General features: G+C 40.8%; 3 protein-coding genes across 9 annotated transcripts in view; 2 read left to right on the forward strand and 1 right to left on the reverse strand.

Moving 5' to 3' along the window:
• The first annotated feature begins 24,914 nt into the window (after positions 1–24,914).
• cdca4 (cell division cycle associated 4) lies at positions 24,915–30,703 on the forward strand. Its single transcript, XM_072269467.1, has 2 exons — positions 24,915–25,014; positions 29,207–30,703. Exon 2 carries the CDS (start codon positions 29,213–29,215, stop codon positions 30,047–30,049), a length of 837 nt encoding a protein of 278 aa, XP_072125568.1. The 5' UTR covers positions 24,915–25,014; positions 29,207–29,212; the 3' UTR covers positions 30,050–30,703.
• A 13,587-nt stretch (positions 30,704–44,290) lies between these two features.
• Positions 44,291–90,417, forward strand: LOC140203370 (SERTA domain-containing protein 2-like). 6 transcript variants are annotated; one of them, XM_072269438.1, is made up of 5 exons: positions 44,291–44,500; positions 54,081–54,396; positions 54,529–55,683; positions 55,781–55,811; positions 85,944–90,417. In XM_072269438.1, the coding sequence occupies exons 3-5, from the start codon at positions 55,620–55,622 to the stop codon at positions 86,782–86,784; spliced, it is 936 nt and encodes a 311-aa protein (XP_072125539.1). In that variant the 5' UTR covers positions 44,291–44,500; positions 54,081–54,396; positions 54,529–55,619; the 3' UTR covers positions 86,785–90,417. The 6 variants fall into 6 exon arrangements, with proteins under 6 accessions (XP_072125539.1, XP_072125531.1, XP_072125525.1 ...); XM_072269430.1 differs by having other exon boundaries at positions 54,063–55,683; XM_072269424.1 differs by having other exon boundaries at positions 54,081–55,683.
• A 7,132-nt stretch (positions 90,418–97,549) lies between these two features.
• Positions 97,550–144,179, reverse strand: part of LOC140211780 (uncharacterized) — a 61,345-nt gene continuing 14,715 nt past the window's right edge. For both annotated transcript variants that reach the window (XM_072282033.1, XM_072281956.1), the window contains 4 exons: positions 123,672–123,823; positions 119,265–119,391; positions 108,485–108,607; positions 97,550–99,089 (listed from right to left, as the gene is read on the reverse strand). In XM_072282033.1, coding sequence (XP_072138134.1) covers positions 98,952–99,089; positions 108,485–108,607; positions 119,265–119,391; positions 123,672–123,823 — 540 coding nt within the window. In that variant the 3' untranslated portion in view covers positions 97,550–98,951. The remainder of the gene's footprint in view (positions 99,090–108,484; positions 108,608–119,264; positions 119,392–123,671; positions 123,824–144,179) is intronic.

The following is a 144,179-nucleotide window of genomic DNA, read 5'->3' on the forward strand; positions in this document are numbered from 1 at the left end:
AGAGACTTGTAGGACAGGAGAAGAGAGTCTACGTGGAAGACACACAGTGGTGGCTAAAGCAGCAGCCAATCAGGGTGATCAGGGAAATAAATACAAGCTTTCAAAATTGGTATGCGGGAGGTTCCAGGCCAGATCCAGTGGTCCCGTGAGAGATAAGAACGGTCTGTTTTTGACAACTGAGAAGTTCCAGCAGCATGATGTACAGAGTATTTCAGAGAATTACTGAATAGACCACCAGCAGATGAAGAACCTGTCTTACAAGAGGCAGCAGAGGACCTCAACATCAACACAGATCCACCCAAGAAAGAAGGTTGTTGCTACGTTTAATTCATTACAGAACAGCCGATCTCCAGGACATGATAATTTGAACACTGAACTGTTCACAGCTGAACCAGAAGTTGCAGCAGCCATCCTGGAACCACTGTTTCCTATAATCTGGGAACGGGGACAAGTAGCCAAGAACCGGACAAAGGGAGTTATTGTTAGGATCACCATGAAAGGAGCGCTAAGTGATTGCAACAACTGGTGTGGCATCACACTTCTGTCAGTGCCCAGCAGGATTCACGCCAAAGACATTATCCAATGGATTATAGATGCTGTCGATATGTGCTTGAGGAAGGAGTAAGCAGGCTTCAGGAGGAACAGAGGCTGTGTCGACCAGATCTTCACGCAGCGTAACATCACAGAACAGTAAACAGAGTGGCAGAGACAACTGTATGTGAATTTCGTGGACTTAGAAAGGCTTTTGATAGCATCCACAGGGAAAGCTCTGGAGAATTCTCAAATTCCACAATTGTCCAGTTTATCCAGAGTTTCTATGCTAACTTCACCTGCACAGTGGGACTGCAATTTGATCTTTGAACTCTAAGCAAGAGTCAGGCAAGGCTGTGTGTTGTCGGCGATATTATTTAACCTGGTGATTGACTGGATTATGAGGCAAACAACAGATTGTGAAGGATTAGAATTCCCTCACTGATGCTGGTGTACAGTGCTTCACGGATTGAATCCATCCCATTGAACACCATGCCAGTACAACACTGCATATTTGAGGATGTCTTCAGTGTGAGGATGTAACTGCCCTCTTCACTAGACTGTGGAATGGTCACTCTTTCTAATTCTGTTATGGACAGAGAAAATTGCAGTTGATAATCTGGCAACAAACTCGGGCAGATCACCGCCTGTCTCAGTTTGGAAACAGTTGTCTTTAAGAATGCAGTCAGCTTATTCGGTCAAAGTGCTACCAAGCCACAACTTTTTGACGTGCAGTAACATTGTGACGTGCAGCAATATTTTTAGTTACTCAGGAAATCTAGAGATGTGATATTTCTGCCGAGGCATGGTACTGAGATAAAAGATCAGCCGTGAGCAGTGGATGAAAAACCCTCTCCAATTTCCAATACTTATGTTCTTCCATAATCACATGTTGTGACTTTCCTAATTTTAGTTTCACAAAAGGAGAAATATGGAGGATTCATCAACTGAGATAAGTTAGCAGACAGTAATCAGCAGATTTCCCTGCTCTGTTGTTGGACCTAATATTATGAGTACTCACATGGTTTAAAATCAATGCTGTAGCTTTCCAGAGCCACAGCTACCAGGCTCTGTAACACTGCCACTTTAAGGTGTCATTGGGGAGAGATGTGATGGAGGAATCTAGGACACTGGCTGAAAAACGTAATCCTGTGAGAATGACTGTGTCAGACAGTTGCTTTTGAGGCTGTGAGACAGCTCAGCCAGTACAGGCACAAGTCCTCATTTATTTTTGAGGTAGTACTTGCTGGGTTACTAACTCCAATAAAGCTAATCCTTTAACCGGGCTGGCTAAGCTTTTGCTGCATCCAAAAACAGGGCCTAGGTTGGTGCTAGGTGGCTGGTCTGTTTCTATTTTTATAAGGTTCTGCCGCAGGAGTTAAAAAAAATTTAACAGCTTGTGAGGTCAGTTTAAATAACAATCTGAGCCAACCATGTTGTTTTTGGTTCCAAATTACAAACAGTACTGTGCAAAAGCCTTAGGCACCTATATATAGCTAGGGTGTCTCAGACTTTTGCACAGTGCTGTAGTAATTTTATGTACTGCAGTCCTGCTGCTGCAAAAACAAACCAACAAATTTCATGACATACGTGAGTGATGATAAACCTGATTCTATTTGGGTCTCTATTGTGGACTGAGAATAGGAAGGGGGCAGGGAGAGGGGAATCATGGTTGGGAAAAAGGAAAACGAGAGGGGAGGGAGTGGGAAGCACCAGGAAGACGTTCTGTAATGATCAATAAATCGATTGTTTGCAATTAAATGACCTTGCCTGGTGTCTCAGGGCTGGGTGTGTCTGGACCTGCACCACCCCCCACCCCTGGCATCCCTTCTCTACCACTTGTCCCATACCCCTTCTGTGGTGCTCCACCATTGCCACTTCCAATATCCTTTGTTCTCACCAGATTTACAAACTCGCTCTCTGCTCCACGTTGACAAATACAGTAGTCTGCAAAAGTCTCGGACAGACAATAGAGAACTAGGTGGTTTACTACACTTGAATGGTTTCGTGTGGACTATGACTGATTTTTTTCCAACTCCACATTTTTTTAAAATGAACTTAAGTTTCATCGCAAGAATAGTTGCTTTCGACTTATCTCCATCACTTTACTTCAGGCATCAGTACTGCATGCTCAAGAACTCAGACAGTGTTTATTTCTCCCTCTGGGCTGCCACCTCCCCTAGATTCTTAATACTTAAAGAATGCATTGTCATCAACCTGCTATTGTTTTACCTTATCACTTCATCTTTCAGAGTCCCAGCAACAATAATTATAATCCCATTAATTCCTGAGTCACTCACTGATTTGGATGTAAGTTTACTGTTGTGTCATTAGTACAGTAAAGAATTGCGCCTTTATCACTGATCATTGTGGCTCTTACTGTTCCGTTTCTTCAGATTTGTTTATTATTGAATCTCTCTGTCTACAACCAGTGAACCAGCCACACAAAGGGTCAATGACTTGCCTTAAATTACAAGTACTTTAAATTTAGGTTACAGATTCTAATAATGTGAAAAAATCTATATTAAATGGATGAATAACTACTTATAAAATCCTCCCATTGTCTTAGTTCTTCTTCAAATAACTTAATGTTTATAAAACATTCCCCAACCTTCATACATTCATGAGGAGTCTCTAAGCTGGTGGTTGTCTTATTAGTTATCAATTTCATAAAAAAATATTTGACTCTCTTTTCTGTATACCTGTCATTTTTCTTACATCTACTGTTTTCCAATTGGAAATGAACAATCACAGAATAGAGGGAGCTTTGGAAGGTCATGGCTAAAGTGTTTGTAGAAACCATTAGTCTTGGGGATTTGTTAGTGTTTAGACATTTTATTTTTTTTACTGAAACCTCTGTCACATATATATCAGGCCTCCCCCTAGTTACTGTAATCAAATGAAGATGTGCCTGGCAGTGACATCACGTTGAAGGTGGCAGAAATTAGGAGAACCCTAACATGGACGGTGGCTGGATTGAAGGTGAGGACAAAGGGAAGCCTATCTTTATTCCAGGTAGAATGAGTATGGGAAGTGGAACAAATATACTTAAGAACCCTCATGGAGGGTGAAGTAGCGAACTAAGTTAAGGAGAGTGGAAAAAACTTTGGAAGCACAGTGATACAAAGGAGTAGGAGGGAATGGGAGAATGGAACTGAGCTCTCACAGGAAGACTTTGTCACCACAATACCTATGAGCTGAAAATTTACATCAAACATGTCATGTGACCTTTAGTTTAACATTCACCATAAGTGTCTTTGCATCCACCCAAACAAGGCACGTCATAACTTTGGAGGCTTCTGTCAGGTCTTCTCAAAGTCTTTATTGCATGGAGCTCCTGCTAATTAGCCTGTCCTGAGAGTTGCAGCCTCCTGATTCCAGCATCGTCTTGTAAATCTTGCCCGCATTTTCCCCCAGATTCGAGGTTATAAATGGACACAGTACACAGGATGTGGTGAACCAAATTTTATATTTCTTCTCTGTGTGTACATTTCATTGTTCTGGAAAGTGATATTTTAATTACATAATACCATACTTATTATTCGTGGATAATTATATCTTAGTATAGTATACCTGTGCTCCACATAATAAACTAACAAGTTTTAGTGCATCCACCTCACTGAGTCTTCGCATTATGAATGTTTACAAATAAAATTCTTCCTAAGAGTCAGTAACAGCAAACAAGCTCAACCCTGCAATCGAACCATCACCTTTGAGAGCAGGTGAGCAACCAGAAGCAAGGGTAAAGCCATCCACAGGGATTCCGACACCCACTCATGACTGGCAGCTGATGACTAACCTGGAGAAACAGCTGAAGTTCCCACAGCACATCGTCAAGACAACCTTCACACCAGACATCTTCCTGGTCTCACAGGCAGCAAAGCACATCATCCTGCCAGAGCTGACTGTGCCCTGGGAGGAGCTCTGGAGGATGCACATGAGAGGAAGCTTGCCAGATATAAGGAACTGGGCAGCGACTGTCGGAGGCAGGGATGGAAAGCAAGGTGCATGCCCAGTGAAGTGGGCTGCCAGGGCTTCGCTGGGCAGTCTCTTCACGGAGCCCTCAGCGCATTGGGCATTGCTGGTACAAGGAGGCAGAGAACCATCGGCAACATCTCTGAAGCAGCAGAGAAAGCCTGAAGGTGGCTCTGGATGAAGAGAGCAAGTCCATAGCTTGATCAACCACGGTTGGGTCGCCTGGGTGCAGGTGTCTGATGCTGAAAGACCCGAACCACCCTACGACCCTGGGTTACATCACCAATGTGTTCAGAGCATCGAGGTGTATTCTTCAAATTTGCTTGAATTCCACTAGGTGGCGCTGCGACGATCTCTCAGACTGTTGCACCCAATGATTGATAATTCACCACCTGATCATGAACAATAACTTCCGTAGAATGTAAGAGTTCACTTTCCATCATTGCCCTAAAATCTATGCAATTAAGAATCTAATAGCCTGCATATAGATTTAATGGAAATGAAACTTCAAATTATTTTTGAATACACAAATCTTAACACATTAATAAATCCTATACATTAATATCACTGGTTCCTCAAAGTCAAATTCAAGTTTATTGTCACATACAGAAGAACAATGAAAAATTTACTTGCAGTAGTATCACAGACACATAGCATCATGGAAGCAGCATCCAGAGGAAAATATAAATGAAATGCAAATTATACACAAGTTTTGCAAGAAAGAACACAACTGGAACAAAAAAAAATCCAATTTCGTGCAGTGATTGTAGTGTCATTGTGTTCCTAAACTGTAGTGATTGGAGTTCTGCCGGTTGGTTCAAGGGCCAAATGGTTGAAAGGAATATAAACTCAATTTCCATACTGTTATTCTGCTACATTGAAATGAGTCAGCTGGCTACATTTTGGAATTTATTTTCAGATGTTTCTGTTCTCCAAAATTACGGAGATACTGCAGCAACAAAATTCTGTGGTTGACTCCAACAAACCCTGCTGTAAATGCCCCCCAACAAGCCACAAATTAAATTCACAACTTTAAAAAAGCATTGTTGTAGTGTTTGTCATTGCTGCTTAGACCTGATATTTTGCGTATGGTTCATAATTTGTTACAATTGGACCCCAGCAAGTCCATTTCCCCACTGTGGCCCCCACCAAGAGCCTGAGGAGAGAAGAAAAAAGTAAAATCTTGCCCAAAGAAGCAGCTGAAGTAGGCAACAGCAGTGAGGGTCCAAAGATCTACTGGAAGCCACACTCTTAGCACAATTTGTCCAAGCATCAATCTATATAGAAGCTGACATTTTTCAAAGCAGTAGTATCAGAGATATTCCAGAATTTGAGTCAAGTACCTTCCCCTTGATTGCTTTATCTGTCGAAGTCAAGATTGGCTTGCCTCAATTTCTTAGCCTCTGATTCATTCCAAAGATCATGATCGGTCCAGGACAAGAGGAGCCAGGACTTTTTAAACAAATCACCTACAATTCTCTGAATATCAACCAGCACAGCTGAGTAGATTTTCCCAGATCGCAGGGCTTTTTGTAGGCTTCAGTTCAAAATAAATTTGTTATCCAAGTCCCCAATGTCACCATATACTACCCTTCAATGAATGATAACCTTTGGCCTCCACATATCAACAATTGGTCTCTCATCACCTCTGCTTGCTGATTATATGAACCACATGTAACCACCCAAAGTTCCTCATGGTCTTCAAAATACCCCAGAGAAGTTTGTGCAGTTTGTTTATCCTGAAGTAATGACCCAGACCTATTTTACTTCAACAGCTGATGAACAGATGTCTCTTAGGGGACCAGGACCATACCCTCTGGCAACCTCATTCCAGGTTGGGTTCTTGGTCACACTGGGAAATGCTGCGATAACTGCAGCTACAGAATCTCAAAACACAGTGAAGGATTTCATCAGGTTCCCTAGGCTGGGATACAGGTGTGAGATTACAACATGGAACACCCAACAGTACAGGGAAAATCCTGCTGCAGATACATTCCCTCCCCATTGATGAAGGCAAAGGCTTTAGTGAGGTCATAAAGGCCACCTAGACGGGTTGGTGCTGCTTCTTACATTTACCTGGGAGTTCTATAGGGAAGACCCTGTTCACCGTGTCTCTGCATGGAAAGAATCCACACTGTGATTCAGGGAGAAACCTTTTGCCTGTATGGAGGATACAGTTGGAAAGGACTCTTGTGATGACTTTGCCTGTGCCAGAGTCACATGTATCTCCTTTCTCAAAGGCAAACTTTATGATAGCATCTGTGTCCAGCATTGGCAAGACACGAGTCCATTCAGATATTTCACTATTTATGTACACCTTTTCACTTGTAAATCACTACATTGTTTCCTATTGTTTCTAATCAGTTATTCTACATTAATTGATAGTAAATGTAGCTCAGGTAGACACCTGTTTTAATATAAGTAACTATCAAAGTTCAAAGTAAATTTATTATAGAAGTACATATATACAACCCCAAGATTTACTTTCTTATGGGCATCGGGCATTCACGTAAGTATAAGAAACACATCAGAATCAATGAAAGACCACCTCCAGCAGGCTGGAAACACAGTCAGTGTGCAAAATCAATAAAATGCAAATACAAAAAGAAAAAAAAGAACATGAGATGAAGAGTCCTTAAAAGTGAGTCCATAGGTTATGGGAACATTTCAGTGACAGGGTGAGTGAAACTATTCCCTCTGGTTCAAGAGCCTGATGGTTGAGGGGTGATAACTGTTCCTCAACCTGATCACGTGGGTCCTGAGGTTCTTGTACCACCTTTCTAATGACAGCACTAGAAGAGAGCCTGGCCTGGATGGTGGGGGTCTGTGATGATGGATGCTGCTTTCCTGCAACAGTGCTCCGTGTAGATGTGCTCGATGGTGGGGAGGGCTTTACCCATGATGGACTGGGCCATATCATTACTTTTTGTAGGATTTTCTGTTCAAGGGCATTGGTGTTTCCATACCAGGCCGTGATGCAACAAATCAATATACTCTCCAGCACATATCTATAGAAGTTTGTCAAAGTTTTAGATAACATGTCAAATCCTCGTAAACTCCTAAGAAAGTAGATGCACTGCCGTGCTTTCTTCATAATGGCACTTACACGGTGGACCCAAGACCGATCCTCAGAAATGATAACACCAACAAATTTAAAGTTGTTGGCCCACTCCATCTCTCATCCTCCAATGAAAACTGACTCATGGACTTCTGGTTTCCTTCTTCTGGTCAATAATCCATTTCTTGGTCTTGCTGACATTAAATGAGAGGTTGTTGTTCAGATTTTCAGTCTCCCTCCTATATGCAGATCTGTCACCACCCTTGATTTGGTCAATGACAGTGGTGCATCAGTAAACTTCAATATAGCTTTGGAGATGTACTTAGCCTCACAGTTGTAAGAGTAAAGCAAATAGAGCAGGGGGCTAAGCACACAGTCTTATAGTGCACCTGTGGGTTGTGAAGGAGATGCTTTTGCCAATCTGTACTGACTGGAGTCTGTAAACAAGGAAATCGAGGATCCAATTGCACATGGAGATATTGAGGCCAAGGTCTTGAAGCTTATTGAATAGTTTCGAGGGGATGATATTATTGAATGCTGAGCTGTAGTCAATGAAGAGCATCCTGATATATGCATCTTCACCATCCAGATGTTCCAGAGTTGAGAGAAGAGCCAATGAAATGGCATCTGCTGTTGGCCTGTAGGCAGATTGGAGCGGATCCCAGTCACCTCTCAGGCAGGACTCTGATTACCGTGTATGAAAACTCATTTGAGTTCTATTGGAAACCTGTTTACCCAAGACAAATTACCAAGCAGATTGTCATCTCGATAGCCATTAACTTTGAGATAATTCTGCTTGTTACCTTCTGGTGTTATGTAGCGAATCAGCAACTTAACAGAGCACAGTCAATAAATTGTAAATCATAAACAGAAGTTTGCACATCACAAGTGCCTATGTGGAGCTGCAAATGTAAACACATGAAATGTCAAGATGAGTGAAATTATATATTGCTTACTTTTGATACTGCTTTAATTTTTTTCTTTCCTTCTGTTGATTCTTGACTCATGAACAGTGCTCTGGTTAGTTGGATTAGCTATCTTCAGTATTACAGTATACTGACCTTGTCCTATATTACTCAGCATTTTCCTGATGTTAGCATATTAACCCAGCTTTACTCACGATTGCCCATGGTGCAACAGGTCATCAGGTAGTGGACTTTATCTCACCTCCCTCCCCTCTCCCCGCCCCCCCCCCACAGGATGCAGGAAGCACAAGCTGATTGTACCATGCCAAGTGAAATGGACATGTGTTACCTGCTAAGAGTTATACCGCTGAAAAAAAAACCCTTTGACCCAACTCATCAATACATCTTATTTGGATGAATAACAGCAGTCTTAACTCTTGACCAAGGGTTGAGAGTAAACGCATGATTTACTGTAAACATCTTTCATTTGTAAATGAACAGAGTCAACGCAAAATTTTTATTGTTAATAACTGTATTGAATAAGGACTCACAGTCAACGAATGGTTTTCTTTTCCTGTATGTAATTATTTTTACTTTGTAATATTTCTGAATAAAGTATTTTTGGGGGAAAAAAAGTATAACAGCTTGGTGTGGCAACTGCTCTGTCCATGACCACAAGAAATGGCAGATAGTTGTGGACCCAGCTCAGCAAATCACTGGGTGTAACTCCCTGCTCAACAGTGTGGGAGCACCTTCACCATTATTTTTTCAAGGGCCATTATATTTGAGCAATAAACACTGGCCTTGCTGACGGTGACTGCATGCTGTAAGTTAATAAGATAGATTTACCCCATGTTGGTCCAATAATAAACCAATCATAGTCATGGTCATCCTTTATTGATCCCGGGGGAAATTGGTTTTCGTTACAGTTGCACCATATTTAATTAAATAGTAATATAACCATAAATAGTTAAATAGTAATATGTAAATTATGCTAGGAAATAAGTCCAGGACCAGCCTATTGGCTCAGGGTGTCTGACCCTCCAAGGAAGGAGTTGTAAAGTTTGATGGCCACAGGCAGGAATGACTTCCTATGACGCTCTGTGTTGCATCTCGGTGGAATGAGTCTCTGGCTGAATGTACTCCTGTGCCCAACCAGTACATTATGTACTGGATGGGAGACATTGACCAAGATGGCATGCAACCTGGACAGCATCCTCTTTTCAGACACCACCGTCAGAGAGTCCAGTTCCATCCTCACAACATCACTGGCCTTACGAATGAGTTTGTTGATTCTGTTGGTGTCTGCTACCCTCAGCCTGCTGCCCCAGCACACCACAGCAGATATGATAGCACTGGTCACCACAGACTCGTAGAACATCCTCAGCATCGTCCGACAGATGTTAAAGGACCTCAGTCTCCTCAGGAAATAGAGACAGCTCTGACCCTTCTTGTAGACAGCCTCAGTGTTCTTTGACCAGTCCAGTTTATTGTCAATTCGTATCCCCAGGTATTTGTAATCCACCACCATAGAAATCATAGAAACTACAGCACAGAAACAGGCCCTTTGGCCCTTCTTGGCTGTGCCGAACCATTTTCTGCCTAGTCCCGCTGACCTGCACACGGACCATATCCCTCCATACACCTCCCATCCATGTATCTGTCCAATTTATTCTTAAATGTTAACAAAGAACCCGCATTTACCACCTCGTCTGGCAGCTCATTCCATACTCCCACCACTCTCTGTGTGAAGAAGCCCCCCCCCCAATGTTCCCTTTAAACTTTTCCCCCCTCACCCTTAACCCATGTCCTCTGGTTTTTTTCTCCCCTTGCCTCAGTGGAAAAAGCCTGTTTGCATTCACTCTATCTATACCCATCATAATTTTATATACCTCTATCAAATCTCCACTCTTCTTCTACACTCCAGGGAATAAAGTCCTAACCTATTCAACCTTTCTCTGTAACTGAGTTTCTCAAGTCATGGCAACATCCTTGTAAACCTTCTCTGCACTCTTTCAGCCTTATTTATATCCTTCCTGTAATTTGGTGACCAAAACTGAACACAATACTCCAGATTTGGCCTCACCAATGCCTTATACAACCTCATCATAACATTCCAGCTCTTATACTCAATACTTTGATTAATAAAGGCCAATGTACCAAAAGCTCTCTTTACGACCCTATCTACCTGTGACGACACTTTTAGGGAATTTTGTATCTGTATTCCCAGATCCCTCTGTTCCACTGCACTCCTCAGTGCCTTACCATTAACCCTGTATGTTCTACGTTGGTTTGTCCTTCCAACGTGCAATACCTCACACTTGTCAGTATTAAACTCCATCTGCCATTTTTCAGCCCATTTTTCCAGCTGGTCCAAGTCCCTATGCAGGCTCTGAAAACATTCCTCACTGTCTACTACACCTCCAGTCTTTGTATCGTCAGCAAACTTGTTGATCCAATTTACCACATTATCATCCAGATCATTGATATAGATGACAAATAACAATGGACCCAGCACTGATCCCTGTGGCACACCACTAGTCACAGGCCTCCACTCAGAGAAGCAATTCTCTACCACCAATCTCTGGCTTCTTCCATCGAGCCAATGTCTAATCCAATTTACCACCTCTCCATGTATACCTAGCGACTGAATTTTCCTAACTAACCTCCCATGCGGGACCTTGTCAAAGGCCTTACTGAAGTCCATGTAGACAATATCCACTGCCTTCCCTTCATCCACTTTCCTGGTAACCTCCTCGAAAAACTCCAACAGATTGGTCAAACATGACCTACCACGCACAAAGCCATGTTGACTCTCCCTAATAAGCCCCTGTCTATCCAAATGCTTGTAGATTCTGTCTCTTAGTACTCCCTCCAATAACTTACCTACTACTGACGTTAAACTCACCGGCCTATAATTTCCCGGATTACTTTTCGACCCTTTTTTAAACAACGGAACAACATGAGCCACTCTCCAATCCTCCGGCACTTCACCCATAGACAGCGACATTTTAAATATTTCTGCCAGGGCCCTCGCAATTTCAACACTAGCCTCCTTCAAGGTCCGAGGGAACACTGTCAGGTCCCGGGGATTTATCCACTTTAATTTTCCTCAAGACAGCAAGCACCTCCTCCTTTTCAATCTGTACAGTTGCCATGGTCTCACTACTTGATTCCCTCAACTCCATAGATTTCATGCCAGCTTCCTTAGTAAATACAGACGCAATAAACCTATTTAAGATCTCCCCCATTTCCTTTGGTTCTGCACAAAGCCGACCACTCTGATCTTCAAGAGGACCAATTTTATCCCTTACAATCCTTTTGCTCTTAATATACCTGTAAAAGCTCTTTGGATTATCCTTCACTTTGACTGCCAAGGCAACCTCATGTCTTCTTTTTGCCCTCCTGATTTATTTCTTAAGTATTTTCTTGCACTTCTTATACTCCTCAAGCACCTGATTTACCCCCTGTTTCCTATACATTTCATACAACTCCCTCTTCTTCTTTATCAGAGTTGCAATATCCCTTGAGAACCAAGGTTCCTTATTCCTATTCAATTTGCCTTTAATCCTGACAGGAACATACAAACTCTGCACTCTCAAAATTTCCCCTTTGAAGGCTTCCCACCTACCAATCACATCTTTGCCAGAGAACAACCTGTCCCAATCCACGCTTTTTAGATCCTTTCTCATTTCTTCAAATTTGGCCTTCTTCCAGTTCAGAACCTCAACCCTAGGACCAGATCTATCCTTGTCCATGATCAAATTGAAACTAATGGTGTTATGATCACTGGAACCAAAGTGCTCTCCTACACAGACTTCTGTCACTTGCCCTAATTCGTTTCCTAACAGGAGATCCAATATTGCATCCCCTCTAGTTGGTCCCTCTATATACTGATTTAGAAAACTTTCCTGAACACATTTTACAAACTCTAAACCATCTAGACCCCTAACAGTATGGGAGTCCCAATCAATGTATGGAAAATTAAAATCCCCTACCACCACAACTTTATGTTTCCTGCAGTTGCCTGCTATCTCTCTGCCCATTTGCTCTTCCAAGTCTCGTTGACTATTGGGTGGTCTGTAATACAATCCCACTAATGTGGCCATACCTTTCCTGTTTCTCAGCTCCACCCATAAGGACTCAGTAGACAAGCCCTCTAATCTGTCCTGCCTGAGCACTGCTGTAATATTTTCCCTAACAAGCAATGCTACTCCCCCACCTTTCATTCCTCTGCCTCGATCACATCTGAAACATCGGAACCCTGGAATATTAAGCTGCCAGTCCTGCCCCTCCTGTAGCCAAGTTTCACTAATTGCTACAACATCATAATTCCACGTGTCAATCCACGCCCTCAACTCATCCGCCTTCCCCGCAATACTCCTAGCATTGAAATATATACACCTCAGAAGATTTTTACCACCACTCACAACATTTCTATCAGCGGATTTGCTTAAACTTTCAATATCATTTACTTTCACCCCAGCCACACTGTCAGCTCTGGCACTTTGGTTCCCATCCCCCTGCAAATCTAGTTTAAAGCCTCCCCAATAGCACTAACAAAACTCCCTGAAAGGATATTGGTCCCCCTGTGGTTCAAGTGTAACCCGTCTCTCTTGTACAGGTCCCACCTGCCCCAGAAGAGGTCCCAATGATCCTGAAATCTGAAACCCTGCCCCCTACACCAGTTCCTCAGCCACTTGTTCCTCCTCCAGAGCATCCTATTCCTACCCTCACTCGCACCTAACACAGGTAGCAATCCTGAGATTACCACCCTTGAGGTCCTGCTTTTCAACTTCCTACCAAGCTCTCTATACTCACTGTCCAGGACCTCTTCACTCTTCCTTGCTATGTCATTGGTACCGATGTGCACCACGACATCTGGCTGGTCACCCTCCCACTTCAGAATGTCATGCAATCGATCAGAGACATCCTTGACCCTGGCACCTGGGAGGCAACAAACCATCCTGGATTCTCTGTCACGACCACAGAACCTTCTATCTGCACCTCTAACTATCGAGTCCCCTATCACTACCGCTCTCCTCTTTTCCCCCCTCCCTTCTGCACTGCAGAGCCAGACTCAGTGCCAGAGATCCGGCTACTGCAGCTAGTCCCAGGTAAGTCATCCCCCCAACAGTATCCAATGCGGTATACTTGTTGTTGAGGGGAACGGCCACAGGGGAACCCTGCTCTGCCTGCCCTTTCCTCTTCCCTCGCCTGACAGTGACCCAATTTCTTGTCCCCTGCTCCCTTGGCGTAACTACCTCCCTGTAGCTACGATCTATAATCTTCTCATTCTCCCGAATGATCCGCAGGTCATCCAGCTCCTGCTCCAGTTCCCTAACGCGGTTTGTCAGGAGCTGCAGCTGGATGCACTTCCTGCAGGTGTCGTTGTCAGGGACACCGGAGGGCTCCCTAACTTCCCACATCCTGCAAGAGGAGCATTCCAACATCCTGCCTGGCATTCCACACTGACCCCCTGGATGGAAACAGGGGTCACCAGTACCTTAGCTCTCCCCAGGTCTACCACCAGCTCCTTAGTCTTTTTCACATTAAACTGCAGATAATTCTGCTCACACCATGTGACAAAGTTTCCTACCGTAGCCCTGTACTCAGCCTCATCTCCCTTGCTGATGCATCCAACGATGGCAGAGTCATCTGAAAACTTCTGAAGATGACAAGACCCTGTGCAGTAGTTGAAGTCCGAGGTGTAAATGGTGAAGAGAAAGGGAGACAAGACAGTCCCCTGTGGAGCCCCAGTGCTGCTGATCACTCTGTCAGACACACAGTGTTGCAAGCACACGTACTGTGGTCTGCCAGTCAGGTAATCAAGAATCCACGACACCAGAAGAGGATCCTCCTGCATCACTGTCAGCTTCTCCCCCAACAGAGCAGGGCGGATGGTGTTGAATGCACTGGAGAAGTCAAAAAAACATGACCCTCACAGTGCTCACTGGCTTGTCCAGGTGGGCGTAGACACGGTTCAGCAGGTAGACGATGGCATCCTCAACTCCTAGTCGGGGCTGGTAGGTGAACTGGAGGGGATCTAAGTGTGGCCTGACCATAGGCCGGAGCAGCTCCAGAACAAGTCTCTCCAGGGTCTTCATGATGTGGGAGGTCAATGCCACCAGTCTGTAGTCATTGAGGCCGCTGGGGCGCAGCGTCTTCGGCACAGGGACGAGGCAGGATATCTTCCACAGCACAGGAACCCTCCAGAGCCTCAGGCTCAGGTTGAAGACATCACGAAGTACTCCACACAGCTGAGGGGCACAGGCTTTGAGCACCCTGGTACTGATACCATCCGGTCCTGCAGCCTTGCTTGGGTTGAGACGTTTCAGCTGTCTTCTCACCTGTTCAGCTGTGAACCACACCGTGGTGGTTTTGGGTGGGGAAGGGGTACAGTCATGAGAGCAGGGTTGGGGACTGTGAGGAGGGGTAGGAGGGGAGAGTGGAATATGTGTTGGTTGGGGGCCGACAACAGATGACTCGTGGGGGATGGGCAGGGGCCACAATGTCAAATCTGTTAAAGAACAGGTTAAGTTCGTTGGCCCTGTCCACACTGCCTTCAGCCCTCTGTTGCTAGTTTGCCGGAACCCAGCAATCCCAATCTGTGCCAACCAACGTACCTTCCTGAATCAGTCCCATTTTTCTGTATTTGGTCCATGTCTTTCTAAACCTTTCCTATCCATATATCTGTCCTAATGTCTTATTGTGATTGCACCCACATCTACCATTTCCTTTGGCAGCTTGTTCCATGTGCCCAGCACCCTCTGAATGAAAATCTTGCTTCTCTGGTCCTCTGTAAAGCTTTCATTTCTCACCTTAAGCCCACATCTTCCAGTTTTTACTGTTCCCTACCCTAGGAAAAAGTGTGAGCATCCACCTTATCTATGGCCCTCATGATTTTATAAGCCTTTATAAGGTCACCTCTGAGCCTCCTTCTCTCCAGGGAAAACAGTCCCAGTTTCATTGTACGTTCTGATGTACATGTGATAAATAAATATAATCTTAGTTTCTTCAGGCTCTCCACATAAATTAAGCTCCCCCAGTCCTGGCAATATCTTTATGAATCTTTTCTGCACTCTCTGGCCTATTAACATCCTTCCTATAGTATGGTGACCAAAAATGAACAAAATACTCCGTGGTGTTTACAACTCCTTTTATAGCTGTAGGATGATGTCCGTACTCTTGCACTCAATGCCTGTCCAATGAACATTAGCATAAGGTATGTTAAAGATCATTCTGGGGTTATGCCATTATGGATAACATAATTAAAAATGAACTTAATGAGAACCAGTCTCCAGAAAATAAAACCTGTATACAGTTTGACTTCCAACTGATACTTTGTGGCTAGTGAAGCCAATCCTTGAGTGTGAGATATTCTGTGACCCATTGAGACATAGGGAAAGACAATGGACGAATGTTTCTGCTATAGACACATGGTTGAAGGTGCATCTCTTCCACTTAAGGCACAGTTCAGGACAGCAATATTTTGTTACTTAACCTTTCGATCAGTTGCATATTCATGGAGCCATCCTTCCACACTGTAACAAAATGGGTATACTTTAGTTGTCTGGAGTTTATACTGAGGCTTTTCAAACAGACACCAGTATTAAATAGTCAAAGCAATACTGCTCGATCAGAAATGCACAAAGTATTCCAAGTGATAAACACAAGAAATTCTGCAGATGCTGGAAATCCAAAGCAACGCAGACAAAATGCCGGAGGAACTCAGCAGGTCAGGCAGCATCTATAGAAATGCAGAAACAGTCGATTTTTCGGGCTGGGACCCTTTACCAGGATCTTATGCCGTCGTACATATATATGGTGCCATATTTACAACAGGTGCTGCATGTACCTTACTATATTCCAAAGATTAAAGTTAATTTAATTTAGAGATATAGCATGGTAACGAGCTCACACCACCCAGCTAACACATATGCCTTTGGAATATGGGAGGAAACCGAAGCACTCGGAGGAAACCACACACAATCATGGGAAGAACATGCAAACACCTTACAGACAGCCGGGTCGCTGGTGTTACAACAGCATTACGCTAACCGCCTAACCGCCATGCTAACCTACTACTTATAGCAATTGAAACTGTAGTTAATCATTTCATGATACTGTACTGTATCTTTGTGGTGAAGTATAAAAATTTGTGACAGGAAAGTGAGAATCTCTTGGACTCTCTACACCGCCCCCCCCCCCCCCAAATATTTGCTGTGTGAATAAAGACTTTTATTTTTATATCCCCCGGTTACACCTTCCTTGTTGCTCAGTTTTACTTCTACTACGTCCACACTACGCCGGATAATTTTGAAAATGAAGCTTATTCTCTTCGTTTTGACCTCTGTCCACACTAAAACGGCGAAAACGGAGATTTTCAGAAACGGTCTCCAGAGTGAATAAATCTGAAAATGCCTAATATCCGATGCAGTGTGTACGGGGTAACCGGAGCTTTTTAAAACCGCTGTCATGACGTGCCAGAACAGGTGGCGACAGCGCGGCATTTCATTGTTTTCTTCTTATTATTATTACTACTTTATTGTCGCCAAACAATTGATACTAGAGTGTACAATCATCACAGCGATATTTGATTCCGCACTTCGCAGAACCTAACAACTTCAGAACAGATGGCAACGAGACTGAAGCCAGAAACGTTTGAAATGTACTCACCAAATACTTTGACCCATAGCTTACTGAATAAATAAGTATACTCACTTTGCCCTGTTTTCTGTCCTTGCTTGTATGAAGGTGGTTTACTTATTTATGCAAGTACTTCTCTGACAATAGATGTGTAACAGCCTAATGTAACATTGTATGGAAATACAAGATAACACTGATGCAGACATGTTTTATACATTGAACAAGGTGCTTTATTAAGCTCCGGTATTTGTTTTTTTAGTTTTAAGTCCTCCTGTGCGAGAGCCAACAGCAATTCCTTTTAAGTTTTTCTACTCTGTAACTGGACAAACGTGCACTAAGTATACCGTTTCCTCTTCACTTGTTTTCTGTGTGTCCTGCATGTGCCCAGTAGAGGAGATTCACCCAAATATCTGTGTTAGTGTGGACAGAGATATTTTGAAAAACGCTTAATGTGTACGCCTGTCGTTTTTACTCGAAACCGGCGTTTTCAAAATTATCCGGCGTAGTGCCGACGTAGCCTCAGTCACCTGTATTGCCATCTCCAGGGAATTACTACAAATATTGTATCTTCAGGTCTCTCTGTTCTACAACCCTTCACAGGGCTTTGACATTACTATGCAAGTCCTGCCCTGATTTAACTTTCCACAAAGCATCATCACTTTGCACTTTTCTAAATTAAATTCCTTCTGTCATTCCCTTGTCCACTCTCCCAGTTGATCCAGATCCTGTTGTAATTTATATGACAACCAGTGGACCTAGGTTTGATCCCTGTTGCATACCACTGGTCACAGACCTCCAATATGAATAACCAACCTTTACTATTACCACTCTCTGCCTCCATTTCATATCCAATTAGCTAGCTCACCTTGGATTCCGTGATTCATCTTCTGGATCAGTCTACCACACAAGATCTTGAAAAAGTCTTCATACAAACAACACCTATCGGCCTGCCTATGTCAATGTTCTGTCACCTCTTCAAAACACTCAATTAAATTTGTGAGCCTTGAGTTTGCATGCATAGAGCCACGTTGACTAGTCCTCGCCTTTCCAAATGCAGATAAGTCCTGCCTCTCAAGTTTGCCATCCTGTAGCTCCCTGGCTTATTCTTACAGCCCTTCTTAAATAAAGGCATAACATTAGCCCTCTTTCAACCTTCTTCTAGTACCTCACCTGTGACTAAGAAAGATTTTAAAAAAGTCTCTGCCAGGCCCACCTGCTATTTCTTTGCTTATTTCTCACAATGTCCCGGGGATTTACTCACCTTTATTCAAGACTGCCAACACCATCATATTGATATGGCTATCATCATCATCTTCTCTGAATTTCCTCCTTTCCAAGACTTTCTTCATGGTAAGTACTGTACATGTGAGAAGTATTAAGACTTCACCCATCTCCCATGCCTCCACACATACATGACCATGCGATGCTTAAAGAAACCTGTCTGTTTGTTGATTTGCCCATCTGTCTGTCCATCTAGTCACTTTCAAACAATATGTTACAAACAGTACAGAAATAATCCTAAAATTCTCAGGCAGCACACTTCTGTGTTAAGTACAAATATTTTGGTAACTTCACTTGGGCTGTCCTGGGAAAAAAAATTGTTGTGTTTCACAGCCTGCTCTGTAACTCTCACAGTCTAATCAAATATCACTACCTGCTCGATTTGAATTTTGAGCAGGAACTGTTTCTGAAAGGTTCAAAGTAAATGTATTATCAAAGTCCATACTTGTCACCATACACAACCCTGTGGACACACTCAGTAAATCCAATAACCATAATAGAATCAATGAAAGTCTGCACCAACTGGTCAGACGACCAACGTGCAAAAGACAACAAGCTGTGCAAATACAAAAAGAAAGAATATTATAATAATGAATAAATAAATAAATAAATATTGAGCACATGAGATGAAGAGTCCTTGAAAGTGAGTCTATAGGTTGTGGGTACATTTCAATGACGGGCCAAGTGAAGTTGAGTGAAGTTATCCCCTCTGGTTCAGGGGTAATAACTGTTCCTGAACCTGGTGGTGCGAGTCTTGAAGCTCCTGTACCACCTTCCTGATGAAGGCTCACATAATTATACTTATGTGCTAGGCCCAGGATAGATCCTCTTAAATGGTAACACAGAGGAATTTAAAGTTGCTGACATTCTCCACTTCTGATCCCCCAATAAGGACTAGCTTACAGACCTCCTGAAGTCAATACTCAGTTCCTTAGTCTTGCTGACATTGAGTAAGAGGTGATTGTTGCAGAACTGGCCAGCCAGATTTTCAATCTCCCTCCATGAGCAGGTAACCTTGCCTAATCGCTATGCATAATATAATTCATTAATTTATGCATGATATACTAGAGTGTCTGATATTTTCAGCTGCTCCATGTTAATCATTGCACCTTTTGCATTTTTGTCTCTAACCAATGAATAAATATAAATGGTAATATAAAGGAAATAAAAATATTTAGGGTGATTTCTGCTACCTGAAGCCCACACTATTTCCTATGTCTCAGAATTAGCCAGAGAATCTGTTCCTTCCCACAATCTCAGTCCAGGTATACCAAAAAATCTTGGCGAAACCTGAATTGTTGGCCGCAGAGATTCCACTCCCCGCCACCCCTGCACTGCAGAGGCTAGGACAGTCCAGATAGAAGAATCTGCTTCATCACCAAGCAGTAGATTAAAAGGTTGATAGTTTAGTTCAGCAATTGGTATGTAGCCCTGCCAAACCATTCCCCTTCTGACCCAAACTACAGCTGCAGCAAAAACTCCGAGCTGCTCAGCAGACAATCCTCTGTGCAACAACTGGTGGAGTGGTGTCAATCATCCAGAAACTATACCTGGAAACCTGAAATGCACAGAAAACACTGGTCATAATCAGCAGGTCAAACAGCATCCACAAAGCACAGGTCATTATCTCTCTGTTTTTCTCTCACTACAGATGCAGAGTGTTTTCAGCATTCTCTGTGTCCAGCCAGCAACTTGTGTTTTGCAACAGCAGGTTTCCTGGAGGGTCAGTGTGGTTGTCTATGTGTGGAACCACTGGATGTGTGAGGTCTCGGGTGAATACATATCTGTATTTACAGCAGGGAAGGACATGGAAACTAGAGAACTCAGGGAATGAAGAGTGATATCCTGGAGTATATCAACATTATAAAGGAAGAAGTGTTAGAATTTTTGAACTGCATTAAGGCAGATAATCCCCAGGACCTGATCAGGTGTATTTTAGGATGCCATGGAAAGCAGGAGAAAAGGGTGTGAGGCCACAGTAGAGGCTTTTGTACTTTCATTAGCACAGCTAAGGTACCAGAAGATTTAATGTCAGTTAATGTCGTGGCGTAGTGGCATCAGCGCTGGACTGCAGAGCGGAGGTTCTGAAGTTCAATCCCAGCTGGCTACCCCCGGCACGCTTTCCATCCGTGTGGGGTTAAGAGCTGGTGATCTCTTTGAAAAAATACTCACCTGGCAGAAGGCAATGGCAAACCACCGCTGTAACTTGCCTTGTACGCAAATTCCGGAGGAAGTCGTCCACTACCCAGAAAAATTCCGGATGCGACCTACATTATTATTATGTTGTGACATTATTTAAGAAGGCCAACATGAATAATCCAGGGAACTACAGGCCAGTGAACCTTGCATCACTTAGGAAAATTATTGAAAGGGATTCTGAGGGGCAGGGTTTGTTTACATTTGGAAAGGCAAGGGCTGAAGGTCTGCTTGGTGGCTGGTCTGGAAGATTAGAACACATGGAATTCAGGATGAGTTAGCAAAGTGGATACACGTGCTTGGTGGTAGGAGGCAGAGGGTGATGGTGGAGGATTGCTTTTCTGATTGGAAATCATAGAGCATTGGGATCGGTGCTAGATTCTTTATTGCTTGTCTTGTATATATTAATAATGATTTAAAAGGGAATGTAGGTGGCATGGATAATAAGTTTGCCAATTACACTGAAACTGGTGATATAGAGGACAAGAAGAAGTTATTTAAGGTTACAACAGGATCTACATCATTTGGGAAAGTGGGTATCGGAATAGCAAAGCAATACATTTTGGGAAACTAAACTAGGACAGGATATAGCCAATGAATCGCAGGATCCAGAAAATGGGAATACAGGTAGATGGGGTGGTGAAGAAGCCATGTGGCATCTTCATTATCCAGGGCACTGATTCTCCAGATGCTGGAAAACCAGAGCAACACACGCAAAACACTGGAGGAACTTAGCAGGTCAGGCAGTATCCATGGACATGAATAAGCAGTCGCCGTTTCAGTCCTGATGAAGGATCTTGGCTCGAAACGTTGACTATTTATTCATGGTCATAGATGCTGCCTGACCTGCTGAGTTCCTCCAGCATTTTCTGTGTGTCTGACTGAATAGAAGAGTTGGGCCGTCATGTTACAGTTATACAAAACGTTGGTTAGGCTGCACTTGGAGTATTGTCTGCAGTTCTGGGCACCATAAAACTGGAAAGCTGTAACTAAGCTAGAGGGGTTGCAAAACTGATTCACAAGGATGCTGACTACATTGGAAGCCTCAGTTATCAGGGAGACTGTAGAGCTAAGATGTATTTCCCCTGGAGTGAAGGAGGCCAAGAGATGGCATGATAGAGGTAATAAAATAATGAGAGGCATGGATAGAGTAGATAGCCAAGGTCTGTTTCCCATGGTAGTGGTGTCTAAAGCTATGTAGAAGGCATAGGTTTAAGGTGTGAGGAGGAGGTTTAAGGGGAACCTGAAGAGTGATATGTTTCACATTACGAGTAGCTGGTGTATAGAATGATTGCAGAGATGGTGAAGACAGAAACAGTAACAACATCCAAAAAGCTTTGGACAAGTACTTGAATGTGCAAGACATAGAGGGTTATAAATTAATAGAGGCAAATGGCATGAGTAAAGATGGCTGGCTCAGACATGATGGGCTTATTCTATGCCGTACAACTCTATGACTCTATAACTACCAATTTCCTTGTCAGTAGTTGCTGGCACAAGCTTACATGTAGGAACACCATGAAATCTGCAATTATTTTCTCAGCAGATTCTGGACTGTTAAATGCTGAGCATCATGCAACTTCTTTAACACTGCAAAGGCTATTTTATTCATTAAAAGAATCAAATAGATTTAATATATTCAAGTGATTTTTTTTCACCAGTCACTCAATGGCAACACATTATCAGCTGCACAACCCTTGAGCAAATAGGCTACTGGTTTTAATACAGATTTTTTACTGATTGGTGTGCAAGCTGGAGTGTTTACACTTCCCCATGGGACTGTTGCAATGGCTCTACCCATCTTCAATGTGTACCAGAGTATGTGATTCTGGATCTCACAGCACACCGCACGTGGACAACAGCTTGCTCCGCAGCGCCAGTGCATTTTGGGAAAACCAGAAGACATCATTCACCGCACTGATTGTTTCCAGTAGCAGCTGGTACTTGTCTCAGTGTAAGTCTGTGTGATGCAGCTGTTCAGAACACACGCTCGCAGACAGCCCTGCGTCTTTTCCAAGACTTTATTTTGGCAAAGAAATACTTCGCAATGAAACAGGCAACATTTCCATTTCCAGGGCAGCGTGTGTGGTGTAACCAATATTCCAATCAGGCACGAAAAATCTGACAGGGAGAACCAGACAAACAAGATGACGTAAGCCTTGGTGAGATGACAATCCATTCGGAGAGTCACCCCACTTATCCACTGTCTCCCATTCCTGCAGGGCTGTGGTGACACTGCATGATTAATTTTGTCAAAGGTCCCCTCCTGAGGAACAGCGGGCGTGAAACTTTCTTATGAAAGGAAAGTTCCAAAGGAAACATTGCAATATTCCCCCTTCACAACACCAGGAATAAATAGATTGATCCTCAACACCTCGTGTCTATATGAGTTGATGTAACATATACAGAAAGTAGTCAACCATTAGACACATTTCCCCAAATTTATTGTCTTCTGAAGACTGAAACAATAAGGTTCTGCACAATTGCTCCATTATGAGCTCCAGATAAACCAAAAAAGGTCACATGATTGCACTTGCTTTAAGTATGGCATCACCAAGATCACTTTGGATCTGATGACCTGGTCCTGTCCCATGACTGAAAGTGATCACCACTGCCTGCATACCTGCTTTTTTTTTCTTGAACTACTCTCTGAACTCTTGGCTCCTCAGAGCCACATTCCCAGCACCTGCAGATAGTTGAACCTGATGATGAGATTAAGATAAGGTTTGCTTTATTCGTCACATGTACATTGAAACGTTAAAACGTACAGTAAAAGTGTTGCTTTGCATCAATGACCAACACAGTTCAAGCTATGCTGGGGGCAGCCACAAGTGTTGCCACACTTCCAGTGCCAACATAGCAGGCCCACAACTTACTAACCCTAATTCTTTGGAATGTGGAAGGAAACCGGAGCACCCAGAGGAAACCCATGGGGAGAATGTACAAATGTCTTACAGGTGGCGGCGGGAATTGAACCCCAATCTTAGAGCTGATACTATACAGCAGCATTATATTAACCTCTACATTACCATGCCTAGCTGACTAGGAAAATGTTCAGTCCTCCAGTCCTATGCATGGATTACCATATCCCTGAGTAGTAAAAGGCTGCCAAGAGATGGGTTTGCTGCAGGTCTGATGGAAATGAACATCAGGTCCAGGACAGACTTCAACTTGATTGGTCATGAGCTTCCACATGATCTCGAAATCCCCATTGAGCAATATGATTGGGTACCAGTCTCTCACTTTCTCTTTGTCCCTCTTCTGTACAGAGATGAGAACGATTATTCTGGTCCTGAATGTTGCCGACCAGGAACATAGTTATGTGCACTGCCACCATCAAGGATATCTTCAATAGGGGATACATAAAAAGGTAGCACCCATTAAGGACCTGAACACCTAGGACATGCTCTCTTTTGATTATTACCATCAGAGAGAAGGTACAGAAGCTTGAAGACACACACTCAATGTCTTAGAATGGCTTGTTCTCCCCCTCCATCAGAATTCTGAATCTAAAAGGAACTCATGAACACTTTCTCAGTATTTCTGCACTTATTTACATATACATATATACCACACATACATATACACACACACTGTAATGCAATTCATATAGTATATTTTATGTATTGCACTGCACTGCTGCAGAAAATCAACATATGTCAGTGATAGTAAACCTGATTCTGATTCAGTATATATGGATCTATCTGATTCCATACAGCCAAATTGAACTCCAATGGCAAGCCTTCTCATCTGCCTCGATAGGCCAACTTTGTCAGCTCTCTGAGGGTCAATGAGTGGTCCACAATTTCGCATTAGCTTTTATCTAAATCTTCCTAATGAATTATGGGAGACTGTCCAGCTCCATGCACATGGGTTTTGGATGAGGCAGAGACTCACAGCAATGCAACCAGGCCAAAGGTACAACCTAACTCCGAAATGTATTCATTTATTGGTTTGTTTCATGATTCTATGAATCTATGCGCATTGTAAGATACATGTGCAATTATGGATGATGACATTGTTTATGAACGTAAAGCCTACGCTTTTCGATGTTTTTTGAAACCATTTATTTATAAGGTGCTCCCGACTGCGTACATGCTGGCTTTTGGAGAATTACCTAGTGTTCTTGACGATTTTCTTGATGATTGGAGATTTCCTCTGTCACCTCCCCACTGCAGACACAAGAGGGATCTTGCGACTGCAATATAACGGGCTGGTCAACTTTCCGAACTGACGTCACCGAATTGGACTGAACAAGAACATTGACCCTATGGGCGGAGCTAGAACCCTCCGTATATGTCAATCAAACCACCGCTGAAACCATAGCAACCTGATCAACCTGCCTCCCACAGCTGTCAATCAAAGAACATTGCTTCCTGCCGCGGCGGCAAAGATTGTGGTCCGTTTCCATCATTTCAGGTTTGAAATCTCACCTACTTTATAGCCTCATTCATTTTGTTTTCCGCATTAGATTCAGGCGAGGAGGAGCGTAACATGTATTAATCATATTATTAGTGTTTCTATTTCGACGGTCATTCGGTGAGGAAGGTGTGAGTTAATCTAAAATGGCGGTCGTTAACGGAGAGTTAAAGTCAAATGTTTTCGGGAATATTTTTAAAGGAAGTGCGCAGTAGCGTGAAGTGAGAAACAAATCGCATTGCGACCTCTTCGATTTTTGAAGCGGTTGGCACTGACGACATGTTTAAAATTCACTTATTTAAACTTTTCTCGCGGTAAATGGCATCGCTGGTAGGCCGCCTGAAGCCTGCCCACGTAGGCCGGCGGTCACGTGGGTACTACCAGCGACGTCATAAATGTGAATGGACTGGACTGGGCGCCAGTGTCTTAAAGGAGCAACATCCGGCCTCGGCGAAAAATTGGTCCTGTCCCCACGCTCAGATATTAAACTCACCCGGCAGTCCTGTTGCAGCTTCTCCTCACGCCCCCTTCCCTCATATTGCTGCCATTTGTCTAATTTTTCAAAAATAAAGTCGCAAACAATAACTTTGTCAAACAATTCCTATGTAAATGAATCGCGGAAAGTTGTACGTGCAGAGCGGGCTTGGATGTGGGGGGAGAGAGAAGGTGAAATGTGCTTTGCTGAGGGAGGGTGGAGAGAGTTTATTTTGAAGAAAATGGTTGGGACGTTTTTGGGAAGGAGAAGAGGAAGTTGGAGATGCTGAGAAGTCGACTTGAGGGCAAGAAGAAAATGCAAGGGTGGGGGAGAGGAGTGGCAAGGGCAGGAGTGAACTAGGGAGGCGAGGGATTTGTGAGGGAATGGAGAATGAGGGATATTTGTAGGATAATGATACTCAATCCCTGCACCACCACCGTTCATTCAGGTAAAGCTAATTTTCTTTCATCTCTCTGAATTAAACAAGTGACACTCGTTTAGGTTTTCTATGTCCATACTCCTGATGTAAAATCCAAGGTTTCAGTTCTCTTTTTTTTCCTAAATGCTCAATAAAACTAAACTACTGGCTTTAATATTCTACAAACTTAATTCCATTCGTGGCACAAATTTACCCAAAATATTTTGTCTCATTTCTGACACAATTCTGCTTTTTATTGTTCATTATCAATTTACTCTGACAAATTCAAAGAATAATCTTAAAAAGTTAACATGTCTACAGATTGAACACCACTTCGTGCATCCAAATAAATTACATACAAGACTAAGCTTTAAAATTAACTTTGTATCAAACACTGAGAAGTTTGTTAAAAGTAATTCCTGTCTCTACAATATAAACAATTTTTACAGTCTTCTCTGCATTCTAAACAACTAATATCTGATCATTTCTCCCATAGTATCATGTTGAAGACTAATTTAAACTACATGCTTTCAATATGTGCCATTTTTGATCATCCTCAAATAGTTTACAATGCACAGTTGGCTCTCGCTGAAATCAATTTGTTTCATTTAGTTCCATTAATAAGATGTTAAATTCATCCCTCTAGGATAGCCAAATGTTGCAGGGCACTTCACAAGAGCACCTCCTGTATAAGCAGGTATCCAAAAGTTTGCTCAATGCTGAAGGCTTTGAGGATCATTAAAGTAACAATAAGAAGTAAATGAAGGTGATTCTGGAGTTGCAGTTGTAATTGTGTTATCTAATGGTAGAGTTGGAGAAATGTTGAAAAGCCAAATTGAAAGCATGCAGGGTTACACTGAAAAAACTTTATTTTACTTCAGCTTTGTAGTAAATTCACACCTTACCCCATTCTACCACAATGATAAGTAACTGACCTGTAATCACCATTGGTTCTATCTTTTTTTTGAAAACATGTAGAACGTTGACAGTTCTTCAACACATTTGCATTCAATAGATCCCACAGACATGTCAGTAGCTTTTAAGTCCACTCTATCTAGGCCTTTCAATATTCCATAGGTTTCAATGAGATTCCCCCCATTCTTCTAAACTCCTCATACATTAACCCTTTCATTCCTGGAGTCATTCTCATAAACATCCTATGCACCCTCCCCAATGCCAGCACATCCTTTCTTCAATAAGAGGTCCAAAACTCAATACTCAAGTGTTATCTGACTTCCCTGCACTATATTCCACTGTCACTTCTTTGCCCATTCTCCTAATCAGTACAGATCTTTCTGCAGACTCCCTGCTTCCTCAACACTACCCGGCCCTCCACGCAGAGCCATCAATTCCATCATCAGAATCATTGACATATAATGTGAATAGAAGTGGCTCCAACACAGGCCTGTTTGAAACACCGGGAGCCAACCAGAAAAGGCCCCTTTATTTCCATTCTTGTTCTGCCAGTCAGCCAATCTATCAATGCTAGTAATCTTTCCAGTATTCGCGTGAGCTCTTGTTTAGCAGCCTCATGTGTGGCTCCTTGTAAAAAAGCCTTCTAAAAATCCAAGTAAACAACATCCACTGACTCTCCTTTGCCTAAACTGCCTGTTATTTCCTCAAAGAATTCCAAAAGATTTGTCAGTCAAGATTTCCCCTTAAGGAAACCGTGCTGACTTTGACCTACTTTATCATGTGCCTCCAAGTACCTCCAAGATGTCGGAGTCCATTATTCATCCTTAATAATGGACTCCAGCATCTTTCCAACTACTGACATCAGGCTAACTGGCCTGTAATTTTCTTTCTTTTACTTCCCTCCCTTCTTAAAGAGTGGAATGACATTAGTAATGTTCCAATCCTCAGGAACCATTCCAGAACCTAGTAATTCATGGAAGATCATTACTAATACCTCCACAACTGTTCAGCTACCCCTTTCAGAACTCTGGGTTATAATCCATCTGGCCTATCTGCTTTCAGACCTTTCAGCTTTCCAAGCATCTTCTCCTTAGAGAATAGCAACTACACTCAGTTTTGCTCCCTGACATTCTTGAATTTCTGATCTACTGCTGGCATCTTCCACAGTGAAGACTAATATAAAATATGTATTAAGTTAGTCTGCCATTTCTTTGTCCCCCATTACTTATCCAGCATCATTTTCCACCAGTCTAATGTACACTCTCCCTTCTCTTTCACTCTTTATATATCTGAAAAAACCTTTGTATCCTCTTATTATTGACTAGTTTACTTTCATATTTCAACTTTTCTCTCCTTACTGCTTTTTTAGTTGCCTTCTGTTTGTTTTTAAAAGATTCCCAATCTTTTAACTTTCCACTTTTTTTTTCTATATTACATTCCCTGTCTTTTGTTTTTATGCTGTCTTTGACTTCCCCTTGTCGGCCATGGTTGTTTCATCCTCCCTTTAGAATACACATTTTTCTTTGGGATGTACCTATCATGCGCCTTCCAAACAGCTCCCAGAAACTACAACCATTGCTGTTCTGCTGTCATCCCTGCGGGTGTCCCTTTCCAATCAATTTTGGCTAGTTCCTCTCTCATGCCTCTGCAATTCCCTTTTCTTTAACTGTATTACTGATACTTACGATTTTAGCTGCTTCCTTTCAAACTGCAGAGTGAATTCTATCATATTATGATCATTGTCTCTGAATGGTTCCCTTACCTTAAACTTCTTAATCATAGTTGGTTCATTACACAACACCCAATCCAGAATTGACTTTTCCCTAATGGCTCAACCATAAGCTTCTTTTAAAAAAAAGCTTTCCTACTAATTCCATCTCTTGGGATCCAGCATCAATCTGATTTTTCCAATCTACCTTCATATTTAAATTCTCCATGATTATCACAACATTGCCCTTATTACATGCCTTTTCTATATCCTGTTGTAATTTGTATCCCATCTCCTGGCTACTATTGAGAGGTCTGTATGTAAGTCCCATCAGGGTCTTTGTACACTTGTAGTTTCTCAATTCTACCCACAAAGTTTTTAACATTTTCTGATCCTATGTCATCTCCTTCTAAGGATTTGATTTCATTTTTTTTACCAACAGAGTCACCACACCCCCTCTGCCAATCTGTCTGTGCTTTCAATACAGTGTGTCTCCTTGGATGTTAAGCCCTCATCTATAATTTTCTTTTAGACACTACTCAGTGATGCTCACCCCATACCTCCCATTCTCTAATTGTATTGATTAAAATAGATCAAAGTAGTTGAATCTTCTATAAGTTATGATTAGTTTTTAACTTGGTTCTGAAGAATGAGCTTTAATTGTTTTGTTCTTTAGGTCAACATGTTGACAAAAGGGATAAAGCGAAAATTTTCTGAAGAACAAGCTGTGGATGCCTGTCTTGATCCTGTTGGCAGCAGTGTTAGTTTGCCATACAACTTGCAACGCCAGTCACTTCTAAATATCTCATTGTTCAAACTTCAGCTGTGCAAAATGCTGGTGGAACCAAATCTTTGTCGCTCAGTGCTTATAGCCAACACAGTGCGACAGATCCAGGAGGAAATGATACAAGATTGCAGCTGGCAGGGACAAACTGCTTTCACAGGAAGCGATCTCTACGTAGGTCATACTTCCTCAGATAGTCTAGTTGCTACAGACTTCTTATGTACTCCAATAAAAGAGCAACATGTGGAAAGTTCCACTGCCTCCGCAAGTAATACCAGCAATATTACTAAAAGCAAGGTAAACTGTTCATCTTGTGAGAATATTACTTGTTCTGCTGCTGCTGCTTCTGTTAAAGACGCCAGTACTGTAAAAGATCTGGTTCAAGTGCATTTTGAAAATGATCTGAATATGTTGGAATCTGAGGAGCAGCAAGTGGATCTAAAGGAGTGTCCAAAGCCCTTGGATCAAGTATTCGGGAGTTTTGAGTTTGCAAATTACTCTAGCCCTCTCACAGACATGACAATAGATGATTTGTTTGCGGATATTGACACCTCCTGGCACGAGCTTGACTCAGTTATGTCTGGGTTGATGACCAGTCCAAAAACAACACCAGTCATATTTGAATTACTAAATGGCTTGCCATCACACACATCAACACCCATAAATTCTGCCCAGAACTGTAAAACAGATTTAACTGAGCTTGATCACATCATGGAGATTATTGTTGGGTCCTAAGTTTTAGAATTTTCTTCATTTTAGGATACCTGTACAATTTTTGAATCTCTCTTGTAAAGTTTTCTGACCAGTTTTTAAAAAGAACAATGTCACCACCAGTGTTCAGGTGATGCTTTTTGCTTACGGTGCTTTCATTGCATTTGTTCTCTTTGTCAGAATTGTAAAAGTTTAAATGGTACATATTTTCATACACAAATATATATATTAATACCAATTAGCTTTTTTTACAGTTTTAAAACTTAGCTGTACGGATTTTTACTTCTCATAGTTTAAAATCTTTTGTATCAGAACAATATGATTCAAAGAAGTTTTATGAAATGTCTTCCTTAGTGGTGCCAAGTAAAGATCACAACTTCTATTTCTAATTACATTTTCAGAATTACCACTCAAATGGAACTCTTATCAATTCTATGTGGTAATTCAGAAAAAAAAGGGAATTGTCACTATAAAATGAGGGGAAAATGTTCTTACATTGCTGTCTTACAAAGTTCTTAATTATAATCTGTAAATTCAATGTGTTAATAGTTGTATGTGCTATAATGGTATTGAATTGTTTCCTTGCTAGATGCTCTGTGGACTTGACATGAAAATGTTCCACTTTGTTCTGTGTAATCGCAACAGTACTGTGAATCTGGGCACAGAAGACCACGCTGACTAAAGATTGAAAATTGTGTAAATTTAAAGGTTTATTCCCAATATTTAAAAAAATAAGCGCTTATGATTTATGCTTTATGGTGCATATTATTTCAAATTAAGCCACTTTTTACAATTACAAAAGCCATATTTTCTAATGGTTAGATAGTTAGCACAAGCTGAATTCTAATTGGGACTGTTGATCTAAGTTATTAAACGTGTTATTTATTTATTTAAGTGAATATGATACATTTGTGTTGTAGCACAGAACTGATTATAATTATGAATCCTGATATGAAAGGCAATTTTTAGGCCAGTTTGTAAGCATTGTAGGAACTACTTTAAAAGAATCAGAATTATTTTTTAACAGTATTATAATGAGTTACTCTCTTTAAATAAAAACATTAAAAACATTTTCAGTATATAAATAGCTCAATCTATCAACTTGTAAGTCCCAGGAAAAAAAAATTAGGTTAGGTTTTTATTAAACTTGTTAAAATTAATCTATTTTGTATTATCTATGAATAAAGTACATTTATTAGTCTTAAGCAATAACATAGAAACTGAAACATTAATGTATACTTTTAACATTTGTAAATGTATGCTAGATTTTTTACGTAATTATATTATCTTAAATAAAAAGATTTCACATCTATTTTTGTTTAATTATTTACTATATTAAACTTGTAAGCTTCAGAAGTGTTTTCCTTCATCCTGTGAATTAAGTTTTCTTTTTATTTTGAACTAGGCTCAGCAGAGTTAATATTATAGAATCGGACATTCTCCCTAATTCCTTAAAATCCTACTTTGAGTCAAAGTAAATTATTTGAGGAAAACTGCATTGCATTACGTCTCATAGGCGTTGGAGCCATTATCAAGGTCTATAAAGGTGTTTTGGTTTGAGAAAAGCATTTAGTTCTTTGTGACTTCTGATGCTGTATGTATGGAGTTTCTACATTCTTCCTTAAATTGCATACTCTTTGCTATGAAGGCCAAAATGTCTTTTGCCTTCTTAACTAATTGTTGAACCTGCCTGTTAGCTTTCTGTGATTCATGTCCTGGAGCAGCTAGACTCCTCTGCACTTCATTAACAATCTCTTTCCATTTGCCATTTGATTTATCTAACTGAAGTGAATGACCTAACAATTCTTCACATTACATTAGCGAGTCTTTTGCCCTCTCAATATACAGTGGCATGTGAAAGTTTGGGCACCCTGGTCAAAATTTCTGTTACTGTGAATAGCTAAGCGAGTAAAAGATGAACTGATTTCTGAAAGGCATAAAGTTAAAGATGACACATTTATTGAATATTTTAAGTAAGAAAACTTTTATTTCCATCTTTTACAGTTTCAAAATAACAAAAAAGGAAAAGGGCCTGAAGCAGAAGTTTGGGCACCCTGCATGGCAGTACTTAGTAACACCCCCTTTGGCAAGTATCACAGCTTGTGAAAATTCTGCACCCTTTTTTCTTCAAACATACCTTTGTTCATTGCGGCCAAAAGGTTCAAAGGAACATCTAAATAAGACTGGAACATCTAAATAATTTTGGAAACAAGTCCTGTGGACTGATGAAGTTAAAATAGAACTTTTTGGCCGCATGAGCAAAGGTAGTTTTGGGAAAAAAAAGTGCAGAATTTCATGAAAAAAAACCCTCTCCAACTGTTAATCACGGGGGTGGATCGATCATGCTTTGGGCTTGTGTTGTAGCCAGTGGCGCAGGGAACATTCCACTGGTAGAGGGAAGAATGAATTCAATTAAATACCAGCAAATTCTGGAAGCAAACATCACACTGTCTGTAAAAAAAAAGCCGAAGATGAAAGGAGGATGCCTTCTACAACAGGGTAATGATCCTAAACACACCTCAAAATCCAGAATGGACTACCTCAAGAGGCACAAGCTGAAGGTTTTGCCACGGCCCTCACAGTCCCCCAACCTAAATATCATCGAGAATCTGTGGATAGACCTCAAAAGAGCAGTGTATGCAAGCCGCCCCAAGAATCTCACAGAACTAGAAGCCTTTTGCAAGGAAGAATGGGCGAAAATCCCCCAAACAAGAATTGAAAGACTCTTAGCTGACTACAAAAAGCGTTTACAAGATGTGGTACTTGCCAAAGGGGGTGTTACTAAGTACTGACCATGCAGGGTGCCCAAACTTTTGCTTCAAGCCCTTTTCCTTTTTTGTTATTTTGAAACTGTAAAAGATGGAAATAAAAAAAGTTTTCTTAAAATATTAAAGAAATGTGTCATCTTTCAACTTTATGCCTTTTGGAAATTTGTTCAGCTTTTACTCGCTTAGCTATTGACGGTAACAGAAATTTTGACCAGGGGTGCCCAAACTTTTGCATGCCACTGTATCTCGTTGCAGAGTCACCTTATCCTTATCCAGTCATGCACTTGCACCTATTTACACTCTTTTCCAATAACATAGGCTTTTAATTTAAGCACTGTAATCTTTTATGTGGTATCTTGTCAAATGCATTTTGGAAATTAAATACAGTACAGCTACAAGTTCCCTTCTATTCACCTCTTCCTGTTACATCCTCAAAAAATTCAGCCAAATTTGTCAAACACAAAATACCTTTCATAAAGCCAGATTGACTGGATTTAATTATAGTCAGCTTTCCTAGATGATTAACTATTTCCTTTTTGATTATTGGCTCCAGTATCTTGCTGACAATAACTTAAACTAAGTACCCTTAGTTCCTCACTAACTGCTTTTTTGAAGAAGGAAGTTTTCCAACATTCTAATATCCTCCCACAGTATAGACAGTTATGAAAATTTCTATCAATAAGTCTACCCTCTGCAGAATCATGGTGGATTCCATCAGATCCTGCTGACTTGTCCTCCTTTGGCCTTTTGTGTTTCTTCAGTTCTTTATCCCTTGCAATTTGAAATCTGAGTTGCTTATTTCTACTCCTGTTTCTTGTGTACTTATTTATATATCTCTTAATGTGTATGAAAATACACAAACATAATGGGAAAAAAACTGCTACACAAAGAAAGGAGATCTTGAGAGAACAGTAACCAAAACTTTGTTCTAGAGGGCAGATTTATGTATCATCTTGGAGGGAAAGAGGAGGAGGAGGAGGAGATTCTATCAGTGGTAGATTGACTAAAATTTGGGATGTGCAGGAGGCCAGAAATGTTGGAAACAGAAGAAGAGGACCAGGGTAGTTACAAGATGAAAGGGAAGAGACCAATCACAAGAAAAAATCTAGATGCTGGAAATCCAAGGAACACACACAAAATGCTGAAGGAACTCAACAGGTCAGGCAACATCTATGGAAAGAGTATGGTCGACATTTTGGGCCAAGATCCTTCATCAGGACAATGACTATACTCTTCCGTAGATGCTATCTGACCTGCTGAGTTCCTCCAGCATTTTGTGTGTGCTGAAAGGGAAGAGACAGTAGGATGTAAAATCACGGATGAATTTTTTAATTTGAGAAAGACCATGGGAGAAAGGGTAGTAGGAGGGGCACTGGGGGAAGTGACAGGGAGATGAGGAGCATAGGTAAGAGGGGGGCCAGAGTGAGGAACTGATGGGGAAGTGGGGGGGGGGTGGAAGTTAACAGGAGAAATCAATGTTCATGCCATCAGATTGGAGGCTATCTGAACAGAATGAGGTGTTGCTCCTCCACCCTGAAAGTGGCCTCATGGCAAAAGAGGAGGCCATGAACCAACATGTCAGAATGGCAGTGGGGATAGGAGGTGGGCCACCAGGAAAACCCGCCTTTTGCAGACGGGGTGAAGGTGTTAGACAAAGTAGTCCCAAATCTACGTTGGGTCTCACTAGTGTACAGGAGGCCACATCTGGAGCACCGGATACAGTAGATGATTCCAACTGATTCACTACAAGATAGCTAGTGTTGACTTAACGAGCTTGCAATACTGCTATTCCTCAGAGTTCAGGAGTTCCAACTACTACCTCATATGCAAAAGAACATTGAGTAAGGCCACATTGGATCATGACTAATTTGAGTTCTAAGATTAGGCAGTATTATACCTTTATAGGGCAACATGGAGTAAACAGTCCAAAGCTGAGATCATACCTCACAAAAAGGAAGGTCATAGTGTTAGAGAAATTAATCATCCAACCTCGGTATCTCTGCAGGAATTCTTCAGGCAGTGTCATCTTGCCATCTTCAGCAGCAACATCAACAAACTTCCATTCATCATTGTATTGGAAATGGGGATATTTACTGGTGGTTACATAATGTTCACTTATATTTTCAGCTCAGCAAATGATGCGCTTCAAGCTTGTATGCAGCAGGAGCTAGATCACATTCAGCTGTAGGCTGACAAGTAGTAAGTACACAGAAGTGTCAGATAACAATCATCTCTGACAAAAAGGAGTCTAATCCAATGATATTACTGCTGAGTTCACCAATATCATCTTGAGAGTCACTAATGACCAGAAACACAACACAACTGGACCTGCCACATAATATACTAGCTACAAGAAAAGCAGGATAATGGCTTTTCTGCAGTCAATAATTCACCTTTTCGCCAACCCCAAAGGGTTTCCATCATTTATATGGCACAGGTCAGGAGTGTGATGGAATTTCATTCATTCACTTGATTGGTATCTCATCCAGCACACAAGCACAGTGGCTACAGTATGTACCACCTATAAAATTTATCACAGTTAAGGATTGCCTTATTTGACTGGTTCCTCTGCATTCTTGCTGAAGATCCCTTTTTTCCTTGCAATCTTTTTATTGTCTAAACTATATTCTGTGATCAACTGCACAGCTTTTCAGATGTGTGACGTTCTGCTTTATACCTAATTGTTCAGAGCTACTATGGCAACAGAATAAATTGGAATATAAATACTGCACTTTGATTGTGACATCCCAAAAAGAATGCAATAAAAATATTAATTCATATCCACTCCACATATTTAGTGGAGATATTACTTGTTATATGAGTCACCAGTAATAAATCATCCATTCTTCCAATCATTTACCCAATTTGTTGTTCATGGTATATTTACTAATATAATGTGTAAATATAATCGACTGATTCCAAGTCATCCAACAGCTTGATATATCTTCCATTCCACAAATAATTGCTTACAGTGCCTTGAAAAAGTATTTAGACTCCAACCCTTTGTTCACATAAATGACTTTACTTCACAAAATCAGGGATTTTGATCAATTTAAATGAGATTTTTTATTTGTGAATAACATGCTCCTTTTTTCATAATCATGCCCCCAAAGGCAGGGAAAATTGAAAGGTATGAAAAACTAAAAATTCAAAAAACTGAAATGCCAGCAGTTCAAAAGTATTCATCCCCCTTTCTGCAGTACTTGGTTCAACCTCCTCTCGCAGCTATTATAGCCAGTATTTTTGGATAAGTCTCTATCAGCTTGACACAATGTTTTGGAGCAAGATTTGCCCATTTCTTCTTGCAAAATTGCTCAAACTGTGCAGGGTAGTTGGGGAGAGGCAGTGGACAGCAATCTAAGCTCTGCGAGAGATGTTCAATCAGGTTAAGGTCAGGACTCTGACTGGACCACTTAAGGACAGTGTGCTATGGGTCTTTGTCCCACTGAAAGATGAACTTCCTCCCAGTTGCAACTTTCTGGCAGAGGAAAGCAGATTTTTATCCAGGATCTTTATTTAGCAGTGTTTATCTGCCCATCAATCATGGCCAGATTTCCAGTCCTTGCTGCTGAAAAGCATCCTCGTAGCGTGATGCTGCATGCACCATACCTTATAGTAGGGATGGTGTTATCTGGATGATGTGCTGTATTAGATTTACGCCACACATACTGCTTAGTATTGAAGTTACACTTCAGTCTCAACCAACAACAAGTCCTTCTTCTAATAGAGTGATAGGAAAGTACAGCACCGAGACAGGCCCTTTGGCCCATCTAGTCCATGCTGAACTATGTAAACTGCCTAATAAAAAACATTGTCCTCCATACCCCTCCCATCTGTGTATCTATCCAAACTTATCTTAACTGTTGGAATCGAGCTCACATGCCCCACTTATGCTGGCAGCTTGTTCCACACTCTCACAGCCCTCTGAGTGAAGAAGTTTCCCCTCATGTTCCCCTTAAATATTTCACCTTTCACCCTCAACTCATGATCTCTAACTGTAGTCACACCCAATTAGTGGAAAAAGCCTGCTTGCATTTATCCTATCAAAATCCCTCACAATTTTGTATACTTCTATCAAATCTCCCTCCCCTCAATCTTCTATGTTCCAAGGGATAAAGTTGTAACTTAATCAATCTTATAACTCAGGTCCTCCAGTCCTGGCAACATCCTCGTGAATTTCCTCTGTATACTTTTTCAATCTTATTTACATCTTTGCTGTAGGTAGTTAACCAAAACTTCAATATAACATCCCATCTCCTGTATTCAACACATTGATTTCCGAAGGCCAATGTGCCAAAAGCTTTCTTTACAACCCTATCTACCTGTGCCGCCACTTCCAATGAATTATGGAACTCTATTCCCAGATCCTTTGTTCTACCGCAATCCTCAGTGCCCTACCACTCTGTGTAAGACCTAGTCTGGCTGGTCCCACTGAAGTGCAAAACCTCACACTTGTCTGTGTTAAATTCCACCTGCCATTTTTCCAGCTGATACAGATCCTGCTGCAAGCTCTGATGGTCATCTTCGCTGTCCACTACACCCCCCAATCTTGGTGTCATCTGCACACTTGCTGATCCTGTTAACCACATTATCATCTAGATCGTTGGTACAGATGACAAACAACAATAGACCAAGCACTGATCCCCTTGGCACTCCACTATGCCTCCAATCAGAGAGGCAGCCATCTATTACCACTCTCTGGCTTCTTCTACAAAGTCAACATGTAATCAAATTTACTACCTCATCTTGAATGCCGAGTGACTGAACCTTCTTGATCAACCTCCCAAGTGGGATCTTGTCAAATCCCTTGCTAAAGTCCATGTAGACAACATCCACTGCCTTTCCTTCATCCATTTTCCCGGTTACTTCCCCGAAAAACTCTAGAAGACTGGTTAGACAAGACCTGCCATACACAAAGTCATGCGAACTACCCATAATCAGTCCCTGTCTATATCATATAACCCGTCCCTTAGAATACCTTCCAATAACTTTCCCAATACCGATGTCAGGCTCACTGGCCTATAATTTCCTGGTTTGTTCTTAAAGCCTTTCTTAAACAGCAGAACAACATTAGTTTTTATCCCATCCTTCTGTATCTCACTGCTACTTTGCCTTACTTCTATAGGCTCTGTGTCCATAAATATGGATGCAAAAAAATTCATTTAAGATCTCCCCCAACTTTTTTATCTCCACGTATGGATTAACATTCTGATCTTCCAGAGGACCAATTTTGTCCCTTGCTATCCTTTTGCTCTTAACATATCTGTGGAATCCCTGAGGATTCTCCTTCACCTTGTCTGCTAGGGAAATCTTATGCCTTCTTTTAGCCCTCCTGATTTCTTTCTTAAGTGTCCTCTTACATTTCTTATACTCAAGAGCCTCACTTGTTCCTACCTGCCTATACCTGCGATGCACCTCCTTCTTTTCTTAACCATGGCCTCAAGATCTCTTGAAAACCAAGTTTCCCTAAACCTATTATCTTTACCTTTTATTCTGACAGGCACATATAAATATTGAACTCTCAAAATTTCACTTTTGAAGGCCTCCCACTTACAAGTACTGTACATCTTTGCTGGAAAACAGTCTGACACAATCCACACTTGCCACATTCTTTCTGACACCTCCAAAACTGGCCTTTCTCCAATTTAGAGTCTCAACCCATAGACCTCACATACCTTTTTTATATTTACTTTGAAACCAAGGCATTATGATCACTAGATGCAAAGTGTTCCCCTACACAAACTTCTGTCACCTGCCCTGTCTCATTCCCTGATAGGAGATCAAGTATCACAGACTCTCTCATTGGGACTTCTGTGTACTGATGAAGAAAACTTTCCTGAATACACTTGACAAATTCTTTACCATCCAGCTCTTTTACAGCATGGTAGCTGCAGTCGATGGGTGAAAAGTTAAAATCACCTACTATCACAACCTTATGTTTCTTGTGACAGTCTACAACCTCTCTACAAATTTATTCCTCTAAATCCCATTGATTGCTGGGTGGCTTATAATATAGCCCCATTAACATCAGAACAGAAGAAATAGGATCAGGGGTAGTCCATCTGGCCTGTCGAGCCTGCTCCGCCATTCAATAAGATCATGGCTGATCTGGCTACGGACTCATCTCCACCTGCTTGCCTTTTCCCCATAACCCTTAATTCCCCTACTATGCTAAAATATATCCAACCTTGTCTTAAAGATATTTACTGAGGTAGCCTCCACTGCTTCATTGGGCAGAGATTTCCATAGATTCACTACTCTGAGAAAAGCAGTTCCTCCTCATCTCCATCCTAAACCTACTCCCCTGAATCTTGAGGCTATGTCCCCCAGTTCTAGGCTCACCTACCAGTGGAAACAACTTTTTTGCCTCTATCTTATCTATCCCTTTCATAATTTTATATGTCTCTATAAGATCTCCTCTCATTCTCCTGAATTCCAGCAAGTACAGTCCCAGGTGACTCAATCTCTCCTCATAGACAAACCCCCTCATCTCTGGAGTCAACCTGGTGAACCTCCTCTGCACCACCTCCAAACCCAGTATATCCTTCTTCAAGCAACACACATAAAAGTTGCTAGTGAACCCAGCGGGCCAGGCAGCATCTATAGAAAGAGGTACAGTCGATGTTTCGGGCCGAGACCCTTCATCTAGTCCTGACGAAGGGTCTCGGCCCGAAACGTCAACTGTACCTCTTCCTAGAGATGCTGCCTGGCCTTCTGCGTTCACCAGCAACTTTTATGTGTGTTGCTTGAAATTCCATCATCTGCAGATTTCCTCGTGTTTGCGTATCCTTCTTCAAGTAAGGAGACCAGAACTGCATGCAGTACTCCAAGTATGGCTTCATCAGTACCCTGCAGAGTTGCAGCATAACCTCCCTGCTCTTAAATTTAATCCCTCTAGTGATGGCCAACATTTCATTTGCTTTCTTGATAGCCTCTGAACCTGCAAACCAACTTTTTATGCTTCATGCACAAGTACTCCCAAGTCCATCAGCACAGCAGCATGTCACAATTTTTTATCATTTAAATAATAATCTGCTCTTCCATTTTTCTTTCCAAAGTGGATGACCTTGCATTTACCAACATTGTACTCCATCTGCCAGACCCTTGCCCACTCACTTAACCTATCTACACCTCTCTGTAGACTCTCCATATATTCTGCACAATTTGCTTTTCCACTCAATTTAGAATCATCAGCAAACTTAGAAACACTACATTTGGTCCCCTCTTCCAGATTGTTAATGTATATCACGAACAGTTGTGGGCCTAGCACCCTGTGGCACACCACTCACCACTGATTGCCAACCAGAGTAACACCCATGTATCCCAACTCTCTGCTTTCTATTTGTTAACCAATCCTCTATCCATGCTAATATATCACCCCCAACTCTGCATCCTTATCTTATGGATAAGTCCTTTACATGGCACCTTATTGTACACCTTCTGGAAGTCCAAGTAAATAACATCCATCTGTTCCCCTCTATCCACTGCGTTCATTATATCCTCAAAGAACTCCAGTAAGTTTGTCAAACAGGACGTGCCTTTGCTGAATCAATGCTGCATCTGCCTGATGGATCTATTTCTTTCCAGATTTCTTCTTTAATGATAGCCTCAAGCATTTTCCCAACTACAGATGTTAAACTAACTGGCATGTAGTTACCTGCCTTTTGCCTACATCCTTTTTTGAACAGTGGTGTGACCTTTGCCATCTTCCAATCCGTTGGAACCTTCCCAGAGTCCAGAGAATTTTGGTAAGTTATCACTAAAACCTCTACTGTAACTTTTGCCATTTTGTTTAGTACCCTGGGATACATTCCATCAGGACCAACTTCAGGCCCACAAGTTTGCTCAGCACTACCTCTCTAGTGATACATGGTCATACCTTTCTTATTCCTCATTTCTACCCTTAAAGCCTCACTAGATGAGTTCTCCAGTCTGTCCTGACTGAGCACTGCCATGACATTTTCCCAGGCTAGTCACACCACCTCTCCCTCTTTAATCCCTTTTGCTCTGTTGCATGTAAAATAATGGAACCCCGGAACACTGAGCTGCCAGTCCTGCCCCTCCTGCAATCATGTCTTACTAATGGCTACAGTATCTGCCAGAAAGCTTACGCTGGGGAGGGAGTTCATATTTCAGCAGGGCAACAACCCAAAGCACACGACTGGAGCAACCATGAAGTGGCTTCAACTGTAGACAATGATGTCCTTGAGTGGCCCAGTCAGAGTCCTGACCTTAACCGAATCGAACACCTCCGGCAAGACCTCAAGTTTGCTGTCCACTGCCGCTCCCCAACTCACCTGGCACAGCTTGAGCAATTTTGCAAGGAGAAATGGGCAAATCTCACTCCATCACATTGTACAAAGCTAATAGAGACTTATCCAAAAAGACAACTGGCTGCAATAGCTGTGAGTGGTGGTTCAACTAAGTACTGATCAAACGAGGATGAATACTTTTAAACTACCGACATTTCAGGTTTTGAATTTTTAGTTTTTCGTGCTTTACCATTGTCTCTATTTTTTGGGCTCTACAATGAAAAAAGGACCATGTTATTCACAAATAAAAGTTCTCAGTTAAATTAATCAAAATCCCTGGTTGTAATACTCATTTATGTAAACAAAGATTTGGGGGCTGAATACTTTTTCAAGACACTGTATACTTTTAGTTTATAAGGCAATTAAAATTGCCTATAGAAATCAAAAGTTAAAAAGAGGAATTTTCAGAAATTGCCTATGTATATTTCAACCCTTCATTTCAATGGGAAAACACTTCCCCTCTATTTCCTTAGCGTTATTACAGAGACTGGGTCATTTTTGCATGTATATTATCAATACATTGCAGTTATTTTACAACAAGAATGAAGATTACGGGTTAAAATGTTTGATAGCCAACAAAATACTTTTGAATTGCAAAAATGAGGAACAGCTTGGGGGAGAGAATATAAAATGCTGCAGTAGATGAAAAGAAAGGGATTAAGATAAAGTACCATTGTACAAGGCAAAATAGAATGAAAATAATAAGCATCATAACACTGGGATATACCTAATGACAAAAATTAGCTTTATTTGTCAATTTACATTGAACCATACAGTGAAATTGTTGTTTGTGTCAACGACCAACACAATCCGTTGATGTGCTGGGGTAACCCACAAGTTTCATCATGCTTCTGGCACCAACGTTCAATGCCCATAACTTACATAAAGACTTTATGTCTTTAGAATGTGAGAGGAAGCCCAAACTGTCGCCGAGAGAACGTACAAAGCTCTTACAGACAGCGGCAGAATGAACCCGGATTGCTAGCACTGTAAAGCATTACACAAACTGCTATGCTCTGGCAGATACTTAGTTGTGCCACCATACCCAGCAGTGCTGCTGTCCAGTTCCTGCAATCTGGATAGCTTTGGTGCAATCCATGCAGAATTTGCATCTTCTCCCTGTGATTATGTAGGTTTCCTCTGGGGGTTGGTAGTTTACGTGGTCTCTGTAAACTGTCTCTAGTGTGCAGATGAGTGGTAGAAGCTGGGCTGGAGAGTGTTGATGGGAATATGGCAGAATAAAATGGATTAGGATACAAATGGGTTCTTCATGGTTAGACCTGGATTCTGTGAGCCTAAGGGGCCATTATTTCCATGCTATACCTGCACAGGACTCAATGAAGAGATTGATCTGTAGGAAATATAAATGGGAATACTAGCACCCTTATACTGTACATATGCTCTATGACACAGTGGGGCAGTGGTTATGATTTGATGTTGCTGAACTCAGTAGTTAACTTGGAAAATAGTGAAGTTCCCAATCAAAAAGTGGACTTCCATTCCTCAAGCTTCATTGGAATACTGGGAGACCAGAGCAGAAAGAACTACATGGGAATAGGTTGAGAATTAAAGTAACACAAGTTTGCAGAATGAATGATGTTCTGCACAATGGCCACCAAACTGCCTTTTGATTTTCCAATTGCATTAAGAGTAATGGAAACAGTATATTAAATTGAAAGTACAACTAACTTACTGTTTTATCTGGAAGGAGCGCTGTGGTATTAGAATGTGAGAAGGAAGGAGGAGGTATAAAGGCAGAACTCTTTATCCTGTGCTCGGAAGGGTGTTGTAGCTCTGGATGAAACTTATAATAACGGAATAGTGGACCTGTGTTGTGCAGAGAATGGTACCATCAGAAGGCTTAAATGGGAGGTGCAGGAACAGAGGCAAAACACTGCCAACGGCACGTGAAAAACGGTGGGCTGAAAGATGAAGGGAAATATTAATCCTAACATGATTGTGAGAAGAGAGAGAAGATGAAAGCAGAAGTTTGTTAAATGGTTTGGCCAAGTCAATGATCCTTTCAATCAAAACAATTACATTCACGGGGAGTTTTCAGAAAAGGAAGACATTCAACTCCTCCTCTTTTTCAGGCGTTTCTTAACCCAATTTGTAAATCCTACCAAAACTTCGCACAATATTCTTATTCGGTCTCCTTTGTGCAACCTACCATTTACAAGTGCTGTGCAACAGGAAATATCTGGAAAAATAGTAACCTTTAAGGAGCAATACTTCGCTATCCAATAACATATTAATTTTAACCTTTTTTCTGCATTTGCAACTTTGTGCTAAACTCTTTACATACATTTTCTTCAGTTTGCCAGTATTCTATTCTTAACTTTTTTTCTGACTAGCCTACAATTCACCCCCAGATAATATCTATCTCACGATTACATTAAGACGCAGTTACAATCATTGCTGTCGTCATGTTACCCAAGTATATGACAGAGAAGTTAAAAGTGGGTCTCCTCCGGCCGCAAAACAAATGCCAATAAACGGATTAGCTACGCGGACGAATTCCAGCAAAGTGCAGATTAATCGAAAACAACAGGGAATATTTTCTATAGAAATAATTGATTTGTAAGGAACTATGTTTCGGTACTGTTCACGCAACGACGATAAATGGTCCGTCAAAGATTAGCCAGTGGTTGCTCAACAGAAATATCGCACCTCTGCTAACGCCAAGGAGCTATAGTAAAAGCTGCCTCCAGCACACTTTAACTCCGTCACCACTGACTGCTGGGGATTTAACTATTCCATGCCTTGAACGTGTTTAACCATGCTCAAAATCGAGAATTAGGTTACTGCAAATTCACCACTGACTCGTTACTGTATAAGAAGCTAGTGAAGATATGCACTTTTAACGCCATACCTCTGTTACAGACACATAATTAATAAATAGTGCGCTCTCTCACGGGTTAAAGCACATCCCACGTTTCCGCTCGCTGTGCGGGCACCCGCTCTGCTACGATACATACACACGAGCGCGCGCGCACCCACACAGCCTTGATTGGTCAAAATTAGGGCGGCCGTAACGAGTAAGGCAAGACATAAGCCAATAACAAATCGCCCTTGGTGGCCTGGACGATGCCTTCCTCCAATGACGAAGCGCGCACCTGACGAACTGTCAATCACCGAGTATCTTTCGCGTAGTTTCGACGGTCTGAGCTTTAGAGTCGCTTTTGAGCAAGCGACGGGAGTGAAAGATCTTGGAACGTCGCCTCTGTGGGAAATGTACCGGCTTTGGAAACGACCTGCGATGTAGATCCAAGATATATTGGCGTAAATGGCTCTGAGAGACTGCCTTTCCACTAACATTACTGATTAATCTGTTACCCTACTGTGCCCTTTGCTAGTCGACAGAAGGAAGTTACAAAAGTCCCCTCTGCATTAAGGTGGGTGTTGGAGGCGTATTAGACATTCGGTTTATTTTGTGGTGGATAAGCATTTTACACGATTATGGCAGAGCAAAGTAAAAATCTTCTTATACAATCAACGTCGTATTTGTAATATACAAGCCATTGAATAACCAGGACTGCCTTTTGAAGCTCCAGGACCTTAATGGTTGTCGTGAAGAGTTTATTGAGAAAGCCGATTTTGTAGAATCTTCAGTGCTATCTAGTATGTGAAAAATGTGCCCGATATGTTTTAAATGTGTAAAGGGATTTTGTATAGGCAAAGGGGTTTTAATAGGCATCTGTTTAACAGAATTCTTGCATTTGAAAGGCGAGTGTAAAAAAACGCCTACGGTTTATAATATTTGGTTTACAGGATTTCTTTAGTTACAGTCTGGTACGTTTTAGTATGTTACTCTTCCAGCCCATTCGACTTCCAGGTACTTTGGGAGAACTGGTTGTTACGCTTGGTCTGTCAGACAACTTCTCCAGATCGACGCTTTGGCAGATAATGTCCCAATTAAAAGAATGTAATTTTGCACCCAATTAAAGAGCAGATAAAGGACTGGGAAGGGGTGGATTCGTGAGATTTTCCCGACAGATTATTAAAATAAATTGAAAAGGATCGATGGTTTCTGAGGAATCTTATGAATCACATGACCATTTGTATCGACAATGATCCTATCATCTTTTAAGATCCCTGTTCTGTGCAAATTAATCTCGGAGTGATACTGAAACTTTCTACTCGGATGTCTGTCGTGTCCCAGGGAACATGGAGAAGGAAAACTTAGTGTGTAAGATGTTCTTTGGGGAATGTATAAATATTAATTAGTTTTCAGAATCTGTGACCTGAAGCCAATGACAGATCACTCGGCGTTCCAGTGATTGCTCACACTTATTGCTAGTGGGACGACTCCTTCACTGAAGATGACAGAAGCTCTATCTGAACAAGGAGGCTGACAGATTCCTTGTGGGGTGGAGACTGACTTGGGAGCCAGAATTCATTTAGTGCCATTGGTTCAACAGAGGATTGGGAGGGATTTGGAAAGTAGGAAGGGGGAAATCAAGAAACAGCCTTGGTGGGGGGGGGGAATCAAAAACACTCCATTAAACACCTTTTCTTTTCTCATGTTATAATAACATTTAGTAATGGCAATGAATGAAAATCAAATTAATTTCGTATTGTCTTTTTGGTGTCTGTTAACATTTTTTTGCAGAAAGTCATGTAACATTATTGGTTCATTGCAATGGATGTTACACTAGGGACAAAGTGATAACTATGAGCTTCATGGTTAATGTCATTGCTTTAAGCCAAATGTTATTTTTTGCTTTTCTTTAATCAATTATTTTGATAAGATTGAAGTTATGTATGGATGTTGAAAATCCAAAATAAAAACTAGAAATGCTTGGGATATTTTCTGTGGTTTGCAGGAATGTATTCTGATGAAGGGTCGTCCTGAAAACATTAATCTTTTGAGCTCTTTCTCTGCAGATGAGGGCTTTCAGTATTTCTAGCGTCTTTTAGTTTTGAAGAGCATTATAATAATGAATCAAGTGACAATACAAAAAGCAATAATTTGGAGTCAGAGTTCATGTGAGAAATCTTTGAAAGTTTGGAAGTTTTTTAAGAACACCTTTTGATATCACATTTAATATTCAGACATTTTAGAGGCTAGTTTAGCCTACATGTTCCAGCAGGCTTTTATACAACATGTATCCACACTGCTATTTGCACTGGGTCAAAATCTGGTTGAAACAATAGTTTTACAATTTGGATTCATAAATACCAAATTGCATGGTGGTAATATGATATCCTTTTTTAAACAACTCAAGTAGGCATGACCACATCTTTTCAGTTTATCCTCTGATTCTTTGTTTAAAATGTGATATATGCTGTGGCATTTAGAATTTCTGAGTCAATGAATTAAGATGCACAATACTTTTTTAAGTGTCTGGTAATCAAGTACCATATAAAGTTTAATCTATTTACTCTATTGCTTATGTAGCAAAAAAAATCCCCAAATTTCTGAAAGGTATATTGTCAGAAATTGACTCCAAACCAAAAAAAAAGATAATTGTTGACTAAAATCTTGGTAAAAGGCTGGTTGTTAAGCGAATCTCAGGGAAGTATGAAGAGTCAGAGATTTGTGGAGGGAACGTAAGAGCACAGAGCATACTGTAGCTGTTTTAAGGCATTTCCTACAGCATTCCAGTATTTCATTCACAAATGCAATCACTGTGCTTTAAAGTACTGCATTTGATATAAAGTGTCTTAAAATATTCTGAGAAATATAATGCCTGATATAAGTTATCTGATATGTCCACTTAGTTAAGAACAGCAAAAAATATTGTAGCTAGCATATTGCTGTTAATTAAGAACTAATTAACTTGTATTAAATAAGAGTAGAAAGAAAAGGGTCCCTCTTGGGTTAGAAAGCTGTGACTGGTGGTTTGTGATAGAGGTCCCCCAGCTCCCAAATCGACAGACTTGTGTCTGCCCCTCCTGGGCCACACTTCATCAGAAGTGTAAAAAGAAAAAAACACCTGCCATACAGAACAACAAAGTTCAAACTATTCACAATTTATATCAATAATTTCACTGCGTGGACCAAATGTTCTATGTTAGCTGATACCACAAAACTAAGTGAGCATGTGAGTGAGGTCAAAAAGGTTTCAAGACAAGGTAGGCAAGCTTAGTGAATGGGCAATAGTCTGGGAGGAAAAATGCAAAAGGGTCTCTTTCAGTTGAGAAGAAAAGTTGGGACTTTTTGAAATGATAAAAGATTTGGAAATGTCGATGTTATAAGTGTCCTTGTATACAAGTCATTGAAAGCTAATATGCAGGAGAAGCAGGCAATTAGAAAGGCAAATGGTATTTTTAGTCTGTAGTGTAAGTAAACCTGTCCAGGAGCAAAGCTGTTTAATATAACTATATAGGGTGTTGGTGAGACCATCCTTGGAGTCAGTTATACAGAAAGGAAATCCACTACATGCTCTGACACTCTGCTTCCCTTGCAATGCAGCTAATGGAGTAGTTGTGATGGAAGTAGATGTTAAGCCTACATACAAAGACAAGAACCAAAAAGTTGAGCATGGTGGGACTATTGATCTGAGGGAACAGTCCCCATCTGATGAAGGGTATCAGTCTGAATCGTCGACTGTTTACTTTTTTCCATAGATGCTGCCTGGCCTGCTGAGTTCCTCCAGCATTTTGTGTGTCTTGCTTAGATTTCCAGCATCTGCAGATTTTCTCATGTTTTTGAAGTATTCTAAAGGCAAGATGACACAACCGTGGTCGACAAGAGAAGTCAAAGCCAACATAAAACTCAAAAAGAGCATATTATAGAGCAGAAGTTAGTGGGAAGTTTGAGGATTGGGAAGCTTTTAAAAACCAACAGAAGGTAACTAAAAAAAGTCATAAAGAAGGAAAGGCTGAAATACGAATGTAAGCTAGCCAATAATAATGAAGAGAATACCAAAGGGTTCTTCAGATATATGAAGTGTAAAAGAGAGGTATGACAGAGAGCACTTAGCATATGCACTCCTGGTGCGCGTACGCGCGCACGCGCGTATACACACACACACACACACACACACACACACACACACACACACGAACATTGCCTTGTCATTTTGGTGTCATTGTGCTGAGAGCACACATTTCAGTGTCTTCCCTGTATATTCTCATAATGTTTCCTAAACCGAGCTGATGCGCTGAGGTTGGCTTAATGGTGCCTTTCCTTCCATACACAGCAGAAGGTAGAAGGTGACACTAGCAGGGTTAATGGTGGAACAGCACTGGCTGGAGTTCCTGGGGGCAGTTCAGAAGGCACAGGATAGATACATCCCAAAGATAAGTAGTATTCTAAAGATAGGATGAGGCAACTGTGATTGACGAGGGAAGTCAAAGACAGCATAAAAGCAAAAGAGGGGGCATTTATTTTAGCAAAAATTAGTGGGAATTTAGAAGATTGTGAAACCTTTTTTAAAAACTAGCAGGAGAACTAAAACCGTAAGGAGAGAGAAGATGAAATATGAAGGGAAGGAGACAAAAGAAAGGAAATTTTAGTCTAGTTAGCCTGTCTTCAATGGTTTGGAAGATATTGGAATCCATTATGAAGGATGAGATTTCAAGGTATGTGGAGGTGCATGATAAGTTATGCTAAAGTCAGCATGGTTTCCTGAAGGGAAAACCTTGCCTGACAAATCTGTCGGAATTCTTCGAGGAAATAACAGGCAGGATAGACAAAGGAGAGTCAGTGGATGTTATTTACTTGGATCTACAAAAGGTCTTGGACAAGGTGCCGCACGTGAGGCTGCTTAGAGATTGGGAATAAAGGGGGCCTTTTCTGGTTGGCTGCTGGTGACAAGTGGTCTTCTGCAGGGGTGGGTATTGGGACTGCTTTTTCTCCCCCACGTTATATGTCAGTGATTTAGATGATGGAATTGATGGCTTGTGGCTAAGTTTGCAGATGATATGAAGATCGGTAGAGTTCCAGATAATGTTGAGGAAGCAGGGAGTCTGCAGAAGGACCTAGACAATTTGGTAGAATGGGCAGATAGAATGTAGTATAGGGAATTATGTCGTCTTGCACTTTGGTAGAAGAAACTAAGTCATGGGCTATTTTCTAAACAAGGAGAAAATTCAAAAATCAGAGTTGTAAAGGGACTTGGGAGGTTAACTTGATTTGGAGTAAGGAAAGCAACTGCAATGTTAGCATTTATTTTGAGGGGACTAGAATATAACAGCAAGGATATAATGCGGAGGCTTTACAAAGTATTGGTCAAACTGTGCTTATATAATGTAACTCCAAATTTTTTTCTCTATATTTATTTATCATTGTACTGCTGCTGTAAAGTTAACAAATTTCACGACATATGCCGGTGATGCTAAACTTGATTCTGATTCTATTACTGATAGGTTCTTGGTTAGTCAGGGAGTCAAAGGTTACCAGGAAAGGCAGGAAAATGAGGTTGAGAGGGTTAATAAATAGGCAATGATTGAATGGTGGAGCAGATTCGATGGGCCTAGTGGCCTAATTCTGCTCCTATGTCTTGTGGGATGGGTTGTTTTCCAGCAAAAGGATGCTTGGTAAATGGGAGGCCCTCAAAAGTGGAATATTGAGTGAACAGACTTTTTATATTCCTTTTAGAATAAAAGGCAATGCTAACAGGCTTGGGGAACCTTGGTTCCCAAGGATATTGAGGCCCTGTTTAAGAAGGAGGAGGTGCATGGCAGATGTAAACTGTAAGGAACAAATGAGGCACTTGAGTTTAAGTAATGCAAGAGAACACTTGAGATGGAAATCAAGAAGGCTAAAAGAAAGCTTGAGGTTGTTCTGGCAGAAAAGATGAAGGAGAATCTTAAGGACTTCTACAGATATATTAAGGATAGCAAGGGACAAAATTAGTCTACTTGATGTTCAGCGCAGTCATCAATACATGGAGCTAAAAGAGATGGGGACGACCTTAAATGGATTCTTTGCATCTGTATTAACTCGGGAGATAGATGCAGGGACTATGAAACTAGAGTAAAACAGTAGAGAGGTCATGAATCATATCTGGATTGCAGAAGAGGAAATTCTTGCTGTCTTGAGGATAATTAGTGTGGATTGGTTTCCAGGGCATGGCAACGTGTCCCCTCAGACCTCGTGGGAGGCTAGCGTAGAAATTGAAGTGCCTTGACAGAGGTATTTAAAACACCCTTAGCCTGACATCAGTAGTGGGTAAATTATTTGAAGGTATTCTAAGGGACAAGATATATATGTACGGTGGGTTCTGGTTTTTAGGCCTTTGGTTAACCGGGCAGCCGTGTATTTGGAACAGCGCTTAAAGAATGAAAACTAAATCAAGAAAATGTTTGGGATTCCCTTCATTCATTTGGGCTGCTATGCTGATTGGGGCTGGAGACTGTTGCTGAACGGTTTCTAATTAACGTCAGTTGTACGCACTTGTGTGGTGGTTAGGCTCTATGCTGTGTTTAGAGCAATCAGTTTTTAAATAGCATCAGTTGCATGTGTTTGTGTTCAAAAAGCAGTAGTTTTTGCCACTGATAGTTGGTGAGAAATAAGTAGTAAGACAATTCAGACTGTTTTCCTCACTGCAGTTTCAAGCATTCAGGCTTAGAAATGGCCGTGAGTGCAAAATGAAATGATCTTCACTACTTCACTAAGTTAGAAACTACAAAGAGTTCGAAGATAACAACAATAATCTTGAATGTTACAATGTAAATGAAGCTTTGGAGGATGCAATCATCAAAAGCATTGTATGAAGTCAGTCCATTATCTACATTAGTTATCTGCTGATTTTGTTTATTTACAATCAAAAGAGCATGACAGTGTAATTTGTCCATCAATAACTATTACAGTTTCATAGTACTGTGGTAGTATTGATAGTGTACTGAATTGTTCTGTATTTCATTTCATAAATTGTTCCTCAGTTAAACCGTAGTTTGCCTTTTTTATATCTTTTTTATTTTCCATGAAACTTTGACAAATGAGGCAGCCACTTAATTGGGCCAAAATGTTCTGGTCCCGATGTGTCCCAATTAACCAGAATGCACTGTATTTGGATAGGCAGGACATTATTAGGGGTAATCAATGTGATGTGCCTGTTATACAGCATCTGGTGAACCTGTGATCTCTGTCTCAGAGGCTGACATCAGAATGTCTTTCAAGAGGGTGAACCCTGGCAAGGCAACCTGATGGTGTCCCTTGTAGGGCTCTGAATACCTGTGCCAGCCAACTGGCAGGTGTATTTTCAATCTCATTGTTAGATTCAAAAATTCCCACATACTTCAAAAGGGAACAATTGTACTAGTGCCCAAGAAGATCAGTATGAGCTGTCTTAACGACTATTGCCCAGTAGCACTCACATTTGCAGTGATGAAGTGCTTTGAGAGGTTGGTCATGATTTAGAACCAACTCCTGCCTAAGCAAGTACCTGAATCCATTGCAATTTGCCATTCGCCACAATAGGTCCACAGCAGATGTGATCTCATTGGATCTTCACACTGCCTTGGATCACCTGGACGATACTCATACTTGCCTCAGGTTACTGTGTATTGACTACAGTTCAGAGTTTAACGCAATCATTCCCACAGTTCTGATCGAAAAGCTCCAGAACCTGGGCCTCTGTACCTCCCTCTGCAACTGGATCCTTGACTTCCTAACCAGACAACCACAGTCTGTGCGGGTTGGAGATAACATCTCCACCTCACTGATCATCAGTACTGATGTACCTTAAGGATGTGTGCTTATCCCACTGCTCTACTCTTTCTACACCCATGACTGTGTGGCCAGGCACAGCTCAAATGCCATCTGTAAATTTGCTGATGTCACAACTATTGCAGGCAGAATTTTGGATGATAAGGGGTACAGGAGTGAGGTAGCTCAGCTGGTTGAGTGGTGTTGAAGCAACAACCTTGCACTCAACTTAAAAAAAAAACAAAAGAATTTTTTTTAGATTATGAGAACACCCAGTCCTCTTTTATTGTCATTTAGAAATGCATACATGCATTAAGAAATGATACAATGTTTCTCCGGAGTGATATCACAGAAAACAAGACAGACCAAAGACTAACACTGACAAAGCCACTTAATTATAACATATAGTTACAGAAGTGCAAAGCAATACTGTACCATAATTTGATAAAGAACAGACCATAGGCACAGCAAAATAAAAGTTCTCAAAGTCGCGAGTCGATGGACTCCTGAGTCCCCGATAGCAGGCTGCAAAAGGGAGAAACTCCCTGCCATAAACCTCCAGGCACCGTCAACTTGTCGATACCTTGGAAGCAGCCAACCACAGCCGACACTGAGTCCATCCGTTCGAAAACTCCAAGCTTCAGAGCAGCCTCTCCGATACAGCCTCCCGAGCGCCTTCGACCTCTCCCCGGCCGCTGAAACACACAAAGCCGAGGACTTTGGGGCCTTCAGCTCCGGAGATTCTGGTTACCACACAGTAGCAGCCAGAGTAAAGCAGTCATTTCAGAGGTTTTCCAGATGTTCCGCTGTGCTCTCACGTCTGTCTCCATCAAATCAGGATTGTGCACGGTCCCCTACTTGCCAAGTAACACATATTCATCACCGAAGTGGCCGCGCATGCTGTCGTCGCGCTGCCATCTTCTCCCCCCCTCCCGGGCGGATTGATTGTAGACTTCAGAAAGGGTTAGATAAGGAAACACACCAGTCCTCATCGAGGGATCTGAAGTGGAAAGAGTGAGCAGTTTCAAGTTCCTGGGTGTCAACATCTCTGAGGACCTATCCTGGGCCCAACATATCAATGTAGTTGCAAAGAAGGCTCAATCATGGCTATTTTTCGTTGGGAGTTTGAAGAGAATTGGTATGTCACCAAAGATGCTTGCAAGTTTCTACAGCTGTACTGTGGAGAGCATTCTAACTGGCTGCATCACTGGTATGGGAATGGGGTGTGTGATGGGGTATTGCACAGGATCAAAGTAAGCTGCAGGAAGTTGTAAGCTTAGTCCACTCCACCATAGACACTAGCCTCTCCAGCACCCAGGACATCTTCAAGAAGTGATGCCTCAAAAAGGTGGCATCTATCATTAAGGACCCCCATCACTCAAGACATGCCCTTTTCTCATTGCTACCATCAGGGAGGAGATACAGGAGCCTGAAGACACACGCTCAATGTTTCAGGAACAGCTGCTTCCCCTCTGCCATCAGATTTCTGAATGGACATTGAACCCATGAACATTAATACCTTTTTGTTTCTTTTTGCACTACTTATTTAAGTTTTTAAAATATATATTGTAATTTACAGTTAATTTAACATGCATGTACTTTATTTTACAGTTTTTATTGTGTATTAAATATACTGCTGCCGCATAACAACAAATTTCATGATATATGCCAGTGATATCAAATCTGATCCCAGTAGGTGATGTCTAATTAATATTATAGCTTTCTGAGGAGGTTACCAAAAAAGTGTGAGCTGTTGCACTTTGCAAGGACAAACCAGGGTAGAACTTGCGCAGAGAACAGTAATGCACTGAGAAGTGGGGTAGAACAGAGGGATTGGGAATACAGATCCATAATTCATTAAAAGTGGCATCACATGTAGATAGGCTCATTGAAAGAGTTTTTGGCACATTAACTCTCAAAAATCAAAGCAGTGAGTCCTTAATACTCTGATTTATGAAGACAAAAGTTTTGATGAAATGGTATAAGACTGAGACCAAAACTGCGTGCAGTTCTGGTCACCTACGTACAGGAAAGGCATTAATAAGATTGAAAGAGTACAGAGAAAATTTACAAGGTTGGTGTTGGGGCCTGAAGACCTGAGTTACAGAGAAATGTTGAACAAGCTAGAATGTTGTTCCCTGGTGTGTAGGAGAATGAGGGCAGTTTTGATGGGAGTATTTAAAAAAATTAAGGGATATAGATAGTGCACTGATACCACGTGTCACGTGTGAGAATGTGATTGGACAGAGTTCGGAGCATGTGCAGAAATGACAGAATGATTTAGAAAGCATGGCTGTATGCTAAATGTGGTTGCTGTTTGATGTTGTAAGTAAAAGTTCTAGTTTTAATTCTTCCAGAATATGGTTTGTTCTTAGTAACCCACGGTACGTCTAAAGGACCGAACATGGTGTCAGAAGTTGATCTGGAAGAATAATTTGTCTCGCTAACACGGGAGAAGCGAAGATAATAGAGGAAAAAAAGCACAAACTTTTTCGTTGTTTGCTAACAACTTTAAAAATGGAAGTTTTGCAACCCCCATCAATGCTTCAGCTGACTGGAAACGTAGCTGAAAACTGGAAAAGATTTAAGCAGCGTTTTGAAATTTATTTATCGACGATAGGAGCAGAAAATAAAATGGAAAAAACGAAAGCAGCGATCCTACTCCACATAATAGAGGATGACGCAATTGAGGTATATAACCATTTTACTTTTGAAAATGGAGATAATTTGAATCTAACAGCGATAATTGACAAATTTGAAGCATTTTGTATACAGAAGTGCAATGTGACATATGAATGGTACATTTTTTTCAAATGTTGGCAGAGACCTGGTCAAATGATTGATCAATTTATTATGGAGTCGAGAAACCACAGTAAAAGATGCGAGTTTACAGACTCTTTCATTAAAGACAGAATTAATTGCAGCATTCTGGATAATGGTCTGAGAGAAAGACTGTTAGAACAAGATTTGAATTTGGAAAAAGCTGTGGCACTCTGCAAAGCTTCTGAGACCGTGACGTCACAGGCTAAAGAGCTTTCTATTGAGAACTCCAACATACACGCTGTGCGTGAACATATTAGAAAAAGTAATAAAACGGCAACGAAACTGACAGAGAACAAGACATCATCTGCAGGAAAAAAAACTTTGTGATCGCTGTGGGCGGGAGCACCAACATAAAAAGTGTCCAGCATATCAGAAAATGTGCAAAAACTATGGTAAGAGGAATCATTTTTCACGCTGTTGCAGAAGTAGAAAGGAAATAAAACATGTAAATGCAGTGCTTGAAAATGAATGTGAGGAGTTTTATATAGATGTGCTTTGTGAAAACAAACAAAGTAAGGATGACTGGACTATTCCATTGCAAGTGAACCAAAACAATATTCTGGAGCGCAAGTAAATGTTCTTGCAGAATCTGAGCTTAATGCATTAAAGCCAAGACCAAAGTTACATCAGACAAATATAAAAGTGACTAGGTATTCAGGTGCAGACCTTCCAGTGAAAGGAACATGTGTGGCAAAAGTATCACACAAAAATATTGAGCATATACTTTCATTTGTGGTAGTGCCAAAACATGTACAGTCAATATTGGGTTTATCTGCCTGTGGGAGACTGAATTTGGTGAAAAGATTCTTAGTCCTGGACAGTGACACAGAGTCAGAATACAGTGACTTGATGAAAGAGTATGAAGTCATACAGAGACCAAACTTGCCGGTACAGTACAATACGGATCTGAAGCCAAAGAGTGACAAGAATCAGGATCCAATTGAAGAAGTGAAAGAACAAGTGAAGGAATTGAGAAGTTTTATTGAAATGATGGTCTCAGCATAATAAAGAGATTACACAGTTAATGAATGAATTGTGATTTCTTCTCAAAGACCTCAAGAAAGAGCCAACTTCAGAGTGTCAGTTAACTGATGCAGACCAGACAACACATGAAAATAACAATGAAACACAAGAACTGTGTGAACCACTTAGAAGGTATACTCATGTATGTAAGCCCCCAGAGAGACTGATAGAGACATGTTAAATTATGCATTTGTTTTGGTTAATGTTGCTAATTGTTTTTCTTTTTAAGGAAAGGAAGATGTGATGTCACGTGTAAAAAGGTGATTGGACAGAGTTCGGAGTATGCGCAGAAATGACAGAATGATCTAGAAAGCATGGCTGTATGTTAAACATGGTAGCTGTTTGCTGTTGTAAATAAAAGTTCTAGTTTTAATCCTTCCAGAATATGGTTTGTTCTTAGTAACCCACGGTATGTCTAAAGAACACAACAGATAGGGTAAGTGTTAGTAGGATTTTTCCACTGTTTGGGTGAGACTAGAACTAGAGGTCATAGGTTGCAGGTGAAAGGTGAAATATTTAAGGGAAACCTGAGGTGGAACTTCTTCACTTGGAGAGTAGTGCAAGTGTGGAACAAGCTGCCAAGAAAAATGGTGAATGCAGGTTTGATTGGAACATTTAAGAGAAGTTTGAATAGGTACATGGACTGAAGGGGTATGGAGGGCTGTGGGCCAGGTGTGGGTTGATATGACTAGGCAGAGTAACCATTCAGCATGGTCTAGATCGGCTAACAGGCCTATTTCTGTGCTTTAGTGCTCTATGGCTCTAAAATAGCTCCTTTGGCTCAAGTTGTCCATGCAACAGTGCCTTTCCAAACTAATCCCATTTGTCTGTATTTGACTCACATCCTTCAATCTTTCTCATCTGAGGACCTGTAAATATCTTTTGAACATTTGTAGAAAAGCCAATACAATGACAGTTTATCTGGCAGCTCGTTCCACTGTCACCAAGCTATATGTGGAGGAGTTTACCCTTTGGTTCCCCTTTAAATCTAACTCCTCTCACCCTAAAATTATCAAGTTTTAGATTTCCCTATTTTGGAGGAAGAGAAAGAGTGCAACCATCCACGTTATTTATGCCCCTCATGATTTTATAAACTTCCTGAAGTGCACTCCACAGAGTCCTTCACTTCAGGGCAAACAATTCCAGCCTTTCCGATCTAGTCTTAATCTCAATCCTGGCAATCCTAGTAACATCTCTGTAAATATTCTCAGTAATCGCTCTAGTTTAATTACATAATTCCACTGGTATTGCATACAATTTTGCCTCATTATCTGATGCAGAATATATGTATACGCGTTGTAGTGGGAGTGTAATGAAGAGTCTGAAGGGTGGTTCCTGTTTAGTTATTCTAGGCCTTTATTTTCTAGAGTTCAGAAGAGTGAGAGGCAACTTTATTGAGACATTTTAAATCAATGGAAACCTCAACTGGGTGATTGCTGGGAGTTTGCAGAAGGCCAGAAACAGAGGAAAGCAAATCTTGCAGAAGGAGAAAGACCAGAGGGAGTTGGAGATGAAAGGGAAGAGGTTGCAGGCTTTGTAAATGAGAATGAAAATTTTAGATTGGTAACTAAATGCTACAGTAAAGCCACCAAAGAGAGGTGATTGCCCCTTTTATTTTTAAAGTGAGTTTGGATACATTAGTTATTGTATGTAGTTTATTGAAAACATAAAGGATAGAATTGGGTTTATTATCAATGTTATATAACATGAGATTAGTTTGTCTTGCAGAAGCAGTAAAACGTAAAGACAAAATTATTGTAAATTACAAAATAGTGTAAAGAGAAAGAATAATGAGGTAATGTTCATGGACCATTCGTAAATCTGACAATGGAGGGGAAAAGCTGCTTCTAAATGATTGAGTGTGGGTCTTCAGGTTCTCGTAGCTCCTCCCTAATAGTGGTGATCGGAGGGAATGTCCTGCACGCTGAGGGTCCCTACTACTGGACACAAACCTCTTGAGGCACCACCTCTGCATGATGTCCTTGGTGATGGAGCCGGCTGAGTGTGAGCATCAGAGTCTCCATACTGAGTGTGATGCAGCAATCAGAATGCTCTCCGCTGTACATTTGTAGAAATTTACCAGACCTCCTCAGACTCCTAATGAAGTAGAGCAGCTGGCATGCCTTGTTTGTGATTGCCTCTATGTGTTGGGACGAGGACAGATCCTCAGAGATGTTGCCACCCAGGGACTTGAAGAGCCTCATGTTTTCACTGCTGACCCCTCTACGATGACTGGTGCATGGTCTCCCAACTCTTTTCCCCCCACCCCTTCCTGAAACCCATAAAAATTCTTTGATTCTGCTGACACTGTGTGAAATTGTTTTTGCAACACCGCTCAACCAGCTGATGTTCAATCAGGTTAAGGTCAGGACTTTGACTGGGCCACTCAAAGACTTCAGTTTTCTGCATTAGAAGCCACTCTGCACTCTGGCAGTGTGCCTTGGGTCGTTGTCCTGCTGAAAGACAAACTTCTTCCCAATTTAAGCTTTCTGGCAGAGGCTAGCAGGTATTATATCCAGGATCTTTGTATTTAACAGTATTCATCTTCCCATCAATCCTAACCAGATTTCTGTCCCTGCTGCTAAAAAGCATTCACGTAGCATGATGCTACCTCCATTGTACTTTACAGTAGGGATAGGGTTTTACGTGACTGATGCATAGTATTAGATTTACACCACATGCATTGCTTACTGTTGAGGCTAAAAAGTTCCACTTCAGTTTCATCTGACTGCAAGACCTTCTTCCACATCTTTATAGTATCTTCTAAGTGAAGCTTTGCAAAGTCTTTATGTGCAAGCATATGCTTTTTCTTAGCCAGGGCTTTCTTGCCAATCTTCCATAAATACCCATTTTGTGCAAGGCTTTGGAAATTGCAGAGCCATAAACTTCGTCTCCAGTTGTAGCCACTGACTTTTGCTCACTCAGTGTCAAAGAGACCTCTCTTGCCTCTCTTACAAGTGTTATTCTTTGACGACTAAGTTTAGAGGGGTGGTGTAACCTAGACAGTGTGGCCGTGGTTTCATGTTTTTTCCACTCACAACGGACTACATTGTGCTTCGAGGTATGCTCAGTGCATTTGAGATGGTCTTGTGCCCTTCCCCAGATTTGTGCTTCTCTATTATTGTTTCCCTGACTTATCTTGAACACTCTTCTGTCTTTATTTTAGTTTGGTCTGTTGAAAATCTACTATACTGTTGAACCCTACAGGGAGGGGGTATTTATTCTTATGAATTCATTGAAAACAGGTGGTCTTCCAATTTTCTACACTAATAATTTGGGTGAGTTGGTAAGGTAATATACAGTACTATACCTGAATAAAATTAATGTAGTAATTACTGAGGGGAAGAATACTTTTTTCCAGCCTCACAATTTTGGTTTTTAATTTTTAATAAATTATTGACAGGTTTTGGAATTTTTCTTTTGATTTGACATGATGCACAAAGTGTAGATTAGCTCAAAAATCCTACTTCAATATTTTAAATTTAGAAAATGAGAGTAAAATGTTAAAATAGTTGTGGGGGCTGAGTATTTTTTTTTTCAAGGCTCTGTATGAACACTGAAGATTCTTTCATCTGAAATGAAATTCCCAACACTTGCACCATCAATCCTTTTGTGAAAGGTATCCCCATAGGTCTATGAGGATGTACTGTAGACACTTAGAGAACAAATAATAAAACTGATAGAGTGGATCAGTTAAACGTGAATGAACATGTTCAGAGGGGTGACACTAATATGAAGAGGTTTAAAACCCAACAGTAAATGGCCGGGGGGGTGGGGGTAGGGTGAAATTGAAAACAAAACTAGGACATCAGTTTGGATTAGGTAGATGTTAGGAAGATGAATGGGCTAACTGAAGTAAAGTAAAAGGAAAAGTAATATGGAACCAAGATAGCATTACTTTACTTTAAAAGAGATCGCAGAGATGCAGAACAAATGTATTAGATTTAGAAAGCAATTTAGAAATAAGAATTGAAGATGTGGATTTTAAGGACTATAAGAATAATAAAGCATCTTAAGGAATTTGAAAAAATAAAACATTAAGATATGGCTAAGAAAGCTAAAGAAATATTTTTAAAAAATGGACATCATCCAAAATAACATTATTTTGTTGGAAAGGAATGGCTGTGAAGTGGGATCTTTCAGAGGAAGGATTTTCTCCCCAAAAATATACTTTGTAAAACTTGCAAATATTTATACAGTTGTATGTCAAGGTTTGCAGTACAAGTTTATTATTTTATTGGCTGACAAGATTTGTGATATATTAGCACAAACATTTTCCTTTCACATGAGATGTATGAGTCTGAGAGGTTTTCTGGGACTTCACTGTGGAATGGTGGATCTCATCTTATTGAAATGGCTGCACCAAGCTTCAGTGTAAATCTTTCCACACAGTCTGGGTCGAAAGCTGTGTACATACATCTATTGATGCTTCTGGACACATCTTCAGTGATGTTCCTGGAATCATCGGGTGTTTCAGGTCTTTCAACATCATACAATCTCCTCCAGGTGACCCAGCCGAGGCTGGTCAGACCCCAGCTTGTGTCCAGATGGCTAGCTACTTATGACTCCATGGCTCCCCTCTTTTGAGCCACAGCCATCTTGAGGCCCTCTCTGCCGCATCGGTGGTACTGAGGATGGCTCTCCTCTTCCTCTCTCCCTCAATGCCCAAAATGCTGAAGACTCTAACTAAAGAACGGGCTACGAATCCCCTACAACCAACCTCCACTGGGAGACACCTTGCTCTCCATCCAGCCTGCTGACAGTTGCTGTGTTATGGCTTGCAGCTTCCTATCAACCCCTCCCTTTGCCGTTGCCTCCAGAATTTGGTTAACATCGTCATCAAACTGCTTCCACAGTGAAGTCGTGTTAGCTGCAGGCCATTTGATCCACCTCCTGTTAGACTTCATGTTCAAGGGATTAGTTTGCAACACTTGGAGGTTCCGGACACTATGGGGTGACTCCGGGCCTGGCCCCTCCTTCGTTTCACCAGGTTGGACACCTGCGTGTTGTGCTGCTCCTGCTCCCGCCAAAGACTTCATCCTCGCTTGGTGGACCTTCAAGCCACGATCGTTCTTGCAGATTTTGCCACATGCACACTGCTTCCTCATCGTCGTTTGTTCATTGCCTGGGTCTGATGTCATTGTGTCCATCCGACTGGGGTGCTCATCCTCCCCCACCCCTCTCGGGCACCTCTGCGGGTATCTTTTCCTTAGATTCTTTGCATAGCTCTTGCAATAGGAGACCAGTAAGTTCTGATCAGACCTGAGGGCATCTTGTACTTGATAATACTTCTGCAAGGCCTGGGTGTTTTCCTCAGTACGAGTCCCTGGAAACAGCCCATAGGGTTGTTGTTGTGCACCTCCAGAAAGACCCTTCTTGGCAAACACACTTTTAACAGGTAGATAGATGAAGCTCATTGCAGCCACGTCAAAGTCTGTTTTTGGAAATGCTGCAAGTCTGGCAGTTCATGAAGGCTCCAGCACAAGGGCCCTACTCATTACCTGCAAAGCCCAGTCCTCCCTACACATGGGTGATCGTACCCTTGAGTCATGCAAAGTGGTAAAAATTTCTCCTGCTGAGTGTGACCCATCAGGCTAGAATAAGCTTGGCTTAATTGGCAAAGACCGTGGACCAAATCTTTTGACAATAAACAGTGAAGTGCATTGCCAATTTTTGATGTCTTTCTGCATCTCTGTTTGATGATAATGTCAACTAGGATGGATTCTGATGTGCTGCCAAGTGGATGAATGATGCTGTGCACTTCCCACAGCTCTGGACTGACCTAGTACTTCAGATACTGAGCCACCACTTCTGGAAATTGTACTTGTCATGAGCAGGTGAGCTATGTCAGACTGCCCAATTTTAAGGGGTAGTCCAGACCATCCTGTCTGTTGTCACCTGAAACCTCCCAAATAGCAGACAAGAAATTCAAACCATATAGCCTGGCGTTTAGGATTTGCAGTTCTGTAATATTTGAGGCTGTCAGGATTTTGCTGAGCTATCTTCTTCCTTAAGGTTACTGATCAGGAGTCTCTGAGTGAAATTTTGGGTAGAAGAACTGAAAGCAGGAAAAAGCCACATCCCGTTGCAAGGAATGGGTTCCAGATTGGATGAAGATCTTGGAGGACGAATGGAAACTACTCAGAAAACTAGGTTTCCTGACTTTTAACTTGGAGCTTCTTCTCAATATCCGCCAATGTCAACTGCACCATGATTTTGCAGGCTTTCCTGGAGATGTCACACTTCCCACTGCCTCATTTTGCTTTCTGTACACCTTTTTATTGATTATGAACCTCACACATACTTTATGCTTTTGGGAATGGTGGTGGGGCACTACAGGCTCTCCAAACTGCATAATGTCTTTTTTAAATTCTATGTCGCTTTGTGGGATCATTAGTTTCATGTTCAGCTTCTTGAACCCTAGCCAGTCTTCTGCTCTTCCTGAGGGTGACAAGCAGGCAATAGGAAATGATCATCAGTAAAGGATCCCTGAGGAAGGAGTATTCTCACCATGCAGGTTATTAGAAATTGAAGCAGATATTTATGAAAAACTTTCTCAACAGAGCATTTATTACACAGTAGATGATCAAGTCATTTTCATAGAAAGTTAAGCAACTATTCAATGCATCACTGGAATTGATAATTGAAACGGGATTGGAAGTTAGGTAGTTGGAGGAATATGGGATGAGAACAGGCATCTTGGGTTAGGATTAGTTTTGCTAAGTATTATAAATAAGAACAGGTAAGACCATACTTAGAATTGTGATTTTGTGTATACTTTTTCTAAGAAAGCATGAACAAAGTAATGCTTATGTAAATAACTTAGTGGCACTTGTGCTACCAGAAGACAAATTAAACTACAGTGCTGAGTTCTATAAAGTGTGTGGTTGAGTCATAATTTTTTCAACTACAAAAGAATTTGAAACTGGTGACTAACATGGTGATATTTGCAGTTGAGTCATAATAGGCAGCTGCTTCACCTACTGATTATGTACAGCAATGTCTTTCAGCTCATGGCTATCCTTTAATGGTGAAATAGTCCTAATGAGGAAGGTGCCTGGTGATTGGTCTGGTCTGAAGTGCAGCCCACTCAATCTTTCTATATGGCTGTTGTCATCAGCCATCTCTTATTTGTCTCCTGCCATTGGTGGTTCACTTCTTTGTCAGACTGCAGCTAGTGAGAAGCAGCTCGTGTTCCTGTTTTGTGTGTAATGTGTGGGAGTCAGACTGCTAAACGCCTACTCCTTGCCTCTACTGAGTCACGACTAACAACTTTTCATGCTCAGTAACTGAACTAAACTAGCAAAATGTTAATAAAGTTGTTGTAATTAATGCACAACAAGAAACCTTGATGCTGAATTTTAATTTTTCTTTAAAAAAGCTGGAGAAATTTTTATCTTAAAATTTGCCAGTCAAAGCCACTAACAATATATTTTTTAAAAGTACTGCAGATATACTAAATTTAGCGGGTAAATAATAATTGGAAGTAGATTATACATATCTTTGTGGATAATTTTCATTGAATGTAACTATGCTCAGTGATTTGAACAACATTCTAAATTGATCATTTTTAAAAGGCTAAATTTATCTTTGGGTACCATTCAAAGACTCCCAACTGAGCTCTGTAGTTTATGTGATAAGTCTGCATGTGGAAATTCAAATTTGCAACATTGATGCTGCTTTCCTGATAGTTTGGAAAAATTAGTCAGCAATAATGATCAATGAATACAAGGTTCTTTACTGAATTATTAGGACAGTGATTTCTGTTCTCTGCTTTAAAAAGTTTTAAAAAAAAAAAAAGTATTCAGATTTTCTATTCCTGATCACTTTTTGTGTGACCGTCTTTTCTAGTAAAAGTGCATGTATGTTCTCAGTGAGGATGGGATCAGCTTTCCGGAGTCCTAGAAAATTACAGCACAGAACCAAGCCTTTAGCCCACTTGTAAAACCCAACCAAAATGTCATCTAAGCTAACCCCTTTACCTGTGTTTAGCCCATATCTCTCTAAGCCTTCCTATCCATGTGTCTGTCCAAGTGTCTTTTAAATGTTACTGTACCTGCCTCATCCACTTCCTCCAGCAGCTCATTCCAAAGTGGCATTAGCTTCTGCTTGAAGCAGTTGTCCCCTTGGGTTCTTTTAAATCTTCCTTCTCTCGCCTTAAACCTATGCCCGCTTGGCTTTGATTCCCTTTCCCTGGGAGAAAGTGAGCACGCATTCACCCTATGCCATCATGGTTTTATGTACCTCTGTGAGGTGACAGGAAGGGTAAAGTAGTTAAAGAGCTAGGGCAGAGTATCCCTGTGGCTATCCCACTCAACAACAACTGTATCACTTTGGATACTGTCAGAGGGGGGATAATCTAACAGAGGAAAGTTACAGTGGTCAGGTCTCTGGCAAGGAGTCTGCCTCTGTGACTCAGAGGGAAGTGGGGAGATGAGGCACACTATGGTGATAGGGGATTTGTTAGTCAGGGGAATGGACAGCAGGCTCTGGGCGAGAATGAGATTCCTGGGTGCAAGGGTCCAGGATATCTCAGACTGAGTCCATAGCATTCTTAAGTGGGAGGTTGAACAGCCAGAAGTCATGGTCCATGTAGGTACTAATGACATTGGTTGGATGAGTGACGAGGTTCTGCAGAGGGAATTCAGGGAGTTAGGTGCTAAGTTAAAGGGCAGGACCTCTAGTGTTGTGTTTTCAGGATTGCTACCCATGCCATGTTTAGTGAGGCTAGAACTAGGAAGATTATACAGTTTGTACATGGCTAAGGAGTTGGTTTAGGAGAGAGGGCATAAGATTTTTGGATCATTGGCCATCTTCAGGGAAGGTGGGATCTGTACAGAAGGGATGGTTTGCACCCAAACTGGAGGGGGACTAATTTTCTACCGGAAAGTCTTGTCAATGGTGGGGTTTAAACTAGAGTTGCAGGGGAATGGGAACCAGAGTGCCAGAACAGTTAGTGGAGAGGTTGTGGAGGCAGATCTTGGTAAGATCTCAGACAAAGTTAGGAATCAAAAGGTTGAGCATGGTGCGACTAGTGTCCTGAGCTATGCATATTTCAATGCAAGAAGTAGCATAGGAAAAGCAGATAATAGTGTTGAAGATGAAGTAGCTGTACAAAAAGAGGCAATGTGTAGTGAGGAGAGGCTGTTGGTAGGGCAAAACTGTAGCCAACAGGATGAGTTGTAATGTAAAACGCAGACAAAATCGAAAAGGATGAATACAGGACTGAAGGTGTTGAATCTGAATGTGCACTGTGTACGGAATAAGGTAGATGAACTTGCAGCACGGTTGCATATTGGCAGGTATGATGTTATAGGCATCACTGAATCATGGCTGAAGGATAATATCTGGGAGCTTAATGTCCAAGGATACACATTGTATTGAAAGGATAGGCAGAAAAGCAGAGTTGGGGGGGGCATTGCTCTGTTGGTTAAAAAACGAAATAAAATCATTAGAGGTGGCATAGGGTCAGAAGATGTTGAATCACTGTGGACAAAGCTAAGGAAATGCAAAGGTAAAAAGACCCTAATGGGAGTTTTATACAGATCCCCAAACAGTAGTAAGGATGTGGCCTACAAATTACAATGGGAGATAGAAAATGGATGCCAAAAGGACAGTGTTACAGTAGTCACAGGGGACTTCAGTATGCAGGTAGATTGGGGAAATTCAGGATGGTGCTGGATTACAGGAAGGGGAATTTCTAGAGTGCCTATGAGATGGCTTTTTAGAGCCGCTAGTGGTTGAGCCCACTAGAGGATCCGCTATTCTGGAATGGGTGTTGTGCAATGAACCAGAATTGATGAGAGAGCTTCAGGTCAAAGAACCCTTGGGGGCAAGTGATCATAAATGATAAAATTCACCCTGAAATTTGAGAAGGAGAAGCTAATGCCAGATGTATCAGTATTACAGTGGAGTAAAGGGGAGTACAGAGGCATGAGAGAGAAGTTGGTCAGAACTGATTGGAAAAGAACACTGGCAGGGATGGCAGCAGAGCAGCAAAGGCTGGAATTTCTGGAAGCAATTTAAATGCACAGGATATATACATCCCAAAGAGGAAGAAGTATTCTAAAGGAAAGATGACACAACCATGACTAACGAAGTCAAAGCCAACATAAAAGCCAAAGAGAGAGTATATAATAGAGCAAATAGTGGGAAGCTTTTAAAAACCAACAGAAGGCAACTAAAAAAAGTCATTATGAAGGTAAAGATAGAATACAAAAGTAAGCTAGCCAATAATATTAAAGAGGATACCAAAAGTTTCTTCAGATACATAAAGTGTAAAAGAGAGGTGAGAATGGATATCAGACCGCTGGAAAATGATGCTGGAGTGGTAGTAATGGGGACAACAAAATAGCAGCTGAACTGAACTGAATAACTACTTTGCATCAGTCTTCGCTGTGGAAGACATGAGCAGTATGGTGGAAGTTCCAGGTGTCGGGGGGGGGGGCATGAAGTGTGTGAAGTTACCATAACTAGAGAGAAGGTTCTTGGGGAACCTGAAAGATCTGAAGGTAGATAAGTCACCTGAACCTGATGGTGTACACCTCTGAAAGATGTAGCTGAAAAGATCATGGAGGCGTTAGTAATGATCTTGCAAGAATCAATGGATTCTGGAATGGTTCTGGAAGAGTGGAAAGTTGCAAACGTCACTCCACTCTTCAAGGAGGGGGAGAGGCAGAAGAAAGGAAACTATAGGCCAGTTAGTCTGATCTTAGTAGTTGGGAAGATGTTGGAGACAACTATTAAGGATGAAGTCTCAGGGTACTTGGAGGCAAGTGATAGGCCGTAGACAGTATGGTTTCCTTAAAGGAAAGTCTTGCCTGACAAATCTGTTGGAATCCTTTGAAAAAATATCAAGCAGAATAGACAAAGGAGAATCAGTTGAAGTTGTGCACTTGGATTTTCAGAAAGCCTTTGACAAGGTGCCATACATGAAGCTGCTTAACAAGCTATGAGTCCATGGTATTACAGTATAGGAAAGATCCTATCATGGATAAAGCAGTGGCTGATTGGCAAGAGGCAAAGAGTGGGAATAAAGTGAGCCTTTTCTGACTGGCTGCTGATGACTAGTGGTTTTCCACAGAGGTCTGTGTTGGGACTGATTCTTTTTACATTTTATGACAGTGATTTAGATGATGGAATTGATGGCTTTGTTACGAAGTTTGCAGACAATATGAAGATAGTGGAGGGGCTGGTAGTGGGGAGGTGACAGAAAGACTTAGATTAGGAGAATGGGCAAAGAAATAGTTGATGGAATATAGTGTCGGGAAGAGTATGATCATGTGCTTTGGTAGAAGAAATGAAAGGGTTGACTATTTTCTAAATGGAGAGAAAATACAAAAATAACTGAGGTGCAAAGGGACTTGGGAATACATGTGCAGGGTTCCCTAAAGGTTAACTTGCAGATTGAGTCTGTGGTGAGGAAGGCAAATGCGATATTAGCATTCATTTTGAAAGGAATAGAGTATAAAAGCAAAGATGTAATTTTGAGGCTTTATAAAGCACTGGTGAGGCCTCACTTAAAGTACTGTGAGCAGTTTTGGGCCCCTTATCTTGGAAAGGATGAGCTGGAACTGGAGAAGGTTCAAAGGAGATTCAAGAAAATGATTCTGGGATTGAATAGCTTGTTATATGAAGAGCATTTGATGGCTCTGGGTCTGTATTCACTGGAATTCAGAAGAATGAGGGGTGACCTAATTGAAACCTATCAAATATTGAAAGGCCTTGATAGAGTGGCTGTGGAGAGGATGTTTGCTATGGTGGGAGAGTCTTAGACCAGAGGACACAGCCTCAGAATAGAGGGGTGTCCTTTTAGAACAGAGATGAGAAGGAATTTCTTTAGCCGGATGGTGAATTGGTGGAATTCTTTGCCATGGGCAGCTGTGTAGACCTAGTCTTTATGTACATTTAAGGTAGAGGTTGATAGATTCTTGATTGGTCAGGGCATGAAGGGATACGGTATAAAGACAGGGGATTGGGGCTGAGAGGAAAATTGGATCAGTCATGATGAAATGGTGGGGTAGACTCGATGGGCCAAATGGCCTAATTCTGCTCCTGTATCTTATGGGCTTCTAAGATAAAGGTCTATAAGGTTTATCCTGCTTAATAAATTGACTAACTATAACTTGTTGTAAAATGACACTTGGATATTAATGACCAGAAAAGCAAAAATCCCAGCTGCAAGAGGGAGAATAGGAAACCATGCATTAATTTTTAGATTATCCTTGTTTTACTATGACACTTCTGCACAAGTGAAACTCCCTAGCCCATAACTTGATACTCTTTACTATACAAGTTGGTAAAGTCAATCTGGTGTTTTACACTTCTTCTATATGTAACTGAAAAACTGAGATGCCATTAGAAACATCTAATTTGAAGAGTTGTTCTTGAATGCTCTTTTACATTGTTTGGTATTAAACAAATTTTGTTAATTAACTTTGCATGTAACTGGGTATTAAAAGCAACTAAACTCGAAAACATCAGTTGCTACTTGGTACTCGCCGATTCTAGTGGTCTCTGCCTCAAACTCTGACCAGACATGTATTTTCTAAGTAGTTGGAAATTTTATATGGATCAAGTAATTTTCCATCTTCAGAACTTTTTAATATTGCAAATTAAAAGTTTTAATCTTACTGTTTTGAGCAGTCATTGCATATTGTCAGCTGCATACTGATGTGGTATAATAACTTTAAATGAAGAATAAAAAGTAATGATGTAGGATTATTAGAAGTAAGTAGGTTATCTGCCAAGTTATTAGTTGTGGGGAATTAAGACCAAGTTTTTCAGTACAGTATGTTAGATGCTTGTGAAAAATTTGACAAAGCAGATAGCATAATTTGAGTATATTTTTACAATAAAATAGCAATTTGAATTTGTATAGTATTTTAATGTAAAACATATCCAAAGTTCTTCAGGGACTAGTTATTAACTGTGTGCTTATTAACAACAAGGTTTCATACCAAAGTATATAATGGGATATTTGTGTAGAAGACCGAAACCTCAGGCAAATATCTTGAAAGGACAAAGCACTATGCCTTTGAAGTTAGAAGTATATTTGACAGTGAAGAGTAACTAAATTCAGAAATGCAGGAGGTTCTGCTGATGCTGGAAATCTTGAGCAACACACAAGAGGGAACTTGGCAAGTCAGGCAGCATCTATCGAAGAGAATAAACAGTCGATTGTTGGTAAGGTGGAATTCGGAGTTTTTTTGTGCAGTCTGGTCACTACTTACAGGAAGGACATCAATTAGCTTTAAATTAGAGTGATGTTGCTGGGGCTTGACTACCTGAGTTATAGGGACATGTTGAATAGGTTAGAACTTTATTCTCTGGAGTGCAGGAGAAGGAGGGAGATCTTACCGGGTATACGCTTTTATGAGGGATAATGATAGGATGATGGGTATAGATGGGTGAATGCAGGTTTTTTTTTCCTCCTCAGGTTGGGTGAGACAAGAACTAGAGGCCATAGCCTATAATCTTCCAGTCTTGAGATTTTGGGATGCTTCTTGTCATCCTTACTGTTAACAATCATGTCATGCTGGTAACATTGAGAGCCAGGGCAACCTGGTCTTTGGCTTCTGTCCAATTTCTGTCTTTCTTTTTTAAACTGAACCGTCTCTCTCCCCTTCTGAGGAAACGCATGCTGTGCTACAGGTAGGTAGTCGTCTCAGGTTCGTTTTAAAACTTACTCAGTACTGTTTTGTAACTCCAGGAATTAAACAAAAGAAAAACACAGGAGCCGGGTTGATGCTCTGCTCTACTTTTTCTTTAGTGAGGCGCTCACACATGATGTGGTGAAGAAATAGCATTGGCCATTCACGTACTTTTACATATAACCCCATAATAAATTATGTAAGCAACAAAGAATGCTAAATCAAACTTTATATTTACATATTATTTAAATATTGATTACACTGCAAAATGCAGCCCTTTTATTTTCTGAGATTTCCATATATGAAGCCTAAAGTTTTGGTGCACTTTCTTATACATGTTACTATTCATTGCAGTGTGGATGTTTGGAGAAGATAATCTGCCCTAATCTGCCCTGAAATAATTGGGATTTTGCATAATTTATTCTGTGCTAATTATTTTTAAAAGCAGCCTTTGGTGCTTTGTGGTATACTTGTGTTGTTGCTGAGACTAGTAACAAGAGTTACAGTTAGACATTCAGTCTCCAGCTGTAATAGCTTGTTTGCACAGGGTTCCATCAGGGATTGCCAAGGACATCTATAAGACTCCTTATTTCTGACAATTTTCAATTTTAAATCTGGCCTTCACAGCCATCAGATTTCAGTGAGTATTTTACTCCTACATCTTCTCTGTCATGAAACAAAAGTTTGATAGAAAGGAAGTCATAAAATGGCTTCAGCTGTTCCATGCTGGGAAACTACTTCGCTGCTTCTGCCTGAAGTACTTTACAAAGAAGCAAGGCATGGTCTGATAGGAAATTCAATCACAAACAAGTGAAAATCTGCAGATGTTGGAAATCTAAGCAACACACACAAAATGGTGGGGGATCTCAGCAGGCCAGGCAGCATCTATGGAAAACAGTGCAGTTGACGTTTTGGGCTGAAACCCTTTGAAGTTCTTCCGAAGGGTCTCAGCCCGAAACATCGACTGTACTCTTTTCCATTGATGCTGCCTGGCCTGCTGAGTTCCTCCAGCATTTTGTGTGTGTTGCATGCTGTGAGAGGAAAAAGACGAGGCACAGCGTATTGGTAGCAGTTGGCCCTTTGGAGTTAGAGTTTATTATGATATGTATCAGTACATACATGAGCAAGTGTAATGACAATCTTTCTTGCATCATTGTCATAGCACATTATAAGCAACTTTCGCAAGTGTGTTCGATTTGTTTAGTTTTTACAAGAAATAATACAGTTGGAACAAAAGGACATTTTGGTACAAATATTAGAGCAGTCATAATGTTGCTAAACTCTAGAGATTAGGCCTGTGCTGGTTGCTTCAAGAATCAAATGGCTGAAGGGAAGTAACCGTTCTTAAAATCTGGTGGTGTGGAACTTTAGGCTTCTTTACCTCCTGCCTGATATTAGCTGCGGGAAGATGACATGGCCCAAATGTTGGGAATCTTTGGGTGTTTCTTTCTTAAGGGAGTTCCTCCTGTAGATACTAACAATGGTGGTGGGGAATGTGCCCATGATGTGTTGGGTTGAGCCAATACTCTAGCTTCTTGAATTCCTACAGATTTGAATGACTGTACCAAAACATTTCAATGGTAATTCTGTACATTGTTTAGCGTTTGGTGACAAGCAAATGTTCTTAAGCAGACCCTGGGGTGCCTTCCTTGTGGTTGTGTCTATGTGCTGTGCCCAAGACAGGTCATCCAATATATTAATGCCCAGGGGGTTTAAAGCTGTTGACTCTCCACTGCCAATTTCCCAATGTAGACTGATGCATGTTTGCCGTCCTCCTGTTTCTTGAAGTCAACAATTAATTGTTGCTGTGGTGGCGCTACTTGACTGAGTGTACTATCTCGCCCCGGTATGCTGACTCATCACTATTTGTAAGTCGTCCACCAATAGTGGTGTAGTCCATGAATTTGTGTATGGGATCTTGACCTGTATATAGCTACACAGTTGTATGTATAGAGAGTAGTGCAGAGGGCTAAGCACATACACTTCAGGTGTACCTGTGAGGAGGAGATGTTACCCATCCTCATTGAGCTCTGCTGATGAGGAAGCCTTGAAGCTGGATGATGAATTTGTGTGGAATGATTGTGTTGAATGCCAAGTTGGAGTTGATGGACAGCAACCTGTTGTACAAGTTCCTGTTTTTCAGATGGTTCAGAACAGAGTGAAGAGCCAGAGAAATGGCATCTGCTGTTCACCAGTTGTGGTGGTATGCAGATCTTGAAGTGGGTCCAAGTTATCCAAGTATGCTCTTTTTCTTGATAAGATTATGGACGTTTCAGTCTTGGCCTCAACATTACTTTATCCACTCTTTGCCTGCCCACCTCTTGAATATATTTAATGATCCTATCTCCAGAGCCCTTTGGACAGGAAATTCTCACAAACCTCAGATGAAATTTCTCCACATCTCTACTGTAAGGTGACCCCTTATTTTGAAGCTTGTCCTCTAAATCTAGATAACTGTACTAGGGGGAAACCATTAAGTCACCATTCATCCTGCCAATTCCCTTAGAATCCTGTATCTTTGAATAAGATTAGCTTTGAATTTTGCAATGAGTATATGACCAAACTTATTAATCTTTCTTAACATGACAATTAATTCTTTCTGGGAATTGACCTAGTGAATCTTCTCTGTACAGCCTCTCAGTGATACATTTCCTTATGGAGGCTAAAATAATAGATTTGTCATCTGTGAGCACCACACCATTGCTAGCAAGAGAGGAGGGCCAATTCTCGCTTCCATGTTCAGATGGGGCTGGATAAAGTTTTTCAATACTTCTGTACTTCACAAAGTAGCTTTACATGCTGTAGGGAGAGACTGGCTAAACGATCTTTCTTTACAGGCTATGATTTCTGAATTGTACAGATAATGAGGGAAAGGGGTGAATTGTTTGTTGTCACATGTAGCAGTATTTCAGCTGGGAATTTAAGTTAAATGTTTGGAGAATAGGCCTTACTGTTCTCATCTGCTCTACTGGTTGGTACACTACCTCCACCTGAACTTCACTTCGATGGAGAGAAGAATACTGCCCTATTGCTGGCAATGAGATCAGTGCAGATAGAGAGGATTACATGGGCATGGCAGGCCAGAAAGTGCATTTCTGTGCCCTACCATTCTTGCTCTGAGCCTTCAGTCAATGTCTGTCATGTAGTTTCTTCAGGGTCTCTAAGAGCTCTTTGATCAAGCCAGCCTTTGCTGGATGAGTATGGAACTTCATAATTGCAAGTTGGTTACTGATGTTACTTGGTTACTGAATCTCATTGGACAAGCAACCTGCTGTGACTCTCTGATACAGGTACTAGATGTTGGGGGGATAAAAACAGAGGTAACACCATAAGCCCTCATCATCTAAATGTATGGCATGGTATACACACACATTAAGGATGAACCTATGATACCTCATGTAGTACCCCATTTACTTTCATCTGATGATCTGTCTCTGCCTCCCTGCCCCCCCCCAATTCCTCTACTAGTACACCCGCCACTGACCCAGTGGGTTGAAGTATTAAAACATTCATATCTAGACAGCAAGCAAAGTCTACCATGTGCTAATTCCTTGGCAAAATTCTGAAGGAAGTTTCAAACTAAAATCTTCAGCCCCAATAAATTTGAGCTTTGCTCCAATTCTGTGCCCATAATCAGTGACACATTTTAAATTGTAGCTTTAGAACTCCACCCCCACATGAACTTTGTTCAGAAAACTATTAGTAACTGGCTTCCTGGAAAAAAAAATAAAAATCCATCAGGTGGATTCCGGTTAATTGGGACACATTGACACCAATACATTTTGGCCCAATTAAGCAGCTGCCCTAATTAACCAAAGTTTCATGGAAATGGTCAAAAAGGTACAAAAAGACAAACTTCTGTTTAACTGAGTAACAAATTATGCACTTAAATGAAATAGTGTTTGTCCGTCGTCAACGTCGATGAGGATCTCGACACCATTATGATGGTGTCGAGACTAGCGTATGATTTGGATTTAAGTGAGGGAGAGTTGCGCAGTGTCAGCCTCATTCTCTATTCCCAATTCCCATCTGGATCCAGTGGCAAGACAAAGTCAAGACGGCTGGAGATGGGACTAGGCACAGTGGATGACCAGGACGACTTCTGTGTCTTGTCCTGCTTGACACCTTCCACAACGCTTGCAGAGACCACCTTCTTGACTGCTGGACCTTCCATTGGTCTTGTCCGTTCAATCCGCTGGAGTCTGTCTTCACATGCTGGGATAGACAACTCCCTATCTCACTAAGGGTTTGAGACCCGTTGGCTACCCTCACCTGGTTTAGCCGGCTTGTCAAAGCTGTTGCCCGGGGTGTGTCCGCTGTCGCATGCAAACAGCTACGGGGAGCCACAGGTGAGAGCTGAGTGCCAGGTGGGGACCAAAGGTGGACTAACCACCTTGAAAAGGATGTGACATGTTCCCCCACCAGAGGTGCTACCGCTCCCCGACACCCCATACACCCCAAATGAAATCCAATACAAATTAGAACACTACTAATGCTGTTGCAGTACTATAAAACTGTATTAGTTATTGATGGAGGAATTCATCCAATGTGTGCTACCGTGTTCCTTTCTTTGAAAGGAACAAAATCAGTGCAGACGTCTAGTGGAGATAATGGACTGCCTTAGTACAATGCTTTCAATGATTGCATCCTTCAAATCTTCATGTCATTTTAATATTCAAGTTGATTGTCGAAACCTTTATTCTTCATAGTACCTAACTTGTTGAAGTAGCAAAATTGTTTCATTTTTCACTCTCAGCCATGTTTGGCATCTCTGAGCCTGAATAATTGGAGCAGAAGTGAGGGAAAGTAGTTCTGTATTGTCTTGCTGATGTTTCTCTCCAACTATCAGTGACAAAATTCACTGCTTATTGAACACAAGCACCCACTACTGAACCTGTTCACTTTACGCACAGTGAGGGCACGCAACTGATGCTGGTTAGAAAATGTTTGGCAACAGTCTTCTGTCCCAATTAAGTGGCATAGTGTCCCAAACAAATTAAGCAAATCCCAACTATTTTCTCCATTAGTTTTTGTTCCTTAAGTATTGTCCCAAATAAGTGGCTGCCCTGATAGCCTAATTAATCAGAATCCACTGGATTTGATTTCACAAACTAGCCACAAGTTGGGTGTCATATGTGGATAGATGTCAGCTGTGTGCTCTGTATGCTTTCTGCATGATCAAAAGTTTCATTATCTGCTATGGCAGCCCTGGTTAATATTTTGTGTTGGAAATTATAGCCATGCTATTACAATTGTATTTCTAAGTATGTATGTTTTGGTAATTGCAAACATTGCTAATTTTAGAAATTGTTGGAGCATTGAGAGAATTTATTTCAAATTGGTTAGGTAGTTTTCAGATGTATATTTGCCAAATGGGACAAAAGGTGAAATCAATAGGATGACAAAAGAATATTTTGTCATTTTCTGTCTGGAGTAGTAATTTACCTCGGGTGACCTGCAGAGCTACATTACTATTCCAGGCAAGTATGGCTAGAAGTTCCTTTAGTCCAGGATAACTGTAGTAAAATGCCTTTAGTTGTGTGAACTTTATCATAAGTTCTTCAAAGATATATTTATAGAAATGCAAAACTCCATTATCAGTTCAAAAATCTTCTATGAGGCAGCAGAAAATATTTGATTAGCTTTGAGGTATCCGCAAATCTTTCTAAATGCATTTAGAAGTTTAGTTTCAACTGAATGTTCCTAAATAATTAATAAAACTGTTAATACTCTTTTGTTACTATTTTGTATTACTTACGTTTTATAAGTTAAGTTTATTGTCATCTGACTGTTCATGTACGACTAAATGAAACAATATTCCTCCGGACCACGGTGCACCCACAATACATGTATCGCACACAGCACATAAAATAAATATTTATCACAAATAAGTTAATAAAATATAATTCAAAATGCATGTAACGTGCACAGCACATGCAAATGGCAACTCCTGATGTTGGCTTGGTCGATTTTCTGAGCTCTGTTTTCTATAGGTTTCGATTGATAGATGTGGTTGATATTGAATCACTCTTGTTTCTGACTGTACAAATTGGTTCAGCTCATTTATTGGATTTGAAGAGGTAGTATGTAAAATCCCAATAGATCAAATGACTGTTGAATGAGAGGCAAGATCCCTGAAAGTGATGGCGTAAAATCAGTGTTTTACTTAATTCTTTGTGATTCACTTGCTTTTTGATATGTCAAGCAGTGCATATGGTGAGATTTATTGGGTTGAGATATTTTCTTTTTCAGCTCTGTGGATGATCTCTTTGTAGATTTGAGTGCATATTTATAGGGAACCTTGTGTTCCTCAGCAAATTATATAGTACAGAATTCCATTGCAAGCCACGGCCTGGCATGGAGAGCAGGTGGCTGGTGATGCAAGTCCTTTCCAACAATGCCGACAGCTTTAGCTATAGTTATGCCAGGCTTGTTCAGATTGTGGCAATAAAGGTCAAAGTGGGCCTCCACTACTTGACCTTTGTTTCCTTTCAGGCAGCTGTAGGAGGTGTTGGGTATGCCCTCTTGTTTGATTGCCAGCACTTTACTCTGGGGGAGAGATATTCATTGTCTTCCTCTTGGATGGACAGTAGTAGTCAGTGTAGCAAATGGCTTTGGTTATATATCTGGAGTTCAGGTCTAGGGCCCTTCATCAGAATGGGCAAAGTGAGAAAAGTAGTAAGCTTATGTTTCAGAAGGTGGAAGGAATGGGGTTTGCAGAAAAACTGGTATAGGTTCTGTTTACCTTCCTTGACCTTCTGAGTGCTTCCAGGATTCTCTTTGGTTTTAGTTTTTCAGGATCTGCTGGTTTTATTCCAGTCACTCTTCTGTATGCCCTTGGTGCCGCCTTCCACGATGTCTTTGTTTGCCCTATTGCACTGAGATAGTGCTCTCCATGCACTGGAGGTTGTGGCAGATTGACGTGAAGAGCAGATAGTAACTCTGGGCCTAGATAGTCAAAGTTCAGATAGATTTCATCGGAGTTTCAGCTTCTGCTGAGCAACATCATGAAAACTGACTTGAAGACTAGCATCCAGATCTATAATCTTGGCCGCCTGAGTGTTCATTACCGAGGCACTGAGCATGCTGTAGTGGGATTTGGAACATCAGCCAACTGGTGCCATTTCATGGAGGATAGCAAGTTAGCATTTCTGGTGGAAAGGATGGGTTTGTCAAACTCAATGTAAGAAAGCTGTTAGACTTCTCCATTCCGTCTTCTCAGTGATGAACTGGAGTATGGTTTCCTATTCTGGCTGCAGTCTACCTGTAGCAGTTCCTCACTGTGCAGATCCCACCTCTTAAAGCAATAAAATTTTTGGAGATTAAATTCATTGTTTGACTATCTTGTGACTCAGTAACCAGCAAATGGGGAGCTGGGAGTTCTGGACTATGTAAAATATGAACGGCAGTGCTGGAGGGTCTCGATGAGATGAGACAAGACACTAAAGGATGTGTTCTCATGCCATTTGAATGTCATAAAGCAGAAAAGAAGTGGATCAAAAAGATGGATTGGAAATAGCCTTTTAATCATCCTCTGTGATGTTTGGGCTATCACTAACTTCAGGGTGGCTGCTTCAGTGATGACCATTTCTCCATCAGTTAGAACTGATGGATGTGGAATTGACTACTAGCCATTAACCGATGCTGTCAGTGAATACTACCTGATCATTCAGGAAGTGCTATGAATTTGTGAGTATTGTACATTACAATATTCTGAATTATATCTTTGTCCTTTCTGAATGTTGTGTGAGATGGGGGGGGGGTGGAATATATGTATCTGAGGGTATGATGGAGTATGAATGAAGGCATGATTTAATGGTGGAGATTGTTGGGTGAGAGGGCTTAATTACAAACTATCTCTAATCTCATGCACTGCTCCATGGCCACTGATTGGAACAGCTTTGAGATTAGTTATGATTGTAAAGAATTGGGATTTATTGATGCCTTTACTGTTCTAAACTATGTGTGAGGTCATTTAAAACATTTTTCTAGTATATCCCTATTTTGGGAGCTTCACTCTTGGTCCTAACCGAAAGAGCAATCTGCCTTCTTCATCTATCGAGGTGCTAAAGCTTCAGCTGAAAAATTGTGTACCTACACTTTTGTTGTACTGCGATTATGGCCTGCAGCAGTCTTCCTGAAGCTGAACACACTTGAAACTATTTTCAATGCACACCCACTCTTTAGATGGACAGAATGGCCTCATTCTGCATGATCTAGCTGCAACTTGGGGTTACTTCTAGATTTGCTGTCTGTGAATAAGTGCTAATGCAATAAGCTGTGTGACAGACGTTGACTGAATTTTGCTATCATGGCTATGAGGTTGGGGCACAGATTCTTGTGTATTGAATCAAACAAGCATGGATTAATTGTATAGTATGAATGCTGCAGAGTTTTTAATGCACTATCCAATTTCTCCCCCTCTATATTTAAAGGCCTTCAAGCTTTCAACCAATATGGAAACATCCTTAATGGGAAGCACTTGCAAAATAAGTTGTTAAATCCCTGTAGCTTTGACTCGTGCTTTTATTTTAGTGATATTTTTACAGTATTCAATTGGGTTGCCTTGTATAATGCTTCAACAAACTGCCGTAAGCGGACATGGTAGAGGCACAGTCAGCATTTCTGGAATAGCACAGTTGGGGCCCCGTGTGCTTGTTGGGCAGTTCTTTGACTGCTCGCCAAGCTGGGGATGGACACTACTGCAAGCCACAAAGCTCCACCCACTTTTTTCAAGCTCCACTCCTTTCCACGGCAGCTTAGTGTTCTGCGTCATTGTGCTTGTGCAGTTGCTGTTTGTCAGCTGTCTGAAAAAACCAGGACAGCTGCATGGCAGTTTGTGCAAGTGAGAATCCTAGCTCGCAGACAAAAACTGATCTTAAAAACCAACTAAGGACTAATCCATTTACATCTGAAATGCTCAGAATGTACTGTCCTCCTAACTCCACAGATTTGAAAATAGAAATTGTGGTACTTTGGAAACAAGGTAAGCTTTTATTGTGTAACATTTTTAATGGCAAAATAAAAACTTCCTTTTGTTGTATTGCTACTTTGTGCAAAAACAGAGTGAAGCGACCCAAAAGGAGAGAGCAGTGAAAGCAAGATTAATGCAAATTCTGGTTTACCTTTTAAAAAGGGCTCAGTCAGGCAGACCTCTTTGTTTACTGTATGCTCTGTGAATGTGATGGCATACAGTAATCTGAGTAGCAATTGTCCTGCTTGGATATTACAAAACGACGTGATAAACACAAGAAGCGGGAGCTTTTGAGGAAGAAGCTGTATTGACTTGAATAAAATGATATTTGTAAATTTAGAAAGGCAAAAAAGTAACCTCTGATACTGATGAAATAATATCAAGTTGTCTAACAAGTGTCTGCCTCGATTTTTATATACAGAACAAATAATTTGTGTAATTAGTACCTATGAAGTTAGAAGTTACTAATTTTGAATTGGAATTAACTTAAAAGATGCACAGAAATGTTGTGAAAATATTCTGAGGTTGTGTTCAGAAAGTCCAGCAACCACGCTTGTTCAGGTGCTTTGTCCAAGTTGCAATACTTGCAATAAAGAGAATGAAATTTAAAATTTCTATTTCACTTATTCATTTCCCCAGCAAGTTAAAAAATTTTTAATTCAGAGACTCTACTAATCAATATAGATTTAGCACTGAAGTGTGAAATGTATACGGTGGATTCCGGTTAATTAGGCCATCAGTTAATTGGGCAGTCTCATACTGACAACAAAAATGGAACAAAAACTAATTGAGAAAATGGACGGGATTTCCTTCATTTATTTGAGACACTATGCCACTAAGTTGGGACAGGAGACTTGCAGAAGTTTCTAACTAGCGTGCACTTGTGTGACCGTTAGACACTACACTGTGCTTAGAGTGAACAGTTTTTAAATAGCAAGTTGCATGTGTTAGTGTGCAAAAAGCAGTGATTTTTGTCACTGATAGTTGATGAGAAATAAGGAGAAGGTTTTGCTCAGTGCAGGTTCAAGTGTTCAGGCTTAGAGATGCCAGAAACAGCTGTGAGTGAAAATGAAATGATTTCACTACTTCAACAAGTTAGGAACTACAAAGAATTTGAAGGTATTGATAATCATCTTAAATGTTACAATGAAAATTAAGATTTGGAGGATGCAATGTTGAAAATTGTATGAAGGCAGTCCATTATCTACACTGGGTGTGATTTTAGCAGGCCAGGCAGCATCTCTAGGAAGAGGTACAGTTGACGTTTCGGGCCCAGACCCTTCGTCAGGACTAACTTAGTCGACTGTACCTCTTCCTATAGATGCTGCCTGGCCTGCTGTGTTCACCAGCAATTTTTATGTGTGTTGCTTGAAATTCCAGCATCTGCAGACTTCCTCGTGTCCAGGTGTGATTTTGTTCATTTACAGCTGAAAGAGCATGCAGTGCAAATCTTCTGTTGATAACTATTGGGAATTAATGGTGTTTTCTAGTACTGTAATAGTATTGATCGTGTTCAGATTTGTTCTGTATTTCATTTTAAATACATAATTTGTTACTCCGTTAAAGAGGTATTTTTTTAAAAAAGACAAACTACTTTTTAACTGCTTCCATGAAATTTTGACTAATTAGGGCAGACGCTTAACTGGGCCCGACTTGAACCATTAATCAGAGTCCACAATCAAATAGACCAGATAGATTGATGCAGCATCACTGGGAAGAGTTGCATGTACTATTTATGTTATTGGGCCTGAAGTCAATTTTATCAACTTGCAGGGTGGTTATTAGTATAGGAATATTGCTAAAATCATCAGTGTATTATCTCAAAGAGAAGCATTCGAAAATAGATCATAGGACGGTACAGGAACAGGCCTTTGGCCCGTAATGTCTGTGTGGACTCTGATGCCAATTTAAATTAACCCCATCTGCCGGCATATGGTTGGTCTATAACCCTCCAACTCCATCTGCCATTTTTCTGCCCATTTTTCCACTCATCTGTGTAATATTGTATCTTTGAGAGACTTCCTCACTATCCATAACTCTAATGTTTGGACCAAACCTGATTGGTAAGCTTGCAGATGACAAAAATTGACAGAAGTCCAGGCACTATCCCTGCAGAACACCAGATGTTACAGTCCTCCAGTCAAAATAATCCCATTCCACCGCTGCCCTGTCTTATTTTGCCAAGCCATCTTTAAAGCCATGACAACTATTTATTGGTTTGATTGCACAACATTTATACATTTTTTCTTGTAGGTGGTAAAGGAGTACATTTTATTTAGAGTTTGAGATTTTTTTTCCCTTATTTCATTGGATCTGGAAATTGTTGGTATGATCAATTTATTTTGGAGATTACTAATTGCCCTGTAATATGGTAGGAGTGAGCTATTTGTTGAATTGACAGATGAGGATTCTGTTTAGTAGACATATTTGGCATGGAGAATGTTGAAGTTCTTGATTGATGTTGGAGTTGCACTGATCCTAGCTAGTTGAAAATTTGCCTTTACATATCAGAATGTAGATTTGTGAGTACAAATGTAACTCAGTTGTTGCGGGGGAAGAATTGAGCCCTTAACATGGTTGACTCTGGACAAGTTTCTTGTCAGCACTGACGCTTGGAAGTTAATGGTGGAGCATCCAGTGTTAGTTATGCGATTGATGTCAAGGAATAATGGTAGTCTGTTACTGGAAATGGTCAGTGTCTGACATTTCTACAGCAAATAACATATCTGAATTGTGCACCAGCTCAAGTCTGAATGTTAGAGTTGTGCTGCTTGCTGATACAAACTGTTTCATTTAAGTGTTGAGAACGGAACACTGAATCGTCAGTGAATACAGGACCATGACACCATAAGACATAGGAGTGCACTCAAACCATTCGGCCCATTGAGCCTGCTCCACCATTCCATCATGGCTGATTTATTAGTCCTCTCAACCTCATTCTCTGGCCTTTTCCCTGTAACCTTTGCTCTGAGTAAATAAAATCTTACCAACCTACATTTTAAATATACACAATGATGGCTTCCACAGCTGTCTGTGGCAATGAATTCCACAGATGCACCACCTTTTGGCTAAAGAAACCCCTTATCTCGGTTCTAAATGGACGTCCCTCCTATTCTGAGGCTGCCCCTTCCGGTCAAAGACTCACCCACTGTAGGAAACATCCCTCCTACATCCACTGTATCTAGATCTTTCAATATTCCAAAGGTTTCAATGAGATCTCCCCTCTTTCTTCTAAGCTCCAGTGAGTCCAGCTATTAAACACTCCTCATATGTTAACCCTTTCATTGACAGAATCATTCTCAGGAATCTCCTCTGGACCCTCTCCAATAGGGGCTCATTTACCCATTTCTCATTCTCGGAGAGAAGGTCCTTGATTCAGCCAAGGATGGCTATGGCATACAGCATTTTGTATGTGTCCTAGGTCTGGCCTGAATGGGATTAACAATCATAATTATACAATTTGAGATTTCCTTCAGGCCATATTTGGTTAAATGCTAAGGCTGTTAAATCTCTTCTGAGGAAATTAATCTTTTTTTTTCAATGGTCACGATAAGGACTGGAATACAGTGTTTTTAGGAGAAATGAAATTGCTGAGGTTATTGTTCAAGTAAATGCCTAGCACTGTCAATGATCTTGCATTACTCAGCAGAAATTTGAGAATGGATTGATACAGTGCTAAGTGGTACATTGGATTTGTTTCTGCTTTGGGATATAACCTACCTAGGTACCTCTGCATTCTCTCCCAACTGTACTGTAGTGCACCTGCCTCTGGCAGTCCACCCTGCTGCTGGAAGGATCGGCATGTTAATGGTGCAGCCTGGGACATTACATGAAATTTAGGATTTCCTGAATTCTGGGATAGCTTTCCTAAATGATCAAAATCCCCATTTAGGAGGATTTTGTATGGGTGACTCTGAGTGGGTCTTCGAGGTGCTGGGTGCACCTTTGTACTGTCCAGAACCAATACCAACGTTCAGTTTAGAATCCATCTAGTAATCTTTTAGATTCAGCTGTGTTTCAAATGCTATATTGACAGGGGGTTGAACTAATGTCATCATTCTTTCTCTTTTTAAAGTGTGCCATTAATATTAGGCTCTCATTCCCAGGCTTTCTGCTAATTTTCCTCTAACACCATCGACTCAAAGGCAGCCAAACTAATGTAAATGATTTGAATAATTTAAGTGCAAATTGCACCCAGTGCAAATTGATTTTATAAAACAAAATCATCAGGCTGAAAGCTAGCTTGGTTCACAGAACTGGCCAGGTCCCTAGAGCAAATTAATCACCATGGTGAGCCTCAGTTAACTGCACCCATTTATGGACCTCAAATCATTTAATAAATAAAAATAAATATATATAATATATACATGCTCACAAGGTGCTAATAGACACCATTTAAATCTTCCTTCAAGTTTCTGTGAAATTGATTGGTCTAGACTTTATGAATCCAGCAGGCAGATGGATACTGCACTTTAAAATTTTGTGTACATGGAGATTATTTGTTGATTTAAACAACTTTATTTGTGATAACTAATGTGAATAAAACTTTTATTAGGTTCCTACTCTAAAGTAATATCTCCAGTGCAAAAAAAATCTGTGATGCTACATAATTAATGATAAAAATATGTTCTGTGATGAAAATTGGCTTAGAAATGATTTGCATTTAGTTACATGGAAATTCAGTTAAATGGAAAATTGAGCATAAGTTTCATTTCTGAGGGGCTAACTCCATTTTGAGTGCATTTTTCATCTTGATTGTAAATTGTTTCAGCTAGCTGTGGCTCACCTTGGTTAGAACACTTTTTCTTTCTTGAACTGCCACCTAAGCAATTGTGAAATCTTATCCAATTAAGAATTTTTGAATCATTCAACAAATACAGTTTTTGTATATAAAACAGACTTATCACAAATTGATCATTGATCAATGCAATAGGTTAATTTATTGCCTGTGCCTCTGTTTCACTAGTGAAACATTTGGTTGATACAATCTCATTTGAAAAGTTTGTTTGTAGCATCTATTTGGGATCAGTCATATTACAGAATATTATCATATTATAGAAATGGCTAGGATGAGAAGGATTAGTTGTTTATAGATGATATGAAAATTGCAGGAGTCTTGGATAGCAAGGAGTGTTGTCCAAGGATACAACACAGCAATGTTTTGCAGAGTGATGAAGATTGAATTAAATCCAGATGAGTGTGAGGCAATAAACATTGGGAGGTCAAATTCTGAGGTATTGAGTTCAAAAGTTAAGAGGTTATGTTGAAATTTTATCAATCTCTGGTTAGGCCACACCTGGAGTATTGCATACAGTTCTGGTCGCCTCACTGTAGGAAAGATGTTGAGGCTTTGGAGAGGCTGCAGAAAAGGTTTACAGGGATATTGTCAGGTTTAGAGGACAGAGTAAATGGCTGGTACCTTGGGATCATTGATTTGGAGAGGGATCTTGGGGTGCAAATTCAAAGGGCATGGAAAAGGGCAAGATAGGATGATGAGCAATGAGGACTTGCTTTCATAGAGCAAGGCACTATGTAACTGAATTGGGACATAATGTTGCAGCTGTACAAAACATTAGTTGGACCATTCTTAGAGTATTATGTATAGTTCTAGTCACTACACATGTAGTACAGTGGAAGCAATAGTCAGAATACAGAAGAGATTAACCAGGATGTTGCTAGGAATGGAAGGCTGTTGTCATAAGTGATTTAAATAAGCTGGATTTGTTTCTCCTTGGAACAGCAGAGGCTGTGGAATGACTTGGACTATGGAACAGTACAGCACAAGAACAGGCTGTTTGGCCCACAGTGTTGTGCTGAACCAGCTAAACGGCAAATCAAAAACACCGACACTAATCCCTCCGACCTACTATCCCTCCGTCTTCCTTGCATGCATGTGTCTATTCAAATGTCTCTTTAAAAACCTCTAATGTGTTTGTGTCTACCACCATACCAGGCATTCCAGGCATCCACCACTCACTTACCCCTCACATCCACCTTGAACTCCCCCACCTCTAATGCTTGCCCTCTAGTATTGACATTTCTACTCTGGGAAACAGATACTCTCTGTCACTCTATCTATGCCTCTCCTAATCTTATAAACCTCCATCAGATCTCTCCTTGTCCTCCGCTACTCAGAGAAAATGACCCAAGTTTATCCAGCCTCTCATGATAACACATGCCCTCTAAACCTGACAATATCCTGGTAAACCTTTTCTGCAGCCTCTGCAAAGCCTCAACATCTTTCCTATAGTGGAGCGACCTGAACTGTATGCAGTACTCCAGATATGGCCTGACCAGAGTTTTATAAAGTTGCAACATAACCTCTTGACTTTTGAACTCAATACCTCAACTAATAAAAGCAAGCATTCCATAAGCTTTCTTAATCACCTTATTGATCTGTGTAGCCACCTTCAATGAGCTATGAACAAGGAACTATCTAATAGTATCTGCTCAGCAACACTGAGGATCTTTCCCATAACAGTATACTGTCTCCTTGCATTTGCCCTACTGAGGTGCAATACCTCACATTTATCTGGGTTAAACTCCATCTGCAACTGATATATATCGCACTGTATTCTTTGCCAATCTTCTACACTGTCCACAGCTTCATCAGTCTTGGTGTCATCCATAAACTTACTTAACCCACCTATTTAACATTTTCATCCAGGTCATTTATATACACTACAAACAGCAGAGCTCCCAGCACAGACCCCTGAGGAATACCACTAATTGCAGTCTTCTAGCTCGAATAAAACCTTTCAACCACTGCCTTCTGTCTTAACGAAGTTTAAAAAATTGAGGGGCTCTGATGGTCAGAATTGTTTTCCTAGAGTAGGGCCGTTTACACCTAGAGGGCATAGGTTTAAGATGAGATGGGAAGAGATTGGAATAAATGTCAGGGGCATTTTTTCCCCCACACATAGGGTGATGGATATCTGGAATAAGTTTCCAAGGAAGATGGTGGAAGCAGATACAACTACAACGTTTAGAATATGTTTGGGAGATACTTGGTTACAAGAAAGTAGAGAGGTACATGGGCAAATAGGATTTGCAGGTCTAACAGTCATCAAGAAGGTAAATTAAATGTTGGCATTAGTTGCTAAAGGTTTTGAATTTTAGAGCGGGGAGATTATGCTGCAATTGTACAGGGTACTGGTGAGGCTGCACCTGGAGTACTGTGTGCAGTTTTGATCTCCTTACTTGAGGAAGAAAACCTGTTTTTGGAGAAAGTACAGAGGAGTCACCAGGTTGAATCTAGATTTGAGGAGGTTAACTTGCGAGGAAAGAATGAGTGATCTGAGACTATACACACTAGAATTCTGAACAATGAGAGGGGAACTTCTAGAAACATATAAACTTGTGAAAGTGATAGAAAGATGAGGCAGGAAAGTTGTGTCTACTGGTGAGTGAGACTAGAACAAGGGCATATAGCCTCAAGATTCAGGGGACTAGATCTAGGACATAAATGAGGATAAGCTGCTTTTTCCTGAGGGCAATAAATCTGTGGAATTCTCTTCCGAGGGAAGCAATGGAGACTACCTCATTAAGTACTTTTAAGACACAGATAGATTTTGCATACTAGGTGAATTAAGGGTTATGAATTAAAGGAGGGTAGGTGAATCTGAGTCTGTGTCCAGCTTGAGCTTCATTGTTTCAGTTTTTAAACATCAAATGTGTTCAATATTGGTAATGGTTTTTTTTCAGAGCTGTAAAATAGCCAAAAATTATTAAAATATTCAATTTTTCCTTTTTCCTCTTTATTCCAGATTCATGTTGGCTAAAGGACTGAAGCGCAAACTTAGTGATTACGAAGAGAACATGGCTGGTCTTCCTGGTGCCTTTGATTCTAATCCAGGGCTGCCGTATACCTTGCAGAGACAGCTAGTACTTAACATGTGCCTCATCAAATTGCAGAGCTGTAGAATGCTGGTGGAACCAAATTTGCATCGTTCTGTTCTCATAGCAAATACTGTACGACAAATTCAGGAGGAAATGAGACAAGAAGGTAGTCATGAAAGCTCTAGCAGTTGCAATGGACCAAATCCAATTCCAGACACAAACATACCATGTCAAGGAGGTATTGAATTAACTGGATCATCTGTACTCAATACCTCTCCAGATTTGAATGGTTCTTCAGATTTTTCAGAGAGCCAGTTAGAGAACTCTTTAGTGTTGGTTTCAGATAATGACATGTCATCTGCCATTTCATCAATCCTCAAAGACTTGGATTTCATGGAAGACATCAGTCCGTCTCCTTGTCCAATACCTGAAGATGAGAGTGATGCATATGTACATTTGCCTTTTGAAGACCGTACTCAAGAAACTAGGCCTGTGGAAACTGTATTTGGCTCTTTTGAAATCAGCAATTCAACGAGTTATCTAACAGACCTTGCTTTTGATGACATATTTGAAGACATTGACACATCCATGTATGACTCTGATTTGTGTTTGCTTCCATCAACGTCCGTTAGATCGTCACCAGCTATTGTGGATGATGTTCCAAAACCCTTTCAGTTATGCAATTCAACATCAGTGAATACCATTCAGATTTGTCGAGTAGACTTAAGTGATCTGGACCACATCATGGAGATTCTTGTAGGATCTTAACTTATAGGAATGCTTCAGAATTTTGGGTGCTTGTCTTCCTTATTATTTAAAATGGCTTTATCTGCATCAATATTAATGGAAAAAGCCACCATTTTAGCAAACTACAATTCAGTCTTTTCATCTTAAAGTGTAAATAGTACAAACTTCAATTACTTTAACATAAAAACCTTGTAATCAAAAGACTACAGGGAACACCTAAGCAATTAGCATATGGAACTTCAGAAGGTGAAATGTATGCTACTGTTGACAACTTCTGATTTGCAATCCAGAAATGTGGCCATAACATAACCACTTGGGTTATTTTTTAAAGGAATAAGATTGTTTTTATGAAATTAATGTATTTCCATAAGACAGAATATTAATTCAATAAGTTTTAAATGGGGACAAATGTTTTGTTTCTGCCCACCTATTGACAGTTTACTGTCCATATCCAAAGTGTGGGAGGAACTACTACTCTGAAATCATTTTGATGAGCGTATTTATTCAACTGGAGCACATAACTTGTTACTTCCCTGAAGGGTTTTTAAATAGGGTATTACTATACCAACAAAGGCACCTTTATCAAAAGGTTACAGGAATGTTTTATATGACATCTAAGCTATTTATTTTTTTAGAATTTTATACTCTAAATATCAGTGTTCGTGTGTCTTGTTTGGTCTTTATTTCGAGTCTGACATGCTTTGCTGTTGGATTTGGTTTACACTACCTCTTCCAAGATCTAACAATAAAGCTTTGTTAAAGATAAATATGCTGTACATGAGCAGATAGACCTTTTGGATTTTTAATTTTAAAATGTTTGTGAGAAAAGCTTTTTTTTAATTTATCCAGAGCAATGCAACTACATAAATGATCATGTTGAATACTTGCTAATCTTGTATCTGCTTTTAAACTAATGCCTTCTAATGATTTGTACCATTGATATGAACATATTCATGACTTGGACTCACTGCCATGCTCCAAATGGGAAGAAGATGATAGTTAATGTAAAATAAAGTTTGAAATGTATCAAGTTATTCATACCCTTAAGCAACTAAACAGTTCCAGAAAATGTTACCACATTTACATTGCATTGCTTAGTAATAATATGTATAAGTTGGAAGTAGTGGCCTTATAATTTAATATATTGTGGAAAAATCCAAACTTCTACAGAGTTGAGCACAATCTAGGTTTACTGTTTGCTGTTCTAATGGAGGGACAGCTTCATTGGCAGTTTCTGTTTTTCGGGTAAGATGTAAATCTAGGCTATGAACAGCATGTAGCATTTGGACAAAATGCCAGTCTTATTGTTATCTTTTGTTAAGCAACATAAACAAATGGATTGGAATTGGTTTATTCTTGCCACATGGACTGAGGTACAGTGCAAAGCACAAAACTACTGAATTATGCAAAACATAATTTGTATATGACTGTGCGTGCATTTCTCAAACTAATTCAATGAAAGTAGTGTTTTCCATTGAATACTAAAATACCGTTGTTTTTCCACTTTGTCTGTTCTTCACCTTATCTGCCCTTTTCAGTCAACTTGATCCTCTCCAAAGGCTGACAGGACAGTTATGCTAGTATTCTGACTGCCATATCTTTAGACCCAAATTATTTTTTAAAAACTTGCTCATCTCTTGCTCAGCATAAATCAGCTGTGCTATGTCTCTTTTGTACGATTACTAATGCAAAACTACCCTACATTTTAAAATATATGCTTCAAGTTTGTGAGAAAGGCACTCTCTAAATTCAAGTTTCTTAGTTGCTGAGAAATTGGGGACTTCTTTCTCAAGGAGAGTATTTGACATGTGATTCTATTATTCTTTCAATACAGTACTATAATTTTGCAATTTTGTTAGTATGTCCTATCTCATGCATTCTGGATAACCTTCTCTTGCACTGTTAATGGAATGAGAGCAATAGTGAATTTAGGCAAGATGGGAAGTGCCCCTATGTTTCAATGCCACAGGTGCTTTCTAAAGTTCTATATGAAATGAGTGGCATATTGCTGATAACATTTGAGTTGCATTATGTTATGTGATAAGTGGCTGATAAGCAGTTTGATGTTTAGATAATCAGAAATGTCATTTGTGCAAGAATATTTAGTGGAAGGCAATTGTGATCTTGCACTGGCATGTCAGACTAGGTTGTAAGTCAACCCTTCCTGCATGAGGTTTAGATGATCACCTGCAATTGGAATTGTTAAACATTTTATTTCAATCTTCTCCTAAAAACTATTTAGTGTAGCCTGTTTTTTTTTTTAAATTTTCCTGCAGAAAATTGCTAGTCCATTAAATTGTACATTTGGCTGTTAAGTACCTGTCTCAATTTTTCATTTCATTTAGATGCAGATTTGTTCCTTTTGGTATTAAGGACATGTGATCTTGTACAGTGTATATATACAGTTCCTTGATGTAATTTACAAAGTTTGTAATTTAATCGAGAAACACTTTTTTTGTTTCCCCCTCTGCCCCCTTCCTGTCCCCAGTTCCACTTTGTTACAATTGATTTTTATGGGGCTGGACTAGAAATTTAGAACTTGAGGTTGTGAAATTGTGCACAAATCCCTTATTAATATGTAGGCCAAAACGTCAGTGGCCTATTCATGCCAAGTGCATTATGAAATCTCCACTTCTAGAATATTTGGGTGTGCAATAAATTGTTTAATTTCTTGTATAATGTTAAATGAAATGTGCTTCCTATATGGTTCATTTGGTTTCAAGTTTCTAGACACGTATATTTTAGTAATGCACTTTGATACTAAGTGTATGTTAGGTTGCATTGTATTTGGTTTTTGGAATTATTCTATTTTCATTAGTTACCCATTCTATAGTTGGTTTCAACACTTAATCCCAAATATTTAAATTTAAGACCTGTGAAAAATATTAGTTTGTTTTAGATTGTGAAACCATTAAGATCTACTTTTAGTGAGTTTAGGGAACAGTCACTTTTTGGTCCCTTACTAACTTAGATTTTGATCAATGTTTTAATGCACAGCAGCATTTAAATAATTTTTTTCCCAGAAGTAAAGTTTTAACAAATTAAACTTTTGGAAAAAGGAAACTGATGAATGCTCAGCTATCTAACCTGTGACAGTTATAATCCATTAATGAATTTTCTATTGAAAGGAAGTCTGTAGGAGTTATGACAATACATCCTCAGGAAGTGACAACTTTCAGTTTCCTGAGGTACTTGAAACAACCTCCACAACTGACCTTGTATGGTACTATCTCCCTCTGATTTTGTGCATGTTCAACAGAAAGTTCCAGATTAGTTCAAACCATTGTTTTGGTGAAATATTATCAGTAATGGTTTGATTAAGTTAACAGCATCTGTCAAGTTATCTATGAAGGAGACAAATTTGCTATTTATATTTTCACTATTAAAGATACTATATTTCATAACAAATCTTGAAATTAAAAGGACAAGGCCAATTCTATAACTAATGCAACTTGAATTTCAGTTGGTATTATTTTAGTTGGTTAATACTCATTTCAGCACTGAGATTAACCATGGTATAATAGAATTTATTTTCTCAAACATGCATAGTATACTTAGTATTCTATTTCTATTTTTAAAATAAGTAATTTTGAATGATTTAGAAATTTCAAAGTGATGTCTCTATTTACTACTATTGCAGTATGTTTGTAACAAGTGGGTTATATTTAAACATTTACATTTTCTTTCCATGTTGAAAATAAAGTTCCGGTAAATCATTAAATAGTGGTTGTATGTTTATTGAAAAATAAAGGATGAAGTTTAACTCACCAACATTTTACACATTTAGTTAAGGAGCAACATCCAGTTCTGAATGCAATAGTGAGTTCACGAAATCCATTTCCTCGGGCCCAGTACAAATATCCACAAACAAGCCCACACTTGCAATGAAATGACTGCACAGTACAGTCACAGACTAAAGAGTGAACAATGAGTTAGACACTGGACATAGATCGAGATCATGCATTGCTAAACTGCCCTGTGAAAAGAAACAAATGCCTACTCTGGCAAACATACAACTGTGGGGACTGAGTAAACCAGTATTAATAGATACGATTACCACAGAAGGGTGAGATCTAGACTAGCTATGTTTTGCTCAGACAAATTGTTTTCAAAGCTGCCTTATTTGGGACATGCAGAATCCTGTCTGAAAGGCTCAGCGGCTCTTGCAGCTTGCTTTTGCGAGATGACCTTGTGCTGTATCATACCATAAGGTTGATGTGTATTCCTTAAAAGCCTTGTCAGGCTGGCTCTGTGCCGTAATAGTTGCTGAAAGCTCCAGGTAAGTTTTGGAGCCAGCTCACACTGCTTGCTTAACCGCAAGTCTACACACAGTTCTCAATTACATTATGAGCGTAGATATTACCCTTGAGTAGAAAGTGTGAAAGACATGTTTAACTTGTTTGTTAGAACAAATCCTGAACAGGTCTATAATTAAGTTTTACCATCTGAACTTCACCATTGGTACTCTTTAGGCGCCCATGAATCCTGACCAGCCCTAGTTGTTTTTTTACCCTATCTAATCACTCCAATACACTTACTCAGATGGGCATTGAATGTCCAACGTATATTCTTACAAATTGACAGTACTTGCAATTTCATATTTTTTCATCTGTGCATTGGTCATATTTGAATATGCCAGGTTACACATGTATGTACAAGGCAAACTATACCTGAGCTTTCTCCCAACCCTGGTTCATTTACCAATTTGCTTGTTTAGTAGAAAACTGGATGAAAATAAATTTCCTTCAACTAAATAGTAGGAGTACAACTATCATCTCCAGCCCTTGACACAGTTTTTAATCTAGTGATCAAATAGTTTGTTGTCTTCTGCACTCTGGTTGATCTTTCATTGACCCTGTTATGCCCACAAGAAAATGAATCTCAGGGTGGTTTCTGGTGACATATGTGTATATATACACTTTGATAAAACAATTTAATGTTGAAATCCATCCTTTTGTCTGAGAGAATGTTCCTACTACACATCACAATTGCTTAATACTGCACCAGCTGTTAATACCACCTCTTTACCTAGAATATCCATCACCATCAAGGGAGCAGATCAAATGTAGATCTAAGAGGAGTACACGATGTCATGTCAAAAGCACCCGCAGGTGTGTCTAAACAAATGAGGTGTCAGTCTGCAATGGCAATAACCTAGCATTACACCAAACAACAACAGTCAGAGCAAAGCAATTCCACTACAGTGGAGGTTAAACTCTGCAGCCTTGTCAACAGTACTGTTATTAAACATATCATCTGGAGTGATACATTTGCTTTTGCACTTCCTCAGAAAATGAAGCATCCAAGACCCTCATGACATTCAAACACATCTTCAATGGCAGTGCCATCACAACCTTCCCACCATCAACATGCAGGAAGTTAATCACAACCTCAGCTGGACCAGCCACATAAATATTCTGGTAAAAGCAGGAAGTCAAGAACCAAGTATCCTGCAAGTGATTTAAACTCCTGCCACTCACTTTCCACCATTTACAAAGCAGAAGCATGATAACAGATGCTCCAGTTGTCAAGATAAGTACAGCTCCAACAATACTCAGAAGAGCTCAGCAACATTCCAAAACAAAGCAATCACTTGATTGTCACCTCATCCATCTCCTGGGCAATTATTCCCTTCACTGCTTGCATCCTCTGGCTACATTGTGTGACATGTACAACACACTAAAGTTATTTACATAGAAATACAGAAAGCCTACAGCACAATACAGGCCCTTTGGCCCACAAAGCCATGCCGAACATGTCCTTACCTTAGAATTACCTAGGCTTACCCATAGCCCTCTATTTTTCTAAGCTCCATGTATCCATCCAGGAGTCTCTTAAAAGACCCTATCATTTCCACCTCCACTGCTGCCGCTGGCAGCCCATTCCACGCACTCATCACTCTCTGTGTAAAAAAACTTACATCTGACATTTCCTCTGCACCTACTTCCAAGCACCTTAAAACTATGCCTGCTCATACTAGCCATTTCAGCCCTGGGTAAACGCCTCTGACTATCCACACAATCAATGCCTCTCATTATCTTGTACATCTCTATCAAGTCACCTCTCATCCTCCATTGCTCCAAGGAGAAAAGGCTGAGTTCACTCGACCTATTTTCATAAGGCATGCTCCCCAATCCAGGCAACATCCTTGTAAATCTCCTCTGCACCCTTTCTATGGTTTCCATGTCCTTACTGTAGTGAGGCGACCAGAACTGAGCACAGTACTCCAAGTGGGGTCTGACCAGGGTCCTATATAGCTGCAACATTACCTCTCGGCTCCTAAACTCAATCCCATGATTGATGAAGGCCAATGCACTGTATGCCTTCTTAACCACAGAGTCAACCTTTGCAGCAGCTTTGAGTGTCCTATGGACTCGGACCCCAAGATCCCTCTGATCCTCCACACTGCCAAGAGTCTTACCATTAATACTATATTCTGCCATCATATTTGACCTACCAAAATGAACCACCTCACACTTATCCGGGTGGAACTCCATCTGCCACTTCTCAGCCCAGTTTTGCATCCTATCTATGTCCCGCTGTAAGCTCTGACAGCCCTCCACACTATCCACAACACCTCCAACCTTTGTGTCATCAGCAAACTTACTAACCCATCTCTCCACCTCCTCATCCAGGTCATTTATAAAAATTCACAAAAAGTTTGTGTTAACAGCCAATTTTCCTCGCAAGTGTCGCCACTCCTTCCGGCACCAACATAGGATGCCCGTAATGCTTGGCAGGACAGTACAGAACACAAGCAGCAACAAAATAAAAGTGGGCAGCGAAGGGAGATTTAGATCTCAGAGTAGGTTAAAAGATCAGTACAATTGTTTTTTCTGAGATACAGCGTGAAATAGGCCCCTCCAGCTGCACCACCCAGCAACCTCGGACCCAATCTTAGTTTAATCACAGGACAAGCTACAGTGACCAACCACGCCCACCGACCGGTATGTCCCTGGACCGTGGGAGGAAGCCAGAGAACCCAAAGGAAACCCACGCAGTCGCGGGGAGAACGTACAAACTGTAAGGCATGGTGCTAACCACTACGCTACTGTGTCATCACTATTGTGGGCAAAAGGACCGCACTGGGCTGTAGAGTTCAATGTTCTATACAGAGAGTGGTAAATTAGTAGAGGAATGTTTCGGGGTGATATCAGAGGGAGGTTATTTTACAGCAGCGAGTGGTGGGTGAGGCAGATACATCGGGGACATTTAAGAGACTCTTTGCCAGGCTCATGATTGTAAGAGAAATGGAGGGTTATGGGCTTTGCGGGGGTGGCTGGGTGGAGATACGATTCTACCAAAGAAGTTGGAAGGCACTCCTTCCCTCTGCTAGCCTGCAGGTCACCCTTGGACAAGGTGTAACAGCTGCTTAACCCACACCCCTCCCACCCCCACCAGATCAGGGTCAAATAAAGCCATGGAAGTAGGTGGTGTTGGCCATATGAGCAGCTGGTGCCTATCACAAGTCCTGGTTATGTGACCACTGACACTAGGCAATCTCTGAAGAGTATTAGTAATGGCCAGGGTCACCCCCCCCCCCGTAAAGACACTGCCCAGAAGGTGGCAATGGCAAACCACTTCTGCAGAATTTGCCAAGAACAACCATGGTCATGGAAAGACCATGATCGCCCACCTCATACAACACGACACTGAATGAACAAATGAGAACGAAAGGGTTAGAATGATCTTTGAGTAGATTAAAAGGTTGGTTGGCCCACGCATTTGTACCTCCTTGTCACATTCACACTGAACAGTAAATGTCCACCAATGTTACCTAGGCTATTTAAACAGTATTTTCCAAACATACGACTTCTATTGAGGAGGACAAGTCCTGAGTAATTAGGGATCAGAAACAGGTACTCACCTCTTCTGCAATGCCCACATCTTTTCAAAATTTCCACCCCATACATGGGCATTCGACATCCCTACAGAACTAAGAAGACTATCTAGTTCTATCTCCTGACTGTCATAACTAGAAAGACCCAGAGATTTAAGGTAGCTTTCTACATCATCTGCTTTTTTCCAAATGGCAATGGCCAATATAAACATAGAAAACCTACAGCACAATACAGGCCCTTCAGTTCACAAAGTTGTGCCAAACATGTCCTTACCTTAGAAATTACTAGGGTTACCCATAGCTCTCTAGTTTTCTAAGCTCCATGTACCTATCCAAAAGTTTCTTAAGAGACCCTATCGTATCCACCTCCACCACCGTTGCCAGCAGCCCATTCCACACACTCACCACTCTGTGTAAAAAACTTACCCCTGACATCTCCTCTGTACCTACTCCCAAGCAATATATGCAACCTTGCTGTTATTATATATATCCTGATATTAATGGAAAACTAAATCCCAGATGCCAAGTGCTTCCATTGTGAAAGCAACCGAGTGGTTTGTTCTTGGAATCATTGCGTCTCCCATTGTTGCGGGGCAATGCACACCTGACAATCTATATCAGTATAGATTTCTGGAATCTGAAAGGATCAAGGCACAAATGTATGTTCATGTTGAAAAGATATGTATTTGAAACCATCTGCAACATTAAAGCTGGGAAGGATTATGTGGTGGTAGTGGGATGAGACCATCATCATGCAGCCACACTCCATCATCCCCAAGTCAGGTGACACAATGGTTGGATGACAGAACAGTCAGCCTGCTGTCACAGGCAGTGGCCACACAGCACTTACCTTGCACAAATTCATGTGCTTATGACTTTCCAGGTTGATTTTGTGGTCTAAGGAAGTCCTATAACCCCTGACGCCTTCAGACTGTGAATTATGCAGCCTCCAGCTCCAGCCCTGATCTCCGTCACCTCCACCTCCAGCCAAGACCTTCCCTGTTGCTGCAGCGTCCCTGTGCTCCACTTCCCCTACCACCACACCCCAAACACCAGGCACCTCAGGCTCCCCACCACCACTTTTTGGATCCTCAGCAGCTCCATCTTCTTCCCACCTCATCTTCCCCCAATACCCCAACACTCTCCCCTCCTCTGATGCCACCAACTCTCCTCCCCCCATGTTCTCAGCTTTAATTCCTGCTGTGTCTTCTCCATTCCCTCTGACTTTCCCCTCTGAGGTGGAATGTTCTGTCCCCAGTAAGAGCCTTACCTTTGTCCTCATTTGTCCACAGCGCAGCAAGTTTTACAATCAGCACGACACCAAGTTCTTCTTACACCCTGTGCAAGTACTGCCCTCCACTCTCTCTGCATCAATCTCAACCTCACCATCAAGTCCGCAGAAGACAAAGGAGGTGCTATTCTAGTGTGGTGGACTGACCTCTAACATGCCACAAAAAATGGAATTTCCCAGTCGCCAACCATTTTAATTCCTGTCCCCATTCCTGTTCTGAAATGTTGGTCCACAACTTCCTCTTCAGCCACGATGAGGTCACTCTCAGGTGGAGGAGCAGCATCTCATTCCATCCAGGTAGCCTCCAACCTGATGCATGAACATCAATTCCTCCTTCTGGTAAGATTCTTTCCCTCCCCCTTCCCTCTTCTATTTTCCATCATCTTCCCCATGGTGCCCCTCCTCCTACAGTCCATTCACCTCTCCTATCAGATCTCTTCTTCTCCAGCCCAGTCCCTAACAGCTCATACCCCTCCCCCACCTGGCTTCACCTATCACCTTCTAGCTAGTCTTCCTCCCCTCCGCTCTGACATCTTCCCTCCTTCTTTCCAGTCCTGATGAAGGGTCCTGGCCTGAAACGCTGACTGCTTATTCATTTCCATAGATGCCTCGCCTGCTGAGTTCTTCCATTTTGTGTGTGGTGCTCTGGATGTCCAGCATCCGCAGAAGCTTCTGCAGTTATTAATTTCCTATTTACCAGTATGTGGGTATATGCAGAAAAAAAGTACTTTTGAAATGACAACATTCAAGAAGAGAAAATCCAGCTATCACCCCATGGCATTACCATCACTGAATCACCCACTAAAATCTGGTGGGTTTGAAGGGGTGAGTTACCATTGACATAAAATTGAACTGGAATACATTACACACAATTGGCTCCATAAGCAGGTCAGAGACTTGGAGTCCTGCAGCTAGTTCCTCAAAGCCTGTCCAACATCTACAAAGCTTAAGTCGGGAGTGTGATGGAATAGCTCCTATTTGCCTGGATGAGTGCAGCTTCATTGACACTCATGAGCAGCTAGCACATAGACACCTCATCCAGAACCATTTGCTCACTCTATCAACACACAATAGCAGCAGTTGGTCCCATCTGCAGCAAATCACCAACACTCCTTGGACCTCACCTTCAAAACGCTAGGACCAGGACGGCAAAAGCATGTGAATGCCACAATTTGGAAGCTGCCCTGCAGGCAACAACCCATCTTGACTTAGAAGTGTATCACTGTTCCTTCGCTGTTGCAGAGTGAAATTCTTGGAACTCATTGTGGGAATACCACACCTCAAGGACTACAACAGCTCACCCACTATCTCCTCCAGGGCAACTAGGGATGGGCAATAAAAAGCAGGCTCAAACTGTAAAACCCAAGTCTCTTGAATGAATCTTAAAAACAAAGTAACAAATAATCTGCTGGAAGAACTCAGCAGATCGAGTAGCATCTCCGCAGAGTGGAGGAGATGGGAGATGAAGAAATTGCCAATGCCTCTCCTATTCTCCCTAGCAGATGCTGCTCGATCAGCTGAGTTCTTCCAGCACATTATTTGTTGCTCCAGATTTCAGCGTCTGCTGTCTTGTGTCTCCGTGCCAAAGTAAAAACCTCCGACAGTCATAAATTGTGCTAGAAATACGAAAAAATACAATTACAGAAAAGACCTGATATTATACAAAAATAATTAAGATTTTATTAAATTTCTAGGATAGAAACTTAATAAGTTGATAATTAAAATGTGTGGATAGCAAGTATTAGACCATAAGACACAGGAGCAGAATTAGGCCATTCAGCCCATCAATTTCTGAATACAGCTAAAGTTTTTAAGTGAAGATGAAATTTAAATCAATGTAGCTAGAACCAAAAATATTCCATCATCACTTATATTAAAAATAAAACAGAAATAAGTATTGTAACAAATATAGCAAGAGATGCCAACCAAAAATCGTGGCATCCAACAATGCACATTCAATAAAGCCTACCAGACATATTCCTGCTGTACAATGACATCACATTATATTTACAAACTGTTTGTATAAAGTAACATCACTATTTGAAGCCTTTATATTTTGAGCATTTACAAATATATAACATGATAAAAGAATAAACTTCCACTTGAGTCTATTAAGGATGGTATTATACCACATGGTAACTCCACAACAATCATACCAACTTCTAACAACTCCCAATTCCTGCACCCTATAGTTGTCAGAAGGAACCACGTAATTCACAGTCTTGTGCCTGGTGTTCTCCTGAGTAATATTGCTAGTTTTGTATTGATGCAGAATAACTATAAATCTCCACATTAAAACTGTCATAGTAGTCATACATAAACTTAAGCCCCAAAACATAAGGGGATATAGTAGTTATGCCATTAGATTAGGAATTCCAAAGATCAATTTGGAACACAGCAAACTCACATTCAAATCCCACCGATGACTGTTAAATCCAGTGGTTGAAAACCTGGAATTCAGCACAACTTTAACTGGCCAATCAGCTGCTGAATATGGGAAAATCTGACTAGCTTACAAATAGTCTTCAGGGAATGATGTTTGGTCAGTGGCAAGCAGAAGAATTTATATCAGATTGTTTTTGTAGAGGCACTTTAAACAGGTGCATTATACGCACAGAGACACAAGCATAGACACACACACGCGCACACTCTTAATGAACTCAAGAATTATTAGAAGGCGGGGTGGCTGTGGTGAGGGTTGAAGGTTGCATGGTATTGCCCAAATGCCCTTAGCAGAGGCCTGGTAGATCAGTCAGCCATAAAATCAATGTTTGCATCTTTCAGCAAAGCAGGGAATGGGAAAAAACAGGACGACCGTGTTTGTGTAATCCAAATTCTGAGAATGACAGTGCTTTAAAAAGATTAAATATAATTATCAACAATCTGTTAAATATTTGCTTTAAAACATGTGCTATAACTAAATTCCAAAAGTTACTTTGAAATATTTAATTAAAATATGAAGCTTTATATGAAAAAGTGACAAATGTAGGTAAACATTTGAAATGAAACTGAACAACTAGAAAAAAAAATCTAAGCACACTTGATTTAAATATTTTATCACATAAACCATGAATGTCTTTTGATCTTTGGGATTTTTAAAGCTCGATTTCCATTCATCTGCATCCACTGCACAAACGCAGTCTCCAACCGATGACCGAAACCATGGCTGACTCTTTGGGGTGGCATTACAGAGATCTGTAATCAAACAGAATAAAAACTGGTGGGATTTTTAGATGAAGGGATTACAAAGTACATTACTGAAGCATTGGTTTTAACAAAATACTGAATTACAAATTTGATCAGATATGGCAATTCATGTGTGAAACAGGTTGAATTTCCCAAGTGAACACTTATTACCTCTTTCTAAATTAAAAATCACTAATTCACATCCTCGTGAAGGGACGTTTCCTTCTTAATGGGTAAGATTTCATCTTAATAAGGATTTATAGCCTGTGGAAAGCATTTATTATATCAATTGTCAAGAAATAAACTAAAAGAAATCTGCCATTTTTAATCTTACCAGAATGCAGAACCTGATCCATTAAAAATCAATAAGTACAGGTTGCTAAACAGTCCATAAAGCAGTGAAGCAACTTGTATACTCAAAATAGCAAGCTGAATAAGGTAGGTGGGAACAGACATCAGATTCTTTCCGTGTTAGGAATCCCCTTCTGATGAAAGATTCCCAATCTGAAACATTATCTGCTCTCCTGCTGCAGAGGCTGTCAGACTTATTGAATTATTTCCAGCATTTTGTTTCTTTTTCAGATTCTAGATTGCCTAGTGTTTCACTACTTGACTCTTTATTTTCTCTTCGTCTCATAGTACCAGCTACCATGTAAGCAATTACTCGCTGGACCTTACTAAAATTACACAGGAATTTCTACTTAGCATTTTAAAACAAACATAGGCTCAAGGAGAGCTGTTATCCTGCTGTTAAAAGACTACTGAACAGACCTCCTTCATAAGATAGATTTTTGACCTCACAATCTGCCTTGTACCTTGCACCTCAGGGTGTACTCCCATCGCACTTTCTCTGTAACACTATATTCTCCTTTCTGTATTGCACTTCGATGTACTTGTGTGACAAAGTTACCTGTTCGAGTGGCATGCAAAACAAAGTCTTTCTCTGTAGCTGAGTGCATGTGACAACAATAAGCCAGACTCTCACCTCTTGTCAGTACTGGATTGGGCAACATGTTAAGTCTCTTTGTGACCAAATATGCAACAAAGCTTGCATTAGGAATTGGATTTATGACACCATTGCTGCCGTAGACTCAGCCAAAAATTAGTTATAAACAAGAGATTCTGGCGATCGAAAGTAACACACACAAAATACTACAGGAACTCAGCAGGTCAGGCAGCATCTATGGAAATGATTAAACAGTCAACATTTTGGGCTGAGACCCTTAATCAGGCCAGGAAAGGAAGTGGAAAGAAGCCAGATTAAGAGGGTGAGGAGAGAGGAAGGAATACAAACCCAGAGGTGATAGATGAAGCCAGGTGGGTGGGGGTGAAATATGCAGCTCGGAGGTGATAGGCAGAAAAGGTAAAAGGCTGGAGATGAAGGAATCTGACAGGAGAGGAGAGTGGATCATAGGAGAAAGGGAAGAAGGAGGGGCACCAGGATGAGGAACTAGGCAGGTGAGGAGAAAGGAAGAGGTAAGAGGGAAGCCAGAGTAGGGAATTGAAGAAGAAGGAAGAGTGAGAGGGAAAATCATCAGAAGTTAGAGAAATCAAAGATAGAGATGTGTGAGTTTATTGAAACATATTTGCATGAAAGGGCAAATATTGAACTGTTTCCACTAATGGAAAATCTCAAGTGAGCAGACATACTTACTGGATTTGAAATGAATGGAAACCTTAGGTGTGTAGGAGCAATTTTATTTTGCAGGTGATGCAGAAAGAGGTGACATAAGATAGGAATAAGTAGAATCTTTGCGGATAGAGGATCGGGGAGCTTTTAAAAATTGCAGAAGGAAACTAAGAAGGTCATTCGGAAGGAAAAGATGAATTATGGTGATTAATATCAAAGAAGACACTAAAAGCTTTTTTAAGTATATAGAGGGTAAAAGGGTCGAGGGTAGATATAGGACCAATACAAAATGACGCTGGAGATATTGTAATGAGAGATGCAGAGACGGTAGAGGAAGTGAATGCGTATTTTGCATCAGTCTTCACAGTGGAAGATGTCTGCGGTATACTAGACATTCAAGAGTGTCAGGGAAGTGAGGTTTGTGTAGTGAAAATTACGACTGAGAAGGTGCTTGGGAAGCTTAATGGTCTGAGGGTGGATAAGTCTCCTGGACCTGATGGAATGCACCCCCGGGTTCTGAAGGAAGTAGCTGGAGAGATTGCGAAGGCATTAACAATGATCTTTCAAGAATCGATAGATTCTGGCATTGTACAGGATGACCGGAAAATTGCAGATGTTACTCCGCTATTCAAGAAGGGTGGGAAGCAGCAGAAAGGAAACTGTAGACCTGTTGGCCTGACATCAGAGGTTGGGAGGTTGTTGGAATCGATTGTTAGGGATGAGATTACAGAGTACCTGGAGGCACATGACAAGATAGGCCAAAGCCAGCATGGTTTCCTGAAAGGAAAATCCTACCTGACAAACCTATTGCAATTCTTTGAGGAAATTACAAGCAGGGTAGACAAAGGAGATGTAGTAGACATGGTGTACTTGGATTTTCAGAAGGCCTTTGACAAGGTGCCACACATGAGGCTGCTTAGCAAGGTAAGAGCCCATGGAATTACAGGGAAGTTACTAGCATGGGTGGAGCATTGGCTGGTCGGCAGAAAACAGAAAGTAGCTGTCAGTTGCCAGTGGAGTTCCACAGGGGTCGGTGTTGGGACCGTTACTTTTTACAACGTATGTCAATGATTTGGACTATGGGATTAATGGATTTGTGGCTAAATTTGCTGATGATACAAAGATAGGTGGAAGAAACAGACAGCCTGCAGAGAGACTAAGATAGCTCAGGGGAATGGGCAAAGAAGTGGCAAATGAAATACAATGCTGGAAAGTGTATGGTCATGCACTTTGGTGGAAGAAATAAACAGGCAGACTATTATTTAGATGAGGAGAGAATTCAAAATGCAGAGATGTAAAAGAGACTTGGGAGTCCTTGTGCAGTATACCCTGAAGGTTAACCTGCAGGTTGAGTCAGTTGTGAAGAAGGCGAATACAATGTTGGCATTCATTTCTAGAGGTATAGAATATAACAGCCAGGATGTGATGTTGAGGCTCTATAAGGCACTCGTGAAACCACACTTGGAGTATTGTGTGCAGTTTTGGGCTCCTTATTTTAGAAAGGATATACTGACTTTGGAGAGGGTTCAGAGAAGATTCACAAGAATGATTGCAGGAATGAAAGGGTTATCGTTTGAGGAACGTCTGGCAGCTCTTGGGCTGTATTCCCTTTAGTTCAGGAGAATGATGGGGGGGGGGACTTCATAGAAATATTCTGAATGTTAAAAGGCCTGAACAGATTAGATATGGCAATATTATTTCCCATGGTAGGGGACTCTAGGACAAGAGGGCACGACTTCAGAATTGAAGGACGTTCATTTAGAACAGAGTTGCAGAGAAATTACTTTAGTCAGAGGGTGGAAAATCTGTGGAATTTGTTGCCACAAGTGGCTGTGTGGTGTATTTAAGGCAGAGATAGATAGGTTCTTGATTAGCCAGGGCATCAAAGGGTATGGGGCGAAGGCAGGGGAGTGGGGATGACTGGAAGAATTGGATCAGCCCATGATTGAATGGCGGAGCAGACTCGATGGGCTGAATGGCCCACTTCTGCTCCTATATCTTATGGTCTTATGGGTAGAGTTAAGGAACTGCAAGGGTAAAAATTAGACTCTGATGAGAGTTATATACAGGCCTCTGAATAGTAACCAGGATGTGGGGTAGAAATTACAATAGAAGATAGAAAAGACATGTTAAAAAAAAGGGCAGCGTTATGATAGTCATGGAGGGATTTTAATATGCAAAATTCTGGGAAAATCAAGCTGGTCCAGTATCCCAAGTGAGGAGATTCGTGGAATCCCAATGAGGTGGCTTTTTAGAGCAGTATGTGGTTGAGCCCACTAGGGAGAAGGCAATTTTAGATTGGGTATTGTGCAATGAGCCGAATTTGATTGGGAAGTTTAAGGTAAGGAAACTCCTAGGAGATGGTGATCATATAATGTTAGAATTCATGCTGCAGTTTGAGAGGAAGAACTAAAATCAGATTAACAGTATTACAGTGAAGTAAAGGGAATTACAGAGGCATGTGAGAGGAGCTGGCCAAAGCTGATGGGAAGGGGACACTAGCAGGGATGATGGCAGAACAGCAATAGCTGGAATTTCTGGGAGCAATTCTGAAGGTGCAAGATAGATAGATCCTAAAGAAGTGAAAGTATTCCATAGGGAGGATGATAAGAAAAGTTAAAGACAGCATTAAAACTAAAAAGAGGCTATCTAATATAGCAAAAATTAGTGGGAAGCTTGAGGAGTGGGAAGCTTTTAAAAACCAACAGAAGAGGCAACTAAGAAGACATAACGAGAGAAAAGATAACGTATGAAGGTAAACTAACCAACAATATAACAGAGGATATCAAAAGATTTTCAGACATATAAAGACTATATATAAAGGGACCATTGGAAAATGATGTTGGAGAAGTAGTAATGGGGACGAAGAAATAATGGGCGAACATTAAGTATTTTGCATCAGTCTTCACCGTGGAAGACACCAGCACTATGCCAGAAATCCTAGAGTGTCAGGGAGCAGAAGTGAGTATTTGCTATTACCAAGGAAGAAGTGCTTTAGAAGCTGAAAAGGTCTGAATGAGGTAGCTTAAGACATTGTGGAAGGATTAGTAATGATCTTTCTAAAATCACTAGATTCTGGAATTTTTCCAGAGGAATGAAAAATTGCAAATGTCACCCCACTCTTTAAGAAGGGAGAGAGGACGAAGAAAAGAAATTATATGCTAATTAGCCTGACTTCAATGGTTGGCAAGATGTTGGCGTGCATTATTAAGGATGTGGTTTGGGGTACTTGGAGGCGCATGATAAAATAGGCCAAAGTCAGCATTAAGGGGTAATCTTGCCTGACAAATCTGTTGGAATTCTTTGAGGATACAGGCATGATAGACAAAGGAGAGTAGGTGGATGATGTTGTTCACTTGGATTTTTAGAAGCCTTTCACAAGGTGCTGCAAATGAGGCTGCTAAACTAATGCCCATGGTATCACAGGAAAGATACTAGTATGGCTAGAAGATTGGCTAACTGGCAGGAGAGAGAGAGTCTGATTAAAGGGGGCCTATTCTGATTGGCAGCCGGTGACAAGTGGTGTTCCACAGGGGTTGGTATTGTGACTGTTGTTCACGTTATATGTTAATGATTTGGATGATAGAGTTGATGGCTTTGTGGCCCCCAGGTTCTACAAAGACAAGTGGAGGGCAGATAGAGTTGAGGAAGCGGGAAGTCTGCAGAAGGACAGACAGATTAGGAGAATGTGCAAAGAAGTGGCAGATAGAACACAGTGTACGGAAGTGTATAGCCTTGCACTTTGGTAGGAAGAATAAAGGCATGGACTGTTTTCTAAATGGGGAGAAAATTCAAAATTCAAAGATGCAAAGGGACTTGCATGCCCTTGTTCAGTATTCCCTCAAGGTTAACTTGCAGGTTGGCAAGTAATGGTAAGGAAGGCAAATGCAATGTTAGCATTCATTTTGAAAAGACTAGAATGGCACAGCAGACTCGATGGGCCAAATGGCCTAATACTGTTCCTGTGTGTTATGGTTTATTGGTCTAATTTCCAGATCAAAGTGTACACCAATTGCCCCACTCTCAGTCCTATCACTCCAATTCCCATCCCCCTGTCAATTAGATTGAACTCTTCCCAACATCTCTAGTTGTGAATGCTGCTGGTGAAGTGAACAGCTAGCTGGAAAAGGTGGCTCCAAAAACATGCCATCCTCAACAATCATTTGAGAGCTAAAGAAAAGGCTGAAGCAAATTCACCCAGAAATAGGGAACAGCTAACCCTTGTAGGTTTCCTCCTGAGATCCCCACCATCTGAAAAGGCAATCTCCAATCAACTCAGTTCAGTTCATGTCATACCAGCAAACGGCAAACAGCACTGGATATAGTATAAGGCACGAGCCTATACAGCATCCTAGAGATAGCAGTGGAGACCTGTACTCCACTACTATCAGTGTCTACAGCCAAGCTGTTTCAGTACACTTACACTGGCAATCTACCTGATAATATGGAAAAATGGCCAGCGTGTCCTTTCACACATTACAGCACAAACCCAGTCAGCCTAATTACCATCCCACCAGTCTGCTCTCAAAGTCTGTTTTCGACAGTGATATCAAGTGGCACATATTCATAATTTGGTTTCTCCAGATCCCCTCAGCTGCAGACCTCATTACAGCCATGGTGCAGGCATGAATCAACGAGCCAAATTCTGGAGTCAAGGTGGGGATGAATACCACTAACATTAAGACATCAAGGGGCTGAGCTTGGCATCAAAGGGATAACAGTTTTGTTGTTGGAACCATCTCTCTCAGGAATCTTCAACTGTATCAATTGTAACAAGAGAGAATTGGACCATCTTCCCTTGATTTTCGATGATTTTACCATCAGAGTTCACCCTCACCCCCATCGACTGGATCAGTGTGATGAGTAAGTCAGGGGCTGTGTAACGCACAGCACGACTTGCTCCCTGACACCAGAAGGCTGTCCACCATCCACAAGACACAACATCAAGGAGAAAGATTGAATATCCTTCAGCTGTCTGGGTGAGTGCATCACCAGCAGCTCAGCACGATGCAGGATAGCACAATGCTGTAGTGAGCAGAGGTACAGCAACCTCAGTTCAATGCTGTCCTTTGGTGCCGTCTGTGTAGACTTCGCACGTTTTCCATGCTCCATCCTCGTCCCAAAGATCTGCAGGTCAATCGGCCAGCGCAGATTGCACAGTGTAAGTATGTGGTAGGAATGATGGGAATGTGGGAGAAGTGGCTACATGGGAATTCAGGAGAAATGTCCACCGTATTAAGCCCCTCAGTATTAACTTCCATCAATACCAGAGCACACTGGCTGCAACGAGTGCTGTTCCTTAAAGCGTACCACTCTTACTTGCTCAGGCTGTTCCGAAAGCACCTTCCAAACACAAGACGGGCGAGGGCAGAGCTGCAGGTGCATCATAACACTGCCAGCCATAGGGTGCTCACCACTCGTCCTCATCAAGGGCCAGCAGTAGTAAAGGTGAGCAGTTTCAAATTCCTGGGCGTCAGCATCTCAGTGGATCTATCCGGGGCCCAAGATATTGTTGTGATCATGAAGGCGGCACGGCAACTGCTATGTTTCATAGGGGTTTGAGGAGATAAGGTATATCACAGAAGTCTCTAGCAAAATTCTACAGATGTACCATGCATTACCGTCTGTATGAAAATACCAACGCACAGAGTCAGAAAAGGCCGCAGAGGGTCGTACACTCAGGCTAGCACCATCACGGGCACTGGCCTCCCATCATCAAAGGCATCTTCAAAGAGATGCCGCAAGAAGGTTCTACCCAGATACGCTCTGTTCTTATTTATATCATCAGGGAGGTGGTGCTGGAGCCTGAAGATGTTCACTCAAAGTTTTTAGGAACAGTTTCTTCCTCTCTACCTAGATTTCCGAATGGCCTGTGAACCCATAAACTATTTGCTCTCGTTTTGCACTATTTATTCTTATCGTAACTTAGGGCAATATTTTTTAATGTATTAGAGTCATCGTAGACTGCAGCACAGGAACAGGCACCACCCCACTTAGCCCATGCTGCACTGTTTTTCTGCCTAATCCCATTGACCCACACTTGGGCAACAGACCACCGTGCACCACCCATCTGCGTACTTATCCAAATTTCTCTTCAACGTTGAAATCAAGTCCATACCCGCCACTTCCACTGGCAGTACTGCACAGCTACGGTAAAACAACAAATTCCACGATGTAAGCATGTCAGTGCTGTCAAACCCGATTCTGAGGTCTTGGGTTGGAGATGGATCACCGCTGCTGGTTCTGATCCCTGCCCAACAGCATTACGGGAGTACCTTCACACAGGGAGCCTCACCAACATCATTTAAGGAGAATTAGGGATGGGCAATAAGTGCTGGTCTTTCCTGTGGTGCCCAAATTCCAGAATAATAAAAACTGGATGGTTCATATATCCCAAGTTAAAATTTTCAGTCAAATTAATTAACAGCCGAGCAGAAATTGTGCAATCTGTCTCAGATTCCTTAATGGCTATATCAAAACAAAAGTAAATAGTCAGCATTACATTTCAAAGTGTGTAATAACTTCCAAAAGGTACAAGCCCTCACCTAACATGTTAAAAGTGCAACGTTATCAGAAGTCAGAGTACATGCCTCAGCCTAATGATGTCACTGCAGGCAACTGCAGCCACAGTTAGAGTTGTGGTCCTCATGAGAGTGCATCGCTGGCGGACCAAAATAACGCAAGTATTGAAATGCTCCATTCATCAACTTTCCAAGATCACTGAAAAATAGTCTACCAGATATTTCCTGAAACAAGTAACTTCCAGCAAATTTTTCAGTGACTATTCACAAACAAGTTTTAAATTGGGCAGGTTGTCCTTCCACTACTTGTGAGATACTATTGGTATGAAGATCACCTGACATAATTACACTAGCTAAGTGGTGGAGAGACAGTTAGATGTTCCTGCATCTAAACTGTCTGAATTGTGCAAGAAACCATATCTGACTTTAGCTCACAAACCTTAGCGGGCAGTTAAATTGACCTTCCCGAAACCTCATTCACAGACATCGTCATGTTTCCATCTATTGAAGCTTTGTACTGCATTCACCAAGCAATGTAGCACTAGCCTATCCAAACCCTTATCAGCGACCCTCCTCACACCTGCTTCTCCTTTCAAGTATTCAACTTGTTTTCTAAAAGAACAAGTGGTGCAGCATATCCTTTTGCACCGTTCACCCTCAAATTTTTCACTAAAATGCCATCCTTTCTTTATCTATAGAATTGAGCTCCTACTATTTTAACCTCTCTGCTTTCCTTGCCTCATCCAACTGCTGACTCCATTGTGCACATGTATATAGTTCGGGGGTGGGGGGGGGGAACGTCGACTCAGACCATGAGAGGCCTGCGTCGGGCATTTTCATGCCTTACAAGGTGCAGATTGGAAGTCTGTGTGGGGCGCCACTCCTCGCACAGACACCAGAGCAATGTGTGGTTAAGTGCCTTGCTCAAGGACACAAACATGCTGCCACAGCTGAGGCTCGAACTAGCGACAGTCAGATCACTAGATGAACGCCTTAACCATTTGGCCACATGCCCAACACAGTTCAAGGGCTAGTATATCAGTTCTAGGACGCTTTGCAGAAACACACTACTACTCATGTAGTTAAAAAGTTGGGTGTGTCACACCCATTTTCCTGTACAAATCACCATCCACATCCACCAATCTCATTCCAATCCCACTTCCCTCTGCAGTTATACACTTGCCCCCATGCACTTCCTAGTGTCAAACAATTACTCTCTCAAATCTAGCTATCAGGCCAAGATTTTCATGTACCCTGGTCTGGATGAGGGCCTTTGTGCCGTTGTGAGGTAAGGCTGCAACTCCTGCAAATACTTCAGTCTTCTCCAGGTCTGAATAAGAAGGCATGGCATCCTTTAGATCAGCTTGTCCATTATCCTATGAGGTATACACAAGGAAAAAATGTAAATTATCTGAATAAAAGTAATTAATATTCAAACTCAGTGTGAATGGCAGACTGTCAAATCATATTTACAACCAGAAATTACATAAAATATTATACAATCCCTACAAGAAATATTTTCTACAATCTATTTCGGAGAAATTAATAAATTATAACATTATTTTAGTCACATTGCAATTAATAAAGTGGAATGCATTTTTGACAGTAATTTTCAATTACATTGAGTGAGAGAAAAGTCAGTTTGACAAATTAAGGTCAATCCCTGAAGCATTTGAAAACTGAAGTACTACTGGCAATATGAATTTTTCTTCAAACAACACCAAAAGATTCTATCAAAATAAATACAAATTGCTGGGAGAATAAAATCATGGTTTAATAAAAAACAAGGTCAGTTAATCAATCATGCTTTGATATCACCCTAGGAATGTCCAGAGGCTGAGAAAATATTGGATCACCAGGACTCTTGGTAAGAACGTGGTCAAAGAGCCAGAGAACACATTGTTCTAGATTCCGTCATCTGCAGCCTCCTGCATCTCAACTGAGAAATTTCTACTCGAATACATCCAGTTCTTTCCTTCTCTGGATGCTTTGCCAATCACTTCAATCCATTTTCCCCTTGCTGCTGAGATTTCTGCCACAGTGCACAAATATCCTTCCTCACTCTCATCAAACCTTTCATTAATTTTGTACACTTTTGGTTAATTTTGGTTAATTTTTCATTAACCCTCTGCTTAGGGGAGGACAGGTCAGGTGTCAATTTTCTTTGTACATCAGGAACCCCACATCCCCGAACCTATTCCAGCAAGTCTCCAGTCCCTCTAGGCACCACACCGTAGAAGGAGAAACATTCATGCAGCTTAGATCTAACCAATATTTTATGTATGCTTAGATTAAGTTGTCTGGTTTTAGTTAATGAAGCGTAAATGCAAGGACCCCAGGTGCTTTCTAAATAAACAGCCAATATCAATTTGTCTGCCACTTTCAAAAATTTTGTACATAGATTCAAGTGTTTTTGCTTTGCATGCATTTATAGCCATACTGCTTACATTTACTCTTAATTTTCCTTTTATTAAGTACTCAAAATATTGGCATTATCTAACTGTTTCAAATGCAATCTTCTTCAAGTTTCAATACAAAGTTCTTGTGACTATTTTCACAATAAAAAGCCAGATCTCTTCTGAAACATAATCAAAGCATATACAATTTGACTTGTGCTGTGAAGTCTCAGCCACACTACCCAAATCTCTTACTAACTCTTCCTTCAGTTAGTCTGGACGAAGAGTCTCGGCCTGAAACGTCGACTGTACCTCTTCCTAGAGATGCTGCCTGGCCTGCTGCGTTCACCAGCAACTTTGATGTGTGTTGCTTGAATTCCCAGCATCTGCAGAATTCCTGTTGTTCACACTACCCCGAATCGGGTTATCATTACAACCCTTACAAAAATCTAAGAAAACACTTATAAACGAAAGGCTGTCAGCATAGTTATAACACTTGACCAATACAAAAGGGAATTTAATGATGGACTCATTTGTTTTTCAGGTACCACTAGAGAGGCCAGCATTTATTGCCCATCCCTTGGTGGCCTCGGCAAGGTGATGCTGACCTACCTTACTGAAATGTTGCAATCCTTTTGATGTAGGTACTCTGAGAAGGAGTTCCTGTAGATTCACTATACTCTGTGACACTGATGAAAGGGTCAATCAGCATTGTAAAAGAGCCCACCGCTGACTGTGTTCCCATGTGGTGGGATTATGGGCGTGGCATTTGCTCAAGACTGGCCAAGTAGCAAGAGGCAAAATAGTCAGGTAAAGTTTATCGGGTCGTATTTTACGATCAGCAGGAAACAAATAGTATCAGCCATTCAACAGGCTTCCATTTGCCAAAGAGATTTCCATGGGGTGTCTGACAGTGGGTCACTTCCTATGATATGATGCCCCCTGTTGGTCATCTAAAAGAACAAAGTAACTACATCTGCTCAACTACTTAAATTCAAGAATTATAATTATCAGCATACTGTATTGTCTGACTGAGAAGTGTCATAGTTTTTAAGTGACTGCCAGATGAGATCTTGAGCCATCAATAGTGAATGAGTGTGATTGCATCAAGGGGAAATACAGCTTTGTACTAAAGTCCAGCGGGGAATGCAGATTAGGGGATGGTCTTGTTTTCCAAAAAGCTGTTTGCCACAGCACATTGTGATTGCAAAGACTTCCAGAGATTGCATGTCCAGGAGGTGTTTGGGGAGAGAAGCAGATTGTTCAGGTGGCTGAGAAATGGATCCACAGTAATACAGAGACCAGCAGATCCTAGAGCTTCTCAGCTCATTGCCCTCTCCTGCAGCAAATGCAGAAGAATCTAACTTGGCAGAGTGAGGCCCCCAAGTTACAGCTGACCACTGAGAAGCAAACGTAAAGGGAAGAAGGCTGTCAAATTACAAAGTCCCTGATTCCGCTTCAGAAAAGAAGTATCTAGGATATGCTTGGAGCAACATAGAGAAGGTGGTGAAGGTGGTGTATCGTTCACTTGCCTTCATTAGTCAGGGCGATGAGTACAAGAGCTGGGCTGTCATGTTGGTGGGACAGCACTTGGAATACCACATGCATTTCTGGGTGCAGAAAAATTTTACAAGGATGGTGCTGGGATTGTTGTAAGGAGACACTGAATAAGCTGGGACTGTTTTCTCTGAAGTGAAGGAGACCTTATAGAGCTTTATAAAATCTTCAGGGCATAGAAAAGATGAATGTTCATACCTTTTCCCCTGGTAGTCTAAAACTAGTGGGGGCAAAGGTTCAAGACAGAAAACGAGAGATTTAAAAGGATCCCGAGAGTCAAGTTTTTCCGTGTGGTATGCGCAATGATCTACCAGAGGAAGTTGTAGATGTGGCAATACTTACAGTGCCTAAAAGACATTTGGACAAGTGCATGGATTGGAAAGTTTTAGAGGGATATAGGCCAAATGAAGACAAATAGGACTAGGTCAGATAGGCTCCTTGGTCGGCATGGATGAGTTAGGCCAAAGGTCATGTTTCCCATTGCATAACGCTATGAATCTAAGCTTAAGACAGTCAAATAACCATTGGTCATTTGCAACTAGGACTTTCACCAAAATATTAGAAGACACCTATGATAGGCAAATCAAAGTAACTTGAAATAGCTGCATTTCAGCATTGTGAACATAAAATATTTTATTACTTTATTCATTCCCTCTAGCGGTCAATAAACCATTGGGATTACTTGTAGATGCACACTATCACATCTTGATTAACTCTTGACATCACAATTTACTTCATTTTGATCTTCTACTTCAGTGTCTACCTGCACTGCACTTTCTCTGTGGCTGTACTCTTTATTCTGCATTCTGTTACCGTCTTACCTTGTACTACCTCAATGCACTGTGTACTGATTTGATCCGCGTGAAGTATGCAAGGTAAGCTCTTCACTGTACATGTGATAACAATAAACCAATGCCAATTCAGAGGACAAAGCTGCAGTTTTACTGTTGAACTGCGCCACCTTGTGGAAATATCTATATTACAGCACACAGTATTCATGAGCAACACACACGCTCACACACACAATTCTGGAGGAACTCTGCAGGTCAGACAGCAGCAAAGGAAATGAGTAAACAGTTGACATTTCAGACTTAGACCCTTCTTCAGAACTGGAAAGAAAGGGGGAAGATGCCAGGATAAAAAGTGGAGGGAGGGAAAAGAGGATGAGCTAGAAAATGACAGGTGAAGCCAGGTGGTTGAGAAAGGTTAAGGACTGGAGGAAAGAAGGAATCTGATAGGAGAGGAGATTGGACAAGAACTTTTAACTTACATCATTATTCACTTTCACAATCACCTTCCACCAAAACTAACACAAGGATTATTATTAATTCTACTGTCCTCCAGCTGGCCTTCCATTCTTCAAACTTCAGGTCTCCTACTCTCTCAAACTCGCTCTACTTTAAAGCTCAGTTCAAAAGCCACCTCTGAGAGAAGTTTTAATTATCCGTTTTTAGACTCAGCATTATCCTTTCAATGCTAATACTAAGGCTTACAAAAGTACAAGTTCTGATTGCTGATAGTAAGACCATAAGGTATAGGATCAGAAACAGGCCCTTTGGCCCATCAAGTCTGGTCTGACAATCATATTTCTTTTTATTCATTTCAATTCCATTATCCTGGCTTCTCCTTGTAACCCTTAACCCTTTTACCAATCAAGAACCTATCAATCTGTCTTAAATGCACCCAATGATTCAGCCGCCACAGCTGCCTGTGGAAACAAATTTCGCAGATTCACCATCATCTAACGTCGCTTCATTCTGAGGCTGTGCCATTGGATCCTAGAGTAACAGAAACATCTTTTCCTTGTCCACTATATCCAGGCTTTCAGTATTCTGTATGTTCCTCCCGTTAGCCTTCTGAACCATCAAGCACAGACCCAGAGACGCCAAACATTCCTCATACATTAAGTTTTTCATTCCTGGAATTATGCTTGTGAATCTCCTCTTCAGGGCCAGCATATTTTTCCTTTGATATGGGACCCAAAATTGCTTACAATTTTCCAAATGTGGTCTGATCAATGCCTTAAGATCTCAGCAATATATCCTTGCTTTAATATTCTAGTTGTTTCAAATAATTTGCCTTCCTTACTACCAACACAGCCTGCAAATTGATGTTAAGGGAACCCTGAACTAGGACTTCCAAAAGCAAGAGCTTCCGCAGATGCTGGAAATCCCAAGTAACACACAGACACAAGATAAGACCATAAGATATAGGAGCAGAAGCAGGCCATTTGGCCCATCAAGTCTGCTCCACTATTCAATCATGGGCTGATCCAACTCTTCCAGTCATCCCCACTCCCCTGCCTTCACCCCATACCCTTTGATGCCCTGGCTAATCAAGAACCTATTTATCTCTGCCTTAAATACACCCAATGACTTGGCCTCTACAGCTGCTCATGGCAACAAATTCCACAGATTTACCACCCTCTGACTAAAGTAATTTCTCTGCACCTCAGTTCTAAATGAATGTCCTTCAATCCTGAAGTCGTGGTCTCTTGTCCTAGAATCCCCAAACATGGGAAATAACTTATCCATATCTAATTTCTTCAGGTCTTTTAACATTCGGAAAGTTTCTATGAGATCCCCCCTCATTCTCCTGAACTCCAGGGAATATAGCCCATGAGCTGCCAGACGTTCCTCATGCAGTAACCCTTTCATTCCTGGAATCATTCTTGTGAATCTTCTCTGAACCATCTCCAATGTCATTATATCCTTTCTAAAATAAGGAGCCCAAAACTGCACACAATACTCCAAATGTGGTCTCACGAGTGCCTTATAGAGCCTCAAAATCTCATCCCTGCTCTTATATTCTATACCTCTAGAAATGAATGCTAACATTGCATTCACCTTCTTCACGACTGACTCAACCTGGAGGTTAACCTTTAGGGTATCCTACACAAAGACTCCCCAGTTCCTTTACATCTTTGCATTTTGAATTCTCTCCCCGTCTAAATAATAGTTTGCCCATTTATTTCTCCCACCATACACTTTCCAACATTGTATTTCATTTGCCACTTCTTTGCCCGTTCCCCTAAACTATCTAAGTCTCTCTGTAGGCTCTCCGTTTCTGCAACACTACCTGCTCCTGCACCCATCTTTGTATCTTCGGCAAATTTAGCCACAAATCCATTAATCTAAATCATTGACATACATCATAAAAAGCAGCGGTCCCAACACCGACCCCTATGGAACTCCACTGGTAACCGGCAACCAGCCAGAATAGGATTCCTTTATTCCCACTCTCTGTTTTCAGCCAATCAGCCAATGCTCCGCCCATGCTAGTAACTTCCTTGTAATTCCATGGGCTCTTATCTTGCTAAGCAGCCTCATGTGCAGCACCTTGTCAAAGGCCTTCTGAAAATCCAACTACACCACATCTACTGCATCTCCTTTGTCTACCCTGCTTGTAAATTCCTCAAAGAATTGCAGTAGGTTTGTCAGGCAGGATTTTCCTTTCAGAAAACCATTCTGGCTTTGGCCTATCTTGTCATGTGTTTCTAAGTACTCCATAATCTCATCCCTAACAATCGATTCTAACAATTTCCCAACCACTGATGTCAGGCTAACATGTCTATAGTTTCCTTGCTGCTGCCTCCCACCCTTCTTAAATAGCGCAGTAACACTGCAGTTTTCCAGTCATTGGGTACAATGCCAAAATCTATCGATTCTTGAAAGATCATCGTTAATGCCTCCGCAATCTCCCTAGCTACTTCCTTCAGAACCTGAGGGTGCATTCCATCAGGTCCAGGAGATTTATCCACCCTCAGACCATTAAGCTTCCTGAGCACCTTCTCAGTTGTAATTTTCACTACACATACTTCACTTTCGACACTCTTGAATGTCCGATATACCGCAGACGTCAACCATTGTGAAGACCGACACAAAATAATCATTCAGTTCCTCTTGTCATCTCTGCCTCTCTCTTTACAGTATCTACAGCAACATTCTGTATTGGTCCTATTATCTACCCCCGACTCCCTTTTACCCTTTATATACTTAAAAATGCTTTTAGCATCTTCTTTGATATTAGTCACCAGCTTCCTTTCATAATTCATCTTTTCCTTCCTAACGACCCTCTTAGTTTCCTTCTGCAAGTTTTTACAAGCTTCCCAATCCTCTATCTTCCCATTAGCTCTGGCTTCCTTGTATGCCCTCTCTTTCGCTTTTACTTCGGCTCTGACTTCACTTGTCAGCCATGATAGTGTCCTTCTTCCATTTGAAAATTTCTTCTTATTTGGAATATATCTGTCTTGCATGTCCCTCACTTTTTGCAGAAACTTCAGCCATTGCTGCTCTGCTGCCCTTGCTGCAAATGTCCCTTTCCAGTCAACTTCAGCCAGTTCCCCTCTCATGCCATTGTAATTTCCTTTATTCCACTGAAATACCGACACATTAGATTTTATTTTTTCCTTCTCAAATTTCAATGTGAACTCCATCATATTGTGATCACTGTTCCCTCAGGGTTCCTTAACCTTAAGCTCTCTTATCACCTCCGGATCATTGCACAACACCCAATCCAGCACAGCTGATACCCTAGTGGGCTCAAAAACAAGCTTTTCTAAAAAGCCATCCCTTCGACATTCTACAAATTCTCTTGCTTGAGGTCCAGTACTGACCTGGTTTTCCCCAATCCACTTTCATGTTAAAAATCCCAACGATGATCATGACATTGCCTTTCTGACACGCCTTTTCTATCTCCTGCTGTAACTTGTAATCCACATCCCGGCTGCTGTTTGGAGGCCTGTATACAACTGTCATTAGGGTCCTTTTACCCTTGTCATTTCATAACTTAACCCATAGAGACTCTACACCTTCCAATCTTATGTCATCACTTTCTAATGATTTAATATTATTTCTTATACACAGGGCCACACCACCCCCTCTGGTTACTAACCTATCTTTCCAAAACACCGTATATCCTTGGACATTCAGCTCCCAATGGCAGCCATCCTTTAGCCAAGTTTCAGAGATGGCCACAATGCCATACTTGCCAATCTGTAGCTGAATTTCAAGATCGTCCATTTTATTCCTCATGTTGCATGCATTCAAATGTAACACTTTCAGTCCAGTATTTGTTGCTTTCTGTTTTAACCGCACCACGCCTCTATTGCCCTGTAACTCATGCCACTGGCTGTGACTAAGCCTCATCTCCTGCTGTTCTTTCTATAATCTCTGTTGCATGCTACCTTTGATTTATTTCTGTTTTCCCCTTCCTCAACCCTATCACTCCAGTTCCCATCCCCCTGCCAGCTTAGTTTAAACCCTCCCTAACAGCCCTATTGAATGTGCCCGCTAGGATTTTGGACCCCTTTGGATTCAGGTGTAACCTGTCCTTTTTGTACAGGTCATATCTCTCCCAGAAGAGGCCCCAATGATCCAGGAATCTGAAGCCCTGCCCTCTACACCAGTCTCTCAGCCACACATTAATATGCCTGATCATGCTATTCTTGTGCTCGTTAGCACATGGCACAGGCAGCAATCCTGAGATTACTACCCTCGAGGTCCTGCTTTTCAGCTTCCTACCCAACTCCCTGAATTCTCTCTTCAGGACCTCCTCCCTTTTTCTACTTAGGTCACTGGTACCAACGTGTACCAAGACTTCTGGCTGTTCACTCTCTCTCTCTTCAGAATACTCTGCAGCTGACCTGAGACATCCCATACTCTGGCACCCGGAGGCAACACACCATGGGGGTATCTCTATCAGGCTGACAGAACCTCCTGTCTATTCCCCTCACCACGAAATCCCCCATGACTACTGCATTCCTCATCTTCCTCTTTCCCTTCTGTACCACAGAGCCAGGCTCAGTACCAGAGACCTGATCACAGTGGTCTGGTCTGGTTAGACTCTGTCTGGTCACCCCCTCAACAGCATCCAATATGAGACAACGATTACTGAGGGGGATGGCCACAGGGATGCTCTCTACCATCTGAGCTCTTCCCTTCCCTTCCCTGACCGTCACCCACTTACCTAACTCCTGCAGCCTCGGGGTGACTAACTCCCTGTAGCTCCTAACTATCTCCTGTTCACTCCCGTTAATAAGCTGTAGGTCATCGAGCCGCAGCTCCAGATCCCTAACACGGTCTCTCAGGAGCTGCATCTCCTGGTGCTGCAGATGTGGCCATCTGGGAGACTGGAAGATTCCCAGGATTCCCACAACCGACACCCAGAGCAAAATACTAACCCTATAGACATGCTCTCTATTCCTCAAAAAAATGCAAAGAAGAACCAAAAACGAAGTCCACCTACCCACTTACCTTGCCGAAGACCGCTTTCGCCAAAGCCTGTCGCTCCTACTCTCGCCACTGGCCTACTCCTGACAATGGCCACTCCGCTTATCCCTCCTGTACTTTTAGTTAGTTCGTTGAGCTCAGTTGCCGCCGTTGACAGGTCCCGCACAATGGACTAACACCTGCGAAGCTCTCGTTTTAAATAACCGCCTCTGACCTGCAAAAAGCACTCCTTCGTTGAGCTCAGTTGCTGCTGTTGATAGGCCCCGCACAATGCTGGAAGAACTCAGCAGGTCAGGCAGCACAAGGAGGATAACAAACAGTTGTTTCGAGCCAAGACCCTTCATCAAGTCCCCTGGCACCTCCAATTTCTCATTTTTCTCTTGCATTTAGAAAACAGTCTACACCTTTATTCTTCCTACCAATCTTTAATTTAAATATTTAAACCTTGTTCAGAATTATATCATTTTTACCTTAGTCCAAAGGCATCTTCAAATGACCAAAGCTGTTTACAAAGCTAGCATACTGAGGAAAACAAATACAAGTAATTCAAGTTCACATACACAAATGGATGAACAGAAAAACTGCTCCTATCCTACCCTGTCCAGCTTTTCTTTGCTTTGTCTTTATTGCTCAAACTGATAAGTGTACTAAATCTTATTCCAAAATAGGCAAAGACAACGGAATAGCTATACACCTCCCCGTGTGTTGGTGTAAGCCTTAAGACATTTAAGGTTTCTGTAACATGAGCTGCAACATGAGAAATCCTTCAGCATTGTCCCACCTGCTTCAGGACACTGCAAATGACCCAAAAGAAAAAAAACATTGTGCTATTTTGTAAAATAAAGTTGTTCTTGTAAAAGTAATAATGATAGTTAAATCTCAATAAGCTCTCAGACTGTTATACCCAACATCAACTTTCATGTTTAGCTCTAGTGTATGTACCTTTAAGAATCAGTAAGATTGTATCTCTCATTTACTTTAATATTCAGTTTTCTGTTTGTGTATAACAGCGTGCCCTTTTAATTTCTTACGTAACTGATTTTTCACCTTTCAAATTGGCAGTACATAGCTGCAACAGTGTATTTATCTTTAATAATTAGCTGTTGCGAAGTACACGTTGCTTTACAAGTGGCAAGGTTTGGAATCCATTACAACAGCCAAGTGCATGGAATGGAAAAATGGGAACACATTGCTTTTCAATAACTAGAACTTGTTTCAATAGAAGCTTTACTCAAATTCAATGTTGTGCTTTCAAGTACTCCAAGTGTACTCTCTGTATTAAGACTCACTGTTTTCAGATTAAATTACATTAAATAAAAGTTCTGGTGCAGACAAAAGATCACAGTTAGTGTGAGGCTTCTCCTGGTTTGGTAGCCAATAATGCGCCTCTTAATCAAAGTTAATGTTGTTGATTATCTGGCCATTTATCTCAATATTTAACGTAGAAGCTAAATTGTACATTTTCCCACATTGCTATTGCAATCACGTTCCTATTGCTTACTTTGCTAAGTCATGACGACAAAAGTGCATGTTACATCGAATAAAAGTACTGATTTTAATGAACCTTCTTACACATATAGAGCCTATATTATAAACAGACACATGTCAACCTTTTCCTCTGGTTGTCACTTTGAAAACCTCTGATGTAATAATTCTTGCAGCCATTTTGAAATTAAACATCACCAATTATTTTGGATCATCATATTGTACCATGATTTTAAATGTGCAATGGGTTCTTTTTTCATTTCACTCCTCATTTACATCCACCCAAAGGCGATCTGATAATTGAGCTGTCAACTGAAAGTAATGGTACAATATACCGTATAAATAAAATGCACAATATGCCTTGCCTTTTGACTTTGATCAATTCCCAGTGTAGATAACAGCTTCTCCCGAGAATGTGATACTTTCCAGGATGACTTTAAGCAGACTTTGTTTAGATCCTGAAGTTCTTCCAATGCATTGGCAAATTCATAACTGAAGGAAAACAAGAAATTAAGAACAAGTGGTACGCAAATGGCTTGCACACAAAATATATTGTACAGCAATAGCATATTTAAAATTCCTATTAACAAGTGACACATGTAAATGTTTAATGCTCAATTTGTGCAGCTAATGATTTAGATCCAAGGCTGGCTGTTATAAAAATCCTCAATTAAATTTGCTGTACAAAAATCATGAGAGATGAAACATGATACTGCACATTTCCCAAGTACGCAAGAGATCTGGAAACAGCATGTCCACGAAGAGCCCGTGGAAGAAGCATTGTATAGTATCTTTAACTGTGCGTAGTGGCCTACTGCAGAGCAAATGGGATTGTCAGGCTTTGATGTTAGATGTTGCAATGTACTATTATAAAAATCTCCACAGGTTAGGAACACCTGTTGAGAAATGAATTATTAACAACACAGTAGGAGCCGAGAGAAACAAGGAGAGAGGCCAAGGTTGAAACAGGGATAGAAATTAGTAGAAACCAGACACAAGCAGAGCATGGATACATTTCAAAGTTTGGAGAAATCGGTAGAGTAATAAATTCACATCCAACTGATGACAGCATTGTTTCTTTAACCTTAACACAAGCTACCTTTTCACAGCTCAAAGTTTTGCCATGGACACAACATCCTGTCAGAAAGGTCAAAATTCTGGATTTCCCAACATGCAACTCAAAGCAGCCCAGAGCCACCACCACCTTCTCAGAATGGCAATGAAAGGGCATTAGCAGCATTGACAGCCAGACTAAAAAATGGACTGAAAATAAAACTCATGTATAATTGTGAAAAACATTCCACAACCACCCCCCCCAGAAAAAAAAAATAGGCCACTGTCCTTATAGTTATGATAACAGATTGGACTGCTGATGGGCTGCATCATATGCAGTTCTGAACTGGTCAATGTATACATGTCACCTTTGGATTGGCAATGTTATTCTATAATATGTAAAGTTTAGATCAACACAGTACGATTTTAGTGCACATTTCAGAACTCGGGTAGATTTGCACTTCATCCCCTTCAAGTGACTGGTGGCGTTGTGGCAGCAGTGCCGGACTTCGAATCCAGCCGGCTCCCCTGCACGCTTCCCATCGTGCTGGGTTACAAGCTGGTGATCTCTTTGGAAACTCACCCGGCAGAAGGCAATGGCAAGCCACTGCTGTAACTTGCCTTGCATGCAGTTCCCCATTACGTCAGAGAGGCGTGGAGGGAAATTGTCTACTAACTGGAGAAACTCCAGATGCGATGTACCTTTCCATTTCTTTTCCCCTTTAAATATAACTATCAATCCTATTTTGCTTTCATTGAAAGTGCTTTTCGTGTATGGAACAGAAAGAGCTCTTTTATAATTACAGGGGAAAAAAAATCGGGAGGTACAATTTCATCTGTCGCCCCTTCGACTATCCACGCTGGGCATTGCACTCGGATTCTGATTTTCTTTCCACTGATACCAACAGAGCTAGCATTTCAGAAAATGAACATAGAGCATAAATATATTTCTTAATGTCAGTAGCTGAGGATTTTGTAAAACAAAGGTTAGACAGTTAAGAGAACAGAAGGAAATACTTTCACTCAGGAGTCAAGATGATTTAAATTTTACCACACAGATCAGGGGTGGTGAGGTGTCACAGAATAAGTTCAGGATCTTTCTGACACAAGAATAGTGATGCAATTTTATACAACAATAGCAAAATTTTAGCCTTTAGTGCAAGTTACAATCACAACCACCCACTATGTCATAGGAAGGGTGCCACATGGGCAACATATGTCCTGGTTTCCAATTCACTCAAACCAAATGCTGTTTGAACTAAACATTTTTTCCAAAATAAAATTGGTAATTTTCAAGCTTTAGCGAGCAGAATCTCAACAGAGAAAAGCTGCCAGCCTCTCAACTTCCCTTTGGCCAAGGAGGTCAATAAAATCTCCTATCTGCACTAACCCCACCAATTTTCACTGCTTCTCCCTTAACTTTGTGTTTGCTTCTCTCGTTTTCTCTATTTTTCTTTTTCACATTTACATTTTGTACTTTAAGGTCGTAACTGGTATTACAGCAGCTACACTGGTGCCTGACATTCAGGCCACTCCCAAGGTTTCTATATTTTGGTCAAACTTATGTAAGGGACAATGAAACTGAAAGAACTTTGCTATCGCACTCTTCTCTCTGCTGAGATTTTAAGGGATTTAGACAATCTCCTCATTCTGGTTTGTCTGCTCTTATCCAAGGTATTTCCCCACCCTCCTTTCGGGCCCTGGCTCGTCAGGGTGGTTGCCAATTGAACTAAATACATAAGTACATAATCACTGTTCATTCAGACAACCTACCCTTTGGATACAAATCACATTCCAGCTTTGTTTGCAAGGCTTTCTGCAGAGAGCTATTTTCCAAAATATGCCTAAGAATAAACTAGAAGCAATTTAGATGCAAACGTGTGGAAAAAATGACTAAGGAAACAACAGCCAATTCATTTATACCCGTTACATGAACCTACTTTATGCATTTCTGCAACATGATCCCCAATTTTGCACACAGGAAAGACACACAATGTCTTGGAAGATACAAGTAAATTAAAAACTAGCAAAGTCTGAGAATTGCACATAGCCTTTTCTTTGAGCTGCCCAAAAGTGCTGGAACTTCTGACGAGGACTGTGACATTGCTGTTGCCTCAGAATTCACTTCACTATGCCCTTATCCGAATCTCTCGCCATTTCTTAGTCCACATCACAGCAGAGAAATATAAGTTAAAAAACCCATCGAGTGCTCAAAGACATTTTATTGCCTATTCTGGATAAGTTCTGCTTTTAGAATGCTGAGGGGCTGGATTTTACACGTTTCAAAATCAGCTAAACCAAGTTTTTCATAAATACTAATACTAACAACATTTAGAATGTAGAAAATTGAAACAGATTACAGAGGAATTTTACTCTTAACTAGAGTAGATTGTGATCAAAGGTGGTTTGTATTTGTAGCTTCAGGTGACAAGCTGTCCTGGATTGAGTGAGCCATGCAGTTACCTAATACAATTAAACAGAGAGTTTAACATGCTCTATTTTATCTTGTGTCCTCAAGCAATTCTGCATTAACTGTCAATTTGACCGATGAAAGCTCTGATAAGAGCTACATTATGATACTGCACTTTCCTTAACCAGTGAGTTAATCTGGGTTAGCTAACACTTTGGCTTTTAGATTGTGAAGAAGAAACTTCAACATTCAAAATCTCCAATTGTTGGAAAGGGATTTTGGAGTGACCAAAGAGCACCACTTGGGTCTGCTGAACACTTCATTCAGTCCGTTAAGGCCTTGGTTTGAAGGAGGTTTGGTAATAATTGTTATTTCGGCCTTTGTTAGCTACACTTCTGCAGTGACTTGATGATCACCATTTTGATCCAGTGATCCCAGGACTGGAAGGTGAGCATTGACGGCTCTGTGTTCAATTGAGTTTAGAAGAATGAGAAGGTTTCATTGAAACCTACCAAATAGTGAAAGGCCTAGACAGAGCAGATTTGGAAAGTATATTTTCAATAGTAGGAGAGTCTAGGACCAGAGAGCACAGATTCAGAATATAAACACAATCCTTTAGAACAGAAAAGTGGAGAAATATCATTAGAAGTTGGTGAATCTGTGGAATTCATTACCACAGATGGCTGTGGAGGTTGATAGGTATGGAGGTCAAAGGTTACAGGGAGGAGGCAGGAGAATGAAACTGAAAGGGAAAGGGCCAGCTGGTGGCATCAGCTCCGGACTCTGGAACAGAGGTTCCCGGGTTCGAGCCCTGCTGGGTCTGCTCCCGAGTACGCTTTCCATCCGTGCTGGGTTGAGTGTCCAGATCGCAACTCGACCTTGTAAATTAAAGTGAAAAATACTGCGAAATGTCTGTGTGAGGAGTGGCGCGCCACACAGTCTCTCTCCCGCTCCGCGCCTTGTAAAGGCATGAAAAAGACATCATCCCGCCAACATCGCGCATGCACAGACGCACACGCCAAAAAAAAAAGACATTGAAGGGGAAAATAAATCAGGCATAATCGAATGTTGGAACAGACTTGATGGGCTGAATGACCTAATTCTGCTCCTATGTATATTATCTATATTGTGTTTGAAATGCATTAGAAGGCAGCTAATCCCTGCCTGAAAATGTGCCCAAGTTTTGCAGTTCAACTCACAAAACTTGGTTTGGCCTTTAATGAAAAAAAATCAATGCAGTAGTATTAACTTCTACTTCAGACACGTGTTAGGCAAGAGAGAACTCATTTAATTTAATAGTAGAAATTACCTTGTTGATTCCATTGCTTTAATTGGATCACATCCTTCCCCATTCATCTCAAGAGACTTCTCCAGCGCAGGAAAATCTTCAAATCCATGTTTTATAGGTTGAGAAGGAAAAGAGTTCTGGAAAATGTTTTCGATGAGATTCCTTGCATCAACCTAAGGAAATAACGAAATCGGGCACTCTGTATTCACTTAAAACATCATCACTACCAAGGCTGCCATGTTAATTCATTTGAGGATCCTGAAGTCACTAGTTTGCAAAATTTTAATCAATTCAAGGATTTCACTTCCAGTGTTCTATCAAAAGAGCCTCTCAACCCTTTATGGTATCATTCTGCTCATCTGAGATAGGGTCTATAAAAGCTGCAGTGGCCCCAATTTTGAGCCATGAACAAATATGCATAATAACAATTAATCTCAAGTAAGGCAGTATACCAAGATCAAATTAGATTGCAGAATCCTTGGATACCAAACCAGAGAGAAAAAATACTGGTTCTGGAAATCTAAAGTAAAAAAAAACAAGCCACTCAATGTTTAGTAAGTCAGGTAACATCTGAGCACAGAGGGAAAAAAAGTTAGTTTTTTGGGTCTTTTGTGATCAAAGATCAACCTGAAATGATAATTCCTTTCCTATCAGCTTGGGATACAAGAATTTATTTTTAAAATTAATACTTTAACCATTTTACAAAGAGTGGATTATACATTTGGGATTAAAGGTACGATCTTCATTCAGCAACTTAAAGCAAGAATAGTATGCAAGTAAAATTTGCCAAATCACATGTTGCATGCAGCACTTGGAAAAGGCAATGCACACCCTAAGCTAGTGTTAAGTATTACTGAGAGCAGTTCTAGGTTTTCCTGAGCTTATTCAGATGATTGAAGCTGTTTTCAATTTATTTGATTATGACTCTGAATATTTAATACAAGCACCACAACTTCCAATTCCAGACCAATGCCTTTTACATGAAGGATGGAAAACATATGATCATGCTGTGATCTGAATGAACTATTCCTTTTAACTTCAGTACCTTGATCAACCCAGTGCAACGTCAGAATTCAGACCCTCTTGACCATAAAATCTTCCTATAAATGTCTACCTGCATCTCTAACTGAGCCCAGGTACCACGGGAGTCATTATTTCTATCTTGCATTACCTCCAGACATGCTTTCAGCTGTCCTCTGATGACTTCCATTCACTCAGTCATCAGTCATCCTGTAAGAACGTTAGTTCATCCAAAACTCTGCTGCCCATGTGCTATCCTGCACACAAGTCTACGCCGTCATCCCAGGACTATCGTTATTATTGCTTCTTACTGAAGATGCAACTGCAGAAAGGCAATGTTCAGATTTTTCACTGAATTCACTTCATAAGTGCTTTAGTTTCCTTCTTCCCTTTCGAACACCTTGAGAGAAAAGAAATTACTGTGATCCCTCTCAAAATCTTTTTGGCCCTATATTCCTCTCGGCTTCCCCCTTCAAAACAAAGTCAATCTCAAAGCGCATCTAAAGAGCATTGCCAGATCATACTTAAAAACATGAATGCAGGTTTCTGCACTACTTATATCTCAGAACTTGAGAAATTGAAGGAATTGGACTTTGAGCCCTTGTACTTGCCTTGCCATAATAAGATCAAAGTTAATCTTTTATTTCAGTGCCACTTCCCTGCACTGTTCCCAAATTCCTTTACTACCTTTAATATTCAAAAACAAATCAACCTCTGTCCTGCTAAATTCACTTATAGACTGAGGAGCCTTCTTAGGGCAGACTCACATTCACTGCAGTGCAGGTGAAGAAATTCTCTTTTTTTCTCAGTTCTAAATGGTCAACTCTTACTTGGAGACTGACATCTAGTCTGGGACGATCCAATCAAGGAAATCATCATCCCTGCATCTACTCTGTCATGGCATTCAGGAATCGTATCCATTAAGAGAGAACCTCTCATATTCCCCCCACATTATCTGCAGCTTAATGTGAAAAAGACTAAAGAGCTGGTGGTAGGCCTGAGGAGAGCTAAGGTATCGGTGACCCCTGTTTCCATCCAGGGGGTCAATGTGGACATGGTGGAGGATTACAAACACCTGGAGATACAAATTGACAGTAAACTGGACTGGTCAAAGAACACTGTCTACAAGAAGGGTCAGAGCCGTCTCTATTTCCTGAGGAGACTGAGGTCCTTTAACATCTGCCGGACGATGCTGAGGATGTTCTATGAGTCTGTGGTGGCCAGTGCGATCATGTTTGCTGTTGTGTGCTGGGGCAGCAGGCTGAGGGTAGCAGACACCAACAGAATCAACAAACTCATTTGTAAGGCCAGTGATGTTGTGGGGATGGAACTGGACTCTCTCACGGTGGTGTCCGAGAAGAGGATGCTGTCTAAGTTGCATGCCATCTTAGTCAATGTCTCCCATCCACTACATAATGTACTGGGTGGGCACAGGAGTACATTCAGCCAGAGACTCATTCCTCCAAGATGCAGCACAGAGCATCATAGGAAGTCATTCCTGCCTCTGGCCATCAAACTTTACAACTCCTCCCTTGGAGGGTCAGACACCCTGTGCCGATAGGCTGGTCCTGGACCTATTTCATAATTTACTGGCATAATTTTACATATTACTATTTAACTATTTATGGTTCTATTACTATTTATTATTTATGGTGCAACTGTAACAAAAACCAATTTCCCCCTGGGATCAATAAAGTATGACTATGACTAGAGAGTATGGATTAGGCCCAGAGGTGCAAAACCCCTCTCAAACCTACCATCACAAGAATCACTGTGGTCAGAGAGGAAAACACGATATTCTAGATGTATTTGATCAAATCCCTATAGAATTAAACCAAGATAACCCTGCTTGGTCAAGTTCCTCCATATTCCCAGCACTCTTATTCAAGACTTGTCATACGTTAAGAGCTAATTTGAATGGAAATAAGTAGGATTTCATTCTTTCCACACATTCATGCCTGTGTGATGATGATCTGGATGAGGAAGTGGAGGGATGGGTCAGTAAATGTGCTGATGATACAAAGGTTGGGGGTGTTGTGGATAGTGTGGAGGGCTGTCAGAGGTTACAGTGGGACATTGATAGGATGCAAACCTGGGCTGAGAAGTGGCAGATGCAGTTCATTTTGTGAGGTGGTTCACTTTGGTAGGTCAAATATGATGGCAGAATATACTATAAATGATAAGACTCTTGGCAGGGTGGAGGATCAGAGGGATCTTGGGGTCAGAGTCCATAGGACACTCAAAGCTGCTACGCAGGTTGACTCTGTGGTTAAGAAGGCATACGGTGCATTGACCTTCATCAATTGTGGGATTGAGTTTAAGAGCCAAGAGGTAATGTTGCAGCTCTATAGGACCCTGATCAGACCCCACTTGGAGTACTGCGCTCAATTCTGGTCTCCTCACTATAGGAAGGATGTGGAAACCATAAAAAGGGTGCAGAGGAGATTTACAAGGATGTTGCCTGGATTGGGGAGAATGCCTTATGAGAATAGGTTGAGTGAACTCGGTCTTTTCTCCTTGGAGCGACAGAGGATGAGAGCTGACCTGATAGAGGTGTATATGACGATGAGAGGCACTGATCATGTGGACAGTCAGAGGTTTTTTCCCAGGGCTGAAATGGTTGCCAGAAGAGGGCACAGGTTTAAGGTCACAAGGTCAGTCATTTGTTTTTAACTGGGGGGAGGGAGAAATAATCCTTTAAAAAAATGTTTCTCCTGAACAGACAGAGCAGTCCCTGGCTTTGTATTCTATCTAGTCTGCTTGCCTTGTTCAGGCTTTTGGGAGGGGGAGGGGTTAGAGTTAGGAATTTTTTCCCATTGGGTGGTTCCGGAGCATGCATGTTTTTTATGTGGTTGTATTATTCATCCTGCCGTTTTTGATCATCCCGTATTGGTATGTGCTCTGCACATGTGTAAAGTAGAATAAAATTATAATATGGTATTTAAACAGATTAATGTAATAAGTTGGAATGTACGTGGTTGGAATCATCCTATCAAATGAAAAACAACTTTTAAAATTATGAACCGATTCCAACCTGACATAATTTTTGCTCAAGAGAAACATATCAGGGTGGGAGATCAAAATAGATTTTTTGGATGGTGGAAAGGTTTGCAGTTCCACTCTACTTCTCGGAGTAAGACTAAAGGCGTGTCCATCTTTATTAAATCTAATATATTTACTCAAGAGGATATTAAGTCAGATTCTAATGGTAGATTCTTAATTGTTAAAGGAGTGATCTGTAACAAAAAAGTTGTTTTGGTTAATTTGTATGGTCCTAATTTAGATGATCCTTTTTTTTTAAAAAAGAGTATTTGCTTTACTGCCTGATTTAAATGAATACATGTTGATAACGGGTGGGGATTTTAACTGTTGTTTAAATCCTTTGATGGATAAGAGCTTAACCAATCAGCGGCTTCTAAATCATTCTGCGTCACTTATCTACTCCTTTTTCTTCTTCAATCTTTTTATTAGTTTCATAATAATAAACATAACATAGTAATGGTACAAAGTTATTGGGAATACATTGTTATAATTGGCATAGTTAATTATAAAGCTAATTATCAACTCCTTTTTGACCAATTTTGGATTGATTGAATTATGGAGGTATTTACACCCTGATAACAGAGAATATTCTTTCTTTTCACGTTTGTAAAAAATATTCGAGGATCGATTATATTATAATTGATCCTTGCTTCTTGCCTAGCGTTAAAAATTGCGAATATGATGCTATTGCTATATCTGACCATGCACCTTTGAGTTTGTCTTTTGAATTTGATGATGTCACTCTGGCTCATCCACCATGGCACACGTCTCAGACATTATTGCAAAGTTCAGACTTTGTCAGTTTTATTGAAAATCAGAAAACATGATATAGGGGGTATGTCTAAATTGATTATATGGGATACATTTAAAGCATTTTTACATGGTCAGATCATTTCTTATTCAGCTAAGCTTAAAAAAACAGACTAAGGTAGAATTAGATAAAATTTCAAAACAAATTAAAGACTTAGATAATATTTATGCAGCTTCCCCTAATATAGATTTATTCAAACGAAGGGTGGAACTTCAATCACAATATAACCTATTATTAACTCATCCTATTGAAGCTTAAGTTAAGGAGTCAATTTTATATGTTTGGAGATAAAAATAATAAACTGCTTGCATCTCAATTCAAAACAGCTAGAGCCAAAAGGCAAATATTGAAAATTTGTAGGAAAGATGGTATTTTGGCTTGGGAATATGAAGAAATTAATAGGATTTTTCAAGACTTTTATACTGAACTTTATAAATCTCAATGTCCAGTAGATTCTTCAAAAATGGATGCTTTCTTACGGAAGATTGCTTTTCCCAAAATCTCTGTTGAAGATCAAAAAACTCTTGATGCCCAAATTACTGAAGCCGAAATTCATAAAGCTATTTTTTTGATGCAGTCTGGTAAAGTCCCTGGGTTTGATGGTCATCCTGTAGAATTTTATAAAAAATTTAGAAAATTGCTTTCTCCGTATATGTTGGAAATGCTTAAGGATTCTTTTCTGAAAGGTGATCTACCCTCTACTTTTTATGAGGCTTCTATCTCTTTAATTCTTAAAAAGGATAAAGATCCTATTGATTGTGTCTCATATAGACCTATTTCACTATTGAATGTTGATGCTAAGATTCTGTCAAAGATAATGGCCAATCAGTTGGAGAATATTTTGGGAAAAATGATTTTTAAAGATCAGACAGGTTTCATAAAGGGTCGTTATTCTTTTTCAAATGTTTGGAGACTATTTAGCATTATATATTCATCCTCATTAAAACTCCACAATGTGTCATCTCTTTGGATGCTGAAAAAGTGTTCAATTGAGTCGAATAGAAATACCTATTTAACGTTTTAGAGAAATTTGGCTTTGGTGTTAATTTTAATAATTTGATTAGAATGATATATAAAGCTCCTTAAAGTAAGAAATGCAATCATCCTGCGTGCTGAAGAGGTTAGATAATTTGAATCTATCACTGGTAATCCAAAGATAGCAGTAATTGGATGAGGTTGTAAGTCTATATTCAAAACCGTTGAAATAATGTCAAAAATATCTTTCCAATATTGTTCCAACAGAGGACATGACCAAAACATGTGAGTTAAAGAAGCTATCTCGAAATGACAACTATCACATATTGGATTAATATAAGAATAATAACGAGATAGTTTATCTTTGGACATATGAGCCCTGTGCACTACTTTAAACTGTATCAACACATGTTTAGCACATATAGAGGATAAATTAACCAATTGAAGAATTTTTTCCCATTTGTCAATCGGTATAATAATCTTAAGTTCTCTTTCCCAATCAGCTTTATTTTTATTGGAAACATCAGGACATAAATTCATAATTATACTATATATAATTGCTACAACACTTTTCCGAGAAAGATTTAAATCTAAAATTTTTTCCAAAGTATCCATTGGATATGGGTGTGGAAAATTAGGAGAAACAGTAATTAAAAACTTTCTAATCTGTAGGTATCTAAAAAAGTGAGATCTGGGTAAGTTATATTTATTAGAAAGTTGATCAAAAGACATAAAACAATTATCCAAAAATAAATCACGAAAACGTATTATACCTTTGGTTTTCCAATCAAAGTAAGCTTGATCCATAGTGGAAGGTTGAAAAAGGAAATTAGATATAATAGGACTTGCTAAGATAAATTGATTAAACCCAAAAAATCTTCAGAACTGAAACCACCAAATCTGCTGAATTGGAAAGAGATTAACCCTCCTACTGTATTTCATTGGTTTTCACAAACTATGGTGTGTTTGAATTTGGAAAAAAATTAGAAGTGCGGTTTATGACCCTTCCATTAAATTTGAAAAAACTTGGGAGTCCATTCATTCAGCATTTTCATTTGATGTAATTTGACCATTTCCAAATTTATTTTATTTCTCTATACTGTTGGTTGAGAGGAATGGAGTCGTCGACACTGTTTTCTTCTCTCCCATTTTTAAGTTGTTAGAATTGTCCAAGTCTTTTAGTTTAGTTGACTAATTCTGTTTAGTTTAGTTTTTTTTTGAGATGGGTTTTTTTTTTCTTTTTCATGATTCTTCTCAGTTTTTTTTTTGCCCTGTATTATTCATTGTTATTCCACACGATTGGGAGCTTTGTCAATTTATACTATTTGGTCTTACAATTACTCATTTTAAGTGCAACAATGTATCTCCTACTATTTGTATTATTGCTATGTTATGTTTTCATTCTATGAAATTAATAAAACGATTGAAAAAGAAAGATATATAAAGCTCCTATTGCTACTGTTATTACTAATAACTGTAGGTCTTCTTTTCAGCTTTCACGGGGGACAAGACAAGGCTGTCCATTAAGTCCTTTGTTATTTAATTTAATATTAGAATCCCTTGCTATTGCTCTCCGTGAAGCTAAAAATATTTATGAGATTTCTGTGAATAAGACTATTCATAAGATTTCTTTTTATGCAGATGATTTATTGGTTTATATATCAAATCCTGAGGAATCTATTCCTGCCTTGTTAAAATTATTCAATGAATTTGGAGAGTTTTCAGGATATAAAATAAATTTTAGTAAAAGTGAATTGTTTCCTATAAATGAATCCATTTCTATGTATGACAATACTCCTTTCAAAGTCACATATTCTTTTAGTTATTTAGGTGTCACAATCACTGAAAAATATAAGGATCTTTATAAAGCCAATTTTGTTCCTTTGCTAGACTCTATGAAATATTTATTTAGTAGATGGAGTCCACTTACATTTTCACTTGTTGGTCGCACCCATATAGTCAAAATGATGATTTTACCAAAATTTTTATATCTATTTCAGAATATCCTTGTTTTTTTTGACGAAGAAGTTTTTCGAGCGGATTGATTCTATGATTTTATCTTTTATTTGGAATAATAAAAGACCAAGATTTTGTAAATGTCATTTACAAAAGTTGAAAAAGGATGGAGGTCTCGCTTTGCCTAATTTAAGAATGTATTACTGGGCTGTTAATGCACGATACATGTCCTTTTGGTTAAATTGGGTTGATAAGAAGGATCGGCCTATCTGGGTAGACTTGGAATTGAAAGCTGTGAAACAGTTTTATTTAACCTCGTTATTGGGAGCTGCTTTGCCTATACGATTAGCTAATTGTTAATTTAAACTTATACCCTGTGATTAAGCATTCTTTACAAACTTGGCTTCAGTTCTGCAATTTTTTTAATCTTAAAAATTTAAGCTTTGTAGTTTAATTTATCAAAATTACTTCTTTAAACCTTGTTGAAATTGCAGGGGCCCTGGCAGAAATATTTAAAATGTTGCTGTCTACAGGTGAGATGCCGGAGGATTGGAGAGTGGCTCATGTGGTTCCGTTGTTTAAAAAAGGATCGAAAAGTAATCCGGGAAATTATAGGCCGGTAAGTTTAACGTCGGTAGTAGGTAAGTCATTGGAGGGAGTACTAAGAGACAGAATCTACAAGCATTTGGATAGACAGGGACTTCTTAGGGAGAGTCAACATGGCTTTGTGCGTGGTAGGTCATGTTTGACCAACCTATTGGAGTTTTTCGAGGAGGTTACCAGGAAAGTGGATGAAGGGAAGGCAGTGGATATTGTCTACATGGACTTCAGTAAGGCCTTTGACAAGGTCCCGCATGGGAGGTTAGTTAGGAAAATTCAGTCACAAGGTATACATGGAGAGGTGGTAAATTGGATTAGACATTGGCTCAATGGAAGAAGCCAAAGAGTGGTAGTAGAGAATTGCTTCTCCGAGTGGAGGCCTGTGACTAGTGGTGCGCCACAGGGATCAGTGCTGGGTCCATTGTTATTTGCCATCTATATCAATGATCTGGATGATAATGTGGTAAATTGGATCAGCAAATTTGCTGACGATACAAAGACAGTGAGGAAGGTTTTCAGAGCCTGCAGAGGGACTTGGACCAGCTGGAAAAATGGGCTGAAAAATGGCAGATGGAGTTTAATACTGACAAGTGTGAGGTATTGCACGTTGGAAGGACAAACCAACATAGAACATACAGGGTTAATGGTAAGGCACTGAGGAGTGCAGTGGAACAGAGGGATCTGGGAATACAGATACAAAATTCCCTAAAAGTGGCGTCACAGGTAGATAGGGTCGTAAAGAGAACTTCTGGTACATTGGCCTTTATTAATCAAAGTATTGAGTATAAGAGCTGGAATGTTATGATGAGGTTGTATAAGGCATTGGTGAGGCCGAAACTGGAGTACTGTGTTCAGTTTTGGTCACTAAATCACAGGAAGGATATTAATAAGGTTGAAAGAGTGCAGAGAAGGTTTACAAGGATGTTGCCGTGACTTGAGAAACTCAGTTACAGAGAAAGGTTGAATAGGTTAGGACTTTATTCCCTGGAGCATAGAAGAATGAGGGGAGATTTGATAGAGGTATATAAAATTTTGATGGGTATAGATAGAGTGAATGCAAGCAGGCTTTTTCCATGAGGCAAGGGGAGAAAAAAACCAGAGGACATGGGTTAAGGGTGAGGGGGGAAAAGTTTAAAGGGAACATTAGGGGGGGGCTTCTTCACACAGAGAGTGGTGGGAGTATGGAATGAGCTGCCAGACGAGGTGGTAAATGCGGGTGCTTTTTTAACATTTAAGAATAAATTGGACAGATACATGGATGGGAGGTGTATGGAGGGATATGGTCCGTGTGCAGGTCAGTGGGACTAGGCAGAAGATGGTTCGGCACTGCCAAGAAGGGCCAAAAGGCCTGTTTCTGTGCTGTAGGTTTTCTATGGTTTCTATGGTTTCTTTGAGTGATCCAATTTTTTTTACATTGGAAAAATAAAGGTATTAATTCTTTTTTGGACTTATTTAAAGAAGGTAGACTGATGACCTTTGAACAATTAATTGATAAATATTCTCTTTCATACTCACACTTTTTTACAATATCTCCAACTTGGACATTTCTTACAAAAATATTTAAGTAGTTTTCCTTACATATTGGATGCTGACCTGTTAAGATACTATTATGGGTATGAACCCTTCGATGAAGGGTTCCATTGGTAGAATTTATAATTTACTATTACAAGGGTATATGTGTCCTTTATTTAAGATTAAACAAGATTGGGAAAAGGAACACAATTTGACTTTTATGACGGAGGATTGGATGTGGATCCTGAAGCTCGTTAACTCTTCTTTGATCTGTGCTAGTCATTCACTGATTCAATTTAAAATTGTACACTGTTACCATTTGACGAAGGAGAGATTGTCTAAAATATTCCCTAATGTTGATAGTTATTGTGATAGATGTAAAACTGAGACAGCTACACTGATACATATGTTTTGGTCTTGCTCTATACTGGAACAGTTCTGGAAGTCAGTTTTTTCGACAATTTCTAAAGCACTCAATATTAATTTATAACCTAACAAATTAACTGTGCTTTTTGGAATAATTCCTCAAAATATCCATGGTATCTCTGTATCTGACCAACATGTTATTGCATTTGTTACATTGATAGCTAGGGGGGCCATTTTGCTGAAGTAGAAGGAACAACCCCTCCCACTTTGTCACAATGGTTCTCTCAAGCTGTGCTATGTCTTAGTTTAGAGAAAATTAGAAGTCGAACCTTTGAACCTATGTTTGATTTTGAGAAAAGATGGGGTTCATTTGCTCGTTATTATCATTTGAGTTAATTGATGGATACTCCACGATCTAATTGTAAATTTTTTGGAACTTTTTTTTGCTGCTTATCTTTAGAAGCTTTATGTATGACGCATGGCTCTGGGGCTGAACACCTAGTGGGATTTTTCTTTTTTTCCCCACTTTTCTTGCTTAGTACTTAGTAGGGGGTTTTTTTCCCTCCCCATCACAAAATTTTTAAAATTTTTATATAATTTTTTTTCTTGAGACATTGTAAGTGTTGTTTGCTTCGATGTACTCATGTTTATTTTGGAAAAAAATAATAAAAAGATTTGAAAAGAAAGAAGGAAGAGATGAGAGGCATTAATCGTATGGATAGTCAGAGGCTGTTTTTCCAGAGCTGAAATGGCTAGCACGAGAGGGCACAGTTTTGAGGTGCTTGGAAGTAGGTACAGAGATGTCAGGGTTAAGCTGTTTTTTTTTTAAAAACACAAAGAGTGTTGAGTGCGTGGAATGGGCTGGTGGTGGAGGCGGATACGATAGGGTCTTTTAAGAGACTCCTGGACAGGAGCTCAGAAAAATAGTGGGCTATGGGTAACCCTGGGTATTTTCTCAGGTAAGGACATGTTTGACACAGCATCGTGGGCCGAAGGGCCTGTATTGTGCTATAGGTTTTCTATGTTTCTATTCCCAGTAATTCTTTTGATTCCCTTTCATATACCAATCAATTCACTTTTGGGTCTATCATCAGGGCAAATATGATGTGGAGCAGCTTGATGGATACGATTAAATATTCCCATTTCAGCTTGCCTCAGCTGAGAATCACAACTGCATCCAAGATCTGTACAGTTAGTAAAGATGTTTCAATGGGATTAAATTATCTATCACTGTTCAAGACAAACAGAAATATTGCTGATCGTGGCTGTACTTCCTGTCAGACTTCTCGTAAGAAACGTGGCTGCTGCTCGGGGCTACAAGTGCATTTTTAAAAAAAAAGGTTTTCAACTCCCGATAATGACTATATTGCTGGCAAATGTGCAGCGTCTAGTAAATAAAACTGACAATTTCAGAGCTAGGGTGCTGTATCAGAGGGACGTTAAGACTGCGTGCACCCTCTGCTTCAAGGAATCCTGTTTAACCCCTTCCACACCAGGCACAGCAACTTAGATTGACTGGTTCACTATACACAGTCAGGACTGTCGAATCTCTCAAAAGCAGAGCTGGAGGTGTATGCCTCATGATCAACTCCTCTTGGTACACAGATGTATCAGTGTTGTCCCAATTCTCCTCACCAGACCTGGAATATCTAGCAGTAATGTGCTGTCCATTTTACCTGCTGTGGGAGATTTCTCTGATCATTTCGGTAGCGGTGTACATTCCACCTCAGGTCAATGTCAAACAGGCTCTAGTTGATCTGAGCAATGGGATCAATATGCACGAAACAGCACACCCTGATGCCTTCCCCATCATTTTGGGGGATTTTAACCAGGCCATCTTGAAAAAGTCACAATATAATTACCATCAACAAATCATTTGTAGTACCAGAGGAAATAACACACTGGACCATTGTTACACCACCATCAAGAATGCCTATTGTGCTATCCCACGCCCTCACTTCAGGAAGTCTCATCACCTGGCTGTACTTCTACTCCGAATATAGGCAGAGCCTGAAAGCTGCAGCACCAGCAGTGAGGACCAAGAAGATATGGAATAGGGAAGCACAGGAGCACTTAAAGGACCGCTTGGAATCGGTGGACTAGACTGTATTCAGGGATTCAAATCGGGACGAGTATGCCACAGTTGTTACTGACTTCATTAGAATCTGTGTGGATGAGTGTGTGCCTACAAAAGCCAGGAGGTTCATCATCTGCTGACGGCTAGATCTGTGACATTTATGTCTGGGGGCCCAGGTCTGTACAAGAAAACCAGGTAGGACCTGCGGAGGGTTATTTCAAGAGTGAAGAAACAACTTAAGTGAGGTTGGAGGCGACATCGGATACACGTCAACTCTGGCAGGGTTTGCAAGATATTACTTTCTACAAAGCAAACCCAATAGCATGAATGGCAATGATGCTTCACTACCAGATGAGCTCAATGCCTTTTATGCCCACTTTGAAGGGGAGAATAGAACTACAGCTGTGAAGAATTTTGCTGCACCCAGTGACCCTGTAATCTCTGTCTCAGAGGCCGATGTCAGGCTGCCTTTCAGGAGGGTGAATCCTCGTAAGGTGACAGGTCCCAATGGACTACCTGGTAAGACTCTGAAAACTTATGCCAACCAACTATACAGGTCCACAATCCCTTATCCGAAATCCTTGGGGCTTGTAAGTGCTATGTAAATAATTGTTATACTGTATTGTTTAGGGAATAATGAAGAAATTTTATTTCCAACAAAAACATTCAATAAAACATAAAAATACAGTCGGCCCTCCTTATCCGTGAGTTCTGCAGCGCGAATTCAACCAACCGTGAATTGAGAAAACCCGGTTAGTGCTCTTCCAGCACTTGCTGTTCGAGCATGTACAGACTTTTTTTTCTTGTCATTATTCCCTAAACAATGCAGTATAACAACTATTTTTACATAGCATTTACATTGTATTAGGTATTGTAAGTAATCTAGAGATGATCTGAAGTATACGGGAGGATGTGCGTGGGTTATCGTGGATTGGGAGCGGAAAAAAACCAGAAGTTCTCTTACTAAGTAAGTCAAAACAGGTACATCCGGTATTATTTAGCGTCAGTTAGTCAAATGTTTATCTTAGTATATAGTATATATTTTACCTCTCCATGCATATAAAATACTTAAGAAACATTTGTTTCAGCGCTGGGCTTGGGAACGGAAGTTCCCGAGTTTGATCCGGTGACAGATCGCTCCCAAGTCCTAAGGTCCAAGGCACTGAGACAGGTTAAATAAGGTCCGGGGTTCCGCTGGGTCCTAAGGTCCAAGGCTTTGAGACAGGTTGAATAAGGGACTTGAGCATCCGCGTTTTCTGGTATCCGCGAGGGGTCCCGGAATCAATCCCTCGCGGATAAGGAGGGCCGACTGTATACAGCTTCAAACGAACTGAACCAAACACATGGTAAATGACTTATTGGAATAAATATAGAACGTCACTGTCACTGTAAAACTTCAGTAACTTGTCTTTCTGTCTATTTAAATCATATCCAGTGGTAGGTCCGACACTATTTTCTTCAATAAGATGCCGCACAGACGCACCACAATCAAGCTTCTGCAATAACTCCACTTTCTGCGTTACTGATAAAGAAGATTCCTTCTCTTGTTCTCATTGTTACCTATAGGGGTATCTGCAGCGCTTTTTGAGATTTTCACAGTGAAATTAAACACAAAGTCAACAGTGAACACAAAATATCAGCGAACAGCAAATGCACGTGTAACCAGTACGAGCGCTGAGCCACAACTGACGTCTGGCAGCCTCTGCTAGTGCTGCCACGTCACACCTGAGTGACGTCAGCTGTTGGTGAAAAAAAACTTCGGTTTTTGGAGCTTTTTGGATTTCAGAATTTTGGATAAAGGAATGTGCACCCGTAGTGGGTTCAAGAACATTTTCAACCTCTCACTACTACAGTTGGAAGTTCCCACCTACTTCAAAAGGGCAACAATTACACCAGTGCCCAAGAAGAGTGTGAGCTGCCTTAATGACTATCACCCAGAAGCACTCACATCTATGGTGATGAAATGCTTTGAGAGGTTGGTCATGGCTAGAATCAACTCCTGTCTCAGTAAGGACCTGGACCCACTGCAGTTTGCCTATCACCACGATAGGTCTACGGCAGACACAATCTCAATGTCTCTTCGTATGGCCTTGGATCACCTGGACAATACAAACACCTATGTCAGGATGCTGTTTGTTTACTGTAGCTCAGTGTTTAACACCATCATTCCTACAGTCCTGATCAACAAGCTACAGAACTTGGGTCTCTCTACCTCCCTCTGCAATTGGATCCTCGACTTCCTAACCAGAAGAACACACACTGTGTGGGTTGGTAACAGTATCTCCTCCTCACTGGCAGGATCTCATTTGAAGAGGAGGAGGCATACAGGAGCGTGATATACCAGCAAGTTGAATGCTGTCGCAGCAACAACCTTGCACTCAACGTAAGTAAGCCCAAAGAGCTGATTGTGGACTTCAAAAAGGGTAGGACAAGGGAACTTTAACCAATCCTCAGAGGGATCAGGAGGTGGAGAGAGTGAGCAATTACAAGTTCTTGGGTGCCAAGATCTGAGGGTCTAACCTGGACCCAAAATATCGATGCAGCTGTAAAGGCGGCGAGGCGACAGCTATGTTTCATTAGGAGTTTGAAGAGATTTGGTTTGTTATGTAAAACACTCAAAAACTTCCACAGATGTGCAGTGGAGAGCATTGTGACAGGTTGCAACACTGTCTAGCAGGTGGGTTGGGGGCAACTTCAAGGGATCGAAAGAAGCTACAGAAAGTTGTAAAATTAGTCAGCTCCATCGTGGGTACTAGCCTCCGTAGTATCCAAGACATCTTCAAGGCGTGGTTTCCCGGAAAGGCGGTGTCCATCATTAATTACCCTCATCACCCAGTACATGCCCTCTTCTCAATGTTACCATCAGGAAAGAGATACAGAAGCCTGAAGGCACACACGCAGATTCAGGAACAGCTTCTTCCCCTCTGCCATCCGATTCCTAAATGGACACTGAACCCGTGAACACTACCTCCCTTTTTTATTATTTGTTTTTGCACTATATACAACACACACACACACACACACACACACTTATTGTAATTGACTTATCTATTTTTCGACATTATCATGTATCGCATTGTACAGCTGCCGCGAGGTTAGCAAACTTCACAACATATGCCGGTGATAATAAACTTGATTCTGAATTCCCCTGCTGTTGGTCTATACCATGAGTAATTTACAGTAACCAGCTATAAACTAGCAGGACTTTGTGACATGGGAGGGAAATGAAGTACAGAGGGAAAACCCAGACAGACACAGAACAAAAGGGCAGAACCGAACTGTGATTACTGAGGCAGTAGTACTTTATCATGTACCTATTGAAATAGATGAACCAGCAGCCAAAATGAAGCAAGGGCGTGCTATAAATTTTTTTTTAAAAAGTATACTTTTAACTACAGCATAGATATGTCAAGACAAACTCATAACCATATGGAATTAAGTACATCTCCACAATAAAATTCCTGACAGATTTACGAGATAGTGGCTACTTTGTTCTTGCATTTAATGTCCAGAAGACTTCCGTTAACATTAAGTCCATCTGGATTAATCTCAGCAGAAGCATTTCCTGATTACAATTTGTACTGTTATCTGTCCAAGTATCTTAAGGGTCTGGAAGTTGGATAAATACAAACATTTCAATTCCCATGCACATGTTAACTAAGTTAATTACCCTGCTGGAAGACAGTCCCAAAGAATTCCGTGAATGGACCAGTGAAGTATTGGTGTATTTTGAGCACCTTAGCTCAGTTCTTCAAGCACATAGAATGAGTCATTTAGCCTGCATGCTGGGATTTATCAGATTAGGTGTAAACAGCAACATTTATACTGAGGACTAAGCAGAGAATTTGAGACGGAGCTTTTAGAAAATTTCCAGTGATACATGTCATGAAATGTGTTGTTTTGTGGAAGCAGTGCAATGCAACAAAATAATTACTATAAATTACAAAATAAATAAATAGTTCAAAAGGCAAATAACAAGGTAGTGTTCATGGACTGTTCAGAATTCTGATGGTGGAGGGGAAGAAGCTGTTAAGACATTGAGTGTGGGTCTTCAGGCTTCTGTACCTCCTCTCTGATAGTAGCAATGCAAAGAGGGTGTGTCGCAGATGGTGAGGGTTTTAGATGATGGATGCTGCCTTCCTGAGACACTGCCCCTTGAAGATGTCTTTGCTGGTAGGGAGGATTCTGCTTGTGGTGAAGCTGGATGCACCTATAGTCCTCCGCAGTCTGTTGCAATCATGTGCATTGGAAGCTCCATACCAGGCAGTGGTACAACCGGTCAGCTCTTTGCCATACATCTGTAGAAATCTGAAAGAGTTTTTGTCATCCCTCAAACTCCTAATAAAGTTAAGCGGCTGGTGTGCCTTCTTCACGACTGCATCAGTGTGTTGAGCCCAAGACAAATCCTCTGAGACACTGATGCCCAGGAACTTCCCCCACACTCAAACATTGAGTGTGAGGCTGCTGTTGTGACAGTACTCAGCCAGCAAAGCTATCTCACTCCCGTGCACCTACTCATCAAAATCAGATTCTACTGTCAAGTGGTGTCATTGACAAATTTATAGATGGCATTTGGCAGTGTAGAGCAGAGCAATGGGCTATGCACTTTCTAAACACCCAGTCAGAATGTTTACCCTTCCACTATCAAAAGTCCAGTCAATGTCAACAACCTAACATACCCAGCGAGACAGAAAATATAATTATGGTGACTATTCAATATTTAACAGCCATGCACTTAAGGTCAAACTTCAACTTGCAGGGAGTAAGGTTTCACTTGACGCTGAAGAGGAGAAATGCTCAATGACATTTAAAGTTTTTGGATGAAAGAGTAACTCAGTGTAGGAGGTAGAATTTTGACTGACTGGCTAACAAGGAACAACTGCCAAATAGGGGCTTCTCCTGGAATGGAAGTGACCTGACTTGGTCCAACCAAGCAGAGTTCCCTCCCAAGAAGGCCCACCAGCACATTTACTTCCTGAGAAAGCTAAAGAAATTTGGGCTGTCCCCTAAAACCCTCACTAATTTTTATAGATGCACCACAGAAAGCATTCTTCTAGGGTGCATCACAACCTGGTATGGAAGTTGTCCTGTCCAAGACCGGAAGAAGCTGCAGAAGATCGTGAACACAGCCCAGCACATCACACAAACCAATCTTCCGTCCTTGGACTCACTTTACACTGTACGCTGTCGCGAGCAGAGCTGCCAGGATAACCAAGGATACGACCCACCCAGCCAACACACTTTTCGTCCCTCTTCCCTCCAGGAGAAGCCTCAGAAGTCTGAAGACTCGCACCGCCAGATTTGGGAACAGCTTCTTTCCAACTGTGATAAGACTGCTGAACGGATCCTGACCTGGATCTGGGCCGTGCCCTCCAAACATATGGACCTGCCTCTTGGTTTTTTTGCACTACCTTACTTTCCCTTTTCTATTTTCTATTTATGATTTATAATTTAAATTTTTAATATTTACTATCGATTTGTACTCCAGGGAGCGCGAAGCACAGAAGCAATATTGCTGTGATGATTGTACACTCTAGTATCAATTGTTTGGCGACAATAAAGTAAAGCAAAGAACTGGTAACTAAGAGACTGACAGTATTTATAGAAAGAGAATTAATGTTTTAGGTTAAAGAGCCTTTGTCAGACAGCAAAAGAGAAAGTACGTTAAAGCTGGTAAGGCTGGGTGAGGGATAGCTATGATACAGGGAGCATTTCTGACTATACTAGTTTATACATTCGTTTGTAAACCAAGTGAGTTCATCTGGTCAATGTGGACAGTTACAACAAGACAGATCGTGAACAAATATAAAGTCAATAAAAAGAATTGTTTGCAAGTAAACATGCAATTACAGGAATGTTAAGGTTGCAAAATGAAAGACTCTTGAATATATCACATGTGGTTTGGCCAGTTCTGATGTAGACAGAGAAAACATGTCATCTCAAGTCAGAGAAATCTGTGTTGAGCCCTTAAGGCTATTCTGGCCAAATAGACGAGAGGGTGCTGTCCTTAACTTTTGGCCACTTTTATGAGTAAAAGATGGTTAGGCTAGGCCTGAAGAGCGAAAATATCTTCTATAAAGCATACAAGATCCCAAAAGGTCTCAATTTAAAAGGTCTCCATTAAAAAAGAGTTGCTCAATTATGGTACAATGAGGCAGTTTTGTTTTTCCCACTCAGAAGATTTCAAGTCTTTGAAGATTGACTCCTCAAAGGGGGAGGGAGCACAGCTTCTGAGGCAGAAGTAGATAGATAATTGATAAATAAGTTTGTGCAAGTTTGCTGTGCGGTGTTTAAATTTGTATTCATGACCTTATGAAAAGGCAGAGATGGATTGATGAGTTGAGTGATCTAATCCTGCACTCATTTTTACAAAGTGATGGGTGCAATCTTGGGATAAGCATGTTAGATCCAATCTAAAAACAGTTTCATTTTTCAGGTTCTTTTATCAGAAGGACGTAACAGTGTTTCCTCTGATCGGGAGAGATGTAGATCTTGATACAACGTTAATGCAGTGGAGCAGATTAGAAAGGCAGAAGAAACATATAGGTATGGCACAGTTTAACTGGGCAAAGCAAAGCAAAGGGAAAACGTGAAGCTCCTTCAGCTCACAATCAGACAAAGATCAGAATTGGATTTAATATCATCAGCAAATTTCGTGAAATTTGTTAACTTTATGGCAGCAGTACAATGAAATACATGATAAATAAATATAGAGAAAAAACTGAGTTACATTAAGTGTATGTATGTGTATATATATATGTCTATTAATAGTTAAGTGTGGTCAAGCGGTTAAGGCATTGGACTAGTAACCTGAAGGTCGTAAGTTCGAGCCCCAGCCAAGGTAACGTGTTGTGTCCTCGAGCAAGGCACTTAATCACACATTGCTCTGCGATGACACTGGTGCCAAGCTGTATGGGTCCTAATGCCCTTCCCTTGGACAACATTGGTGTTGTGGAGAGGGGATACTTGCAGCACGAGCAACTGCTGGTCTTCCATACAACCTTGCCCAGGCCTGCGTCCTGGAGAGTGAAGACTTTCCAGGTGCAGATCCATGGTCTCGCAAGACTAACAGATGCCTTTACTAGTTAAGTTAAAATAGTAGTGCAAATAAAGTAGTAGTGAGATGGAGATCATGGGTTCAATGCCCATTTTGAAATCAGACAGCAGAGGGGAAGAAGCTGTTCCGGAATCACCGAGTGTGTGCCTTCAGGCTTCTGCACCTCCTTCCCAATGGTAACAGTGTGAAGAGGGCATTTCCTGGGTGGTGGGGATCCTAAATGATGGGTGCCACCTTCCTAGGGCACTGCTTCTTGAAGATGTCTTGGATACTCCAATGGGGAACTGCCTAATTTTACAACTTTCCACAACCTATTGCAATCTTGTGCAGTAACTCCCTCCCCCCACCATACCAGGCGGTGATGCAGTCAGTCAGAATGTTCTCCACAGTACAGTTGTAGGATTGACATGGATGTAGTGGAAAAGTGACCAGACGTTAATGCACAGACCCAATTTCAAATTCCAACATAGCAACTATCAAAAATCTGGAACTTGGGAAGACAAGAACTCTGGTAATAATGACCAGTATAGGACTGTTACATCTGGTTCAGCGGCACCCTTCTGGAATACAAAATCTGCCAACTGTACCCATTCTGGTGCCTTGTGTTTCACTGTTAAGTGCCTTCAAATGGCTTAGCAAATGCCATCACTGTCATTTTCAAATAGAGAAAATAATAAAAGCATACAACTCAGACTCATAGCTCTGAAACATGGATGGGTTTTCAGCTGAAGTGGGGTCCAGAGTATTTCTAGATTCTCTGCCCCCTTTAAATTCACTGATTAAAGTAAAAGAATCAAAATGAAGCCTGTGCATTAATAGGAGTAACACCCAGTCAGCCAGAACTACCAAACTAGATTACTGGAATTTTACTGCATTTGATACAAGTCAGAAGTATAGTGAAATATTCTTCACGAACATATGGCCAACAACTTTCAAGAAACTCAGCACCATCCAGGACAGAGCAGTCCTGTTGATTGGTACCCGCAATCACTGCCCACCAATGCTCCCCACCATTAACCTATAGTAGCTGCAGTATGCACCAGCCTCAAACTATTGCTCACCCCAACACTTGCCCTGCAACCTCAAGGTGTATGGCAAAGCATCACTGCATTG

This window comes from Mobula birostris, chromosome 1, assembly GCF_030028105.1.
Source record: "Mobula birostris isolate sMobBir1 chromosome 1, sMobBir1.hap1, whole genome shotgun sequence".
NCBI lineage: Eukaryota > Metazoa > Chordata > Chondrichthyes > Myliobatiformes > Myliobatidae > Mobula > Mobula birostris.

What these genes read in the sequence shown, in the direction of transcription:
- cdca4 (XM_072269467.1), top strand. Translation starts at nt 29,213, where the DNA reads ATGTTGACAAAAGGGATAAAGCGAAAATTTTCTGAAGAACAAGCTGTG.
- LOC140203370 (XM_072269430.1), top strand. Translation starts at nt 55,620, where the DNA reads ATGCAGACCAGACAACACATGAAAATAACAATGAAACACAAGAACTGT. An exon ending in CTGTGTGAACCACTTAGAAG is followed by an intron (nt 55,684 to 55,780) that starts GTATACTCATGT and finishes TTTCTTTTTAAG; the next exon opens with GAAAGGAAGATGTGATGTCA. An exon ending in GTGATGTCACGTGTAAAAAG is followed by an intron (nt 55,812 to 85,943) that starts GTGATTGGACAG and finishes TCTTTATTCCAG; the next exon opens with ATTCATGTTGGCTAAAGGAC.